Genomic DNA, 143,822 nt, shown 5'->3' on the forward strand with positions numbered 1-143,822 from the left:
TTTTTTAAAAAAATTTTGACTCTGTCTATATGATGAAAGGTATCATTATGCCCATTTAATAGAAGGGGAAACCAAGGCCCAGAGAGACTATGTGACATAGTGGAAAGTATAGAGGACCAGGAGTTGGAAGATCGGGACCCTAAACCGACTCTAATCTCATAAACAATAGTGGACACAAATGTGGAGCCTTTGGCACTGTGGGAAGTTTTTGCATCTAGTCTTTTAGCTCATGCACACAACAAACTGAACAAATATTATTATTATTATTATTATTATTGCTGCTTGAGAATAAGTAATACATAATTTTATTTAATACTTTTCTTTTGCAGGAACAGATTAATTAGAGACATTGAGAAGCACACCATCTTAGGGGAAAGGAATTATAGGGAGTTTTATTATGAACTCCCATTTTGCAGATCATACAGTGACAGACCTGGTCCTCTAGCTTCATATTTCATTTTTTCCCTATCATATTACTTCTTTTTTTAAAAAGATTTTATTTATTTATTTGAGAGAGGGGGGACAGCAAGTGCAAGAGAAAGAGAGAGAGCATGGAGAGGGGGAGAGGCAGGCAGAGGGAGAAGCAGGCTCCCTGCCGACCAAGGACCCCGATGCAGAACTCGATCCCAGGACCCTGGGATCATGACCTGAGCCGAAGGCAGACACTTAACTGAATGAGCCATTCAGACATCTCTCCTTGGGTTTCTCAAGTTCTTTGAGTCTTTATCCCAGGAGCTGGTCATTTTTTATAAAATGCCGGCTAGTAAATATTTTAGCTTTTGAGTCATATAGTCTCTGCCAAGACACTCACTTCTGTTCTTATAGCTTGAAAGCAGCCATAGATGGACATAGATACATGGGAGGGGTTGTGTTCCAATAACCCTTTATTCATGGCACTGAAATCTGAATTTCACATAATTTTCAGATATCATAAAATATTGTTCTTATTTGATTTTTTTTCCTCTTCTATCTTTATCCATAAAACTGGGAGCAGTAATTCCTCTCTCTTAGACTTGCAGGGATGAAATAAGACTGTAATGAGCTTTGCACAGAGTATAACATCGCCCTTATGGCACCCTGTAAGAGCACGAACTTCCCTGGGCCTTAGTTTTCCCATCTATAAAAAGGGAAGGGTTGGCCACTTGCAGCCATAATTTCTTAATTTCTGCCCAGTTGCTTCTTGATGAAGGAGTTTGGCTGCTTGCCTTCTTCCTGTCATGAGGGCATCCTTGTCTCCTGGATTTCCACTGAGTTTTTCCACCCCACTTCAGTTTTGCCAATTTCTTTTTCTCGCTTCTGGTTCTTAGATATTTTGTGCCTTGGCTCACTGGAGCGAGCCGCTGTTGGATGGAGTTTTTAATGGGCAGAGACTCAGCCACTTGGTGGTGCTGTGGGGAGATTTTTTTTTCCCCCTCGTAAAGGCACCTGGATGTTTCTCCCAGAAGACTCCAGGAATAAAGGTAGGGGTGCCAGAGATGGAGCTGGGAGGGGGGAAGCAGGTGTGGTTTATACCTACGCGTGCGTTTCCAGCATTTGTCCATACCGTGTTAATTTGGGCAGTCGGGGTTCTTTGGTTAGAGGTTTCAGGAATCCTGAGCCCGGGACTTGTCTTGGAGGAGCAAAGGACAGACAAATCTGGGGAGACTCCTGATCCATCCAAATTCCTGGTGTCCCCTTCTGTCGTGCTGGGGGAGGGAGCCTGTCTCCTTCAGCCCCACGTATAACATGGAATTCCTCTTTGGAGCTATTAAATATACAATTAATTGGCCTTTGTCTTTTAGTGAGCTGTTTGTGACTTTTTTCTTTTTTAAGATTTTTTATTTGACAGAGAGAAAGAGAGCATGAGCAGGGGGGAGCAGCAGAAGGAGGGGGATAGGGAGAGGCGGACTCTCCACTGAGCAGGGAGCCTGATGTAGGGCTCGATTCCAGGACCCAGGCATCATGACCAGGGCTGGAGGCAGACGCTGAACCAACTGGGTGGTCCAGGCGCCCCTTTCTGTGACTTTTCTAGAACTGCTGTTTGTGAGATGCGATGTCACTTGGCTACTCCCTATGGTGTAAGCAGAAGACCTGAGTGTGAGTCCTGGCTCCTCGTTTGTGGACTGTGAGACCTTAGGAAAAGGTCCTCCATCTCTTAGTACATCCAGTGAAATGTGTGTATTGTGGCGGTGGGGGGAGACAGATAAAATTATCTAATCCCAAGCAAAATACCATTATGAGATTTAGGAGAGACTGCGAAGGTCTGAGTGTTTTGTAAACTGTAAAGCACCACATCATTGGCTGGTGTTAGATGCATCCCGAGGGCAGAGGACTGTCCACTATTACCCTTTATCCCCAGCCCAGACGCAATGACGGCATCATCAGGGACGCTCCAATACCACGTGCCAGTTGAATGAATGAATAGGTGGACGGCGAGAGTCACGAAGGGTGGGCAGATTGAAGATGTGCCTGTTAAATTCAGGATTTCAGAGGATGAGGCCAGAAAGGCAGCAGGAGAAGCAGGCTCTTGAGAGGAATCTGGGGCTTGTGGTTCCTCTGCCGGGAAGGTGGCTAATGGATCCCTTACCAGCTGGCCGTCTGGGCCCAGCTGCCAGGCCCCGGGCCATCTAAGGCCTGGATGTCTGCCCCTGAGCAGGTGGGCCAAGAGCGTCTGTCGTCACAGGCCACCTGGTGACTCGCGTGGAATGCCCGGCCTCTCGTGCCTGCTTGTCGAGCCTAAGTCCCTGGTGACAGCAAACAGAGCGCCTGTGGACCTGACATGGAGCGGCCCTGGGTCTTGGCAGGGCAGGACCGAGGGACCCGTATCCCAGCATTAGAAATACAAATACAAACAGGACAGGTAAATATGGCAATTGTGCAGAAAATCTAAATCCCAAGACTATTTTTCCCTGACCTTTTTTTTTTTTTTTTTGGGACAGAATTACTTGGGGCGTTGAAATTGCTTTACCTGGTTGGCACAGGCCTGAGAGAATGAATCCAATGTTATTATTTAAACAGAAGAAGATCAGCTACATTTTGTCAGTGCCAATGTAGGTACTATGTTAAATGCTTCAGAGACATCGTCTTCGTCCTAGAAGATAAAGCATGAATCCTGTAGGATCATATCAGACGACTCTGTAAGGTGAATATTATTATACATCTGTTTTATAGATGAGGGAACTGAGGTTTGATTATTTAATTACTTACCAGGATCATAGAGCTAGCAGATCAAATAGCTGGAACTAAAAAATTATTCATCTATCCATTTATTCATTCCATGCATAATTATTGAGCACCTGTTATGTGCCAGGTACTGGGGATTTATGAGAGAATCATATAGATAAAAATCCCTGTTTTGTCCAGGCAAACACAACAAAGAACCGGACTGTGTAACATATTATGTGCTGGCAAATGCAATGGTGAAGAGGCAGACAGATAAAGGTAAGGAGGCTGACTGTTGCGATGGAGGAAGAAAGGATGGGCTGCAGTTTTAAACAGAATGGTCAGTAAAGACCCCATTTTGCTTTGACACCTAAGCAAAGGGTTGAATGAGCTGCATGGATCAGAGAGCAGAACTTTGATGCCTTTGAACTTTGTCCCCTGGGACAACTGAAAAAAATTGGAGATCAATGAAGATGATGGATTCAACTTTCCCTGGGTTCATTTCCAGAGTAAGAAATAGGAAAGTAAACTAGGGAGGGTGTATAGTTAGTAAAATCCATCCATCTGTCCATCTGTCCATCCATCCGTCTATTTATCTGTCCTTTCAGTGTTGATATGTTATAAGCCACATCTATACTTCTATTAGAATAAGGAATAAGATCTAGATCTATACTGTTGGAAACAGTAGCCACTAGTCACGTGTGGCTATTGGGCACCAGGAATGAGGCTCTGTAACTGGGGAACTAAAAATTTTATGCAATTAACTGAAATTTAAGTTAAAAAACCCTGGAGCTGTGTAACATTTTTCTGCGAATATAATTTCACTGTTTCTCTAGGGTTTATTTCAGTTTCACCATTGAAAATTCAGCTCTGAGTTGAGGTTTCCTATAAATGTGAAATATGTCAATGGATTTCAAAGATTTTGTGCAGAAGGAAGAATGTAAACTATCTTGTCAATGGGTTTTTCTATTGATGACATATTGAAATGATCACATTTGGGGCATATTTGGTTAAATAAAATACATTAACAAGATTAATTTCTCTCCCCTTTTTTAAAACTTGTTTTGAATGAGGCTGCTAGAAAAGTTAAAAATGCCATACGGGGTTCACATTATATTTCTGTCGGACAGTGCCATTCTCACACTGACCATCCTGGAGTTCCGGGGCAGCTGGGCAGAGCTGGACACATAACTGAGTCATTGTAATACCATGAGGTATGTGCTGTAAGACACCCAGGGGACTGAGTGTCCTGGGGACAGAGAACTGAGCCTTTAGTTCTTTCTAGCACCGCATCAGAGGGGAGGTGACGTCTTAAGCTAGGTCTCTGAGATGAGTGGCAGTTTGTTCTCCGGAGGGCAGGAAAGGGGGCATCCCAGGCATTGGGCACAGTGTGGGCAAAGGTGGAACAGCATGAAATGGAGGCGTCTCCAGAACACACATTGCTTGACAGGAGGAGGTGGCACAGATACGGATCAGGAGGGTACCTTTAGGGTCAGACCATATGGGGAGAGGACAATGAGCAGGAATCAGCAAGACCAAGGCGCCATTGCTGGGTACCAGCCATTCTGCCAGATGCTCTCTCCTACATTAGCCCATTCGCTGACTCCATTGACATTTCTTGAGTGCCTGCTAGGTGCTAGGCATTGTTCTGGGTGTTGCATATACAGCAAGAAACAAGACAGACAGAGTCCCAGCCCTCATGGAGCTGACACGCAGGTCAGGAGGAAAGAAAAAGAGGACAGAACAAGGAGGAAAGAGAACAAACAAGTCAGAGACCTCCAGCAATTTGGGCACGTCACACAGCAGGTGAGCGTTCAGGCCAGGATTCTAATCCGGGTCTTTTTGATGTCATGGACAATGCTCTGCTTACCCTGTGATGCTTTCCCCAGCGAATCTCAGGCTGAGAGTTTGGACTTTGCCCTCAAGGGCACAGGTGATCAGCAGAATCTTAAGAAGGGGAGACACAAAGTCAGATAGATCCGAGTTTAAGGAATGAACCATGGTGAGCACAAGAGGAGGCACTGAGGAGGCTGTGGTGTCTTTGTAGGCACCTCTCCTTAGCCTTTTTCAGAATCCCGGGCCCCCATCACTTCCCTCCCTCCCCAAGTCTATTTTTAATACAATGTCTGGAGGGAGACTTTTCAAATCCAAGTCTGAGGATGTCACTATTCTAATCAGAATCTACCAGTGGCTTCCTGCCTGCCTCAGTATAAAACCCAAAGTTCTGCCATCATTTCACAGAGCCTACAGGATCTGGTATTCAGGTAACTCTCTGGCCTCAGTGCCTACTATTCTCCCCTGTTTGACGAACATGCCAAGGATATTCCTGCCTCAGGACCTTTGCGCTTATGAGGCTCTATGTTGGGGAGGCTCTTCCCTGAGATGAGCATATTAGCCCTCAGATACCCAGACTGTACACATGCTTGTTTCCTTAGGGCCTCTGCTCACATGTCACCTTGTCAGAAAGTCTTCTCCTTACCACCCTCAACATGTTCTGACTTTTTAACTTGATTTGTTCTCACCAGCCCTTACCATCACCCAATAGGCAATGCATTTATTTGTCCATGGCTCACTGTTCATCTGTAAACCTGATGAAGGTGGCGACTTCATTTTTGTTCACTTTTGTATCCCCAGTCCCTAAAATTGTGATGGGCCCACGTTAAGCACTTAGCTAATATGGTCAAGTGCATTCGCCCCTCCAGGGAGCAACATATAGAAATGAGCCCTTTATATCTCCCCACCTCTGCCTAGAAATCCCCACCCCCATTTAACCTCAATGAAACCCAAAGTCTCTTCCACTGTAGCCAATTAGAGTTGTTCTCTGCAATGACCCCAGTGCGTCCCTGCATTGGACATGTTTACTCTTGATTTCCTGGCAGTCGCCCTTTACAGGGATGGAAAGGTGGTGTTTCCTGCTCTGGAGTCTTACCGGTGCTTCTGCTGTGGATGAGAATTTATCACATTTAGGCTTCTTTTCTCCATAAGAGAACCTTCCAATGCTTCCCCACTATTTTATTCCCCCAGGGAAAAGCTATCTTATTTTTCAGTACGATGTTTAAGACAGATAACATGAAGCAAATGGAACTGCTAGAAGTCGTCTGCTTGCCCACATGGGCAATGAAGGGAGAAAAGGGCACGTGCAAGGAGTGTGAAACTGCCATGTCCAAAAGGAATCAAGAATTGTCAGTCTCGAGGGTCATCAGAGTACACCTCGCCTGGTGATTTCATTCCACAGAGGCGAAGATATCTGCCCAAGTTGGCATCCCCCAGGGGACAGCTGGGGCTAGAAACCCTGTCCTGACCTGTTGGTTGTCCCTGTACTGTGGTGGATGCCCAGACTGATGCTCTTCCTTCCCAATGGGGTCCTCTGCCCTTGCAGTCACGAAGTAGATGAGACAGGGTGCAAGGGAACGCTCAGTCTGGATTATTTCGGTTGAACCCTTGTCATAGCAACTGATTCCATTCATGATTCTGTGCCTGGCCTTCCCTTGTATCCTTGCACACACCAAATACAATATAATATAGAATAGGGAAGGTGGCAAATCATATTAACAGCTAACATTTATGGGGTGCCACCGCTACCTCCTGCTGACCTTAGTGCTTTCTATTGCATTAACTCAACCAATCCTCAACAAAACCCCTTTGAGTGGGGGTATTACTAATGCCCCTATCTGAAAGGGGAGACAGTGGAGAAACAAAGACCAAGTTTCCCAAGATTGCACACCTGGAACGTGACAGAACCAGGATTTGGACAGAGCTGGTTTTGATTCTGGAAATTAGGCTCTTAACTACCCTTCTAACTGTTTCTCTAGCTACTAAGCAGGGGAAGAAACACCGCTTTCTGTTTTGATCTCTGATACATGTAATCCAGGAAAAACTAAAAGAAAAATTCTGGCCCGAAATAACCTGCTTTCTCCTGAAGCCAGCAAGTAGACAGCACACATGCATGTGGCATCTTTGGTTCCTACTCTTTGGTTGTGATTATCTTCCATTTTGCTTTTCCTGCAAAAATACAGACGTAGTGTAAGCTGTATGTATTAGGGCAGTATTAGCTGTTGTAACAAACCAACCCTCTAATTTCAGGGACTTAATAGAAGGTTATTTCTCACTCTCGGACCAGTCCAATGTCCTGCCCTGAGGGGGGCTTTATTCCTCAAGGTGATTCAGGGACACAAGCTTCTTCTTCTTCTTCTTCTTCTTCTTTTTTTTTTTTTTTAAGATTTAGTTTATTTATTTGACAGAGATCACAAGCAGGCAGAGAGGCAGACAGAGAGAGAGAGGAAGGAAAGCAGACTCCCCAGTGAGTAGGGAGCCCAATGTGGGGCTCGATCCCAGGACCCTGAGACCATGACGTGAGCTGAAGGCAGAGGCTTTAACCCACTGAGCCACCCAGGTGCCCCAACCAGCTTCTTTTATCTAGTCACTCCACCACGCTCTGGTGCCTTGGAGTCCTCAGCTTCTGGCTAGGCACTTTTTAAACACCCAGGCCTAGAAATACATGAACATCACTTGGCTTGTATTCCATTGGAGAGAACTAGTCACATGGCCAGGCTTGGAGGCAGGGGAGGCTGAGAGATGCACCCCCAGCCGAGCAGCTGTCTGTCAGCACCCTGTGGAAGGACAAGCGTGACTATCTGGTGGTTAGTTAGCAGTCTTCTGCCCCAGGGAAGAATATGTACCTTCTCGGGTTGTACCTTAGTGTAAGATGTCTAGCAGACGATATACTTAATTTTAGAAATGACACGATCTGGGGCATCTAGGTGGCTCAGTCCATTAAGCTTCTGACTCTTAGTTTCAGCTCAAGTCATGATCTCAGGGTCGTGGGATCGAGCCCCGCACTGGGCTCTGCACTGGACTCGGAGCCTGCTTAAGAGTCTCTCTCCTCTGCTCCCTCTGCTCCTCCCCCACCACTCACATGCTTGCGTACACATGCTCTCTCTCTTGAAGAAAAAAATAGTCACAATCTTAGGTAGCCTTTTAGAACCTCATCTAGACAAATGGAAGATGAGTGTCAGCCAAACCACAGCCATTCATTGATATGAACTAAGATGTCGGGGAGCTTGGAATAGGAGTCAGAGCAAAACCTGAGTCAGAGACTTGGGTTCCAGTTCTGACCTGGGCAGTTACCGCCTGGTCATAGGCACCTTAACCTCTTGAGGCTCCCTATTCTTAACAGCCAAATGGGGCTCACAACGTCCACCTTCCAGTTTTATGATGGTGATTATAAACAATACATATAAAGGTCCTGGCAGACAGTAGATGGCAGGATAACTGGTATTGTGATGTTTTCTGAACAAATATTCCTCAAAAAAGCAAACATACTTTCTTTTAAATTGCTTTGAAAATATAAAAGTATAATAAAGAACAAGTAATGAGCCTTAAGTCAATATGAGTTGAAGGGAAGTGCAGATGTCACGCTTCCAACTTTGGATGTTATTATTACCTCTGTCCCGTAATGAGAAGGAAGCCAGGAATCAGAGTCTAATCAAGTAAGTAATATGATTAAATGGCTTTTAATTGCCTCAATGCCAGTAGCATTCATGCAAGATGAAGAATAAGTATAACAAAATCAAGTATGATATCAATAGCCACGATTTACTGAGTGCATATATTATATCCCTTAATCCTCACATAAGCCCTCATGCATATTATTGTTAGCACCCTTCATACCACCTGCCGTTTTGAAGATGAGAGAAGGGAGGCATAGAGAGTGAAAAGAATTGTCCAAGATGGTCAGTTACTAGTGGTAGAACAGGGATTTGAACCCGGGCAGTCTGACTCTAGATCTCAGGCTCTTAATCAAGCAGCCTGGGATCTTGTCAGAGGAAATGCGTTATCTACATGAAAACACTTGAGCACAATGCACGATAACATTGTGCTGAAGTGTGGCTCAGATTATAAATGCTATAGGAATTCAGTCTGGAGAGGAACTCCCAGTGCCTGGGTAGGACTGTGTGCCAGGCATTGAACTGGGTGTTTCCATCCTTCCCATTTAAGGAGACATGGCATGGCATGTGTAGAAAGAAGAAGAGCGTGAGCTTTGGAAATGCACAGGTAGGGTTTAAATCCTGGCCTTGTGATTCCAGGCAAATTACTTAATTGAAAATAGGGACTATCACAGTCACCTTCCAGCAGAGGGTTTACTATTATCAAATAGTATCAGATACTATGATAAAACAGTATCGGAATAATATCATAATTGTATAATATCATAATCGTATCAGAATGCTATTCATTCAACAAATACCAATGAAGTCCCAAGCATTTGGGAGCAATGCTGTTAGCCAGAATAAGCTACATTATGCTGTTGTAACAAACAAACCCCAAATCTCACTGGTTGAACATAACCCAAGTTTAAAATCTGCTCACACTACTTTTCTAATGCAGGCTAGCTAGGCCTGCTCGGCCGTCTTTGCAGAGCCCCACACTTGCTGGGAAAGGCTCTGTTATCGCTGTCATCTTCCATGGCTGAGAACGTAAGAGTGCCAAGATTGGATTTTTGGGATTGCCCGTTGGCCCTTAACAGTTTCTACCTGAAAGCAATGCATAGCACTTCTGCTCTCATTCTACTGGCTTAAGTGAGTCATAAAGGGTAGTGGATTCCTACCACATCTCTCAGGAGGGAAAGAACCAGGAAATATTTGGTGAAGAGTTTCAATTCCCACTACAGACTCAGTCTGTTTACCTGTAACACTGTTCTGCTAATCCATATATTAAGGAGAAGAGACAGAGGTTCTGAGAGGTTGAGTCCTTTGACCAAGGTCACATAGCTTACCCACTGGGGAGCCAGCATCGTGCACACTTTGCTCACCCGGACTCTTTAATTTACACATACAATGTCGTACAATGCCCACACAATGTGGATGCACCATGTCCACAGACTTTATAGAAAAAACAATACGCTTTCAGAATGGGGTCAGGGAGGCCCTGCAATTGTGGAGAACAGCATAGTAAGGAACAGACATGGCCTTCGTCTTTGTATCATGCAATAACCAGTGTGCTCTTGGGGAAGGCAGGAAGGGGCCGAGAGGGGTTAATGTCAGCATCCCTAGGAGAGAAGCTTGGACAGATAAGGACAGATAAGGACTGGACTGGGGCAGAGGCACAGGTATGGAGGATACGATGATGGAGCATTTTAGGCCACTTCTCTTGCAGCAGGGAGAGGGCCCAAGGGCAGGACAGGCTGTTGCAGGAGTCCTGAGTAAGATGATAAGCGAGAGACAGGAGTGAAGACAGCAGGAATGCAGAAGGGATGGACCAGAGAGTTGCAGAAGAAGGTCGAGGGGGGCACCCTGGTGAAAAAGTAAAGACCAACCGGGCAGACAGTCTTCCTACCTCACTCTCCCTATCCCAGTCTACTGCACCATTATAAAAAAAAAAAAAAATTCCCTAAAGCCTCTTTTTCTCTGGCCTTGCAGCTTCTGAGGAGAAGGTGTGTGTGTTTTTTGGGGGGGGGCAGCTTCTTGGATGTCTGAAGTCCTTCCTGCCTGAGCCTCAACTTGTGGGGTACAAGCGCCAGTTACCAACTTCAGGATCTGGTCTTTTCAGTTCAAGGAAAACTCCCCAAGGCCCAAGGGGGCCAAGAGGCCTGCAAGTCGCCTCTCGCTCAGAAGGCTCCCAGCCCTGCTCCCTCTGAGGTCCCCGCTTCGCCCACCTCCCACCTCCGAAGGCAGCAGTCGAGGACAGGGTGGGCGCCCGGCTCGGTCCCGGCCCCGCTAGCGCCCCATGTCTTCCACGCCCCCAACTCTGTCCTCCCCTCCAAGGCTGCCGGAGTCCTGGCTGGTTGTCGGCGGCCGGCGGGCCGGCGGCGGGCCCCAGGTTCAGCCTCCGGGCCTCCCTTCTTCCCGGCCTCTGCCTTTTCTCGGCGAGGGAGCGGGGCCGAGGTCGAGGCGCCCCTCTTGGAGTCCTCCGCGGAGCACAGCCGGCCCGGCCGGAGGAGGGGGCCTCGGAGGCGGGGTGCCAGCCCCGGCTGGGCGGGAGGGGTGCGCACTGCGGCGGAGGGGCCGTGACTCACCGCCTGTAACCCAACACCCGCCCTGCTCCCCTCCCCCAGCTTCTCCTCCGTCTCCGGCCTGGCGGCCGCAGCGACACCTAAAACAAAATGAAGGGGCGGCCGGGCCCCTGGCGACCTCGGCCGGATCGTGAGCGAGCCCCGGCGGCCTCTGGCTCGGAGCGCTCCCGCTTCTCCCGCCCCGAGGCTCGGTCAGCCGCCGCCGCCGCCGCCGCCGCCGCCGCCCGGGCGCCAACAGGCGGGGAGGCCGAGCGGCCGGAGCAGGAGACGGCGGCGGCGGGCCCGCGGTAGCTGCGGCGGGCGAGCCCGGGGAGGGGGCGCCCGGGCTTGGAAGCCTCCAGTCCGGGTCCCAGCCGAGCGAGGACAAAGCCCCCTGGCCGCCGGTGCGGCCTACCCCGCGCGGCACAAAGGGCGAGTCGCGACACGCACCCATCCCCCTCCCAGCTCTGGTGGCCCCGGGCCCCGGGTGGCGGCGGGGAGGTGGGGAAGCCCCGGCCACGCCGCCCCTAGCTCCCCTCCCCCGGGGGCCGGCCGAGCGCGCGCCGCCCCCGCCCCCGCCCCGTCTGCGCGTCCTCCCGGGGAGGGGTCGGGGGGCGCGGCGCCCCACATAACACTCCCCCGCTTGCGCTTGGAGCCACCCCTCTCCCCTCCCTCCTGCAAACACCGCCGCCTCCCCTGCCACCGCCGCCACCTCGCCCGACGCTCCGCAGCTCGCCGCGGCCGGGGGGCGGTGCGCGGACCGTGCGCGCCGAGGGCGCCAGATGTGCAGTCCGCGCCGCCGCCAGTGACCGAGCCGCAGCCCGAGCGGGATCGGGCCGCCTCTCCGATGCTGCGGGGGCGACCTTGAGTGCGCACCGGCTTCCTCCGCGGGGACCCCGACACCGCGAACGCTGTGCCCGGTCCAGCCCTCTCCAGCCCGGCTCGCCCTGCTTTCCGACATGGAGGGGGCCGCTGCTTCCGCGGCCGCGGACGGCCCCGACTTGCGGCCGGGGGCTCCGGGCTCTCCCCCGGAGGTGGTGGCGGGGGCGACTGCAGCCCCCGCGGCGGCGGCGGCGGCGGCGGCGGCGGCGGCGGCCCCGGAGCCCAGGAAACCGCACGGGGTGAAGCGGCATCACCACAAGCACAACTTGAAGCACCGCTACGAGCTGCAGGAGACCCTGGGCAAAGGCACCTACGGCAAAGTCAAGAGGGCCACCGAGAGGTTTTCGGGCCGAGTGGTGAGTGGGGAACCCCCACCCCCTCCCCGGAGCGAGGGCCAGACGCGGCTGCTGACGGAGGGCGCCCGGGCCGGGGGAGGGGGGCGGCTGGAGCACTGAGACTCTTGTCCGAGAGGGGCTTCCCAGGAACCCCCAGACAGACTCCTTACTCTCTCCCCAGCTCCCCGTGACTCAGGCGTGTTTCTCTCTTGAAACACTTGTTACATCCTGTCTGCGCATATTTTGGGGGTTTTTCTCCCAGCAGCAAAGTAGTGTTTATGATTTGCAAACACTTTGCAGCGTTGGGACCATGGAGGTCTCCCTCCCGGGCACGCATTCAGACCAAGCCCTGGAATGCCTTACTGCTCTAACTCCGAACAGACCCACATTCTCATCGGGGAGCAGGTCCCCGGAGTCCCGTGTCCTGTACGTGAGGGCGACCCCCCACTCTCCCACTCCTACTCTCCATCACCCGGGTGCTGCTGTGAGCTGCAAGGGAGGGTGGACTCCTGCCTGTTTTTTAAGAGAGAGGGTTAGGGAGCAAAAGTGAAGGCTGCTGCACGCCTGAGGGTGGTGACAGTTCGAAATGCCCAGGGCATGGGTAGCCGCACAGATGCTGGATTGCAGCAGACCCCACTGCATTTCAGGTCCTGGTTGGAGGGCTGCTGAATTGCTTTAGGGGACTGGGCCAGCCTCCCCACTCTTTGTGACAGCTGAATCCCTGCCAGGGTCCCAGCCCCATTTGGAAGCCATTGGAGTACCTTGGGGTCTCTGCCTCATCCCTAACTTGGCGCGCTGTCCTTTTCCTTTCTGTGGAACAGGCCCTTGAAATGCACACTGCTTGTGGCCAGAGGGTTGGGTTCAAAGTGACTGACTGTTGCAGAAAGATTTTTGTGTGGTGTGTGGCAGAAAATTAACATGGTTCTTGGATTTGAAGCATATCAGATGTATTTTAATCGATTTAGGGCCCAAGTCAGGAATTAATTATGGTACGCCTTGTGTGCACTTTTGGGGGGGTGTTTTGGGGACCAGGGTTGCTTATAAACTTAACGAATGACCCCGGGGTAAAAGCAAAATGAACTGTTGAATGAAGTGGTAGGTGGGTTGATGTTGCTATTTTTCTTTACAGTCTGTACAGGAGAAAATGGGGGCCCCTTCAGAAGGTTTAGCCCCTGAATTCTCAAACACTTGGGTCCCTGGATAACTCCCTCATCTAAGCTCCATTGTTTGGGTTGATCCAAATGTATTCTATAGCTTAAAAAAAATGTCTGCGATAGGTTAATTGGAAACTTGAGACATTGTACATTGTATTTTTAAAGCTGTCTCCAATAAACAAATCCGATAGCCGGCAAGTAGTTAAGAATTCACTCTGGGCAGGTGCCATTTTTTCCCCAGAGGTTGAACACGTTAAAGAGGGAGATGATTGTAGAGATGTCCTCTGAGACACTTTCAAGTCTGCGGAAGAACAGACTGAGAAACGTGCACTTCATTCATGCTTTTCTTCTGAGGTGATATTCCCCAGGCTGGATGTTGAATAAGCAAGGACTAAGCCTGGCTCCTTGCTCGGGTTGTCTTAATAGCTGTTGAAGAATAGCGCTGGGAAGTTGGAAAGCGGAATAATGAAAAACAGACCCGGTCGGAGCTGCAGGTTGAGGATGTGAGCTCGCGAGGGGCTGAGTGCTAAGGGTGTGTCTGGGATCTGCCAGGGGACCCGGAAGCCTGAATGCTGGGGACCTGCCCTCAACTGTTTGAAAGAGTGAAATCTTGTCTTAGGGCCGACTCCTTTGTGAGCTTCACTGAAGCTTCCTGTCGGGCCTTCGGCTCGCCGTCTGATCCACAGACGTGGTTAGAGTGGAAGGGATTGCATCAGTAGCCGGGAGCCTGCCTTTCTCTTTTGGTGGGAGTCTTTCCCTTTATTTGCAGAAACTCTGAACATTCCGGCGGGATTTAGTCGAATGGCCACTAGGGGGCGCCCTGAGAACGGGAGAGGCTCGTTTCTCCGTCTGGAGACTGGAGTCCTGCTCCGTTATTGTCCAGCCCTGATCAGTTCCCATTGTGCTATTAATTTCAGCTAAATCTCTTGTTTTACTCAAACATTATGTAAAGATTTTGAATCTGGTAGCAGATCCAGGCTCAGAAACTAGCAGTCCTCAAACTGTTTTCTATTCGATAGATAAACTGAGAACGTTAGCAGAATCATCAGGTTCTGAAAGGCTTGCATTAACCAGATGGGAAAACTGAGGTTTGGGGATGGGAAATCCTCCTTGGCCTTGGGTCCTCCCCCTGCGGAGCACAGTGCTCACAGATGGTGTAAGAACTTAAGTGAGAAACAGGAATTGTCAGGTGGAAAATTCCCTGTGCCTGGCTGAACAGAAAATAAAGCAAACACACAAAAAAATTGGTTAGCAAGTCGTTGTCGCCTGCCTCTACAGTGCTTGGTGACTCAGATTCTGTCAAGAGCAGCAAGACATTCTCTTCTGAAGTATGAACTTGGAGTTTGCTTCTGGTTCTAGGGATGGACTGAATAGCTACAACTTGCTTTTGGGGTGTGGTGGAAGAGATTCGAGACAGAGCTGTCTTCAGGTCTGCGTGTTCGGGCTTTGCGTAGAATTCCGAAGTGATGTTTTCATGTCATTTGTACCCCTGTCTTTTATGGCACCTCTCAAGAGGACAGCGGCTTTAAGCCGCGTTGCCAGCGCGGGTGGCTGGCGTCCCAGGCATGAGACACTGTGGGATCAGCACTCCTACTGAAAGCAGCTTAGAGACAGAGAAGTGTTTAAAAATGAAAATGTTGTGGCTTTTAATTGCACAACTGGAAGGGCCTTCTGAATCAAACAGAGCACCACGCAGCATCATCATCTGTGTTCTGGGAAAGCCACTTCTGAAGAGGGCTGTAGGACCGGGAGCTTGGAGTGGCCCTCGGCCTGGCCTCGTCCAGGCACGCTCCCTTCTGAATTCCCAGATGTGGTTTGTGGCCACGGCCGGAGGGTGTCCATGACACAAGGACTCCAAGTGGCTTGTCCTAGAGATTAACACACCCCACAAGGACGCACTCTTGCAGAAGGGCTAAGAGCCCTGGTGGACATTTGGATCCTGACTTTCTGGTAGCTTCGTGAGCTTGTGTGAGCTCTGTAACTTTTTGAAGCCTCAGCTTCCTCATCTGTAAAATGGGCTACCAATAGTACCACATTCGTGGACTTGTGTAATAATTGAGTCAAATAATCTATGGAAAGCCTCAAAAGGTGAAATTAACCAGTTTAGTTCCTTCCGTGGACTTTCCCTTAGATTTTAAGACCACCAGGGAGACCTGGAAGCTCAGACAAACCAGTGTGCTATCACTCAGAGAGTGGTAGGGGAAAGAATCCACTTTTCAGATTAATTAGGGAAGGCAAGATTCACAGAAAAGTGTGCCCATAAGAAGCCAAGACCATCAGCCAGCTTCTGATAGGATCTGAATGCATTTCTAAAGCCTTGAATTTGGGCTTTGTTTCTTACACAACTTTTGTTTTGCTACAGTTCTAGGCAGGGCTGTTGAGTGGAGCCCCTGTGGCATAACACGGCATGCATTTTCTTTGAGCCAAACTGCCTGGACCTTCAGGCTGCACAAACTATTGCCAAAACACCCAAACCCAAAAACAAACACCATTTTGAGAAGTGTCATATGATCACCTCCCCACCAAGGGCTAAGTTCAACTTTCCCTCTGCACCAGGTTGTCTCTTGCAAGCAGTATGCTGTGTGGGGTGGGCAGGAGGCGAGGTCTCTGGGAGGGGTCTGGCATGGGAGCAGCAGGCCCAGTGGGCAGAGTGTGCCCCCATTTGCTGTTGGTGTCCCTGGGTGTCCCAGAACTCTAGCGTGGGTGATGGGGGGTCCTCACTCAGCAAAGGAACTGAGTTGACCAAAAATAGGTGTTTGAAGCACTGGCCCAAAGTTACTCCTTGTCGGTGCTAGAAAACTGCAAATGAGGGGTGCTGTCATATGGCAAGCTGGCCTGCTGGGCCAGATGGCTCTCATCTGCGGTGGCTCAGGTGCCATGTTGCAACGAAGGCCCAAACCCAGTTTCAGGGAGTAAGGCTCGTTGGCCAACACATGGGCCAAATTCCTCATCCCGAGGATGGGAAAAATAAAGCATGGAAGCGTTAAGGGACTTCTCTGGGGTTGCACAGCTGGTAAGTGACCGAGCTGGGTCCAAGCAACTTGATTCTCGGTTTGGTATTTTTTGCATCACTCTTTTAATAAATCTTTACTAGAGCGGGACATGATGCTCACTCTTAAGGGGCTCGTAGTCTAGTAGCCAAGATAAAACGTACTTACAGATATTGAACTAGTTCTGTGTAGGTGCGAGATTTATAACTGTCTCCCGAATGCTGCTTTCCATGTTAAAAGGCTGGGACCCAGGTGTGACCAAGGCCCACAATACTACCCATATGGTGGAAGAGGTTCTAAGCAGTTACGAGGTCTGAGTGCCTCTGCTATACGGGACTGGGTTGTGTCGGGTGATTTTCCAGTTGGAATGCAGCTCACTGAAGCTTAGTTTTTTCAATCGAGTACCATTCTGGACAGGAACACCCACTCCCCATATTGCCACGGGTGCTGTGATTGCTACCAGCTGACATTTTTGAAAGCCTGGTGTGTGTCACGCTGGGCTAACCGCTTTCCAGACATCTTCTCTCATTTAACACTCAAAACAACCCTGAGAGGTGTATGCTCAAGTTAGACCCATTTAACAGATGGGCAAAAGGATGTATACGGAAGTTAAGTAACTTGCCTGGGGTCATACAGCTGGGGGGTCAGGTGGTCTGTTTCAAAACCCACTGCTGCTAGAGAAATGGAGAACCTTCCTTATGTTGCACAACGGGTGACCTCTGGATTTGGGCATGGTGCCCTGCTCATGGTGTTGGAAGACTAGCCGTGGGGTTATTCTTCTCCTGGAGGAGGGGGGTGGGTTCCGTGCAGTATTCAGGAAAGGGATAGAGAGAAGGGGCTGTGACATTCTGCCGGATTAGGAAAGACAGTTGATGTCGAAGATGATCCTTGATTTGAGTTTCAGAATATTGAGATACGGGGCATTTCAGGCAAAGGGAAAGTCTAGGGTGAGCAGGTCAGATTACTTAGAATAGAGGGTTTGTGCTGGGATGCAGTGGGAGACAAGATTGACAAGATAGGATGGGGTCGTAATAATAATATTTAGTAATAGTAGTAGCAGCTAATGCTGTCTGAGTGCTTATAACATGGGCCAGGTGAATCGCCAGGTACCTGTTAACTGATTTAATTCTCATAATGCGCCTGTTATTATCCCATTTTCCAGATGAAGAAACTGAGTCACAGACCACAAAGGTCACATGTAGCAGCAGCGGCGGGGGTTTGGACCTGGGCAGTGTGAATGCAGAGGCCTGGACCATATCTCTTCCTCTAGGTGGGCTGAGCTGGGTTCTGGTCTCCACGGGGCTCCGAGCCCAGGAGTCTGGTGTGCTGGCTTGGAGCAGAGAGGGGAGCCTGGAGGTTTTCGCAAGAGTTGAGGTATGAGAAGATAAGGATCAGAACCGCGGTAATAAGTCTGCTTCTGGCGAGCTGTCTGCTTCTTGGGCCATGATGAGTCTGTTTTAATGAATCAAGTCAGGGAGCTCTCCACTTGGACACACACTGAGTTCTTTGTTCCTTGAGTAGCCTCAGATTCTGGAATCCCTAGCAGGCCTGGAGAGGTCAGCTGGTTCACTTCCCTGCCTGCAGATAGAAATGCACCCACAGCGCGCAGGACATCTCACTTCCTCCTGGGAAGCAGCAGCAGGTGAGGCTTGAGGCCAGTGTCTCCTCGGGTGGTAACCCCTGTCTTGCTGTCTCAAACCTCCTGTCGCACCTAGAAGCCTGCCTAGCACATAGTAGGTCCTCAACAAAGGCTTGTGGGATGGACACTGATGTGAATGGGGTTAGCTCTCTGACCCCAGGGAGCTCTCTGATTGGCTGGGATTGGAAAACGAGGGCTGGGGATGAATGACGGCTTACACGGCAAAGTCTGCAAAGCCAGGCGGACCATTCCGAGCACGGATTCTCCATCTGTTACATGCGCTCATGCACTCGTGAGGAGAGCGATGTCTGTCCAGGGCCTGTCGGCTTCCTGGCCATGGCTTCCTGTCCTCAGTGGCTCCGGAGTCAGACGGCCTAAGTCTCGTTTGTGTTTCCCACATGAAAGTCCCGGAGCATCTGTAAGTTATGATTTGTGAAGTATCTGTTTTAAAGCAGAACGCGTTTATCATCGCGCTGGCCCAGAGGACACTGTACAGCGCAGGAATGAGAGGATCCCAGGCCCCAGAAGAGGAGGAGCTCGGCCAGATGACCCACCCCTGAGTGGAGTCTGGCCGTATTGATAAAATTCTCTGGAAACGGCCCAGGAGCAGGCAGATGTTGACTTCACGGCGGGGCTCTTCGGTAAATTTGTAACTGCCTTTTAAGATGGGGATGGGCGGTTCCCCTCCCAGGCCAGCCCAGGAGAAATGCAAACATACGTCCGCACGGAGACGGGAACACAGATGTTCCTAGTGGCGTTCCTCCTAAGAGCCCTCAGTAGGAGCAACCCCAATGTCCATCAGCTGATGAACGGATAAAGAAAATGTGGCATGCTCAGTTTATTTGTGGAATATGGCATATGGAATATGATCCTTTCCATAATTTTATTTAGGGAATATTTAGGGATTATTGTTCCGCAGTCAAAAGGAGCAAGGTGCTACGGACACGCTACAACATGGGTGAATCTTGAAAACGTGACACTAAGGGAATGAAGCCAGTCACAGGAGATCACATATTGTATGCTCCCATTTCTGTGAAATGTCCAAATTCGCAAAGCTGGAGAGACAGAACATAGATGAGGGGTTGCTTAGGGCTTGAGTGGGTTGGAAGGAAATGGGGAGTAGCTGCTAATGGGGGTGGGGTTTCTTTCGGAGAGATGGAAATGTTCTAAAATTGATTGTGGTGATGGTTGCACAGCTCTGAATATACCGAAAGTCCCCGAATTGTATATTTTGAATGGGTGGATTTTGTGATATGTAAATTAGATCTCAATAAAGCTGTTATTAAAAAAAGACAAACAAAAAAACCAAGGCGGGGCTCAGGGGAGTGGGTGGGGAGTGGGGATGGGAATGGAAGCCCATATCAGTCAGGCCTTCAAGATTCCAGTCTGTGGGTCCCCAGAACTCTCATGCTCATTTTGTGTTGGAAGTGGAAAGCAGTGTCCTGTGTGCCATGGTCAACCAGTGCTGCTAGTGGCCTTCATCATTCTTTTTATTAGGCACCACTCATCCCTGCTCTATGGCTGAGTAGTAATGTTCAGACACAACATACTAAAAACACACAATAAACACCCAACATATGTAGAGGGTTGGTGTACCTTTTCCTTCTAATCCATTGGTCAACCAGATGTATGGAATAAGTGTTTCCTTTGTGCTCAGGACTGTTGGCCAATTCAGAGAACATGACAAGTCCTGTACTGAGATACGGAGACTTTAGTTGGGGCATGTGAGTCATACATCTGGAATAATCTGGGAACAACTCAAGGTAGTATCTAAATGAGGTGTAGGGGAAGAAATCATGGCTGTAGGACCAGATGGATTTGGGTTCAAATTCATCCCTGCTACTTGGCAGCTAGATGGTTCTGAGCAAGCTACACATTTTCTCTGAGCTTCTGTTTTCTCACCTAGAAAGTGCAGCTCCCTCCCAGTACCCTACCAAGTGGAAATGCCACGAGAAATAGGATTTGGAAGCTTCCGACGCAGAGCCTGGTTGCCTAGCAGGCTTTTGAAAATCAGGGTTGGTGTTATTATTTATTTTGGTGAGAAGTACCAGCAATGCCTACCTGGTGGTCTTTTCTCCTAGAACATGAGTCTCCCTGCTTGAAACCCTGCCATGGGTTGTGTGGGGACTAAACTCGGAATTTGCCACATCCTTCAAGGCTCCTTCCAGGGTCCAAACTCCCACTTCTTCATTCTTCTATCTTGGCCCTTTGTCCGTTTCCTTCAGAACACGTGAACTATGCGGCTTTGATGATTGGTCTGTGGTCCCCTCCCCTTCCTCCCACGTTAGAAGGGCAGAAGGGGTTCTGTCTTACTCCTCACCCCTTTCTGGCCTGTGGCCCGGTGCCCTGCCTACAGTAGGTGCTCAGTAAGTATGAATGAATGAATGAATGAATGAATGAATGAGAAGTGCAGGAGCAAGCCTGAGAAGGGGAGCTCTGTGACCATGGAGGCAGCAGGAAAAGAAGGCCCCTTGGGTCCACACCCTCTTCCCTTTCTGGCTCACCCCCCTCCTCAGTGCTGTGTGGACAAGTGTGGAGAGCCTAGCATTGTTTGTTTGTTTTAAAGATTTTATTTATTTATTTGAGAGAGAGAGAGAGCATGAGCAGGAGGAAGAAGGAGAGAGAGAATCCAAAGCAGACTCTGTGCTGAGCACAGAGCCTGATACGGGGCTCAATTCCACCATCTCGAGATCATGACCTGAGGCAAAACTGAGACGAGAGTTGGATGCTTAACCGACTGAGCCACCCAGGCGCCCTAAGAGCCCAGGGTTGGGAGCTGCAACCCCTGCCGGAGAGGAGGAGGGAGCCTGTTTCCCACCCTGGGCGACTGCTCTCACACTTTCATATCTTCCCGGGAGACCCCAGCCCCCCATCTGAGAAGCCCTGGTGATCGGCTCTGCAGGAGTAGGCAAGCTTTAGATGCAAAGTACGTCTGCAAAGATTTTCAAAACATTTTCTCCCTGGGTTGTAAATCAAGTACTTTAAGAATTGTACAACGGCTGGAGTTCAGAGTTAATGTATGTCTGGAAAAAAACACCATTATGATTTGCCTTTTAAACTCAAGAGAAGAATTCCACGTCGCTTACTTTCGTGAGCGATCCTGAGACAGCAAGAGGTTTCTGGGTGGAGGTGCTGGGAGCAGCTGTGGCAGGGTCCCCTGTCCCTGGGAGGGGAGGGGAGTGGCAGTCAAGTGGCTCAGGGCCTGAGGGCAACTTCCCAGGGAAATAAAGGGGAGTTGCTTGTTTGTCTTGGTATGTCCTGAAGGCCTCATCCCCTCCCCGGTGTCCCCTTCCCTACCCCTCTGCTTGCCTCAAGCCTCTATTGCTGTGGCTCCAAAGCCACAAAGACAGCGGATTGCTGTGGGTTTGGGAGTTCTTGTTGGCTCTTGTCATTTCATCAAGAATTGGGTTTCGCTTGGGTATGGTTCACAGGGATGTTCTCGTGTCTTCTACAGGACAGAGTGGAAGAGAAGTGGGTGATCCCACCTGTGGATCTGAAAGGGAGCGTGAGGGTGGGTGCTGAGCGTGGCCTCTGAGCCAGGCTGCCTGGGTTTGAGAGCCTGCCTGAGCCTCCTGGGTAACCTTAAATGGTCAGCTGACTCAGTTTCTTCATCTGTGAAATGGGAGTAGCTGTGAGGATACATGCACTGGGTGTCAAGGTCTTAGAAACGTGTGTGGTCCCCAGCGAATGCTCTTTAAGTGTTACTCTTAGAAGGAACCCTCCTAGGAAAAGCAGGACATCCCGTTGGCTGACATCACGTATTGTAGTTACCCCGGTGTTGAACCTCCTTTCCTCACCTATAAATCGAGAAGCCGAGACAGACTGGTCTCCAGGCTCACAGGAAGAGAATCTTGGGATTCATGAATGAAACGGGTGAAATGTAGATTTCATTTCCTGTTGCCTGGTTTTTGGCAGAAGGACGCATGTTGCAGGGGAAGGGAAGTATCTTTATTTCTCAAAACTCTTTTCAGGTTGTCTGGTGCAGGCTTTGACAAGTGTAAGGAGAGTCTCTCCATGTGGAGTGTCAGCCCGCCCTGGGGAGGCTGTCTTACTCCCAGGCTCCTGGTCCTGTTGGATGCCCTTCAGATCAAGGCAGGTGGTGCTTTTTTTAAGCACGTCTGTGAGGCGGCTTCTGCGCTAGATTCTTCGTGAGAGAAGACTCTCCCCTTCCAAGGACCTGTCCATTTTCTCATGTATGAGATGGGATGGTGAGAGTAGTACATGCCCCCTAGGTGGTCCTGTGGATTCAGGGATGGTGCCGAGAGCAGTGTCTGACACGTAGCCAGTCCTTGACAAGTGCTAGCTGTGATCATTCAAGGTTTGGAGGTGGGCTAGCTCATGTTCTGTGCAGTTTCTTGGAGGGAATCTTTGCTTATTCCTAAGATACCTAGCATTTCTAGGGCTTTCCATGGGTCCCCGTGAGGCCAGAGCCCATGGCTGCCTCTGCTTTTGGTTGTGACTTTGGCTCTCCCTGGAGACAACATTTTTTTCTCCCCGTGGCTCTAGCAATGATGGGGGCATTCGGCATCCTGGGGGGTGGGGGAGGGAGTACGGCTCAGCTCCTTCATCCTGGAGGCAAGACTCGAGGGTTGAGGAAAAGACGAAGGAAGGTCTTTTCCCAGGGCAAGAGATGTTTTTGGCAGCTTCATTTAAAAGGAAGACTGACTCACGGGTTTACTACTATTTCATCTTTAAAGAGGAAAACAATTGATCAATCGATCAAACTCCTTTTTAGGGAGCACTTCATTTTTGCCAGGCCTCGGGGTGAGTGCGTCAGCTCTCCTCGCTGACGTCCTTGTCATCCTTAGAGCCATTCTGTGGGAGAGATGCTACAGCTATTCCCACCAACCGTGGAGGGAACTGAGGCCCAGGGCCCCACTCTTCGTCACCTGGGGATGATGGTAGGAATTTAACTCATTTCTGTCTCAGCTCTCAGCTATGGGCCTAGACAGCTTACCAAGAAGGAATGGAAACATCTGCTGTCATTTTTCCCTTGTGGCAGGTGTTCCTTCTGCCTCTCCCACATGGCATTTAAATATGTATTCAGATAGTTGATGAACGTGTATGCCAGGCACTGTGCTGGGCACCGGGGAGACGATAAGGAGCATGACACAACCTCTGCCCGAAGGGGGCTCAACCACCTCTTGGCTCTAGAACTTTCAGCTCTCCCTGGTTATTTCAGATCCCAATTTTTGTGGCCTCCAGTTACCCGTCTTAGCTGGTCTATTTAAGGAGACTGATTCCCTGGTGTGTGTGTGTGTTGCTTTAGTCTGTTGGAATTTCATCCCTTGGCCTCAAGTACATCCCTCATGCACCCTTGACTTTCTCAGAGTCAATTAAAAAAGATGCCAAAAAACTTAGAGAAACTCTCAGTGGTCCTAGACGCCAAGGAATTACCCTGTAATAATGGTTCTTGGTAGAGCTGAAAGTGAACTTTTCCTTCAACTAGCAGAAGAGGCGGGAGGGAATGGGCCAGCCCTCCATTGATTGGGTGAGCTCCAAGCCCAGCGTGTGAATGTGTCTGGATGGAAAGGCAGGGCAGGGATGTGCTCACTCTAGGGAGAACCCTACCTTGTTTCTTCCTCATGGTCAAATGGTATCTCTTTCCCAGGAAGAATCAAATGGGATGTTCAGGGAGGGAATGGGTTGGTGTGCAATGGGTATGCAAGCAGCTGGGAACAGAAATCCTGGAGAGGAGAGGAATTAAGGGGAAATCTCCCCTGAGTCCTGTGCGTCTGCTTGAGTGTGTCATCCAGAGTGGATGGAGGGTTCTTTCCCTAACAGTGTTAGTAGCAGGAAACCTCTATTGAGTGACCAGTGGATGCCAGTTGCTGTTCTGAGAACTTGACAGGCCTTCTCTCCTTCTCTCCTGTATCATTAGGATATTCATTTTGAACATGAGGAAGAGGAGTTTTAGAAAGTTCAGGTGACTTGCCCAAAGTCTCAGAGCTGGGATTTTGGGGCTGGGCTATCTGATGCCAGGGTCATGGTCATAACCACTGGGTTCATTTAGCCTTTCGTGGGTCTGGGAACTTGGAAGCTTAGACAACCCTTCTTGGCTTTTTACTTGCACGCTGGATGGTAGGTACCCATTGAACCCAGACTTAAGGCTCAGAGAAGTTGTCTCCAAGCTTGTGAAAACAGTAATTGGAGGAACTCTGTCCCAAAGTCTCAATTATTCTGTGTCTTAGTCATTTACGTCCTCCCAGTGCCTAGTTCAGGGCCTGGCCCACAGTAAACGCCGTTAATACTTGCTGAGTGGCTGTGGGGCATCTTGAGTCTGGGGGTGGTGTCAGGAGACTTGGGGTCAGTCCCCTCATGGCCACAACTTGAGCTGCATGAGCTGGGGCAAGATCCATCCCTTTTATAGCGTCGCCTAACTCATCTGTGAGATGAGAGTTCTGGGACCGATTTTGGTGTCAGGCTTCATTATTCACTCAACAAATATTTGTTGAGGGCCAGCTGTGTGTCAGACGTTGCTCTGCTCTGGGTGAAAGGGGAGAGGGACGGTCAGACGACGGGGTTCCTGCTCTCCCAGAGCCCCCTGTCCCGCCTCTTCCAGAGACTGTACTTGGCGAGTCTTCAGGTCCTGTCCCCGCATGACTCCTATGCAGCCGTCACCGAATCCTCCCTTGCTCGTCTTCTCGCGCTGGAATACACGCTGCCCCCGGGCAGGGGTTTTTATTGCTTTCACTTGCCCATGTATCCCAAGTGCCTGGTCCAGTGTCTGGTGAATCAGTGTTGCCGACGCATATGCATGTGTGCCTGGGTGAATGATTCGGAGATCCCTCTTGCTCACGAAATCTCTGGATGTGAACATTCTGGGGCTAAAGCCCAAGAAGAAAAGGAAGGAGCAAAAGTCCCCCTTTTTCCAGGAAAAACACCGTCTTTCAAAAGCGAGATGCAGCCAGGACTGGGAAGGAAGGTTTATTATCTCCGCTAGTTGCGGGACGAGAGAGTGCAGCAGGATTCCCCCCATTTGTCATCTGGTGATGCTTTTTGCAAACCACAGAGAAAACAAAACAAAAACAAAAACTCTCCCTTTCCTCCCCCCGCAGCTCTCCTCCCCCCATGCTTGCTTTATTTCAAGCAGAAAGGGCACTTGCTTCTTAAAACAGCTCACGAAGGAAAAAATTATAACAAATATCTTCCATTTCTCTGGTGGCGGCACAGCCTGAATTCCTTTCAGCCCCACAATGAGTTCTAATTTTATGAAATGTTTGGATTAGCCACCAATTTTCCGGTGGAATTTAGGAGGCTTGTATTCGTACTTAGACTTGAAGCGGAGAAATCTCATAAAATCCATGCCGTGTCTTGGGCCCAGTGGGACGTTCTAGCCAAGGACAGAATGACCGACCATCCGCAGAGCGGCGGAGCCGAAAGAGATCTCTCTGGCAGCTGTGGGCAGGCTTTGCGAACCACGGTCCCTGGGGCTTGGCCGGGCTGCATACCTCTTCCAACTGATCATGGGCTATAAAAATTCCAGCCCAAGTACAATGCCTTGTACCTGACCTTGTTCTTTCAGTCCTTGGAGCTAGAGAACATCAGGGCATCTGGTAATTGGGTGAGAGGCATTTGATAACACATGGTGCTCTAAGCACACTGCCCGCCCCCGCCCGCCGCCCGCCACCCGTAGGACATAATGCCTGTGTTATCATTTCCCATTTCCATTTCTTCTTCTGCCTGTAGACCTGCACTGTCTAACAAGGACATGACTGGCTGTTAAAATTAATTACAATTAAAATGAAAACTTCAGTTCCTTGTTTACAGTAGCCACATTTTAAGTGCCTGATAACTCTTTGTGGCCAGTGTCTTCCTACCAGTGGGCAGGGCTGAAGAGGTCTTTTCCGTCTTCATAGAAATTCTGATTCGAGCTGCTCTAGGTGCTGAGTTTAATGACAGGGGCATGCTGCCCTTTACTTCGCTTTATTAGTTCCGTACGCAGCACTTGTCACTATCTGTAATTAGCAATCCCATCTATCATCTTTTCTGTATCTGGTGTCTAGAACACTGCCTGGCATATTGTCAGCATCCAGTAATGATGTTTAGAGTGAATGAATGAAGTCTGACTCAGCATTGCTTTGCACGGGCCTTACACAGAGTGGGCCTTCGAAACACTGAAGGAACACTTCGAGAGTCACCTAGTGTTTGTCAAGCACCTGCTGTGTGTCAGGCATGGTATGAGGCTCTGGGGGATACAGACACAGATCCTCTAGCTTAGCCAATCCAATGGTTCTTAATTTTGAGGGGACTTGTGGCTCTCCTGGGTGTGCGAGTCAAAATGTACCATCTTTGGCATCTGCCCCAGAGAGTCTGATCCAGCTGGGCTGGGGTGGGATGTAGGGAGACCTGGGAATCTGCAGCATTTGAAGCAGGCGACTCAAGTGAATGTGATGGGATTGGTCCATGGTCTGCACTTTGGGAAACACAGCTGTGGCTGTGGGCACCTGGGAGACGCAGTAGGGTAAGCGCCCGATTTTGGTTCTGGCTCAGGTCGGATCTCTAGAGCTCTTGTGAGATTGAGCCCTGCGTTGGGCTCTGTGCTCCGCGGGGAGGCTGCTTAAGATTCTGTCTCCGTCTCCCCCTGTCTTCCCTCCTCCCCCGCTTCTCTCTCAAATAAATAAATGAATCTTAAAAAAACCAAAAAACAAAAAACAAAAAACTCATCTCTGTACAACGGGAAGCTCATTGCTGTATTTATCTGGGGATAGAGCACCCCACTTTCTTTAGTCCACACCTTCTTTCGTGATAACCAGAGGGCCCTCACACCTTCATAGAGTGGTCTGAAGTTCATAGAGGGGTTCATAGAGTGGGCCTGAAGTGTGAGGTGTTTTTGTCTCCTGTCCCTTCTATGGAGTGATCATAATAGCAAACAATTGCATAGCAGTGATTGTAGCTGGTTGTAGCTTATGTGTGTTAAATCGCTGACCTAAACTCATCCTCACGGTAACCCTGAGATGTGCACACCATGACTATCCCCATTTTACAGTGGATACACTGAGGCATAGAAAATTAAGTCACTTGCCCTCACCTGCTGTGCTCATAGGCAGGATCCAGACCCTGAAATTGGGTGACATTGCTGCTCATGGTCACTGGGCTTTGAGTAGCTGCCTCCTGTGAGTGTTGGATGGACCTTCATATCCTTTTCTGCCAGTTCCTTGGAATCAGAGTTTAGGTGTGTTTATGCAGTGCCTGTTTAGAGAATTAACACGGATGGATGTTATGAGCTCTGTTGATCTACACATGCCCATCCCTGGCCTTAAGGAACAGAATTAACTCATTCGTTTGGCAGACATTCCCTTGGGCCTACTACGTGCCAGCTCTGTACAGACAGACTGGCCTTTGGCCTGATCTGCCCACAAGGTCAAGGCTGCACCTGCGTTGACTCCAGTCCATCTGATCCCGCTGAGGGCAATTCCCACTACACTGCTGGTTCTCGGTCCTGGCTGAGCATTAGAATAACCTTTTAAAAGCTCTCTGGGGATGGGCCCCAGGCACCCGCATTTTAAACCATCCCTTAGGTTACTGGCTGGTGCATGCTGAGTGTAGAGGTCCGAGGTCTGCACTCCTGAAGACGCCTCATCGATGCCTGGCCAGGTGGGGACCTCACCCACGGGGAGGCAAGGCCCCCCCTCGCCAGCCCCCAGCCTTGTCCCCGGTATGCTTGCTTTCTCTGGGGAGGCCTGGTGTGTCCAAAGCCATCCGCCTGGATCTGGGCCGGGACCTTTTGCTCCTGTTGCATCAGAGGCTGCCCGTAAATGCAGCAGCTGGCTTGTTTTCTTTTTAGGCCCCAGTTGTAGCGACCTTTGTGTGTCTGTTTATTTCAGCGAAATAATTCCATCCTCCAAAATCAATTCCCTGGGGGCTACAGAAGTACATTTGGAGGGACTTCTTTCGGTGGGGTGACCTGAAATGTCCTCTCGAAAGCGGGCCCAGCTGCTCCCCTTCTCCCAGCCCCTTCTCACGCTGCCCCCGACACTGTCCTCTCAACCTCTCAAGATTTGGAAGGTCTCATTGGGGTCGTTTTCTTACTTATGTATCTCTCTGCATAAGGCCTTTTTGTTAACTACAATCGTAAAAGCATTTTGGAGCACTTAGCATTGTCGGGACCCCTGTGGGGTATTTTCTGTGTTATCTTCTTGCATTTTGCCTTTTCTTGGCAGTGAGAAATGAAAGAAAAGTCTGAAATCTGGGGCTTTTTATCCTTAGGCTGGAAGGGCTTACAATCATGTCACGGTTTGCTAGCCTTGCTGGAGGATGAGGAGTTCCATGGCTGTAGAGGCTGCCATATTGGGGCAGTTGACTTGGCTGGGATGATGGTGGGTGGATAGTCGGCTGACTGGACAAGAATGCTGTAGGGAAAGCAGAGAGTAGCTGAACAGCTCCTAGCGTTGAACCTGCCATGAGTCTCAGTCAAAGAAATGGATTTATTTTGGAATTCTTTTTCAAGTGTACGCACACTTTCTTTCCTTCTTAAAACAAAATACATGAACATTAGACTCTCCTTGATGTCTTTGGGGAATTTCTCCTAACTGGTCCTCAGAACTTTATTTTGGGGTTCTCATTTCTGCTCTAGTCTGTCTGTCTTCTCCCTCATCAACTTTCATTCCTTTCTGTGACCCTTTTAAAGGATAGAATCCTTCTTTCCCGATAGCAAAACTAATGCCTGCCCCATACTGAAAAACCCACAAGACATGGGGAAGTTAAAGATGGAAGGTAAAAATCAGTTGTCCTGTCTTGGTTCTGTGAGTGAGGCTCCCTCTGATGGCTTTCTCCTTCCATTTTTCCACTTCCCCAAAGATTTGCTGTGACCAAGCTTATTATAAATATTAGTAAGAAAAATTGTGGGTTGCCGTCTGTGGGGACTCGGGGCATGGATTCAATGACATTTCTTGGGTGGCTTTTCTAACAGTTTATTTCCTTTCCTCTTATAATCTTCACAGCTGAACGGGCCCTGACCATGAGTCTCGTGAACTTCCGTTTTTCTCATGTGACAGGATGAGCCGTTGTGGGGGGAGTAGTGCTGGCCAGGGTCACTTGGGGAGTACATTTTTCATTTCCCCATCTCTTACCTATGTTTTCGAGTGTGGCTTAGAGGGTAAGTGGTGTTGGAACACAGGGGACACCACTGTATCTGAATGATGAAAACCAGGAAAAACCTACATTTACCTCAAGGTGGCTCAGATGACCAATTTTTTGAAAACTTCTTTCTTGTGGGAGTGAGAAGCAGAACGTGGCCTCCTGTTCAGCAGGCCAGACCCACTCTCTGTTGGAACATCAGTCTTCGATTAATTCGGAGATGGACTCAAAAACACACTTGAAAGCAACTTGCATTATTAGCCATACATAGCTTACATTTTATGACCTGCTTAAAGATGCAGGGAGCATAAATCTTGGGGAAGACTGTCTTATTTACTTGTTCGTCTTTTCTGCAGATGGGATGCTTACATCAGAGCCGGGCTGGCCTCAGATGTCTGATCCTGGACATTTTAGCTGAACTGTATGAGTCCATTAAACAAATGTAAGGGTTTTTGGGAAAGAAGGGCTGTGTCTCAAACCAAATGTTTTACATAGAGAACATCTGGGGAATATTGGTATTTATGTGTACAGTACATCAGAAAGCAGCTTGGTGGGGCTCAGCTGGGATGTTTCTGGCCTGCGGTTGCTGGGTTTGACAGTTTTGTTGTAGGGGAATGGTTCTTATGAAGTGTTGCCATAAAGGCGGTGCTCAATCCAGGAAGGGGTGTCCTTGTTTAGCCACACATCCAAATTGTTCTGATTAGCTCCCCGGCTGGATCGTCCACGAAATTTGAACAGTCTGATATCTGAGCTAGTTTCCCCCCAGGCCTAACTTCCCGAGAAAAGAAGCATCCCAATGTCGGGTTGCAGGGTGTTCCTTCTTATCCTGCCGTTCTGGGGATTTGATGGAATCGTGGGAACAGTTGTGACCCCACGGAGGCAGCATTGGCCACAAAATCCAAGTACCCCCTTGACCATTGGGTATGGCCTTTATGATTTGTGATGTGGGGAGTCCCCTTTTCTCAGTTTCTGTTTTCCTTTCCTGCAACACGAGGAGCCTGTCTCAGGGGCTGGTGGGGCAAGTACAGTTAAGTGGGACGGAATTGTACGCATAGTGCCTGGGGGTCATTTACCCATCCTGGTCTTGCATGCCTGGGTTTGCCATCTTCCCCACAAGGATAGAGATGACGTGGACTAGAGTATCATCTGGGTAGGTCGTCTGACTTTAACAACTTCAGGTACTGGGCCAGGTTGGTGGCCTGAGTGGGTGGGTGTTTTCATTCTTACGAAAGTGAAGACTTGATTATTATTATTCACTTGATTCGACTCAACAACTATTTATTGAATGTCTGCTGTGGTGCCAGACTCTTTTGTAGATATTGGGGACACAGGGATGAACAAGGCACTGTAGGCTCTGCTTGTTATGCTTGGTATTGACTGTGAATGACCCTCCCTTTGGTTGGATTATATGTTGACTGTGATTTAGGTCAATTGGACAAGGAGTAGAGTATTAGTGAGCTCTGGCCAGATAACAGAATAGCACACACCGAGTGGTTAAATAGCAGAAATTAATTTCCTTACAGGTCTGGAGGCTAGAAGTTCAAGATCAGGCTGCCGGCAGGGTTGGTTTCTGGGGAGGCCTCTCTTCCCAGCCTGTAGACTGCCACCTTCTGGCTCTGTCCTTACATGTTCTGTCATGGGTATGTGAACGCTCCTGGTGTCTTTTCATCTTCTTCTTATAAGGACACCGGGCCTGTTGGATCAGGGCCCCATCCTTATGGCCTCATTTACCCTTAATTACCTCCTTAAAGGCTCTGCCTTCAAATAGAGTCACATTGGGGGTTAAGGCCTCAACATATGAATTTGGGGGGACACAATTCAGTCTATAAGAACTGGTAAATATAGATATGAACATTATTTGGCAGAGAGTATGGCTAGACTTTCTCTACTTTCCTGCAAGATAGGTAAAAAATAACCCTACTGAACCCCCAACCAGCCCAGAAAAAAAAACCCCAAAACAAAAACTAAAACTAAAAGCAAAACTCCATAACAATTTACTATGGTTTTATTTTGATGCAAGAGGAAATTATTGTAAAAATTACATCTGGATGGTCCCTGAAGATTGGCATTTTGACTTGTACTAGTCAAGTGAGACATGGCCCATTTCGTGGAGGAGGTGACTGAGTGTAGAGTGGAGGAGGTGACTGACTGTAGGTGACTGAGTGTGAGCAAAGGGGACAGTGCAGATATGTCCTTTTTAGGGATGGAAAAATGAATGAGCAAAGTGAGACTCAATTTTGGTCTTATTTAGGACTGTGAGTGAAACACAGAAGTAGAAATGGCGGGGGGTGATGCACAGAAGGACTTCTTAGGAGGCCCCAACTCTGCATACCTAAAACAGTTCACGATCTCCCAAAAAGACACTTTGCTGGAAAGGGTCTTACAGTCCTAGAAAAAGCATCATCTTGGCCAAACTCTAGGCTTATGTGTTTGCCTGTTGGCTTGAGGAGGGTGAGATGTCTTGATTGGTAGTCTCCTTGTCTGTGCCAAAGACTGTGTATTTTCTGGTCCAGTCCCCCATCCCACCTGCTCCCAGGAGCCTGCCCTGACTTCTCTAGCCCCAAACATAGCAGGTGTTTCCCTGCTCAGTAGTCTTGTTCTGTCTTCCTACGCTGACCCATCGACGTCTTCTGGTAGAACTTAGGGGTCTTGGTTGCTAGTGACAGAAATGGACTCTGTGACTCATGAAGGAGAAAGTGAACTTGGAAAGTCTGGTGTATCCCAGAGGATGAGGCTGGGGAAAAGACAAAACCCAAGGAAGCCCCAGGGAACTAGTTCTTTTCAGAGATTGTTGTTGGGATGAATGGCCCAGCCATTCTCAGACCACTCAAAACTCAATTCTGGGGAAACAGCCTCTTCTTAGCCCAATCCTAGGATCATGGGCCCACCTGTTGGCATTGGGAGAGTGCTTTAACTTGACTGACATTCTCTTTTAAAACTGCACGTGGTGGGATCCCCAGAGCAACGTCAGAGTGTTCCTATCAGTAGAAGGGTGAACAGGTGCAGGGCAGGGAGAAGCTTTGATGTCCACCGCCCTTTCCAGTAGGATTGTAAGCCCCTTGGAGGGAATGTCTGGATCATGTCCTATAGGGCGTAGATCAGTGCCTTGTCCAGAGCGGATTTGTCCAGATTGCTTGCTGGAGAATTGACTCATGATTGCATCATTTTTAAGGACACACCTCTCAGACCCCTCTCCAGCTCCGCCTTTTGTCCAGTTGCGTGGGCTGACCTCACAGAGAAAAGCAAGCAACACCAATGGAGGTGCTTTTGAAGATGGAAGCAGTTTAAAAACCAGCTTAAAACAAGACTCAGAGTGGAGACAAGGTGTTATCTCCAGGGACTCGAATTCAGCCCCTTTTTTATCAAATCCCCGCACTGAGCCAGGCGCTATGACACCTGCTTCGTGGGTGTGGTCCAGAGCTTAAGAATACTGTTATTGGGTTTTGTGTGACCCAGCTTCCCTACTTGTGAGTCTTGTACCCTGGGGCAAGTTACATCATGTGCCTCAGACTCAGTTTATATTCATGGAGAAGCAGAAATAATGTTTCTGCAAGAATTTAACGAGGGAAAGGTTGAGCAACAGGATGGTGCCCAGTGCCTGGCTCACAGTCAGGGCCCGATAGCCTGTAATTATTAGCATCACTGTTAGCTGTTGTTGTGAATTATCTCCCAGCCTTGCGCAGTGGGTGCTGTTCTTATCTCCGTTTTATTTTTTTAGGAGCTTATAAATGATGGAAATTTATTTTTTATAGTTTCGAAGGGTGGAAGTCCATGATCAAGCACCCAGAGGTTCTGTGTCTGGAGATGGTCCCCTTCCTGGTTCATAGATGACCATCTTCTCACATGCCCTCACTTGGCAGATGGGACAAGGGAGCTCTCTGGGGTCTCTCTCCTAAGGCCACTGATCCCATTCATGAGTGCTCCAACCTCAGGACCTAATCCATCCCTGAAGGCCCCATTTCTAAACACGATCATATTTTCTCCATTTTAGAGATGAACAAGTTTGGGCTCAGTGATTTCAGGGTAAGTAGGGATTCAACACTTGAGAGATGAGTGAGTAAAAAAAGACCCAGTGGCAGGTGGCTATGGAATGATAAGTTGTTCTCCTGAGGTTTTCCAGTTTTTTAAGGGTCCTTCCTCTCCAGCCCCAGCTTTATTGAGATATTATTGACATAGGATGTATGTCAGTTTAAGGTCTATGGTGCAATAATTTGATACATTTCCATATATTTGCAGTTTGGTATATTGCAAAATAATTACCACTATCAGGTTAGTTACCACTTCTATCCTTTCACCTAATCGTCATTGTGTGTGTGTGTGTGTGTGCGCGCGCGTGCACATGCGTGGTGATAACATTTAAGATCTACTTTCTTAACTTTCAAGTACCTCAGACAGTATTTGTTAACTGTAGTCACTATGCTGCACCTGAGGTCCTCACAACTTAGTCAGCTTAGAGCTGGGGGGTGTGGTGCCCTTGGACCCACATCTCCTATTTCCCCCACCCCACAGGCCCTGGCACCCACCAGTGCACTCTCTACCTCTATGAGGTTGGCTGTCTGAGGTTCCACAGGTATGTGAGATCATACAGAATTTGCCTTCCCCGTCTGATTTATTTCACTTCGCAAAATGTTAAGGGTCCTTTTAAACACTTGGAGTCCATTTGAGCCACAGCTTCTTGGCATCTACTATGACAGAAATGGTCTCTGTGTGAATGGTGACCAAGGTTAGGGAAGCGGACCTGTACGTGCGTCATGGGGACTCCTGGTGGGGGGGGGACAGATACGGAGGAGCTGTCAGTTGAAGACAGTTGCAGATGATTGGGTGTGGAGGGGTCCCGGCAGAGAAAATGACAAGCGTGAATGTCAGGGAGCGCCTCACTCTCCACCCAGGCCATTCTTTGGGGTTCTCCTAAGAGCCACAGACCCTTGCTCTGAACTCTGTGAGGGTAGGAACTGAGTGGTGGGTGTTGGATGAAGGTCACAGAGCTAACCTGCCTCATGGGGTGGCCGGAAATGCCCGCTGGGGGCTGCGCATGCTCCTTGGGGGTCCGGCTAGCATCGCCTGGGGCTGTGCCTGCGAAGCTGGAGTTGCTGCTGTGACAAGCCAACCCTGGCAGGTTTGCAGGGCGGGTCATTAGTGGGCTGATAAGCATCAGGGATGGGGGGGTGCGGGATTTTGCCCTAGGGCTCTGGAGCAGGGCCCAGCCTGTTAACTCTCTGGGCAATGGACAGTGAGAGCCTCCTTTGGAAGGAAAAGAAACTCTGGTTTGTGATGAGATGCTGAAGGAGGCCTCCAGCGGGACAGATCACAGCCAGACCGTTGTTCCTTACCTGTCCAGTGTGTCTTCGCACACTCTCATTGCCACGAATCAGCTTTCCCAACAAGGGTTTCGTCGGGATAAAAATAACATCTGATGAATCTTCCCTTTCACTTATTTATAAAATCATCCACAGTTAAAATATGCAATATAATTTAAAGCCACACTTTTTTTTTTTTTTTTTTTTGCATGTTCCTATATATTTTACCATCTTAAGAAATTTAAAAAAACTTTTTTTCTTTGTTCTGCTCACCTGGACCAGCTAAATTCAATGGACTAATTTTTTTCCCCCTTTGGAAAACTAATTTTGGGTCTTAGGTCTTCTGAGTCCCTTGTTCATTGTTCCCAACGTCAGTGACTTAGTAGCAGCCCGAAGTTAATATTTAAAAGCAGTGTTTTCAGTGAATTAAGAAATAAGGGGATAAAAACTCCCCAAGTATGCATACTCACGTGTGATGTTTGGGCTGAATTGGAGTGAATACCACGTCTCTGGCATGTCTGTGGGAGGGTGGCCCCTGGCATGACAGGGAGGTGTCGTGACGAGAAACGAGTCATAATTTGCCAGCACGCCTAGGGGTATTTGTCATTCTCCATGTCGGCTTGTTCACAGTGCGGCAGTCCGGGCCCCTGGCTGTGCTGGGGCTGGGCCTTCCAGCTGCATGGTAAATCTTCGGGTGGCAGTTTTGGTCCTGCTGTTAGATGTGGCTTGGGAGTTGGTGAGCACCCCTAGCCCGGAGTATCAGTCCCAGACTGGGGGTCCAGTACTGCTATTAACTCCGTGAACACGGGCCTGTGCTTTAACGTTCCCAGGACTCAGTTTCCCCACCTACAAAGTGAGGGGTTTGGGATAGACCATCCCGAGGTCCTTGCAGCTCTAACATCTGCTGATTATCATAGCTTGTACCATACGACTGTTTGCCTTCTCCGCCCTCCATGCTGCAAGCAATCTATGATCCCCTCCCCCCATCCACCTCATGGGGCTGGTACTGTTGACATCCTCATTGGCAGAGGAGTGAGCCTCTGGCATGCTGGCCTGGATACCTCTGCACAGGGGCACCTGGCCAAGTTGCTGTGAGCGAGGACAAGGCCAAGGTGCTGATGTGGTCTCTCAGCCGTTCTGGCCAGGGCTCAGCTGGGCTCGGAAGTTGATAAATGAAAATTGCACAATTCTGTGCTTATCCAGGCCGGGTTATGAACCGCGTCAGAGCAATCAGATGCTACCAGTGGAGGCTGTCCAGTGTCGGCCCTCGGGTCCGGCCCTTCCCCTCCCTCCCAGGACAGTTGGAACCTGGAAGAAAAGCAGCTGCACTGTAGAATTCTGAGTCGGTGTTGCATTTGGCTTTCGGAAATGTGAAAGTCCAAAAGTAAACAGCTGCTTGGCCGTTTAGGTTCCAACTAAACAGCCTTATGAATTGAGTCCCTCTGTAGGCACTGCTGTTGCCTGGGTCCCATCTCTTGTGCTTCCAGAGGACTTGGCGTGCCACGGGCCTTGGGGTCATTTATTGTGGGGGAGCCTGGAGAGACTTCTGGAGGATCCTGGTAAGAGGAAGCTCCTTGAGGTCCCAGCCAGATAGATCCTCTGTCACAGAGCCGGCCGGACAGGAGGCTCCAGGGCTCACTTCCTCTCTCTTCCTTTGGAGATATTGACGTTTCTTCCTTTGGAGACATTGACGAGGGGGCCCTGGGTTGAGTGCATGGGGAGGAGACCATTATCAGCCAGCTTCTGGGGCCTCACAGCAGCCACAGGCCCACACGAGCAAACTGTCCCCATTTGGGGACAAACCTCCCATTTGCCAGGGTTAAATTAAAAAACAAAATAAAAAATAAATAAAAATAAATAAATAAAGAAACAAACAATAAAATTAATTAATTAATTAATTGTCACAGAGTCCCCCTCAGGGAAGCAGCTTGTTTTTAATTCCCCTCTCTAGGGATGGACAGTTCATTAATTTTCATTAATCATCTCATGTTTAATACGACTGCACAGTGTTTAAGTTATAGAATAAGAAGTGCCATCACGGCCGCATTTTCTCTGACAGTTCGCAAACATCAGAGTGCAGCAGAGTCCCCTGGGAAGCTTGTAAAAAATGCTGTTGCTGGAATTCAGTAGATTATTGGGGGGGGTCGGAAGCTGCATTTTGACAATCAGCCCCCCCAACCCTCAGATCTGATGCAGGCCGTGAGCTCAGCACTCTTTGAGGGAAGGACTGCTCTCCCAGAGAATCAGATCATGTGCTTTGAGCTGGCTCACTGCTTGCTTTTGGCATTGACACTGTTGTGAAGTTTTCATGGGCCTTTTTCTTTTTTTTTTTTTCCTGCCACTCCTTTGATTCCCGCCTGGTCAGCCGTGGCCACTGTCTGGTGTTTACAAACCCTCGCTTGGTACAGGGAGTGTAAATGTGCCCACAGTTTTTGAGCCATGAATTCCACTTCCCTTGTGGCATCACCCCATGCAATAATGACGTGCTTAGCCCAGGTCTTGAAGAGGGGCTGTGGGGATAAAGATAAAGACGTCCCAGCCTCTCTGAGGTCCTCCTGAGCAATCCCGTCAGATAAAAATCTGATTTGCTATTCAATTCTGGAAATAGAACACATTAAAAAAAAAAGATTTATTTATTTTCGAGAGAGAGAGAGAGAGCAGGCAGAGGAGAAGGGCAGGGGTGGGGGAGAGGGAGAGAGAGAATCTCAAGCAGATTCCCCGCTGAGCGTGGAGCCTGACGCGGGGCTTGATCTCCAGACCCAGAGAACATGACCTGAGCTGAAATCAAGAGTAGGACGCTTAACTGACTGAGCCACCCAGGCGCCCTTGAGATAGAACGCATTTTTCACGACGGGAGAAGAACCAGTCAGGCCACATCACCTCTGATGGGGAGTTTTGGGAAATCGAGGCTGGAGAACCACCTCCAACAGAGGACTCTCTTTTCAGAATCTTTGATAAGGTCCAAGGGCTGCTGGTGGTGCACGGTAGATGCCGTTCTTCGAAGAAAAAGCTCTTTCTTCCACACGCCGCACTTCCTGGCGTCGGGGTGCATCTCCTCCGCGCCTGTTTCTACAACTCTTGGCTCCCAGTCTGCTTCTGTCTGAAAAAACATCCATGTAATGACATGAATCAACAGGCCGGAGAGGAAGAGGCCCCTGGGCCCCGTGGAGGAGTTGGCTTGGGTCCCTGTGGGGTCAGTTGCATCATGGCAACTTGCTCGGGTGTTGTCCCGAGTTGGCCAGGCTCCTCGCAAAGAGCTGGAGGTCATTTAATTAATTAGGGGCTTTGGCTGCAGGCTGGCCTCCTGGGTGGCATTGCCGCGGTCATGGCCGTGCACAGTCTTTCTTGTGTGGCTGGTGTGGAGCTGTGTCCTGCCCTGAACTCTGACCGTCAACCAGATGCGAGCAGGAACCCCTCCACCGGCCTCCAGCCTCATTTGGCAGTTCACCTCCGCTGCAAGTGGCCTCCGGGCCCCTCGGTGTGCAAAGATCCCCAAGCTGCCTCTGCCTCCGTGCCCCGCAGCTCCTGTGGAACGTGGCCGGGGGTGAGATCACACCTTGTGAATGGCAGGGAAGCTGCCAGCTCCGGTTGCTGGGATTAGAGTGCAGACTTGTTCCTACTAAGTGATGCTAATGCTGTGTTTCCTGCATTTCTTTGCTGCTACTCAGACCCGAAATGCTGCCTCCTCGCACCTCACATCTGACCCGATAAAACTTCACCTGCTTGGAGGGGTTCCCATCACAGCGAGTTTTGGAGACTCTTTAAGATCCACGGAGAGATTCTGTCACTTGCCCTGTTGCCGTCCATGCCAGCTTCACCCAGAGCTGCTAGAATCAGCAGCCTCCGTGGAAGTCTTAGCTCTGTCTTTCACAACCTGTTTGAGTTTGTCTTTTCGGTATCTCAGTTTCCTCCCCTGTAAAATGGGGTTGCAGTTAGGATTAAATGAGATAAGCTCCACTGATGCATAGTTGACGCTTAAGAAATGCTAAGAATCTTGCCGCTGATTTTAAAATGTGGCCATGTCCTGGCCAAAGACAGAGCACTAAGATCTCGCCCCTCAGACCGGCTTCACTGTTGTCACAGGAAACTTGCTAGGAATGCAGAATCCCAGGCCCCCTGTTAGACCTTTGGACTCAGAATATGCATTTTAACAAGGTGTCCATGATCCCTGTTTGAGAATCAGGGTTCTAGGACGCTCCCCGCAGGCTGAGAGATGGCAGTGACTGAGCCTCTTGGGAGGGGCTCTGGAGGGAAGAGGGCAGTCATGCTCTTGCTTAGAGGTAAACACACAGCCTGTCCAGAACTACCCCCAGGCCCCAGAGCAGGCCAGGAGGACGGCTAGCTGCCCCACTCTCTGCCGGCAGGCAGGCAGGCAGGCAGGCAGGCAGGCAGAATTTTAACCCGCTCTGGCCTCAGTACAAATGTGGGGAAGGAGAGGATGTGTGTGGGGCATGGTGGGGGGGGGGGAGGCCTATAAGATGATTTTCTGGGGCTCATCACCCCTGAAACGCGGTCCAGGACCCCATATCTTCCAGGCCTCATCTATCGTCACCACCGTTCAATAAACACCTACTATGTGCTACTTTACTCACATCATTCCCACTCCTTATAACAGCCCCAGGAGGGGGTGGGGTGGAGGTGGGGGTTAGGAGGGGGTTGGGGGACCATACTTCCTAGCCCCCTTTTGCAGATGAGAACAGATCTGTGATGCTCCGGCTCCCCTGAGGTCAGCTAGCTACTGCCTCCCAGATCCCTGCCCAGCCACCAAGCCCTTAACATTCCTGGCAGCCACAGTGGCAAAGGACGCCCGGCAGGGTGCAGAACAGGTGATTCTTCCAAAAAGGAAAAAGTGCCCTGTAGGGAAGAGGAGGCAGGGCCTGCTCCCTTTCAGGAGGGCTGAGGGCTGGCTGGGCTGAGCGCACCACTTAAAGAGGCAGGGCAGAATTCACAGGTCCCCTGCCAGACCTGCTGCTGCATACCGTTTAGACATTAAACTCTAGGGTGGCCTTATTTAAAGGCAGACCATTTTATAAGGCGCGCGGTGCTGTCTAGACTTGGGAACATTTATGAATGCGCTGTACTGCGCGCGAGTTCCCGTCGCTTTGCAGGCAGGGTGACATCTCTTTGGCTCCTGCGGCAACAAATTGGATTTTTTTTTTTTTTTTTTGGAAGGTGTATGATTTCAGACATTTGGTAATCTCTTCCTGCTGGGCCTTTCTTTCCTTACCTCTATCTTTCTTTGTCGATGTGGGTGAGGACTGAGGAAAACTGAAGAGGATGTTTTCTCCAGAATGCCCACACCTCTCTGTGTCTGTTCGGTGGCCTTTGGCCACGAGGAAAATTATGTAATTATTTGTGTAATTTTTGCCACCACCCCTCCTCCTCCCCCTAACCTTGAGGGCTGGGATGGAATCTTGTTGGTTCTCTTCTGGGTCGTGCCAGTGCTGTGCTTGGTACCTGGTTGGTGTTCCAAAGAAAGAAGTGAACAAGCAGCCCAAATCCAGAGATGCCGAAGGGGGTATCTTGAGACAGACTCTTGATTCGAGTGGGAATCTCTTACTCCCCTCTTCACTTAATCCTCACAGGAGTACCTCCTTGGTGGTTGAGGAAACTGGAGCACAGAAAGGTTATGCAACCTGCCCGGGGTCACACAGCGGCTAGTGGGCTAGTGAGTGAAGTGGGCTAGTGAAGTGAGTCCTTCAGGCAGGACTCAAAGCCGTGCCCCTGTGCCCCTGACCGTTAGGCAACCCTGCTTCCCTGCGTGCTGGCTCCGATTTTCCCTCAACCTCATGAAGCAGGTGCTACCTTACGTTACAGCAGCTACATTTATAGATCTCTGTCTCCTTTTATAAACGACTCTTTAAAAATATGACAACCGTTCTTAACTTTCTGGGTCCTCCAGAAACAGGCCACAAGCTGGATTGGGTCACAGGCTGAATATGCAGCAAACAGAGAAGCCAGAGAATTTCATGTGGTGCGACAGGCCCCCAAGAAGATAAAGTGGGGGACGGTGTGGCGAGAGGGGTCAGGGAGGTCCGCGGAAGGCATCCCCGAGCTGGCGCCTGAGTGAGGATATGGAGATCTGGGGTGTGAAAGGCCGGGCTACTCTTCTTACCGGTGGTGTTACAGTGTCCGAGGTTTGCCACTGATGGGCTCTGCAGCCTTGGGCGCGTCAGCTCCCTGCTCCTGGGAGTCGAGCTGAGGGTCTCACCCTGGCTTTGACAGTTACATGGCTCTAAGAGATTTCTAGCATTTGTCTCCGACTGACTTCCTCCAACCCTTTGAAAGAGGGGGCAGAATGAGCCCTCTTTTACATTGTCAATAGAAGATTCATTGCAGGAAGAGGGAAGTTTTTGTGGAGGGGCAACGACCATGGTTATTAACATGGAGCCCTTTTAGTTCCTTAGCACCGAGTGGGGTTTTATTAGAATGTGAACACTTTCCTTTTCTTACTGGGCTGGAAGCATCCCCCTGGCAAACGTGCCCCTGCTCCTCTGTTGGGGGGAGCTCACTGACAAGTGAACTTCTTTTCTTACCCATCCTGTCACCAGCCTCCCCTGACCCTGGAAGGGGAAAGAATTTATGCCTATTGTTATTTGACAATAGGGCCTCCTGGAGGCCAAGTTCAGCCTGCTGCAAATCCAAGGGGTGGTTTCTCCCCTAGCCTGTCTTCAGTTCCTGGAGGAATGCAGGAGTCGATCCAACAGCCACCCACATCCTCCAAGGCCTGTGTGTGTTCGCTGTCTGCTTCCTTCGAGAGCAAGCTCCCAGGATCACAGTCCCAGCTCAGACAAAATAAAGCCTGCCAGTCATATCTTTACATTCCACTTCAGCACAGGGAAGCTTTTCTTGCTGCATACAGAATGGGGCTCCGGGAGGGGCTAGAGGGTGGCTTTGAGCCCGGCACCCTAGTGAAAAGGGCCTTGAAGCTGGAAGCTCATTCATCTCTGGGCAGCCTCCTTTTATGCAGCTTCGGGAGGCTGAGGGAGAACGGTGCTGGCCCCTGGGTTTACAGCCCAGCGTCCCGTGTTTCCGCTCTGCTTTATCCATTCCTCGGTTCCCCTTGCAGTAGGATGCCAGAGAAAAACTAAGCAGTTTCCCAGGGTGCCTGTCTAAGGGTGATGTCTGAGTAGGGTGGTCCTTCCTTTTTTGCTCCAGTTCCACTATCAATTCGGGCATCTGGGCTCTCATAACTTAACAGCAGACATCACCCCAGCTTCCTCCTCCCCTCCCTCCTCCCTTGTCCTCCCCTTTCTGTCTACCTAACACCTGCCCACCTGCTCACACTAAGGCTTTTCTCAGGCCTACCTTGTGCCAACCCAGAGTTACACACTGGAGATTAATGTGTGAATTAGATCCCCAATTAAATCCCCGTAGAGCCAAGTGACGACGTGAATACTGATTTCATTACAGCTGGGGAGGGTTCTGCAGAGGAGACGTAAGGGGAGCTGCCCATCCATTTCCCCCATTTGTTGGGAGGTCAGCAAGCAGCAAAAACAATAATAATAACGATGATGATGATAATAGCTACCCAGTTCTTACTGAATTATAGATGGACCGACTGTATTTTAGAAATGTTTCCACGTATCGTGCTTGGCGGCGACCTGGTCTAAGCCAGGAGATGCTAACGATCACAGATGGGAGTGCGTTCCTTGGGAGGCTGATAGGAACCTGTCTTAATCCAGGTGTGACGGTGGCCTGGTGGTAACAAGGAGCACTTCATGGCTTTGTGGTCTGGGGGATGCTCTAAGAGCCTTTCGTCTAGGAGAGGGTGGTCCAGGTGGGAGCTGACATCACAGGAGGACCACTTCGGAGGGGACTAAGCAGGCTTTTGGACCTGGGCACACACTGATTGGCAGGCTTCCTTGTTATCCATGGATATTCCCCTTCCAGAGTACTTTTTGCCTCCCTTAGAGCCCAGAGTGGATTAAATTACGAAGCAACTTGTTTATGAGCGAAAATGAATCCATTGGCAAACCCATTCTTCCTTATTAGATTCCCATTGTCATTTAATGCTATTTTGTGTATGTGTTTCTTTTGAGTAAATTCTCTGTGCGTTGGCCCAGGCAGCTCTCTGCAGTTCAGCTTTGCAGACACTGGCACGGGGATCAGCTGGGCCTGGGCAGGGAGTCTGTGTCCCTCCCTTTGTTTTATCCTGATTTTTCTACAGCAGAGACTTTTGGTCTCGTCATGTGTATCCAGGGTCCTTGGGCAAGAGGAAGGGTGAAGGAAGGATTTGGCCGCTGAGCAATTGCACAAACACAGTGTAGGCTGGAGTCTTAAAACCGAATGTTTGAGCAGAACTGGCCTCGAGAAGCCCCATGCAGGAAAGCTCTTGTTAGCCTGCGCTGTGGCAGCTGCCCGGTGGAGCAGAGTGACACTGATTTCACCCACCCATGTTTAATCGTCGATACCCTGTAAACTGAGCTCTCCCTTTCCCTTTTTTTTTTTAAAGGATCAGGGTTCCTAGAGTAAATGGATCTGGCCACGTTAAGCAGCCTGTGCTTTATGGAAAACAAAAACAAAAACAAAAACATAAAACCCCCTCAAAAACAAAAAAAACCAACCCAGCATCCCGAACCCTCGGCTGTTGAAACCCGATGTTTTTTGTTGTTGGGAGAAGGGTGTTTTTGCTATGAAAGAAAGATGTGACGGGGGTATTTCGAAGCTTTGTTTTGGTTATTGTCGGTTCTGCCAACAAGTAACATCTGTATTTATTTTCCAAACTCCCCCAATGGCTGATTTGCATCTGTTTAGTTCTCTGGGTAACATTTCATTTCCTGACTTTATAGGTTGCTATAAAATCCATTCGTAAGGACAAAATTAAGGATGAACAAGACATGGTTCACATCAGACGAGAGATTGAGATCATGTCATCCCTCAACCATCCTCATATCATCAGTATTTATGAAGGTCAGTGATTTTTTTTTTTTTTTCACCCGCGTATCAGTTACCATTTTTCATACCATGGGGCCTGCCAAGATTTTTAGGTAATTGCCCTTCTGGGCAGGAGCCAAGTATTTTTCCACATGATGCAAAAATAGCTGGTTGTTATCTCTCATTTGGTTACCTTGCATGCAACCAGACACACATAACACAGCTCACTTTGGTCATAAAATAGCTCTGGCTGGTGCCTTCTTCTGCCTTCTTGCCAGTTCTTGGCGGTTGCTAAGCAACCCGCCTTATTAAAAGCTGGTATTCGAGACAGCCACTGTTTCTGAAAAACGGCAGTTTGCTGTTGACCAGGGTCACGGTGGAGCCATTGTCAATGTCGCTCCCCAAGGCAGATGCCCCAGTGGTGGAGTCATGAGTTACTCCAAGTGGAGGCTCTTTGAGTTGGGAATTATCTTTGAGCAGGTCTGGGAAGTACCAAGAAAGAAGAGGGATCTCTTGGTGGGGCAGATGCTTCTCCACTGGAATCCGAGTTGTAGTCAGTGTTTGTAGGAGAGGGGGGCCTGGAGAAAGTTACAAAAGCTCTCGTGCTTCAACTCGTTACTCCTTCCTGGGAAGAAATAGCGAATATAAAATTCCTCTAGCCTCTCTTTCTCTCTTTTTTAATGTCTGTAAAAAAATTTACTCAAGCAGTATGTGTTTATTGCAGAAATGATTGAGATACACAAGTTAAAACTTCAAAATAGGGGCGCCTGGGTGGCTCAGTGGGTTAAATCCTCTGCCTTCAGCTTGGGTCATGATCCCAGGGTCCTGGGATCGAGCCCCGAATTTGGCTCTCTGCTCAGCGGGGAGCCTGCTTCCCCCTCTCTCTGCCTGCCTCTCTGCCTACTTGTGATCTCTGTCTGTCAAATAAATAAATAAAATCTTTAAACAAAAACAAAAAACTTCAAAATAATTTCAGTTCTAACCTCTCCTGCACCTTTTCCTATGTCAATAAATATTCCCTGTCAGGACATTTTAAAAGGTTTTAGAGCCTTCCACTTATGGATGTGCCATAATTTATTGGCTCTAATTCCTTTTGTTAAACATTTAAGTTGTTTCAAATTTCTGGTGATTATTAGGAGGGCTTTTGTGACCCTCCTTGTAATCATTTTTATATTCATTTCTGATAATTATTATTTTTGTCTTACAAAAAATTTTCTAGGTTTGGACTTACTGAGTCAGAGTGTTTCTCCAGAATATTTTTAAATATATGGTTGAGTCAGAAAATGAACCTATTTTTAACTTGGGCTCATCATAGTATTTTAAATTATGGTCTGATCATAATATGTTACACAGTAATGGCTAAGAGGAAACCAGATGGTAACCTACAAGTTTTTCTGTTATCTATCTTAACTTCTCCTTCTGGTTCCCTGCCGTTTTTGGCCATTTTTTCCCCCCTGTTGCTTCTATTTTTGATCCTCATCTAGAAGTAAACGTTGGTGACAATTTTTATCTTGATTTCTCTAAAGCTCATTTTTGGAGCCCTTGGGGAGAGGGCGCTCAAGGGAAATTTTCATTCACTCAATCATGTATTCATTCCACAAACATCTCTTGTGGGGATTCTTAAAGTGCAGTCTCTGAACCGGTAACATGCATATAAATTGAGATTGATAGAAATGCAGATTCCAGGGCCTCACTGAAGACCCGCTGAATCAGCAGCTTCCAGGGTAGGGCTTGGCCGTCCGTATTTTAACAAGTGTGGGGACCACTGGTCTACCAAGTGACTGTGTCTGGTTAAGCATCGTGTTCAATGTGGTTAGAAACTGAAAGAGGGGTGCCTGGGTGGCTCAGTGGGTTAAGCCTCTGCCTTCGGCTCAGGTCATGATCTCGGGGTCCTGGGATCAAGCCCCACGTTGGGCTCTCTGCTCAGTAGGGAGCCTGCTTCCTCCTCTCTCTCTCCTCCTCCTCCTGTGATCTCTGTCTGTCAAAAATAAATAAACTCTTAAAAAAAAAAAAAGAAACTGAAAGAGACAACAGGCTATGGACCTGTATGTCATACAAGGCATGACAGAAGACTGTTCTGTAGATAGGCAAGCAATGTATTCTTGGACCATGGAGTTCTGGAGCTTAGGAGTTTTCGTGGCATACACACTGGGCCTTGAAGGAGTTATTTTGAGGAAGAATTGGAGAAAGCAGAATTCCTGGTTGAGAAAACAAATCCGAATATGCCTGCAAATGAGGGGAATGTCTAGAGGTTAGAAGTGAGTGGAGATACACAATGCAGGAGGACAGTGAGTTTTATAAAATTCCAAGTGGTTTTGCTCCCTGTGGCCTGGTTACCATGGGCACCTGAAGGCACTTGTGAAGGATGACCTCTACAGTGTAGACCAGTGTGGGTCACATGTGCTGTGAGCAGTGCTGTGTTTGGGATTTCTTGGCATAGAGAAGGATCGTTGCTTATAACTTTAAAGACAGGTACCACGTAATTTAAAGTTCTTTGGATTACTGACTAGAATAATTTCCATTGAGGCCTTAGGTAGGAGGTTGGGCCTCATTCATAAAACCCTATCAACAGGTTTTTGGGGAATCAGAAAAGAGCTTGAGCTTGAGTTCTCGCATCAGGCTCTTGGGTTTTAGTCCCAAATCCTTCACTGTGGCCTTGACATGAGACTTTGGGGAAGTTGGGGCATCTCTTAGGGCCCTCAATAACCACATCTGTAAGATGGGGATAACAGTTCTACCTCTTTCTTTGGGTTGTTGGTAGGATTAAATTAGATGATACATGGTCTGGTAGTAAGCTCAGAAAAGATAGTTATTGTGAAGACAATTGGTTCACAATTGGTTCACAATAATTATTGTGAAGACAAGTGGTTCCTAACTTGGCCCATTGGCAAGGGTCAGTGGGACTGCAGGGTGTTTGTAAGTCCTCTGGAAAATTGTGTAATTGCTTTGTCCAATATAGAAGCCACTAGCTATAGATGGATATTTAAGTTAAAATTAATAAAATAAAATAATTAAAAATTCAGTTCTTCAGTTCCACTAGCCACATTTCAAGGGCTCCATAGCCACATGTGATTAGTGGCTGCCATAATGGACAGTATAGATACAAAATGTTTTCATCAATGCAGGATAGGACCATGTCGGTGTATAATGTTTTAGGTGGTGAGCATATGGGTTAATTTTTTCTGAGGAGAGGGTACATAGCTTTCATCAGATTACCAGAGAGATCCTTGGCCTCAGAGATGTTAAAAAAAAAAAAAAAATCTCTTCTTCCATCAAGTATTTTGTGACCTGCAGAGTACCATACAAATAAAATGCATTGTTTTTATGTAGAAAACTCCCAAGGATGTGGCTTTTTTTCCTTTCAATTTCTTAGAAATCTCTGGTTTCTGTTCTCTTCTCTTTCCCTTCTCCCACGCAAGTTCTGTTTCTCCCACATTCACTAAATAACTGTGGAGGAGGGCAGCTCGCCTCCCTTCCCGGGAGGTTTGGAGCAGCAGATCACCAAGGTGAGGTTCCAGTTCCTACACCACTAAATGTGACCCCACAGTCAGGGGTTCTGACTTTATCTGCTTTGCTGTCCAGGACCCCGGGACCTGGCCCTGAGAGTGAAATTAGATCTCCTGAGTTCATCCGTGGATTTCTGTATAGTTTACAAAGCTCCCCCACCTCAAGCCTCATTTGATCCCTACAACGCCACCTGTGGGAGGGGAGGGCCAGGTGTCCCATTTTGCAGTTCTGGAGATGGAGGCTCTGGAATGTTAAGACTCACGGGGTGTATTAGTTTGCCAGGGCTGCCACAACAGAACGCCACGTATTGGGTAGGTTCACAACAGAAATGTGCTGTTTTTCAGTTCTGGAGACTAGAAGTCTGAGATCCAGGTGTCAGAGCGTAGCTTTCTTCCAAGCTTCTCGCCTTGGCTTATAGATGACCGTCTTCTCCCCACATCTTCATATGCTGTCCTGTCTGTGTCCAAATCTCCCCTTTTTAGAAGGACACCCGTCACACTGGATTAGGGACCACCCTGATGTCCTCATTTAACCTTTATCTTTTTTTTTTTTGTGACTATTTTTTTTTAATTTTATTTTTTATAAACATATAATATATTTTTATCCCCAGGGGTACAGGTCTGTGAATCGCCAGGTTTACACACTTCACAGCACTCACCATAGCACATACCCTCCCCAATGTCCATAACCCCACTCTCCCCTCCCAACCCCTTTCCCCCCATCAACACTCAGTTTGTTTTGTGAGATTAAGAGTCACTTATGGTTTGTCTCCCTCCCAATCCCATCTTGTTTCATTTACTCTTCTCCTACCCCCTTAACCCCCCATGTTGCATCTCCTCTCCCTCATATCAGGGAGATCATATGATAGTTGTCTTTCTCCGATTGACTTATTTCGCTAAGCATGATACCCTCTAGTTCCATCCACGTCGTCGCAAATGGCAAGATTTCATTTCTTTTGATGGCTGCATAGTATTCCATTGTGTATATATACCACATCTTCTCTATCCATTCGTCTGTTGATGGACATCTAGGTTCTTTCCATAGTTTGGCTATTGTAGACATTGCTGCTATAAACATTTGGGTGCACGTGCCCCTTCGGATCACTACGTTTGTATCTTTAGGGTAAATACCCAGCAGTGCAATTGCTGGGTCATAGGGTAGTTCTATTTTCAACATTTTGAGGAACCTCCATGCTGTTTTCCGGAGTGGTTGCACCAGCTTGCATTCCCACCAACAGTGTAGGAGGGTTCCCCTTTCTCCGCATCCTCGCCAGCATCTGTCATTTCCTGACTTGTTAATTTTAGCCATTCTGACTGGTGTGAGGTGGTATCTCATTGTGGTTTTGATTTGTATTTCCCTGATGCCGAGTGATGTGGAGCACTTTTTCATGTGTCTGTTGGCCATCTGGATGTCTTCTTTGCAGAAATGTCTGTTCATGTCTTCTGCCCATTTCTTGATTGGATTATTTGTTCTTTGGGTGTTGAGTTTGCTAAGTTCTTTATAGATTTTGGACACTAGCCCTTTATCTGATATGTCATTTGCAAATATCTTCTCCCATTCTGTCAGTTGTCTTTTGGTTTTGTTAACTGTTTCCTTTGCTGTGCAAAAGCTTTTGATCTTGATAAAATCCCAATAGATCATTTTTGCCCTTGCTTCCCTTGCCTTTGGTGATGTTCCTAGGAAGATGTTGCTGCGGCTGAGGTGGAAGAGGGTGCTGCCTGTGTTCTCCTCAAGGATTTTGATGGATTCCTTTCCCACATTGAGATCCTTCATCCATTTTGAATCTATTTTCGTGTGTGGTGTAAGGAAATGATCCAATCTCATTTTTCTGCATGTGGCTGTCCAATTTTCCCAACACCATTTATTGTCTTTTTTCCATTGGACATTCTTTCCTGCTTTGTCGAAGATTAGTTGACCATAGAGTTGAGGGTCTATTTCTGGGCTCTCTATTCTGTTCCATTGATCTATGTGTCTGTTTTTGTGCCAGTACCATGCTGTCTTGATGATGACAGCTTTGTAATAGAGCTTGAAGTCCGGAATTGTGATGCCACCAACTTTGGCTTTCTTTTTCAATATTCCTTTGGCTATTTGAGGTCTTTTCTGGTTCCATATAAATTTTAGGATTATTTGTTCCATTTCTTTGAAAAAAATGGATGGTACTTTGATAGGAATTGCATTAAATGTGTAGATTGCTTTAGGTAGCATAGACATTTTCACAATATTTATTCTTCCAATCCAGGAGCATGGAACATTTTTCCATTTCTTTGTGTCTTCCTCAATTTCTTTCATGAGTACTTTATAGTTTTCTGTGTATAGATTCTTAGTCTCTTTGGTTAGGTTTATTCCTAGGTATCTTATAGTTTTGGGTGCAATTGTAAATGGGATTGACTCCTTAATTTCTCTTTCTTCTGTCTTGTTGTTGGTGTAGAGAAATGCAACTGATTTCTGTGCATTGATTTTATATCCTGACACTTTTAACCTTTATCTTTTTAAAGGCCGTGTCTCCGACTAGGGTCTCATTCTGAGGTACCAGGCTTTAGAACTCCCACCTATGAATCTGGACGACCCCATTCAGTTCATGACACCGGGTACCATGGCTAACTGGTGGCCCAGGCACATAGGCTTCCTGACCTCATTTATTTTTTCCTCCACGGAACTTCAGCCCTGTGTTTCTGATCCTGTGGTGTTCTGCTGGCTGGGCAGCCCACCTGTGCGCCCCAGGCATCCCCCTCAGGCTGGCCTTTTGTCTCCTTCTTCGCCCTGAGGTGTGGGAGGGGCAGTGTGGTGGCAGCGATGGTGTGGACCAGACCGAGTCTGTGGTCTCTGGGTCAATCGCAGTGGGAAAGGGAACCTTCTCCCTGGAAGCTGATTGGTTGTGTGACCAGCCAATCAGAAGCCTTTGCTGGATGTGGCAAGGCACAGATTTTACTGAAGGAAAAATAAGTGCCCAGGCATCTAACTGGCTGTTTGGATAGCAGCCAAGTGAATGGAACTGTGGAAGAACCTTATGAGTTCTTCAGCGGGCACGTCTGTGATTTAAAATACACGCATGCCCAGCAGTAACAGCAGCAAAAAGCAGCCACATGGCAAAGCAAGGATGCGTATGATCCCATGTGTTTAGGAACTTTGGGTTTTCCTTGGGCAGGAACGCACCATCTTGGACTGTACTATCCAGTGGTACTGAAATACTAGTTCCAGAGAAAAGGCAATTCATTCATTAAAAAAAAAAAATACAGATTGACTGCTTATTACATGCAGGGCCCTGTTCTAGGCACTAGGGGTGCTGGGGTGAACAGGACAAACTCTGGTCTCATGGGGCGGACATTCCGTGAGTAGGCACGTAAACAGTGAAGTGGTTACCGAGCTGAGGCCTTTATGGAGCAGGGAGTGAGCCCCCTGAAGCCCTGGGCATTCCAGGCAAGAGGATCGGCAAGTGCAAACAATGCTCAGAGGAGGGAAGAAGCTTATGTGGGCAAAAGTGAGAGAGTCTGTGAGGCTGAGGGAGAGAGTGAGTAGGAGGGTGGTGGAGAGAGGAGGTCAGGGAGGGCCAGGTTTTGACCAGATTGGCTAAGGAGAGCCGTGGGTTTTGTACCAGAAATTGGGCAAAGCGACAGACTTTTGAAGATGAAAGTAGCTTTTATTTACACTTTAAAATAATACTAATAATAGCTAGAAGTTACTGAGTTTTACCCTGTGCTAAGATGTGTGCTAGGATATATTATCGCAGTTAATCCTTATGTCCATGAAATGCAGACTGTTAACATCCCTATTCTATGGTAAGGAAATTTTGTCTGAGAAGCCAAGTACGTTTTCCAAAGTCACACCAACTAAGAAGTAGGAGATCTGAGTGCTGAACCTAGTCACTCTGAAGTTGGTGCCCCTAAGACAAGCCAGGTCATTTGGTGGTCTGCAGTGACCCCTAAGTGGGGGCAAGCATTATTCTGGACCCTGTGATACAGAGAATTCTTGGTGTTCACGGAGGTTGTTGTCCAAAATACATGAGAGCATTAAATGCCAGCTTCATGGGTATTTTAGAAAATATTTCGCATACATCTCAGGAAGAAGCTTGGGGCCCAAATCCAGTCGACTCAAAGATCAGGTGTTTTCCACATTGCAGTCCATGGAAATGTAAGTTATTTGAACATTGTTCACAAATGCCACAGGCTCTCGAAATCTGCAGCTTTACTGAATTAATGCTGCTGTTCACCAAATCTCAAAAATAATTCCTTTCAAATGTTTCTTTCTCGAACGAGACCCTGGGGTTACTCTCCTATTGACCTGTGGGTGAAGGTGATCAACCCTCAAATTTGTCGACTGTGTAAACACAAACCATAACTGGTTTCTAATGCTAAGTAAATAAAAGAGGATAGAAGTACACTTTGCAGTGTGTGATACTGAGGGTAATAACATAAGGGAGAGAGAAAAGGAAGAAAAAAAATCTCTGGCACCATCTCTGAGATGGACCCCTGTTTCTAGTCAAAGGAATTCCATTCTCTCAGCAGGGTGGGAATTGACAATATGGAAAGAACAGCCGAAAAGGAAGTGCCCCCCAGAGCTTTCAACTTGGCTGTCTAGGATGGAAGAGATAAAAATGGTTTTTGCCTGAGGTTCTGATTTCAGGACCTGAGTGTAAACATCAAAGGCACGTTGTCTCGTTGTCTCGCCCTGGCTTCCCTTTTGAAAGCCTAGGAGACCTAATCTGTAAAATCTCGAGAATGAACTGTCTTGCCACACAGCACTTTGGGGAAACTTAGCACCCCATCTGGTAACAGTCCCGCTGGGGAGTGGGGAGGGGAATGAAAAGGCATGGGAATGAGTGGGGGAGATTCCCCTGGTGCCTTCCCTTGTATACCCTTGGTTTTTGTTCCTGGAAATCTCTCTTCCTGGCCCTGCGAGATTACATAGCTTCATTGACCCTTTGCATTACGATATGCTAGAACGGGCCAACCCTTTCATCCTTTCATTGCATCCCCTCTCTTAGGGAAGGCTGATCCTGGCTTTCTGGAACGAAGTGGGAATCCTGTTGGACATTGGTCAGCTGTGATCTCCCACCTTTGGAAGAGTTTCTGAAACTTAAAAAAAGCCAAATGAAACAAACAAACGTACCTCCCTTGATAAGCCTGTGTGTTTGGGTGAGCCAACTGCTCTTCTGGTTGCAATTATGTGACCTTGGGCTAGTGACTTAACCTGTCTGAGGGTCTCTTACCTATAAAATGGGGGCTAGTACCTCACTACTCTCTAGATAAGGTTGGGAGGATTAAATCAGATAAGGGATAAAATCGCTAAGTGCAGTGGCAGGTACATATGCTCAATAAGTAATATTGTCCTGCTGTGATGTTTAGGGCTCCGAGAGGTCCTTAATGACTGGTATATCACCTTCTTTGGGGAGGTGTTAGAAGAGAAGGTCATGGCCAGATTGCATACACCAGTGATTCCGAGTGCTGGATACATATTAAAATCTCATGGGACGTCTGTAAAAAATGCTGAGACCCGAGCCTTACCCCTGGGGATTTAGATTTAATTGGCCAGACTGAGAAATATGGACTTAATCCTGCAACCAGGAGGAAATGAGCCCTGCTCTTGAAACTTGTCTTGGTCCGATCACTTGTCATCAGTGAATTCCAGAGAAGAACGTGTGTCTGGCAGTGATCACCAGTGAGCAGGGAGTGATACCTTTGGGCTTGGGTTTACTTACTTGGCCATTTGGTTGCTGCCCTCATCAGGGACTCAGAGCCCCATGAAACAGTTTGTTGAACTTGGCAAAGGGGTGTATTATGCTCGTGTTTACTCTTTTGAACCCATGGCGAATCGCTGAGCATTTTAACACACTCCCCTTGCTGCCAGACCTACAAGTTCCACATGAAGTCTCTGCAGGCTCCATCCAAGAGGAAGGACGCGCCCTGGTTAATAACACAGCACCAGAGCTCCCTTCACTTTCAGTCACACACGCGAGCTCTTCAGCTGTGAATCTGTCCAGCCACGTTTCTAATGAGTTTCCTATTAAGTTAGCTGTTTGACCTTCAAGTGTATTATTTTCATTGTTTTCATTTGATTACACCCAAGTCATTTTTCTAGAGGCTGGAGATTAGAAATGAAACAACTGAAAACTCATGCTGCTCCCTGGCTGTCTCGCCTCGCCCTCTCGGGCTTCCTGGAATTCAGCATTTTCTAGTGCCTCAAATAATACCACTTGTACTTGAACTTAATTTTTTTAAAAAAAGATTTTATTTATTTATTGACAGAGAGAGAAATCACAAGTAGGCAGAGAGGCAGGCGGGGCGGTGGGGAGGGGAGCAGGCTCCCTGCTGAGCAGAGAGCCCGATGTGGGGCTTGATCCCAGGACCCTGGGATCATGACCTGAGGCAAAGGCAGAGGCTTAACCCACTGAGCCACCCAGGCTCCCCTTGAAGTTAATTTTTTAAAGAAAAATAAAATGGAACCGTGTTGTTGTGTAATTTAAGATTGTTTTGAACTTGAGTGTGATGGCTCTGTTAATTTGCCTCGGTGGTTGACAGCATGCATGGAGGACACTTGTAGGGTATGGAAGAGGCCCCTCCCCTGATGATTTCTGACAGCAGGTTCTTCTGGCAGGGGTGGCTCTGAGGTTGGGATCCATGCTTTGGAACACCACTGGGATCTAAAGAAGGGACCCTAATTAGGAGAGTTAAGCTTGCCTCCACCTCAGGCTTGGCTTGCAAGTCCTTTGACATCCCCGAGACTTAGTCTACCATTTCTCTGTTCTCCCACTTCCCTGTCATCCATCAAGGGCACACATGTGATCTCAGGTGCAGATTTTGCTAATACCTGTCCTTGATAATCCTGGATTTGATTCAGGCATGACTAAGGCTTGCTGCCTACTAATAACAGGCTAACCCACAGATACGTGCTGTGATAACCTTCACAATGAGGATAGGTGATCTTCACCTTAACAGATGAAGAAACGGAGGCTCAGAAAGTTTAAGTAACTTGCCAAGGTCACTCAGTTGGTATGTGGCAGAGCCTGGATTTGAACCCAGGTAACCTGGCTCCGGGAAGTCAGGCTCTTCACGCAACACTGTGTTGCATGATGAGGTGGGCCTGAATTTAGAGTTCATAGGGGAGTCCTGAGCCATCCATGGTGGGGCAAGCAATGGTGAGAGGCAGAGCTGTGATAAGCACAGGGCTGACTTTTCCACCCTGGCTGCTGGTAAGGGTGGGATGAGCCCCTGTAGCAAAGCCTTGGGTGGGGAGGGCAACAGTAGAGCTGTCTTCACAGGTGATGGGTTTCTACCATGTTCATTGCCTGAACTGGAGAAGCCTTTTTTTTCTCAGAGTTCATTGCGTCAAGTATAAGAGGGTTAACGTCAGCCTGGGGTGGTTCTGGGGTGTTCTGATCAATTGTCAGTGCTCTGAGATTCCCATGGTGTGAGTGTGTGTGTGAGACAAAAGGCCAGACAGAGCAAATTGGGGAGACCATGGGGTGTGGCTGATGAGTGTGTGGTGATGGTCGATGGACCACATCACCTCACAGTCCTGCTTGTTCCCATGGAAATATCCCCAGGGATGGTTGTGGAAGGAGGGTGGAATCCAATGGCTCGACGAACATGGTACCATTCATTCTCTCTCCCATGTAGCTCCTTCCTTTATCCTGGCCACATCCCCTGCTCTCCTAGGATTTGTTATTGGACCCCCAGATAGCACTGTTGGTCTTAGCAGGAATGAATGGTTCTTGGCAAGACATCTGCATCCCCTCTCCTTATATACTTTCTTACCATTTTTTCTGCCTTCTGTGGAGTCCACTGCTGGTAGTGGGTGGCCTTGTTGGCTATGGTTCTCCTTGCACATGCCAACCAACATCCAGAGAGAGTTTTGGTTTAAGAAAAGACAATTAGTGAACCAAAGAGCCTTTCATTGTCCTGACCAGGAAACACATTGATTCAACTTGGACCAACTCATTGTCAGTGGGAGAGCTGCCCGCCCAGTATAATTTTGTCACTCTCACTGCCATGGGCTTTTAGACTTAGGGGATCAGAAGACCATTTTGTGAAGCCCTGAGCCTATGAGGTGCTTGAAATTTAGTTCTGGGGAGGAAATTCTTGAAGAATGGATCTTGCATTGACTAAAGGACCTAATTAGGTTGCAGACAGTTCTTACAAAGGAAAGACCACTCATTTCTGAAATGAAAAATAAGTTACTTTCCATGAGGATCGTATGACCTCTAGAAAAGCGTACCCCTGAGGAGTGGAATGGTCCATCTGTCTGAGGTGTCAGGAAAGCAGTAAAAATGCTGTCATGTGGGGAGGCAACCCCATGGAAAGAATGAACTAACTTAAGATATGGGGTTGATTGAAAGCAAAGGCATGAGGAGAATCTTGACTGGTCCACTCTAGGCTCTTGGCCTTTTTGCTTAAAACCAACAAACGAATCTTCCTCTTCTGAGGTTACATGTAAACCAGAAAGAAAACCTCCTTTTTTTTTTTTTCGTAACCTGCTGTCCATGCAGCATTCTGTAAAGGGATTTCCATCCTCTCCCTTCCTAAAGCCCGTTTTTGTCCAAATGGCCTCGTGTCTTTGGTTCTAGAATGGCTGGCGGACAGTTAAAATCCCAAGATCTCCTCACTCATCAGCATTTCTCCTGGGCCAGAGCATTGTTTTGTAATCCTCATTTGCTCAAGTCATACAAATTGTGTTATTTACCCCGGGGGCAACAGGAGGGAGTTGTTAGGAGTTGGGTAATTAGCATGGTTGGGAAAGCCAGACAATCAGAACACAGAGCTGGACCGTCAAACTGAACATCTGATGAAATTCAGAATTAATTTGGAGAAGTAGCTGTTGCTATAGGAACCAATGCCCACTCTCCCTTGAAATGGAAAATAAACAGAAAGCAAGAGAAATAGTTCAAGTTGGTGTCTGGGAAGAAGGCCTTTCTGTGGGATAGTGGAAGAGAGTAGACAGAGTCTCGATATCGGTCTATGCGGAAACAATGGTAAAACCATCCTAGGCAAGCAAAACCTGAGACATTTTGGGTGGTTCACTTGTATGCTTGTTTCTCTAGGAACTTTCTCAGGCCATGTGCATTATCTCACTGATTTTTCTCTCTGATCATTTGGTTCTTAAAATCTGTACCATACAGGTTAGCACTTGGTTTATTTTATGAACACTACTGTGCTATCCAGCTGCACTGCAGCCCCTCCAGGGCAAAGACTCTGCCTCATGTTGCATTCTTATCCCCTTTAACACAAAGCAGAAAATGCTTCAGATTGATTAAAAAAAGGAAAAAAAAAAGCAGTTTCAAAAAAAAAAAAAAAAAAAAAAAAAAAAGCAGTTTAAAAAAAAAAAACAAAAAAAAAAAACCAGTGATGCTGGTGTCTTTAATGAAGGAGACTATTGAGTATTATGCAAGGAAAGTAAATGGATGATGGAGGCAGGTGATGGGGAGTCGTGGGAAGAACAGAAGCTTTTGAGTCCCATACATTTGGGATCAAATCCTTCCTGGTTATCTGCCCAAAAGAAATATGTACAGATGAGCTTCGATAGAAAGTTTATAGCAGCACTCTTCATAATGACCCTCACCTGGAAACGACCCAAATATCCATCAACAGTAGAATGGATACAGCCTTGGTACATTCATACAATGGATTACTCTATAGCAGAGTGAACAGTCGTCCATTACACAGAACAAACATGGATTATTCTTACACTGTTGAGCCAATGAAGCCAGACACAAAGGAATATATTCAGCATGATTCCATGTGTAGACAGTTGGTAGAATTTATCTATGGAACTGACTTATAATCATCTTATTCATGGTATTGGCTTATAGATGTGCTTGGGAAGATGGTTAGTGACAGAAAGAGGACACAGGGAAGGTAGGCCTTGCCGGGTGCTGACCATGCTGTTTCCCTAAGTGTTGTTCCCTATTTACAAAGCAGGGATAATGTTAATACCTACCTCGTAGGATTGTTGGGATTAACTGTGACAATCCATGGCATTGAGGAGTTGTTCAATACGTGTTACCTATTGTTACCAGTAATAAGCCTTCGGAGGAAGGAGAGATCATTGTCCAGCATGGAAGGCTCTTGGGAAGAAGGGTGCTCTGGGCTATTTCATAGCCCAGGATGCTGGGTGCTTGCTCTGTCCTTTGTTCCATCTGTTTGTTGTTCTTGGTAATGTTTGGGCCCATCTGACTCCCCCCATAGAGCTCCTTGTGGGTGTTCAAGGTGTTCAAGTGGCTCATTCATAGCTTGCCTCTCCTTTCTTGTCCCTTAGTCCCCAGCCCCTGCCATCCCCTGGTGGTTCTGCTCCCGCTTCGACCCTTGCTCCTCCTGCTGCTTCTGCCGGACCTGGCTTCCCCTCTTTTCCCCTAGTAAAGTCTTCTCTCAGTAGCCCCAGTGCTAGGCCCATAGCGAGTTCTTTATATGAGTGTATTGTTAGAACTAAAGCCTGGATCTGCCACACATGGACATGGCCCCTGTGCTGTGGGCTCACTCACGCTGAGCTAAGTTTCTATTCAGGGTTTTGATTTTCCTGGTAGGGCCTGGCATGTCAAGGGCCATAGTTTTCCTTACCGTTCTGGAGCCACTGGGCTTCTGGGTAAAACTGTCTGGCCAAGAGACACAGGCTTTCATTTTTCAGAAAGGAAACCCTTCCCAACTGGTGGAAAATAAGCTTTTGCTTAGTGACTAATAACATAAACACAGACAAGATTTCTGGGCTTATAAATAACCAGTTGTAAAAGTGCCCAAGGGAAGCGGCCCTTTTTGCCAGAAGAATGGCCAGGAGGGTTCCTATCACCTCCCTGATAGTGACCTTAACGTGGGCAAGGAGCCTTGGGCCAAGAGTGCGGAAGCTGGTCATTCTTCAGGACAAATTCCCAAGGCCTTGCTCTTACACATTAGAAATCCTGGGCTATTCTGGAGAAATAATAGTTGATCTCTAAGGCCCTTCCTGATCGAAAACTTTGTGATTCTGTAGTAGCCACGCCACATTTTTTAAAAATTTATTTTTTTAAATGTACAAGTGTTTCTCAGAAGTAGGCTTTTTTTTTTTTTTTAAAGATTTATTTATTTATTTGAGAGAGAGTGTGTGCTCATGTCAGGCAGAGAGGAGGGGCAGAGGGAGAGAGAGAAACCGTAGCAGATTTCATGCTGAGCTCAGAGCTGGGCTCCATCCCACGACCCTGAGATCGCCTCCCAAGCTGAAACGAAGAGTCAGACACTCCACCGACTGAGCCACACAGGTGTTCCAGCCACAACACGTGTTAAAGAGGGATGGCAGCCCAGAGAGAAAAGTCTTAGGGTTTTGTTTTGCAGGAGCTGGCTAAGAGGCAGATGGGTAGTTCTGAGGATAGGTTCCCATTATTGAGCGCTGGCCGGGACACCCTGCCAAAGGAGCAGGTCCTGGGAGCTCCCCAAGTGCCCTGCATCTGACTGATGAGGAGACCCAGGTTCGGTGCTGGAGGGCGGTCAGTTTGTGTAAATGGCGTAGTGGCTAGGAGCGTGGCACATGCGGTCCGACTGCAGGCTTAGGGCTGCCTCCTCCTCGGACTCGCTCTCTGGCCACGGTAGTCACTAACCTGGCTGTACTCAGAATTTCTCATGGGCACAACGAGGATACTCACAGGACCGAAGCCATAAGATATAATTCAAGCAAAGTGCTTCTTAGCTCAGTGCCTGCACACAGTAGGCCTTCAGTAAGGGCCGCCGTTATCAGAAAGGACTTGAAACTTCATACCTAACACCATGGGGTCTCCTTGAGGGATCACTGGTGTACCACGTCTAGAACTGCTATTTGCCTTTAGTTAATTGAGGGTTACAGTGAGGGTCTTGACCTTGAGACTTGGCTGTGGGAGAAGTAGTGGTGGGGTCTCAGAGCCCCATGTGGCCACTGGGATAGCTCCCTCATCTGGCTGCCCCTGAGGCCTGCCTCTCATCTCATTCACCCTTGTTTACCAGACCAGCTTCCTGGTTGTTCCTCCTGATATCAGGAGGGAGGTTGAAATGGCCAAATCAACTGGCAAAATTCAGAGTCAAAGAAGTCAGACCCTCCAAGGGCAATCAGGTATTAGCATTTTCCAAAAAAAAAAAAAATTTTTTTTGCTGATGCGTGATCACAGGACACATTTATTTATTTATTTTTTTTTTAATAAACATATGATGTATTTTTATCCCCAGGGGTACAGGTCTGTGACTCGCCAGGTTTACACATTTCACAGCACTCATCATAGCACATACCCTCCCTAATGTCCATATCCCCACCATCCTCTCCCGTCCCCACTCCCCCCAGCAACCCTCAGTCTGTTTTTTGAGATTGAGTCTTTTATGGTTTGTCTCCCTCCCAATCCCATCTTGTTTCATTTTTTTCTTTTCCTACCCCCCAAGCCCCCCATGTTGCATCTGCACTTCCTCATATCAGGGAGATCATATGATAGTTGTCTTTCTCCGATTGACTTATTTCGCTAAGCATCATACCCTCTAGTTCCATCCACGTCATTGCAAATGGCAAGATTTCATTTCTTTTGATGGCTGCATAGTATTCGATTGTGTATATATACCACGTCTTCTTTATCCATTCATCTGTTGATGGACATCTAGGTTCTTTCCATAGTTTGGCTATTGTGGACATTGCTGCTATAAACATTTGGGTGCACGTGCCCCTTCGGAGCACCACGTTTGTATCTTTAGGATATATACCCAGTAGTCCAATCACTGGGTCATAGGGTAGCTCTATTTTCATTTTTTTGAGGAACCTCCGCACTGTTTTCCAGAGTGGTTGCACACAGGACACTTTTTCCCTGCAGAATATCTTGCAGGGCCCATGGGTATGGCACGTGCATGTGGAGCTGTTCCCCAGCCCCTTCTAAATACAGAAGGTCAGCTGAGGGGCAGGAGAGAAAGGCAGGAAAGCAGCCAGGATGGAGATTCAGAGCAAGGGGTGCGCAGGGACAGGACATCAGCTGGGAGGACAAAATCAGGCTGCGTTTTAGAGGTGGCCTAGCAGGACTCACTGATGGAGCTCCTCGCGGAGTCAAATACCTGGTGTTGAAATGAATGCTGCTTGTCTCTGTGTGATACTATGCTGGCCAATTGGAAAGGGAGGAATCCCATCACAGTCCTTTTGTCCGCATGAGACCAGCGAGCCATACTTTCTGATAGTCACTGAAGGGACCTGTGACTTTGGCCTCCTTTAGGGATGCATCAGACTTCTTGGGGGTATGAGCCTCTTTGCTTATTTCCCTATCAAAGCACTCTCCTTCTTTCTTCCTCCCCTGCTTTTAAAAATTAGAAAGCCCGCTGCCCTCTCCCCGCCTATCATGCCATCGTTTTCGGAGCCTGAGCCACGCATCCCGAAGCAGCTTTCCTAGGTTCCAAAGTTTATTGTTAATGAAAAAGGCACAACAGGCTGAGATCCCTGGCAGGAGCCAAGGCTTCAGGGTACACCGAGGCCAGCAGACGCAGGAGCAGCCAATTTTATCTGGCTGTTCTCTTTCCTCCTCCTCCCTGCTCTCCTCCTTCCCCCTTCCTTTTATCAGAGAGGTTTGGCTGGACTTGAAGGAGCCAAGAAGGAACTGGAGGGCCTTGCGCTTCTAACAGCCAGTGACAAGGTGTGGGAGGACAGAGGACCCAGGCCTGGGGCATGTTCCAGTTCAATTCCGTTCTCATTGAGTGTGTCTAGGAGTCTGGCTCAGTGCTACAGCCCTGGGGTCCAATAATATCAATAGTAACAATAATAGCTCATGTCCCTGCGTGCATGCCGTAAGTGTAGGCCTTGTTCTAAGCCTTTAACATACCCAATATCAATAAGCACTCCCAACAGTTCTAAAAAGTACTGAGTAGTAGTAGAAGTACTAAGAAGCAGTATTATTTACATTTTATAGTTGCCAAAACTGAGGCACAGAGAGGGCAAGCAACTCCCCAAGGGTCACACAGCAAGTAAGAGGCAGATCCAGGAATCCCACTTAGGAGGGCCTGATTCTAAAAGTAAACTTTTTACACCTAAAGTTCCAGACTCACAATCCAGGCAGAAGAAATGGATATGTAAACCAGCAAATAAATCCATGTAATTTGAAAGTGCTATCATACAAGTATGGGGTAGCACAGTGAGAGGGAGAGGGCGGCAAATAGAAGCCATATTTGAGTTCAATCTTGACAGATGGGCTGGAGTTTCCCGCACAGGTAAGGCAGGTAGTAAAGGCAGAGGGAAGGAGGTGGGAAACAGCAGTGTGTATGCGTGTGTGTGTGTGTGTGTGTGTGTGTGCATTTACAAGCATTTGGGAAAACAATTTCCATGGTGGTGTGGGGGTTGGGTGGGAAGGGACTGAGGCAGGGAACCCAGCTTGGGGTGATTGCTATGTCCTGACATGCCACCAGGCGGTGGCATCATGGGTCTCTGAGCCAGAATGGAAGCCAGAGATGAGCTCTGTCCAGTCTGGTGGGCTCAGCCAAACTGTGTAAGTCTCTTAACTTCTTCAGGCCTCAGTGTCCCCATTGTTTTTAGTGGTAAAATTAGTGGTATTTCTCTGAAAGTTTGTTGCAAGATCTAAATGGGTCAGTACATGTCAGGTACTCAAAACCCTACAGGAGCCTGGCACATAGTAAGGGCAAGGTAATTCTTTCCTGAATTGTCCAGAATGTACTTAGGAAGTTTTGAGTTCACTCATTTGATAATTGCGAATGGAGCCCCTCTGTCAGCCTTCTGAGTGCTGGGGAGACATCCGTGAATGAAGCAGAGCAACCCCCCTCTAGTGGGGGAGACAGACTAAACAAATACACAGAATACAGAGAATAGGCCTGGGATGGATCCACGGGCTCAAACAGGACCTGCAGGGCCACGTTTAGAACTTTGGGTTCTATTCTGAGTGAGATGGAAAATCTAGAAAGATTTGAGCAAAGAGGTGACAAGTCCAGCTACCCATTTTGGGTTCAGAGTAGCTTGTGAGGTCTGGGTAGCTGGTCCATATCGAAGGGTTCATAGGAGGTAGGTGTTATCATCCATAGTCCTGTCGACAGGGGTCTATTCTTGGAGGCGGGGCTCAGGAGAATGATCTTGGTGAAGGGTGTGGGGCCCTCAGGAATGACAGGCACCTTCCTCTTAAGGTTGCCGAGGTGTGTCCGGTAACAAGAGTGGTGATGTCATTGTCCACCTGGCTGGAAAACTCGCCCAGCTCCTCGTGACGTGGAATGGCCTGACTTGTGTCCTGACCGGTCGCCCTTGGCCCCTGCTCAGTGACATCTCCGTTGTCCCCCCTTGCACCCTCTGGAGCCATAAGCGGGCTTGGTGGATAAACAGGGTTTTGTGTGTTGCTGTCCCCCCCACAGTGTTTGAGAACAAAGATAAGATTGTGATCATCATGGAGTACGCAAGCAAGGGGGAGCTGTACGATTACATCAGCGAGCGGAGACGCCTCAGCGAGAGGGAGACCAGACACTTCTTCCGGCAGATCGTCTCTGCTGTGCACTATTGTCACAAGGTACGGCCGAGCCCCGCCCCAGCTTTGGTCACCGATGGTTTTGATGGTCATGTGGTTGTTTTCACAGTATACAGGTGATACCCATTGTTGTCTGCTTGGAGAATTTATGAAATAGAAGAAAAGCACCATCATCCATAATTCCGGAACGCCGGCATAACCCATGATGGACATTTTTGTTCGTTTCTTTCCCATCTCCACCTCCTAACATTTTTTTTATTTGAACTTCTTATTTTGAATAATTTTAGGTATACAGTAAAGTTTTCAAGTTGGTACAGAGTGTTCCCGTATGCCTCTCACTTGCTTTATCCTAATAGGAATAGCTTACTTTACTATAATACATTTGTTGAAACCAAGACACCAATATTTGGGTGGTGTTATTAACAAAATTCCGGATTTTTTTTAGATTTTCCCCAGTTTCTCTGCCAATGACCTTCCTCCGTTTCAGGACCCAGAGTACCGCAGTGCGTGTATTTTTACATTTGTGTCTTGCCCTGTCACTTAGTATTTTAATCTGAACACGTTCCTATGTTACTAAAAATTCTCTGCAATTATTGTCATTGTTGGACTTTTAAGGTGGTTCCAATTTCTTTATATATTAACCTTTTCCTCTCATTTGAGTGATTCACCTGAGGGAAATTCCAGAAGTGAAGTCACTGGCTGTGAACCTTCTTGTGCTCTTGGTATCTTTCCTTGCATAGGTCGCTTCCACATAGGTTACGTACCTACACACACATTTTATCTACACACACATAATAAAGCCAGGTTAGCTTACCATTTGTCTCTGGAGAGGGAAATGAAGTACGCAGCTAATTCCAAGTTGTATATCAGCCATCGTCATTGTTAATCATGTTAGTCATGATTCCCATCGTACTCGTACTTTCCGCCAGAACAGTCACACCTGGAACAGTCTTTCACTTTGAGGGTAATAATGACTTGAATCCAACATGGCATCCAAAATAGGGTCAGCTTCTTCATTCAAATGATTGCAACGCGGGGCCTTCCGGTTTGTTAAATATTCTGGTTAATCAAGAGCAGCTCCATACGTAATTAGAAGATACTACTCAAATCTAAAACCCTTAACCCATGTGAACCCTGTTGGGCTTCTCTTTGCTGACTCAAAAGGCACTGATGACTCAGCTCATACGGTGTTTTGTATGTTATCCTCAGGCACGCATCAGCATAAAGCTCTGCAGGTCAGATTTCCATTATCTGAGGTGGGTGAATACTTGGGATTTCGTACGAATGGGGCTTTATCAGGCTCATTCCCTCTTACTCTGAAAAGTAGGAACGCAATAATATAAACCCAAACTGCTCCCAGTCTTTAAATCGGGGACTTTAGGTTCTGTATCCTTCTTCCAGGAGCCTTGGTTTGTGCCTCTCTGAGGTCAAAACACATCCAGGAATTTTTGCTTAGAGAAAGGAGTAGAGGGGCGCCTGGGTGGCTCAGTGGGTTAAGCGTCTGCCTTGGGCTCAGGTCATGATCTCAGGGTCCTGGGATGGAGCCCCACATCGGTCTCTCTGCTCAGCAGGAAGCCTGCTTCCCTCTCTCTCTCTGCCTACTTGTGATCTCTCTCTCGCTTTGTCAAATAAATAAATAAATAAAAATCTTAAAAAAAAAAAAGAAAGAAAAAGGAATAGAAATACAGCTTTCATCTTTTCAGCCAGTGCTTTTGGAGATAGTAGGGACTGTCAAATGGAAAGGAAAAATAAACAAGAAAGCACCAGCTGTAATAAACAGGCTGATCGTGAACTAAAGAAATCTCGATTGAAAGGCAGAAGTGTTCCAGCCCATTGGTTTGCTTGAAAGAGCAGTTTCAATCTCAGATGTCCTTTATGCCCAATGACATGGAGAACTGACTCCCTGCTGTTGGTCCGCCCAGCCTGAAGGAGCTAGTTCTTTCCGTTCCACCTCTGCTCGTGCCCTCCCCTACCCCACTGAAAGATCACTGGGTTTTACCAAGATTTGTGCGTACCCGTTGTTACTGTGGGGTAGACCAGCAGGCTATTAGTTAATTACTCCTTTTCAGCCTCAGTGGGGCTGCCTGCCTGTCAGTGCAGGTTCGTTTCCAGACTTGCCAGAGTTTGCTAGAACGGAGAGGTCGCACGGTAGGGCAGTGCCCTGCTCGGGTCAGCCCGGTGGCTAGGGTATCCTCAGCCCCTCCACCTTCATCCTCGAGTCTAGCCGAGCAGAGTGGGTCTTGCAGAACATCCCTCCCAACTGTTCCGGAAATGTCCATTGCGGGGCGGGGGGGGGGGACAGGCAGGCAGACAAGTGGGGCCCGCGAACCCCACATTCTGAGTCTCCAGCAGAGAAATCTGCTTCTTCGCTGAGAAGGGCAGCACAGACAGACATTGTTCGCCCCCGCCCACGACTCTCTTGCTTTTACACAGTGGAACGACATTCCGACGAAGAATCCCCCTGCTGTTTTACAAGCTCTGGGGGAGAATGGATTCCAGTCATTTTCCGCTCACCACACAGCAAGTGACTAATGCTCTCCTGTCGCTGGTCGCTGGCTGGCGGGGAGCGTCATGACAGCGAGGGGAGCCCTGAAGGATGGAGGCAGAGACCACCAGGGCTGGCGCGTTTCTTTAATCTGTCAAACCTCTCCCTTTGCTCACCCTCCTGCCCCCTCTTTCTGTCTCTCGGGCCAGCCGCCCTGTTCATGTCCGCGTCTGTCTTCTCTTTGCAGAACGGCGTGGTCCACCGGGACTTGAAGCTAGAAAACATCCTGCTGGATGACAGCTGCAACATTAAGGTAAGGCTCTTGCCTGGTGGACTGATTCCCAGGGCGAGGACTCAAGGTGCCTTAGGCTGCAGCCTCAGAACAAGGAGGGTGCGGGGAGTCACCTCAGTTCAGTCCCAGTCCTCCAATTAGACCAGCATGTTTCTGTCTCCAGCAACATGCCAGACTTCCATCTTTGTGCTGGGATAAAAAAGATGATGAAAATACCATCCCTGTCCTCAGGAAGCAGTCATCACCATAAAAACACCTACGACCGTAACATATTGCATGTGTATTTCCTATCATGTTTGCCGGCTATCGCTTACCTTTAATCTTCACAACCCTATGAGGTGGGTGCCGTTATTGACATCATTTTGCAGATAGGGAGAACGAAGCACAGAGAGGTTAAGTAACCAACCCGAGGTAACACAGTGGTACCTAAGTGGAGTTGGGGTTTGAGCCCACGCATGCCTGACTCACGAGGGCTTGAGTTGTCAGCAGGGCCCCAGGTTATGTAAGAGTTGGAACTGCCAGCCTTCTGTCACTGCGGTGCCATGCCTCCTCCTTGTCTCTCCAGACCCTCCCACCCCTCAAACCAGCCCAGGAACTGGGAAGCTGACTGTGGTGGTGTGTGCTGCTGGGAAAGGAGCATACCATCCGGTGACAGGGCTGGCTTCCACGGAGAGTGTTTTTGCTGGCTGCCGCTGGAGTTGAAGCAAACTCTCCTGGCCCACAGGGTTCAAGCGCCTCCCACGGGGCACTCTGGATGTCCTTTTGATCACGGCTGCAAAATAAGCAAATACAGTTTCAAAATAAACGCAGCTCATCGCATGGGTTTCATTATGAAATGGCCTCAGTACTCCTGACACCAGGGGATCCCTGTAATTGGCCACTGGTGACGTTAGTGCCTCATCTCTGGTCCCCGGACAAGGCATGGGAACGACCTTCTGTTGTCCCCTTTCCCAGTTGCTCTTGCTCTCAGTGGAGGGGGTGCATCACAGGGAGACTGTTTCCTTGCTCCGTGTTTGGATTCTGTTTGCGGATCATGGCGGCCGCCATTAGTCACCATTGTTTCTTTGAGAGGCTCCTTGAAGTCACGTTGGGGATGACCTCTTGTTTTTGCCAGAGGTTGACCTCTTTCTGTGTGTCCATAGAATACGGAGGAAACGGTTGGTCAAAGCAGTTCTTCCTAGGATCAGGAAGTGGGAGCTCAAGGTCTCTCCCTTTCTGGATTCTTCTAGCAGGAGCACTCAGTGTCCAGTCAGAAAATTCCCTCCTGTGTGGATTCCTTGCTGCATGCCATCAGGAGAGCCACTTCATTGTGTTCCTGCGACGTAACACGGGGGTAGCAGTCATGCTCACAGGCTTGTGTTCAGGACTAAACAAGATACCCTGTGTTTAGCTTTGTACACTGCTGAGCACTGTGTAGTGAGTCAAGATCAAGAGCGGTGGCTTTGGAGCTGGGTAGCCTGCAATCTGATTTGAATCACAACTCTGTCCCTGACTAATGGCAGTGTTTTGGGTCAGTGACTCCCCTAAGCCTCAGTTTTCTGACGTGTCCAGTAGGGATGCCAGTCCTGCCTCTGGGGGTGGTTGTCTATGGATTTGTTTTCTCAGTGAATAGTTTCCTGAGCAGTTATGTGTGCCATGCCCTGTGCCCGGGGCGCCTGGGGAGTCAAGGGCAAATGTGGGGATATTCGTACGCAGAGCACCTAGCACTCAATCTTAGTATCCAAGGTCCCTGCGCCAGCAGTTGGTCACCAGAGAGGACACTGAATGGGGAGTCAGCTGCTGTGAAGGTGCCTGGGTCCTTGGGAGTGGTGGCCAGGCCACGGCTAGAGAACTGGATTCTGGTCTGAGGGGCACATTTCTAATGGTTTGTGTCATCCACCCTGGTAACTTTCTCTGCAGATTCTTCCTGCCACCTGCCCCCTGAAGCTCTCCAAATGAAATGTAGTCTTTACAAGGCCTGGAATGTGAGCCTCTGGCTTGGGGATTGGGTTCTGTGGGACAGTGTGACCTCTTGGTCCCATGATGTAGTCCCAGAAGTGATAAGGCACATAGCTTCCTATGGAGTCATAGAATTTCCCAATGGAGGAGAAGAATAGTTAGAATTCTGAAAGCAATTGTGCTGGGAACAATGGGGCAGGAGCCCTGGGGAAGGGAGCATTTGCATGAGCAATGGGGCAGTGGTGTGGAGCCTCCCAGCTCCCAGGACCGTGTCCTTCCATCTGTGCTCCCTGTCTGTTGTATAGATAAATAACAGATACATAGAACATTATAAAAATTGAACTTTTGGTCATTTTTTTTCCTCCTTGTCTTTTCCTTAGGAATATCTCCTCCTGGCCTTTCCCAAGGTAAAAAAAAAAAACCTCTTGGGAGCACGTGTGCGCACACACAGACACACATACACACACGTGAACAGAAACCAAACCTTCCTTATTCCCCAACACGGATTCTTCCTTCTGCCTGTTCAAGGGATAACACTAGGACCTGAGAATCCTAGAGCTCCAAGAACATTGAGGGTCATTTTGCAGCCCCCATCACTTGTTCGAGTGATGAAGGCCCTGTAGGTCTAGGTCACGTGCAGGGAATCCGTGGGCTAACTGTGTCTCTGTTTCCTTGGGGTGTGGCCCAGCGCTTGCCGCACAGTAGGTTCCCTTCAGTTGTTTGGGTTTGGGGTCAAGGGATGACAGCCAGGAGGAGAACTCCCATGTTTGACTTCTGGGCAAATTCTCTTTCATCATCTCACACGCACTTCCAAGATTTTTTTTTAAAAATGCATTTCAGCTGGTGTTGATTTGCCTTCCGGCTGTGTCTGCCTGGCTCTTCCTGACTCAGCATTTTGCTGGAAGCCTACTTAGAAAGGGCACTGTGGTGGCAAAGGCAGTGGACACATGGCCACACACCAGCCTCCGTGTTTAGGAGAACCCGTGGCATCAGCATCTGGCCCCAGGCCGGGGAGGGGAGAGAAAGCCCACAGGAGGCAGGCAGCCAGGTCCCTCTGGGAGCCCCCTCTGGTGCCTCTCTAGCAGCAGTTCTGTCTTCTGTACTCCGGGCGTGGGAGGCCTGTAAAAATGTTAACTGGTTTAAACTGGTCACATGTCCTGTTAGTTTGGTGTGAGCCGTGTAGCTCATTTTCCCCCTCCTCTCGGCCTGATGTTGATTTGCAAAGAGCACATCTGGCATTGGAAACTATTTATCTGGCCAGTGTGAGAGGGTGTGGCTTCTAAAAATATTCACATAGTCTGTTGGCAGAAGGAATGAGAGCAATGTGCTTCTTTGGGTTGCATTCCGTCCTCCGGAGAAACCCACTAAAGCCTCAGTGGAGTAAGCCTGTGTCTACTAAAATAGACACCCAGCATAGCATTAATTTGCAATTAATAAAAATGGGCCAGATCCACATCCCACTCTCTGGGAGAATGGAATGCCGGCAATTCCCATAGAAGGGTCCTGTAAAAATGTCTTACAATAAGAAGAGGTCTAAGCACTGGGGTCAGCTCGCCTCCTCAAAGAGGGCTGGGAATTGGGTGAGCTCCCAGGGCTCAGAGTAGAGGGAGAGAGGGGAAATGGCCTGTTGCTCTGATGACAATGGAAGTGCCACAGCTGCAGACAAAAAAGGAGCTTTGAATGGCCCCGGGCTAAGAGGAGCTAGAAATCTCCGAGGCCACACTGGGCAGCTCGGGATATGGCCCCTGGGCTTTGATTATGTGCGTGTGAGAAGTCTGCATTCAGGAACTAATCAACCCATTGATTTGTTTGTTCATCCATCCACTTATGTATGTGTTTGTGTGCACGTGTGTGTCCACGCATGCCCACATTCACTCTTCTATTCCTGCACTTAAAGCAGTCAGCAAACTGTGTATCTCCTGGGGGCAGGATATACTCAACAAGAGATATTTACTAAGTTCCGACCGTGCATCTGGCCCCATGCTGAATGCTGGCATTGAACAGTGAGCCAGACAGCCAGGTCCTTCTTGAGCTTGGAATCTCACAGTTGTCCAGCCAGCAGTAACATGTTGCCAGGAGAAGGATACGGAGGTGAGTGAGGAAGAGAAGGCATTTGCCCTCCAGTGGACTTAGAATTCTAGTTGGGGACACAAGCAGCAAACCAGTAAATATAGAACGTAATTGTCTGGTGGTGAAGAAGAGTCAGTGCGGAGAGTGGAGGCTGGCAGGTGCTGTTTTAGCTAAGGCGGTGGGAGAAAGCAACTTGTGTAGGACTCACTCCTCAAACCCAGTAAGCCCTCTCTGGCTTCCTGGCTTATGCACACCTGAATCCCTGCCCTTGGGATGCTCTTCCCACTGCTCTTTGCCTGCCCCCCTCCTTTCAGTCTTAGCTGCCTTTGTTAACTATAAATGCACCAAAAAGCCTCTGCTGAGGCAGTGGTGATTGAACTTGGTTTTGAAGGCTGGGTAGGAGTTTGACAGAAAGAAATGTGCTGACAGCCTTCTACAGGGAAGCAACAGCAAGCACAGGAATGGGGCATAGAGGCTGGAAAAGGAAAGTAACCTTTCCTGAGCCTCTGCTAGAAGCCAGAGTCCTGTGCCAGACCTTGCATGTGCCTTATCTCATTTGGATCTCAGAATGTCTCTAGCAGGGTGGGTCTGATGATGCCCCATTCTATGGATGGGGAGGTTCCTGCAGCTAATATTAACAGTGGGGCTGACTGCAAACCTAAGGCCATTCGACTTTAAGGCCCGGGCACCTGATAAATTCTACCCTCTACTGCTACCACCCAAATTTGCCCCAAATCTAAGAGAGCATCACACGAGGGGATGTTTTTGGTCCTTGCTTCAGTCTGCCTTACCTTGTCTGCAGGCAGCTTGGGACAGCGGTTCCCGGGGAGGTTTCTCCTGGGGAGGTCTCTCTGAGGGCTGATGGTGGCCGATGGCCAGGCTGCCTGAGTCGTGGTGGCCAGAGCACCCACGAAGGGATGCCTGAGTCGAATGTGTGATGAGTTGTGATGGGTTGCTCATTAGTGTCCTCTGAGACGCTGCTTCGTGGAGGTGCCCTCAGTTAAGAGCTTCCCCAGATCGCTTGGGGTCTGTCATTTCCCAGCTGGTGCTGAAGCTGCAGGTCCACGGACCTCAGTGGAGCAGGGAAGGATCAATTAACTGCCTGAATTCAGTGCTGGTAAGAGGTAGGGCTGGGATTTGAACCCAGACCCTCAAACCCTGCATCCTTTATTTCTCCCATCATGCAGTGCTGCCTCTCACTCTGGGCATGCCTATTCCAGAAGTGGGGGATGGTAATTCCTCTGGGCTCTGGGGTGGGCACTGGCTCTTAGCAAACCATTGTTAGGCAGACCAAACCAACCAGCAGTGCCATGACTGCTGTCATCTAGAGCCAGCTGGCATGGGAGCTGTTCCAAGGCTCTTCATGCCTGTTCTTCAGTCCCCACACAGCTTTCTGAGGTGGGTTCTATGCTTATTCCCACCTTGCAGATGAGGAGACCCAGTGGCGTGGCAGGGCCTGCCCATCATCCAGTAGGGCCAAGTCGGAGGCTAGCCCTGGGTTCTTCTTATCTGTCCAGGCCGCTGTACTTCCCCTCAGACCCTGCAAATGGCCATCAGTCTGTCACTCACTACCGACTTCATCAGTATTTTCCCCCTACATTTACCCACCAGCAACCGGATACTTCCTTTGTCACCCGGTGAGCTCACAGCGATTATTCACAGAGATCCGATGTTAAACCCCCTTTAGGTGCCGCGTAGACGTGGGTATTTATCCTTCCGCGTCTGGTTCGCTTCTCTTAGCTCTGCGTCTCCAAGGTGCTTCTGTGTTGTAGGGAGGCTCATTGTTTGGAAGTGTGAATAATGACTTCCTACTTTATCTTTCTAACTCTGATGTTTATCCAGCAGCTCACACCTCTAGAACTGTGTGGTAATACCAAAAACTACAAAAATTAAGGACCTGAGAGTTGGCTTCTCAGATTCCTTTCCAGAGCCCAGGCGGAATGGGATATCAGCCTAGTGTGGGGACATGATTTGGAGCCCATAATGGGCAGGGGTACAATCCCATCACCAGCAAAAATGTGGAGTCGTTAGCTTTCTCCAGAGGTTACCCATGTGTCAGCAGAGTAAGACTCTCATTCAGTTGTTTTTGCCTTACTATGTTTAAAATCACTGTTTCCCGAATTTCAGCTTAGTTCAAATTCCCCAAATTTCTTTTCTTTCACTGTCTTCCTGGCTTTTGCCTTTTCCCTTAAATCTTCTGTGCTCTTTTACTCAAATGTTTTTATTTAGTTCAGTTCGCTTCTAAAAAGTATATTTATTTGAGAAAGAAGCCTTAAAATAATTACCTGAAATGGAAAAACCAGTGTTGTTTCGAGTATTGTGAGGTTGATAAAGCTACTATTACGGATTTAAGGGCAAGAAGCAAAGATTTCTCGAGCCCCAACTCTGTGCCAGTGACGGTTCTAAGCATTTTACGTACTTTTCATCGTTTAATTTTCACTACGACACTGTGGAGGTCAGTCCTCTTCCTCCTCCCACTTTGCAGATGAGAAGCTGAGGCTATAAGAAGTTTTATAAGCAGTGGCCATTGCTGCGTTTCTGGTCGACGGCGGCTCCCTAGGGCGTGAAATCTTAGAGCTGCCGCCCCAGTTGAGGTGGTTCAAGGTTTGAGAACCGTGTGTGTGTGTGTGTGTGTGTGTGTGTGTGTGTGTGTGTGTGTGTGTGTTTCAAGTTGGTGTCTGGGAAGAAGGCCTTTCTGTGGGATAGTGGAAGAGAGTAGACAGAGTCTCGATATCGGTCTATGCGGAAACAATGGTAAAACCATCCTAGGCAAGCAAAACCTGAGACATTTTGGGTGGTTCACTTGTATGCTTGTTTCTCTAGGAACTTTCTCAGGCCATGTGCATTATCTCACTGATTTTTCTCTCTGATCATTTGGTTCTTAAAATCTGTACCATACAGGTTAGCACTTGGTTTATTTTATGAACACTACTGTGCTATCCAGCTGCACTGCAGCCCCTCCAGGGCAAAGACTCTGCCTCATGTTGCATTCTTATCCCCTTTAACACAAAGCAGAAAATGCTTCAGATTGATTAAAAAAAGGAAAAAAAAAAGCAGTTTCAAAAAAAAAAACAAAAAAAAAAAACCAGTGATGCTGGTGTCTTTAATGAAGGAGACTATTGAGTATTATGCAAGGAAAGTAAATGGATGATGGAGGCAGGTGATGGGGAGTCGTGGGAAGAACAGAAGCTTTTGAGTCCCATACATTTGGGATCAAATCCTTCCTGGTTATCTGCCCAAAAGAAATATGTACAGATGAGCTTCGATAGAAAGTTTATAGCAGCACTCTTCATAATGACCCTCACCTGGAAACGACCCAAATATCCATCAACAGTAGAATGGATACAGCCTTGGTACATTCATACAATGGATTACTCTATAGCAGAGTGAACAGTCGTCCATTACACAGAACAAACATGGATTATTCTTACACTGTTGAGCCAATGAAGCCAGACACAAAGGAATATATTCAGCATGATTCCATGTGTAGACAGTTGGTAGAATTTATCTATGGAACTGACTTATAATCATCTTATTCATGGTATTGGCTTATAGATGTGCTTGGGAAGATGGTTAGTGACAGAAAGAGGACACAGGGAAGGTAGGCCTTGCCGGGTGCTGACCATGCTGTTTCCCTAAGTGTTGTTCCCTATTTACAAAGCAGGGATAATGTTAATACCTACCTCGTAGGATTGTTGGGATTAACTGTGACAATCCATGGCATTGAGGAGTTGTTCAATACGTGTTACCTATTGTTACCAGTAATAAGCCTTCGGAGGAAGGAGAGATCATTGTCCAGCATGGAAGGCTCTTGGGAAGAAGGGTGCTCTGGGCTATTTCATAGCCCAGGATGCTGGGTGCTTGCTCTGTCCTTTGTTCCATCTGTTTGTTGTTCTTGGTAATGTTTGGGCCCATCTGACTCCCCCCATAGAGCTCCTTGTGGGTGTTCAAGGTGTTCAAGTGGCTCATTCATAGCTTGCCTCTCCTTTCTTGTCCCTTAGTCCCCAGCCCCTGCCATCCCCTGGTGGTTCTGCTCCCGCTTCGACCCTTGCTCCTCCTGCTGCTTCTGCCGGACCTGGCTTCCCCTCTTTTCCCCTAGTAAAGTCTTCTCTCAGTAGCCCCAGTGCTAGGCCCATAGCGAGTTCTTTATATGAGTGTATTGTTAGAACTAAAGCCTGGATCTGCCACACATGGACATGGCCCCTGTGCTGTGGGCTCACTCACGCTGAGCTAAGTTTCTATTCAGGGTTTTGATTTTCCTGGTAGGGCCTGGCATGTCAAGGGCCATAGTTTTCCTTACCGTTCTGGAGCCACTGGGCTTCTGGGTAAAACTGTCTGGCCAAGAGACACAGGCTTTCATTTTTCAGAAAGGAAACCCTTCCCAACTGGTGGAAAATAAGCTTTTGCTTAGTGACTAATAACATAAACACAGACAAGATTTCTGGGCTTATAAATAACCAGTTGTAAAAGTGCCCAAGGGAAGCGGCCCTTTTTGCCAGAAGAATGGCCAGGAGGGTTCCTATCACCTCCCTGATAGTGACCTTAACGTGGGCAAGGAGCCTTGGGCCAAGAGTGCGGAAGCTGGTCATTCTTCAGGACAAATTCCCAAGGCCTTGCTCTTACACATTAGAAATCCTGGGCTATTCTGGAGAAATAATAGTTGATCTCTAAGGCCCTTCCTGATCGAAAACTTTGTGATTCTGTAGTAGCCACGCCACATTTTTTAAAAATTTATTTTTTTAAATGTACAAGTGTTTCTCAGAAGTAGGCTTTTTTTTTTTTTTTAAAGATTTATTTATTTATTTGAGAGAGAGTGTGTGCTCATGTCAGGCAGAGAGGAGGGGCAGAGGGAGAGAGAGAAACCGTAGCAGATTTCATGCTGAGCTCAGAGCTGGGCTCCATCCCACGACCCTGAGATCGCCTCCCAAGCTGAAACGAAGAGTCAGACACTCCACCGACTGAGCCACACAGGTGTTCCAGCCACAACACGTGTTAAAGAGGGATGGCAGCCCAGAGAGAAAAGTCTTAGGGTTTTGTTTTGCAGGAGCTGGCTAAGAGGCAGATGGGTAGTTCTGAGGATAGGTTCCCATTATTGAGCGCTGGCCGGGACACCCTGCCAAAGGAGCAGGTCCTGGGAGCTCCCCAAGTGCCCTGCATCTGACTGATGAGGAGACCCAGGTTCGGTGCTGGAGGGCGGTCAGTTTGTGTAAATGGCGTAGTGGCTAGGAGCGTGGCACATGCGGTCCGACTGCAGGCTTAGGGCTGCCTCCTCCTCGGACTCGCTCTCTGGCCACGGTAGTCACTAACCTGGCTGTACTCAGAATTTCTCATGGGCACAACGAGGATACTCACAGGACCGAAGCCATAAGATATAATTCAAGCAAAGTGCTTCTTAGCTCAGTGCCTGCACACAGTAGGCCTTCAGTAAGGGCCGCCGTTATCAGAAAGGACTTGAAACTTCATACCTAACACCATGGGGTCTCCTTGAGGGATCACTGGTGTACCACGTCTAGAACTGCTATTTGCCTTTAGTTAATTGAGGGTTACAGTGAGGGTCTTGACCTTGAGACTTGGCTGTGGGAGAAGTAGTGGTGGGGTCTCAGAGCCCCATGTGGCCACTGGGATAGCTCCCTCATCTGGCTGCCCCTGAGGCCTGCCTCTCATCTCATTCACCCTTGTTTACCAGACCAGCTTCCTGGTTGTTCCTCCTGATATCAGGAGGGAGGTTGAAATGGCCAAATCAACTGGCAAAATTCAGAGTCAAAGAAGTCAGACCCTCCAAGGGCAATCAGGTATTAGCATTTTCCAAAAAAAAAAAAAATTTTTTTTGCTGATGCGTGATCACAGGACACATTTATTTATTTATTTATTATTTTTTTAATAAACATATGATGTATTTTTATCCCCAGGGGTACAGGTCTGTGACTCGCCAGGTTTACACATTTCACAGCACTCATCATAGCACATACCCTCCCTAATGTCCATATCCCCACCATCCTCTCCCGTCCCCACTCCCCCCAGCAACCCTCAGTCTGTTTTTTGAGATTGAGTCTTTTATGGTTTGTCTCCCTCCCAATCCCATCTTGTTTCATTTTTTTCTTTTCCTACCCCCCAAGCCCCCCATGTTGCATCTGCACTTCCTCATATCAGGGAGATCATATGATAGTTGTCTTTCTCCGATTGACTTATTTCGCTAAGCATCATACCCTCTAGTTCCATCCACGTCATTGCAAATGGCAAGATTTCATTTCTTTTGATGGCTGCATAGTATTCGATTGTGTATATATACCACGTCTTCTTTATCCATTCATCTGTTGATGGACATCTAGGTTCTTTCCATAGTTTGGCTATTGTGGACATTGCTGCTATAAACATTTGGGTGCACGTGCCCCTTCGGAGCACCACGTTTGTATCTTTAGGATATATACCCAGTAGTCCAATCACTGGGTCATAGGGTAGCTCTATTTTCATTTTTTTGAGGAACCTCCGCACTGTTTTCCAGAGTGGTTGCACACAGGACACTTTTTCCCTGCAGAATATCTTGCAGGGCCCATGGGTATGGCACGTGCATGTGGAGCTGTTCCCCAGCCCCTTCTAAATACAGAAGGTCAGCTGAGGGGCAGGAGAGAAAGGCAGGAAAGCAGCCAGGATGGAGATTCAGAGCAAGGGGTGCGCAGGGACAGGACATCAGCTGGGAGGACAAAATCAGGCTGCGTTTTAGAGGTGGCCTAGCAGGACTCACTGATGGAGCTCCTCGCGGAGTCAAATACCTGGTGTTGAAATGAATGCTGCTTGTCTCTGTGTGATACTATGCTGGCCAATTGGAAAGGGAGGAATCCCATCACAGTCCTTTTGTCCGCATGAGACCAGCGAGCCATACTTTCTGATAGTCACTGAAGGGACCTGTGACTTTGGCCTCCTTTAGGGATGCATCAGACTTCTTGGGGGTATGAGCCTCTTTGCTTATTTCCCTATCAAAGCACTCTCCTTCTTTCTTCCTCCCCTGCTTTTAAAAATTAGAAAGCCCGCTGCCCTCTCCCCGCCTATCATGCCATCGTTTTCGGAGCCTGAGCCACGCATCCCGAAGCAGCTTTCCTAGGTTCCAAAGTTTATTGTTAATGAAAAAGGCACAACAGGCTGAGATCCCTGGCAGGAGCCAAGGCTTCAGGGTACACCGAGGCCAGCAGACGCAGGAGCAGCCAATTTTATCTGGCTGTTCTCTTTCCTCCTCCTCCCTGCTCTCCTCCTTCCCCCTTCCTTTTATCAGAGAGGTTTGGCTGGACTTGAAGGAGCCAAGAAGGAACTGGAGGGCCTTGCGCTTCTAACAGCCAGTGACAAGGTGTGGGAGGACAGAGGACCCAGGCCTGGGGCATGTTCCAGTTCAATTCCGTTCTCATTGAGTGTGTCTAGGAGTCTGGCTCAGTGCTACAGCCCTGGGGTCCAATAATATCAATAGTAACAATAATAGCTCATGTCCCTGCGTGCATGCCGTAAGTGTAGGCCTTGTTCTAAGCCTTTAACATACCCAATATCAATAAGCACTCCCAACAGTTCTAAAAAGTACTGAGTAGTAGTAGAAGTACTAAGAAGCAGTATTATTTACATTTTATAGTTGCCAAAACTGAGGCACAGAGAGGGCAAGCAACTCCCCAAGGGTCACACAGCAAGTAAGAGGCAGATCCAGGAATCCCACTTAGGAGGGCCTGATTCTAAAAGTAAACTTTTTACACCTAAAGTTCCAGACTCACAATCCAGGCAGAAGAAATGGATATGTAAACCAGCAAATAAATCCATGTAATTTGAAAGTGCTATCATACAAGTATGGGGTAGCACAGTGAGAGGGAGAGGGCGGCAAATAGAAGCCATATTTGAGTTCAATCTTGACAGATGGGCTGGAGTTTCCCGCACAGGTAAGGCAGGTAGTAAAGGCAGAGGGAAGGAGGTGGGAAACAGCAGTGTGTATGCGTGTGTGTGTGTGTGTGTGTGTGTGTGCATTTACAAGCATTTGGGAAAACAATTTCCATGGTGGTGTGGGGGTTGGGTGGGAAGGGACTGAGGCAGGGAACCCAGCTTGGGGTGATTGCTATGTCCTGACATGCCACCAGGCGGTGGCATCATGGGTCTCTGAGCCAGAATGGAAGCCAGAGATGAGCTCTGTCCAGTCTGGTGGGCTCAGCCAAACTGTGTAAGTCTCTTAACTTCTTCAGGCCTCAGTGTCCCCATTGTTTTTAGTGGTAAAATTAGTGGTATTTCTCTGAAAGTTTGTTGCAAGATCTAAATGGGTCAGTACATGTCAGGTACTCAAAACCCTACAGGAGCCTGGCACATAGTAAGGGCAAGGTAATTCTTTCCTGAATTGTCCAGAATGTACTTAGGAAGTTTTGAGTTCACTCATTTGATAATTGCGAATGGAGCCCCTCTGTCAGCCTTCTGAGTGCTGGGGAGACATCCGTGAATGAAGCAGAGCAACCCCCCTCTAGTGGGGGAGACAGACTAAACAAATACACAGAATACAGAGAATAGGCCTGGGATGGATCCACGGGCTCAAACAGGACCTGCAGGGCCACGTTTAGAACTTTGGGTTCTATTCTGAGTGAGATGGAAAATCTAGAAAGATTTGAGCAAAGAGGTGACAAGTCCAGCTACCCATTTTGGGTTCAGAGTAGCTTGTGAGGTCTGGGTAGCTGGTCCATATCGAAGGGTTCATAGGAGGTAGGTGTTATCATCCATAGTCCTGTCGACAGGGGTCTATTCTTGGAGGCGGGGCTCAGGAGAATGATCTTGGTGAAGGGTGTGGGGCCCTCAGGAATGACAGGCACCTTCCTCTTAAGGTTGCCGAGGTGTGTCCGGTAACAAGAGTGGTGATGTCATTGTCCACCTGGCTGGAAAACTCGCCCAGCTCCTCGTGACGTGGAATGGCCTGACTTGTGTCCTGACCGGTCGCCCTTGGCCCCTGCTCAGTGACATCTCCGTTGTCCCCCCTTGCACCCTCTGGAGCCATAAGCGGGCTTGGTGGATAAACAGGGTTTTGTGTGTTGCTGTCCCCCCCACAGTGTTTGAGAACAAAGATAAGATTGTGATCATCATGGAGTACGCAAGCAAGGGGGAGCTGTACGATTACATCAGCGAGCGGAGACGCCTCAGCGAGAGGGAGACCAGACACTTCTTCCGGCAGATCGTCTCTGCTGTGCACTATTGTCACAAGGTACGGCCGAGCCCCGCCCCAGCTTTGGTCACCGATGGTTTTGATGGTCATGTGGTTGTTTTCACAGTATACAGGTGATACCCATTGTTGTCTGCTTGGAGAATTTATGAAATAGAAGAAAAGCACCATCATCCATAATTCCGGAACGCCGGCATAACCCATGATGGACATTTTTGTTCGTTTCTTTCCCATCTCCACCTCCTAACATTTTTTTTATTTGAACTTCTTATTTTGAATAATTTTAGGTATACAGTAAAGTTTTCAAGTTGGTACAGAGTGTTCCCGTATGCCTCTCACTTGCTTTATCCTAATAGGAATAGCTTACTTTACTATAATACATTTGTTGAAACCAAGACACCAATATTTGGGTGGTGTTATTAACAAAATTCCGGATTTTTTTTAGATTTTCCCCAGTTTCTCTGCCAATGACCTTCCTCCGTTTCAGGACCCAGAGTACCGCAGTGCGTGTATTTTTACATTTGTGTCTTGCCCTGTCACTTAGTATTTTAATCTGAACACGTTCCTATGTTACTAAAAATTCTCTGCAATTATTGTCATTGTTGGACTTTTAAGGTGGTTCCAATTTCTTTATATATTAACCTTTTCCTCTCATTTGAGTGATTCACCTGAGGGAAATTCCAGAAGTGAAGTCACTGGCTGTGAACCTTCTTGTGCTCTTGGTATCTTTCCTTGCATAGGTCGCTTCCACATAGGTTACGTACCTACACACACATTTTATCTACACACACATAATAAAGCCAGGTTAGCTTACCATTTGTCTCTGGAGAGGGAAATGAAGTACGCAGCTAATTCCAAGTTGTATATCAGCCATCGTCATTGTTAATCATGTTAGTCATGATTCCCATCGTACTCGTACTTTCCGCCAGAACAGTCACACCTGGAACAGTCTTTCACTTTGAGGGTAATAATGACTTGAATCCAACATGGCATCCAAAATAGGGTCAGCTTCTTCATTCAAATGATTGCAACGCGGGGCCTTCCGGTTTGTTAAATATTCTGGTTAATCAAGAGCAGCTCCATACGTAATTAGAAGATACTACTCAAATCTAAAACCCTTAACCCATGTGAACCCTGTTGGGCTTCTCTTTGCTGACTCAAAAGGCACTGATGACTCAGCTCATACGGTGTTTTGTATGTTATCCTCAGGCACGCATCAGCATAAAGCTCTGCAGGTCAGATTTCCATTATCTGAGGTGGGTGAATACTTGGGATTTCGTACGAATGGGGCTTTATCAGGCTCATTCCCTCTTACTCTGAAAAGTAGGAACGCAATAATATAAACCCAAACTGCTCCCAGTCTTTAAATCGGGGACTTTAGGTTCTGTATCCTTCTTCCAGGAGCCTTGGTTTGTGCCTCTCTGAGGTCAAAACACATCCAGGAATTTTTGCTTAGAGAAAGGAGTAGAGGGGCGCCTGGGTGGCTCAGTGGGTTAAGCGTCTGCCTTGGGCTCAGGTCATGATCTCAGGGTCCTGGGATGGAGCCCCACATCGGTCTCTCTGCTCAGCAGGAAGCCTGCTTCCCTCTCTCTCTCTGCCTACTTGTGATCTCTCTCTCGCTTTGTCAAATAAATAAATAAATAAAAATCTTAAAAAAAAAAAAGAAAGAAAAAGGAATAGAAATACAGCTTTCATCTTTTCAGCCAGTGCTTTTGGAGATAGTAGGGACTGTCAAATGGAAAGGAAAAATAAACAAGAAAGCACCAGCTGTAATAAACAGGCTGATCGTGAACTAAAGAAATCTCGATTGAAAGGCAGAAGTGTTCCAGCCCATTGGTTTGCTTGAAAGAGCAGTTTCAATCTCAGATGTCCTTTATGCCCAATGACATGGAGAACTGACTCCCTGCTGTTGGTCCGCCCAGCCTGAAGGAGCTAGTTCTTTCCGTTCCACCTCTGCTCGTGCCCTCCCCTACCCCACTGAAAGATCACTGGGTTTTACCAAGATTTGTGCGTACCCGTTGTTACTGTGGGGTAGACCAGCAGGCTATTAGTTAATTACTCCTTTTCAGCCTCAGTGGGGCTGCCTGCCTGTCAGTGCAGGTTCGTTTCCAGACTTGCCAGAGTTTGCTAGAACGGAGAGGTCGCACGGTAGGGCAGTGCCCTGCTCGGGTCAGCCCGGTGGCTAGGGTATCCTCAGCCCCTCCACCTTCATCCTCGAGTCTAGCCGAGCAGAGTGGGTCTTGCAGAACATCCCTCCCAACTGTTCCGGAAATGTCCATTGCGGGGCGGGGGGGGGGGACAGGCAGGCAGACAAGTGGGGCCCGCGAACCCCACATTCTGAGTCTCCAGCAGAGAAATCTGCTTCTTCGCTGAGAAGGGCAGCACAGACAGACATTGTTCGCCCCCGCCCACGACTCTCTTGCTTTTACACAGTGGAACGACATTCCGACGAAGAATCCCCCTGCTGTTTTACAAGCTCTGGGGGAGAATGGATTCCAGTCATTTTCCGCTCACCACACAGCAAGTGACTAATGCTCTCCTGTCGCTGGTCGCTGGCTGGCGGGGAGCGTCATGACAGCGAGGGGAGCCCTGAAGGATGGAGGCAGAGACCACCAGGGCTGGCGCGTTTCTTTAATCTGTCAAACCTCTCCCTTTGCTCACCCTCCCGCCCCCTCTTTCTGTCTCTCGGGCCAGCCGCCCTGTTCATGTCCGCGTCTGTCTTCTCTTTGCAGAACGGCGTGGTCCACCGGGACTTGAAGCTAGAAAACATCCTGCTGGATGACAGCTGCAACATTAAGGTAAGGCTCTTGCCTGGTGGACTGATTCCCAGGGCGAGGACTCAAGGTGCCTTAGGCTGCAGCCTCAGAACAAGGAGGGTGCGGGGAGTCACCTCAGTTCAGTCCCAGTCCTCCAATTAGACCAGCATGTTTCTGTCTCCAGCAACATGCCAGACTTCCATCTTTGTGCTGGGATAAAAAAGATGATGAAAATACCATCCCTGTCCTCAGGAAGCAGTCATCACCATAAAAACACCTACGACCGTAACATATTGCATGTGTATTTCCTATCATGTTTGCCGGCTATCGCTTACCTTTAATCTTCACAACCCTATGAGGTGGGTGCCGTTATTGACATCATTTTGCAGATAGGGAGAACGAAGCACAGAGAGGTTAAGTAACCAACCCGAGGTAACACAGTGGTACCTAAGTGGAGTTGGGGTTTGAGCCCACGCATGCCTGACTCACGAGGGCTTGAGTTGTCAGCAGGGCCCCAGGTTATGTAAGAGTTGGAACTGCCAGCCTTCTGTCACTGCGGTGCCATGCCTCCTCCTTGTCTCTCCAGACCCTCCCACCCCTCAAACCAGCCCAGGAACTGGGAAGCTGACTGTGGTGGTGTGTGCTGCTGGGAAAGGAGCATACCATCCGGTGACAGGGCTGGCTTCCACGGAGAGTGTTTTTGCTGGCTGCCGCTGGAGTTGAAGCAAACTCTCCTGGCCCACAGGGTTCAAGCGCCTCCCACGGGGCACTCTGGATGTCCTTTTGATCACGGCTGCAAAATAAGCAAATACAGTTTCAAAATAAACGCAGCTCATCGCATGGGTTTCATTATGAAATGGCCTCAGTACTCCTGACACCAGGGGATCCCTGTAATTGGCCACTGGTGACGTTAGTGCCTCATCTCTGGTCCCCGGACAAGGCATGGGAACGACCTTCTGTTGTCCCCTTTCCCGGTTGCTCTTGCTCTCAGTGGAGGGGGTGCATCACAGGGAGACTGTTTCCTTGCTCCGTGTTTGGATTCTGTTTGCGGATCATGGCGGCCGCCATTAGTCACCATTGTTTCTTTGAGAGGCTCCTTGAAGTCACGTTGGGGATGACCTCTTGTTTTTGCCAGAGGTTGACCTCTTTCTGTGTGTCCATAGAATACGGAGGAAACGGTTGGTCAAAGCAGTTCTTCCTAGGATCAGGAAGTGGGAGCTCAAGGTCTCTCCCTTTCTGGATTCTTCTAGCAGGAGCACTCAGTGTCCAGTCAGAAAATTCCCTCCTGTGTGGATTCCTTGCTGCATGCCATCAGGAGAGCCACTTCATTGTGTTCCTGCGACGTAACACGGGGGTAGCAGTCATGCTCACAGGCTTGTGTTCAGGACTAAACAAGATACCCTGTGTTTAGCTTTGTACACTGCTGAGCACTGTGTAGTGAGTCAAGATCAAGAGCGGTGGCTTTGGAGCTGGGTAGCCTGCAATCTGATTTGAATCACAACTCTGTCCCTGACTAATGGCAGTGTTTTGGGTCAGTGACTCCCCTAAGCCTCAGTTTTCTGACGTGTCCAGTAGGGATGCCAGTCCTGCCTCTGGGGGTGGTTGTCTATGGATTTGTTTTCTCAGTGAATAGTTTCCTGAGCAGTTATGTGTGCCATGCCCTGTGCCCGGGGCGCCTGGGGAGTCAAGGGCAAATGTGGGGATATTCGTACGCAGAGCACCTAGCACTCAATCTTAGTATCCAAGGTCCCTGCGCCAGCAGTTGGTCACCAGAGAGGACACTGAATGGGGAGTCAGCTGCTGTGAAGGTGCCTGGGTCCTTGGGAGTGGTGGCCAGGCCACGGCTAGAGAACTGGATTCTGGTCTGAGGGGCACATTTCTAATGGTTTGTGTCATCCACCCTGGTAACTTTCTCTGCAGATTCTTCCTGCCACCTGCCCCCTGAAGCTCTCCAAATGAAATGTAGTCTTTACAAGGCCTGGAATGTGAGCCTCTGGCTTGGGGATTGGGTTCTGTGGGACAGTGTGACCTCTTGGTCCCATGATGTAGTCCCAGAAGTGATAAGGCACATAGCTTCCTATGGAGTCATAGAATTTCCCAATGGAGGAGAAGAATAGTTAGAATTCTGAAAGCAATTGTGCTGGGAACAATGGGGCAGGAGCCCTGGGGAAGGGAGCATTTGCATGAGCAATGGGGCAGTGGTGTGGAGCCTCCCAGCTCCCAGGACCGTGTCCTTCCATCTGTGCTCCCTGTCTGTTGTATAGATAAATAACAGATACATAGAACATTATAAAAATTGAACTTTTGGTCATTTTTTTTCCTCCTTGTCTTTTCCTTAGGAATATCTCCTCCTGGCCTTTCCCAAGGTAAAAAAAAAAAACCTCTTGGGAGCACGTGTGCGCACACACAGACACACATACACACACGTGAACAGAAACCAAACCTTCCTTATTCCCCAACACGGATTCTTCCTTCTGCCTGTTCAAGGGATAACACTAGGACCTGAGAATCCTAGAGCTCCAAGAACATTGAGGGTCATTTTGCAGCCCCCATCACTTGTTCGAGTGATGAAGGCCCTGTAGGTCTAGGTCACGTGCAGGGAATCCGTGGGCTAACTGTGTCTCTGTTTCCTTGGGGTGTGGCCCAGCGCTTGCCGCACAGTAGGTTCCCTTCAGTTGTTTGGGTTTGGGGTCAAGGGATGACAGCCAGGAGGAGAACTCCCATGTTTGACTTCTGGGCAAATTCTCTTTCATCATCTCACACGCACTTCCAAGATTTTTTTTTAAAAATGCATTTCAGCTGGTGTTGATTTGCCTTCCGGCTGTGTCTGCCTGGCTCTTCCTGACTCAGCATTTTGCTGGAAGCCTACTTAGAAAGGGCACTGTGGTGGCAAAGGCAGTGGACACATGGCCACACACCAGCCTCCGTGTTTAGGAGAACCCGTGGCATCAGCATCTGGCCCCAGGCCGGGGAGGGGAGAGAAAGCCCACAGGAGGCAGGCAGCCAGGTCCCTCTGGGAGCCCCCTCTGGTGCCTCTCTAGCAGCAGTTCTGTCTTCTGTACTCCGGGCGTGGGAGGCCTGTAAAAATGTTAACTGGTTTAAACTGGTCACATGTCCTGTTAGTTTGGTGTGAGCCGTGTAGCTCATTTTCCCCCTCCTCTCGGCCTGATGTTGATTTGCAAAGAGCACATCTGGCATTGGAAACTATTTATCTGGCCAGTGTGAGAGGGTGTGGCTTCTAAAAATATTCACATAGTCTGTTGGCAGAAGGAATGAGAGCAATGTGCTTCTTTGGGTTGCATTCCGTCCTCCGGAGAAACCCACTAAAGCCTCAGTGGAGTAAGCCTGTGTCTACTAAAATAGACACCCAGCATAGCATTAATTTGCAATTAATAAAAATGGGCCAGATCCACATCCCACTCTCTGGGAGAATGGAATGCCGGCAATTCCCATAGAAGGGTCCTGTAAAAATGTCTTACAATAAGAAGAGGTCTAAGCACTGGGGTCAGCTCGCCTCCTCAAAGAGGGCTGGGAATTGGGTGAGCTCCCAGGGCTCAGAGTAGAGGGAGAGAGGGGAAATGGCCTGTTGCTCTGATGACAATGGAAGTGCCACAGCTGCAGACAAAAAAGGAGCTTTGAATGGCCCCGGGCTAAGAGGAGCTAGAAATCTCCGAGGCCACACTGGGCAGCTCGGGATATGGCCCCTGGGCTTTGATTATGTGCGTGTGAGAAGTCTGCATTCAGGAACTAATCAACCCATTGATTTGTTTGTTCATCCATCCACTTATGTATGTGTTTGTGTGCACGTGTGTGTCCACGCATGCCCACATTCACTCTTCTATTCCTGCACTTAAAGCAGTCAGCAAACTGTGTATCTCCTGGGGGCAGGATATACTCAACAAGAGATATTTACTAAGTTCCGACCGTGCATCTGGCCCCATGCTGAATGCTGGCATTGAACAGTGAGCCAGACAGCCAGGTCCTTCTTGAGCTTGGAATCTCACAGTTGTCCAGCCAGCAGTAACATGTTGCCAGGAGAAGGATACGGAGGTGAGTGAGGAAGAGAAGGCATTTGCCCTCCAGTGGACTTAGAATTCTAGTTGGGGACACAAGCAGCAAACCAGTAAATATAGAACGTAATTGTCTGGTGGTGAAGAAGAGTCAGTGCGGAGAGTGGAGGCTGGCAGGTGCTGTTTTAGCTAAGGCGGTGGGAGAAAGCAACTTGTGTAGGACTCACTCCTCAAACCCAGTAAGCCCTCTCTGGCTTCCTGGCTTATGCACACCTGAATCCCTGCCCTTGGGATGCTCTTCCCACTGCTCTTTGCCTGCCCCCCTCCTTTCAGTCTTAGCTGCCTTTGTTAACTATAAATGCACCAAAAAGCCTCTGCTGAGGCAGTGGTGATTGAACTTGGTTTTGAAGGCTGGGTAGGAGTTTGACAGAAAGAAATGTGCTGACAGCCTTCTACAGGGAATCAACAGCAAGCACAGGAATGGGGCATAGAGGCTGGAAAAGGAAAGTAACCTTTCCTGAGCCTCTGCTAGAAGCCAGAGTCCTGTGCCAGACCTTGCATGTGCCTTATCTCATTTGGATCTCAGAATGTCTCTAGCAGGGTGGGTCTGATGATGCCCCATTCTATGGATGGGGAGGTTCCTGCAGCTAATATTAACAGTGGGGCTGACTGCAAACCTAAGGCCATTCGACTTTAAGGCCCGGGCACCTGATAAATTCTACCCTCTACTGCTACCACCCAAATTTGCCCCAAATCTAAGAGAGCATCACACGAGGGGATGTTTTTGGTCCTTGCTTCAGTCTGCCTTACCTTGTCTGCAGGCAGCTTGGGACAGCGGTTCCCGGGGAGGTTTCTCCTGGGGAGGTCTCTCTGAGGGCTGATGGTGGCTGATGGCCAGGCTGCCTGAGTCGTGGTGGCCAGAGCACCCACGAAGGGATGCCTGAGTCGAATGTGTGATGAGTTGTGATGGGTTGCTCATTAGTGTCCTCTGAGACGCTGCTTCGTGGAGGTGCCCTCAGTTAAGAGCTTCCCCAGATCGCTTGGGGTCTGTCATTTCCCAGCTGGTGCTGAAGCTGCAGGTCCACGGACCTCAGTGGAGCAGGGAAGGATCAATTAACTGCCTGAATTCAGTGCTGGTAAGAGGTAGGGCTGGGATTTGAACCCAGACCCTCAAACCCTGCATCCTTTATTTCTCCCATCATGCAGTGCTGCCTCTCACTCTGGGCATGCCTATTCCAGAAGTGGGGGATGGTAATTCCTCTGGGCTCTGGGGTGGGCACTGGCTCTTAGCAAACCATTGTTAGGCAGACCAAACCAACCAGCAGTGCCATGACTGCTGTCATCTAGAGCCAGCTGGCATGGGAGCTGTTCCAAGGCTCTTCATGCCTGTTCTTCAGTCCCCACACAGCTTTCTGAGGTGGGTTCTATGCTTATTCCCACCTTGCAGATGAGGAGACCCAGTGGCGTGGCAGGGCCTGCCCATCATCCAGTAGGGCCAAGTCGGAGGCTAGCCCTGGGTTCTTCTTATCTGTCCAGGCCGCTGTACTTCCCCTCAGACCCTGCAAATGGCCATCAGTCTGTCACTCACTACCGACTTCATCAGTATTTTCCCCCTACATTTACCCACCAGCAACCGGATACTTCCTTTGTCACCCGGTGAGCTCACAGCGATTATTCACAGAGATCCGATGTTAAACCCCCTTTAGGTGCCGCGTAGACGTGGGTATTTATCCTTCCGCGTCTGGTTCGCTTCTCTTAGCTCTGCGTCTCCAAGGTGCTTCTGTGTTGTAGGGAGGCTCATTGTTTGGAAGTGTGAATAATGACTTCCTACTTTATCTTTCTAACTCTGATGTTTATCCAGCAGCTCACACCTCTAGAACTGTGTGGTAATACCAAAAACTACAAAAATTAAGGACCTGAGAGTTGGCTTCTCAGATTCCTTTCCAGAGCCCAGGCGGAATGGGATATCAGCCTAGTGTGGGGACATGATTTGGAGCCCATAATGGGCAGGGGTACAATCCCATCACCAGCAAAAATGTGGAGTCGTTAGCTTTCTCCAGAGGTTACCCATGTGTCAGCAGAGTAAGACTCTCATTCAGTTGTTTTTGCCTTACTATGTTTAAAATCACTGTTTCCCGAATTTCAGCTTAGTTCAAATTCCCCAAATTTCTTTTCTTTCACTGTCTTCCTGGCTTTTGCCTTTTCCCTTAAATCTTCTGTGCTCTTTTACTCAAATGTTTTTATTTAGTTCAGTTCGCTTCTAAAAAGTATATTTATTTGAGAAAGAAGCCTTAAAATAATTACCTGAAATGGAAAAACCAGTGTTGTTTCGAGTATTGTGAGGTTGATAAAGCTACTATTACGGATTTAAGGGCAAGAAGCAAAGATTTCTCGAGCCCCAACTCTGTGCCAGTGACGGTTCTAAGCATTTTACGTACTTTTCATCGTTTAATTTTCACTACGACACTGTGGAGGTCAGTCCTCTTCCTCCTCCCACTTTGCAGATGAGAAGCTGAGGCTATAAGAAGTTTTATAAGCAGTGGCCATTGCTGCGTTTCTGGTCGACGGCGGCTCCCTAGGGCGTGAAATCTTAGAGCTGCCGCCCCAGTTGAGGTGGTTCAAGGTTTGAGAACCGTGTGTGTGTGTGTGTGTGTGTGTGTGTGTGTGTGTGTGTGTGTGTGTGTTTGATTAATACTCCTTTTCCGTTGAAGTGCCGAGAACACAGACTAATCTACATTTCTATTAATCTTCTGTCAGCGGCAATGACAGTTTTACTGGGAGAGGCTGATAAACATCAGTGTGTGGGGACGGGATTGGGCCCTAACATAAACACCCTTCTCAGGACGGCTGCAGAGAGCAAGGGCGCCCGGACTGGGAGCGCTCCGGGGTGAGCGTGTGCGTGCAGGGATCCGCATGCTGCGGCGGTGAGCCCCTCTCACAGGTGCATGTATTTGGAAGCCGTGGACACTGGGGGTGGGAAGGGGAAGTCTCCCCCATCCCCCCACCCTGTACTCTGCTGGGTCCTGGCCTTGGCTGCGCTCACTGAGGACAAAGCCCTGGGATGTGCTCTGGGGCTGCTGCGGCCATTCCATTCCTTTTCTGACAGACGGGGCACACTTCATAAGCTTCCAACCAACTTCCTGCAAGTGAATCAGAGGCCTTGATAAGAAAGTGGAATTCAGGGCAATTAAATGCAATCTGAGCCCGGAGAACGCGTTTTCTGAAGGCAGTTATACACCAGCTGCTTTCAATGGCATTCCATTCATTCATTCAGGGGCGACTTTTAGAAAATAGGCTTATTCTGGGGCTGCATTCAGAACAGAGCCTCAGCGCCGCCACCGGGGCTGGGCAGCTCTCTGGGCATGTGAATCGCTCAGCCTATTTATAAGCCTCCAATGGAAATCCGCTCGGAGAATGGCAGAAGCCCGCAGCGGCTCATCTTGGAAGGCTGGAGTGAAGGTTTGGAGGTGCCTCCTGCTAGCCAGCTCTCCTGAGACACTTCCCCACATCTCCCGAAACCCCACTTTCTTGATCTGCCTAAAAAATTGCAGCAAAATAGCCAGAGCATGAAATTTGCCATCCGAACCATGTTTAGCTCTACCGTTCAGTGGTGTGATGTATACTCACGTTGTCTGTAAATGGGCTTGGATTCGAGAGGGTGAGGTGCTCAGAGCAGTGCCTGGTAATTGGAAGTTGTTCCGTATGTGGGGACCAAGTTTCTTCTTCTTCTGCATATTCTATTAGTTGTCTTGTGCTTTTCAAAATATTTTGAGTGACAGGTATTTCTTGGGTTGGAGGCAGGTATGAAGTCGTGGATAAAACATAGATGAAGGAAAATGTGGAACATGCCACTGCCTCAGGGGACTCAGAGTCGGACAGACAAGGAGAATTTATTCTTTATATATATGTGTGTGTGTGTATATATATGTATGCATATATATTGATATATGCTCCATATGTGTATATGTACATACATAACGTGACACGTGTCTATGTGACATGTATAAATGTGATTCTGTGTACTTATGCACCTATGCACACACGCACACCCTCACACAGGGAAGAGTGCTGCCATAAAGGATAATGAATAAAACACTTCAAGAATCCAGGAGAGAAGAGAGTGATTGCACGGGTGTGCCTGTCAGAGAAAGAGGGCTAGGCAGAGCATTCATACAGAATTTGAAGACTTAACAGATTAATATTCATGGTCTCATCTTGAGTGATTGATTTTTTTTTCCCCCTCGCACTAATCCTGTGATCCAGAACAGGAAAGGGTCCTGGGTTCCCATTTTCTGGTGGCTAAACTGAGGCTCAGAGTACCTAAGGGACCTGTCCCATGTCACACAGATGGCTAGTGGCAGAGTTTTGGGATGATATCCGGTGACTCAAAACCGGGTCTGTTTCATCTAGGATCACGAGGTTGGCAGAATGGAATTCTTGGTAGAGCAGGGGTGGATGAGAAGGGGGTCGAATTAGTGGCACTGGCCCACAGTTTTCCAGAGTCACTGTGGGTATGATGTGATTTTAGGGGGACTATTTCCAGATTAATAGTTGTGTGTTGTCCTGTGCATCGGAAACGTCAAGCCTGTGATTCTGTGATTATTTCTCAGAGCAGGTCTAAATCGAAGGTCAGGTCTATGCAGGGAGCAGTTTGGAGTAACTAAGAGAAGGTGTAGGGTGCAGATCCAGCAGACTCCGTTGTGATGCTAAGGACTGCAGCTGGGAGTCACTGGCCTGGTCCTGTGGGCTGGTTCTTGGATGGAAAATGAGGACTGGAGAAAAACTGGTGACCCAGCCGGCAGACCCACGCAGGTGCTCTAGTGCTCAGATGATTCAAGGTAGGTGCCCCCGGAATGCTAACCAGCCCCTCTGGGTCTTTCTTCTCTTTGTAGATTGCCGACTTCGGGCTTTCCAACCTGTACCAGAAGGACAAGTTCTTGCAAACCTTTTGCGGGAGCCCACTCTACGCTTCTCCTGAGATTGTCAATGGGAGGCCTTACCGGGGGCCTGAGGTGAGCAAGTTGCTGGGGTGTATGGGGGTGTGGGCAGGGAAGGAAAGGTAGCAGGGATGGCAGGAACTGGCTATAAGAAATACTTCAAACAAACAAAAAAACCAAGCAAGCGAGGAAAGTTTTTCCTCATATGATTATAAAAGCCACAATATAGATACCTGGGAGAAAATTTGAAAAATCTAGAGAATAAAGTTACCTGCAATTTCCCCTACAAGAGATAACCAATTAATATTTTTGCAACTTTTGTTTTATACCTTTTTCCAGTGTTGATCTCCTACATTTCAAAAAATAAGAGCAATTATTATATATACATGTATACATACGTGTGTGTCACCTTTTATTGACTTAAAATTATATCGTGACATATTTTGAATTTGTTATTATTAAAAACGTGGTTTTGGAGGACGATATAATCTTTTATTGTATGAATATACATTAACTTAATCACTTCCCAAGATTTAGACCGATCGTTCTTAGTTTTTCCCTATTAGAACAAACCAAAAGGCCAAGCAAAATAACCCCTAACTCTGCAACGAATATCATTTTGCATATATCTTTGACAGCATGTATCTTCAATTAAGGAAATACAGGGTTTTTTTTTTTAAGATTTATTCATTTATTTTAGAGAGAGTGAGCATGAGTGGGAGGGGCAAAGGGAGAGGGAGAGAAAGAATCCTAAGCTGACTCGGAGCTGAGCGCAGAGCCCAGTGCATGACGTGACCCCACGACCCATGAGATCATGATCTGAGCCGGAGCCAAGAGGCCCAAAGCTCAACAGACTGCGAGGTTCCGCTAAGGAAATACAGTTTTAATCACACCTTCTAATGCATGAGAAACGCATTTCTTTATATGCCTAAAGCTCTCGGGCCACGGTAAGAGATGTGTATGTGAAAACGCTATTTTGAAAATGGGTGAGTTGCGAGTGATGACTCTCTTTGAAAGGATGGTTCTCTTTACAGAGAGAGGCCTCCACTCCTTATCCTTTAAATAGCAGCAGCTCGGTAGGTTGAAATGTCTCCCTCCAAATATTTATCTGTTGGACAGTGTTGGAAGGCAGGGCTGGAGGGTGAAGAGAAGGATGCCAAGGGGCTCTATCAGTTGCAGTGAAGAGAAAGGCTTTATAAAATAAGAATGTACGGGAGGAATATCGGATTCAATTTATAAAACTCTAGAAACTTGACACTGTCCATTCATCATAGGTAATGAATGTTTCTTTGATCTTCGATGATCTCTTTCTGGGATTCTAAGCTTGCGGCCTGTGATCTGGCTAGCAAGCATGCTTTATCTGGCCACGTTAGTCTTTCTAAAAGAAAATGGACAAAACATTCAATAATTGGAAGATTTCGCATAAAAGTCTGGTTTCTGACTTCCCGAAAGGATCTGGCAGTGCTGGGTCTACATTACTGTGGGGCAGCAGTTAGTCGAGGGGAAGCTGCCTCTGTCAGGGGGGGTCCGTGCACTCCCACATTGTACCCCACATTCTCTCTTGCTTTGTTCATCCTGTTGCAGGCCTGGCTCTTGTAAGCATTTGAGTTGGCAGCCCCTGATACATTTGAAGAAGGTGCTGGAAGGCCCTGGTGCCTGGATTTGGAGTGAACAGCCCTGTGTCCCAGTCTGGCACCCACCCTGGCGACACAGAGGGCCTCTGGAGAAATCATTTAGCTCTCGTGTGCCTCAGATGGGTCTGTCAAATGGGGCCAAAAATAATCCAGGCCCTCCCTGTTTCATAACATCATCCTGAGGATTTTTTTTTTTTAAGATTTTATTTATTTATTTGACAGACAGAGATCACAAGTAGGCAGAGAAGCAGAGAGATAGAGAAGGGTGGAAGCAGGCTCCCCGCAGAGCACAGAGCCCGATGTGGGGCTCGATCCCAGGACACTAGGACCATGACCTGAGCCGAAGGCAGAGGCTTTAACCCACTGAGCCACCCAGGTGCCCCCATCCTGAGGATTTAAGGAGATTATATTTTTAAGAAAGCCTGGATTGGGACTCCCGGTCTCTGAGATGGGAAGATCAGGCTCTGCCGCAGCCCACAGCTGCACCACATATCAGTTGTCAGGCTTCCGAAGGGGGGGCACCCATCTGCCACGTGCTAAATTCAGTTCCTGGGGTCGTTAAGGGTGGCTTCTCAGCTCCTGTATGTCCCGTCTCTCTGCTCCAGGTGGACAGCTGGGCCCTGGGCGTGTTGCTTTACACTCTCGTTTATGGAACAATGCCCTTCGATGGTTTCGATCACAAAAACCTCATTCGGCAGATCAGCAGCGGAGAGTACCGGGAGCCCACGCAGCCATCAGGTGCGTGCCCTGAGAGGGTCAGTGGTTGAGCGGGAGTGGTTGGCTTACCCGCTGTAGCTCACACTTTTTTGCTTCTGTTTCAACATTTGTAAGGAGTCTCCTGCTTTTCCTCTTCTTTTTTCTCTCCAGATTTTTGCCTTCTGACAAAGCTGGCTTGCTAGGATGCTTTGCCCAAACCTTCCCAAATGAAATTTCTAGAACAAATTCCTCTACACCAGGCAAGCCGAGAGGCCTGTGCGCTTGCTGGGTGAACCTGGGCGAGTCTTTACCATGTAGATTCAATTTCTCCACTGTAAATTCACATTTTGGAAGAGAGATCATATGAAGTCCTTTCTAGTCCGTGTGGTCATATAAACCACCGTCATTAGACCCAGTGCCATGAGGGGGACAACTGCTTTCTTTCACCACTGTGCCCTCAGCTGGGGCATGGCCCACGGGTGCTGTTTTATTATTCATTATTTATTGCTATAACAACTCGATCCCCTTCCTTTCCCACCTCCCTGAATCGATTTGGTGGTTTAGACAACAGCTAGGTACCCTAGCTCTCCATTCCCTGGGTTGGCTAGAGCTCTTCTAGCCTTGCTTGGGTTGCTTCTACAGTGGCATTCAGATGGCGGCTGGGCTGGGTCTGACTGGGTGACAGTTGCTCAGTGCTCCTCCCCATGGGCTCCCTCTCCACGAGCTGCCTCTCCAGGCCCCTTTTTCCAGGAGGCATCCTTGACTTCTTTTGTGGCGGCTCAGGGTTCTAAGATGGAGGAAGAAGAAGCTTCCGGGCCTTCTGTGCTGGACAGGCAGATAATGTCACTTCTACCCCGCTCTATGGGTCAAAGCAACCAAGATTATAAGCTCCATCTCTTGTCAGGAGAGTGTGATGTGTGGCTGAAAAGTGTGTCCATCTGGCCATCTTTGGAAAGTAGTTAACACAGACCTTCCTATATACACACGCAGCACGCGCGCGTGTGCACACACACACACAGCCAATTTCTCACTCTTTGCAGTAGTTACATTCCACAAAGTTGCTATGAGCACGGAATGAGTGAATACCGAGGCCACAGGGCTCCTAGAGCAAATACAGGGCCCGCGCTCTGGTCACAGTATTGGTGTCAACTGATCAGTACGTAGCCTTGTTTTACATGTATTTCTGTCCAGAGACACCTCATGTAAAATATCCTGTTGACTCCTTCACATCAGACTCACAGCCAGCAGCGCGATGGCTCGTACCTGAACGAAACCCATCTAACACATGTGTTTTCTCCGTAAGACCCATCATGACAGCCTTCTCGAACTCGGGAACCAGAGCTAGCACTTTGGGCCATTTTACACAGTGAAATTGCCAACAAAAAGGACAAAAATGTGAAAAACATGGACTATACAGGCTGTGAAAATTACACCTGTTTACAGTATGAGAGTGGAAACAAGAAGGCAAGGTGGCGTTGTCTCCTTCGACCTTGGCTGGGAGCATACGTGCATGCTGGGGGTGACTGGGATTTTTTGCCACTTTGCAAATGGACATAAATGACAGGGAGAGTGCCCACACATTGATTTTGGGGCTATAAATACATTTTAGTGAGCAGGAGAATTTATAATACAGAATCCATGAATAATGAATACATACGCATATAGATAGATAGGTAGGCAGTTAGATGTGTGTGTGTGTGTGTGTGTGTGTGTGTGTATTTTTTCTTTTTTTTTTTTTTTTGAGACATTTCAGGTGACCCACCTGGTACCAACACAGCTCCTGGCACATTGCAGGAATCTAGACAATATTTACTGGATGACTAAAGGAGCATCCTGTTACTTTTCAGGGGCACAGCTCACCCCCATGATTGCATTGCCTGACCTCTGCCAGCTACTCATTAGCCCACATAAGTGGCTGAGGGGGAGGCGGCGCCTTCCCAGGATATAATTCACCTCCCGTTGGGGGAGCACGGTTTGATCTTAAAAGTCAATTTATAAGCTGTGAGAGTCGGTTGGTTCCTGTGCTCTCCTCAACATCCCTTCGGGGCTTTCCCCTAGTTCTCTGGCAGCAAATCCCCTAGTTCTCTGGGATGCACATGGAATGTCTCAGCCAGGCTGTAAGCAGATAGCGGGTCTAGATGAGCTCTGTGAGCTGACGGCTCAGTGGTCTGCGGCTTATGTCAGAGAGGGAGAGGAGGTGAGCTCACTGGGCGTGGGTTTCAGGACCTGACCAAGGCCCAGGGTCAGGCCAGCCTTGGGGATGGCCCCTCGCACTGCCCACATGTGCCATCCTTCTCGTTTTCCCTCTTTGACAAAGAGCTTCGCTCTCACCGTCTCAGCCCTAGATGTCCTTTTCATGCCCACACACTTTCCCCGTGACCTTGAGCACTGTGTGTTTATACAAGACCACCTCACAGGACTATAGAAAAGCCAAGGTCATCTCCCCCTGTCTTCCCTTTTGGTAAAATGATATCCACTGAAGAAAAGATTGGGCCCTGCTTGGGGTCGGGTCTGAAATCTGCTCCAGTTACCTGGCCTTCCCCACTTAATGAAGATCTGAGTTGACGGAGAGCTCAATAGTTCTAGGACATTCCTTTGCATGGAAAAACATGCGAGTGTGACCATGCCCTAGCCTGTGGTTCCACGTCCCAATGATGCTTTCCGGGGACCATCTGGAAGACTTTGGCTCCTGCTCCCTAGGGTGGCAGGACCAGGTCTCCCGCCTGCATGAGCATGTCACCCCACACCAGCAGCGTCAGCCCCATCAAGGCCAAAGGCTCGCGTGATGCATCATTCTCTTTCTCTCATGCCACAGATGCCCGAGGCCTCATTCGGTGGATGCTGATGGTGAACCCCGATCGCCGGGCCACCATTGAGGACATTGCCAACCACTGGTGGGTGAACTGGGGCTACAAGAGCAGTGTCTGTGACTGCGATGCGCTCCCCAACTCCGAGTCGCCGCTCTTGGCTCGCATCATCGACTGGCACCACCGTTCCACGGGGCTGCAGGCTGAGGCCGAGGCCAAGATCAAGGGCCTGGCCAAGCCCGGGGCCTCCGAGGTCATGCTGGAACGGCAGCGGTCCCTGAAAAAGTCCAAGAAAGAGAACGATTTTGCCCAGTCCGGCCAGGACTCGGTGCCCGAGAGCCCATCCAAGCTGAGTTCCAAGAGGCCCAAAGGGATCCTGAAGAAACGGAGCAACAGCGAACACCGCTCCCACAGCACCGGCTTCATCGAGGGCGTCGTGGGCCCTGCCTTACCCTCTGCTTTCAAGATGGAGCCCGACTTGGGCCGGACCGCCGTGCCCCTCCCAAGCTCCCCCGAGGCGGAGGGGCCGGGCAAGCTCAGCCCCAAGCAGTCGGCCACGATGCCCAAGAAGGGCATCTTGAAGATGACCCAGCAGAGAGAGTCGGGTTACTACTCATCGCCGGAGCGCAGTGAGTCTTCTGAGCTGTTGGACGGGAACGATGGGCTGGGCAGTGGCCTGCCTTCCCCCAGCCCCCCGGATCCTGCCAGGGGGACGTCCCATGGCCTCTCCTGCCGCAGGAAGGGCATCTTGAAACACAGCAGCAAGTACTCAGCAGGGACCACGGACCCGGCCCTCGTCAGCCCTGAAATGCCCACACTGGAATCCTTGCTGGAGCCCGGCGTCCCCACTGAGGGCCTCTCCCGGAGCTACAGCCGGCCCTCCAGCGTCATCAGTGATGACAGCGTCCTGTCCAGTGACTCCTTTGACTTGCTCGATGTGCAGGAGAATCGCCCTGCCCGCCAGCGTATCCGTAGCTGCGTCTCTGCTGAGAACTTCCTCCAGATCCAGGACTTTGAGGGGCTCCAGAACCGGCCCCGACCCCAGTACCTGAAGCGGTACCGGAACCGGCTGGGAGACAGCAGCTTCTCCCTCCTCATGGACATGGACGATGTGACTCAGGTCTACAAGAAAGCTCTGGAGATCTGCAGCAAGCTTAACTAGCTCCCCAGGGTGTGGGGCTGGGTGGTGGGTGGGTTTGGGGGAGCCGTGGGAGCGATGACTTGTGCTAGTGAGCTGGTTACCTCTTTGCTGGCTGTGACAGTAGACTGAAGAAGGATCTGTGCCGTCTTGGTTGGCCCAGTTTGCAGCCTTGAGCCAGCACCCAAAAGGGAGAAGTGGGCTGTCTGCCAGTCCTGCCCACTGCCAGTCAGATTTTAGGTCCTAATTGGTATTTACTTTGTGGCACTTCCTAGAGGACCAGCTGTCCAGGCGAGGTGGTGTTGGCCAGCACTAAGGGGGGGGGGGAGGAAGCATATGGGAGAGGGAACATATACCTAAAAGTTGTCCAAATACTCCTGGAGGAAGGGCAAGAGAGACTGGGGCCATCTGCCTGGGGTGAGCTCAGACCTTGCTTCTTCCCTCCTCACGTGAACAGGCTTGGTCTGACTACATGGGGTTGGCAAGTAGATTTCAGCCACCTGAACCTGAATCGGTGATCGATTGATAGTGGCTGCTGGGTGTGCTGGTGCCAGTACCCTAGGCATAGGGGAAGGAGTGCTGTGATTGAATAGCAGCGGCTGCCTTGGGAATGGGAAGGGGAGCAGTAACATCCATGCCATGTGGTTGCCATCCCTGACATGGCTAAGCCCTGAAAGTGTTGGGTCGAGGCATCCTGTGGGATCTATGCTTGTCTTTCATGCCTCTAGTGGGTCCTTTGTTAATTTGCTACTCTACCTGGAATGAAAGACAGGGCCTTGGGCAGAGAGAGAATGCTCTGAACACCGCTAAGGTTTAAGAGTCAGCCCGTGGTGATTTTTGGGCTTCTTGTTGTCTCCCACTTCTTTCTCAATGTCTGCCTTGCTCTTTGGCATAACCTCCCAAGGGTGGACAGGGAGAAGGAGGATGATGTCAGAGATCAAAACTCTGGTGTGTAACAGAACTTGGGACCCTCTGAGGTCTTTGGGCAGATGAATGAAAATTGGTCCACACCAGCAAGAGGGCAATTTGTTGATTTCTTTAACATCTCATTATTAACTGGAATGCTGCCTCTTGGGTTCTCACCTGCATGAATTGGTTGTGATGCTGTCTACAGTCTCCAAAGGAGTAACTGGCTCAACCATTTACCCTGTTTACTACTAGCAAATGGTTTCCCCATCCACCAAGTGTAGAATCCGCAGAGGCGGGCGAGTTTGCTTCTAGGGAGTTAGTGTGTAGGTGGGATATTTGGATGAGGAAAAGAAAGGTAGGCATAAGGTGCTACCCCTATATCTAGGGATTCTGTCATGGGTTTGAAGTCCTAGACTTTGGGGGAAAAGAAAGTTCCACCCATTCAAATAAATAAGGTGTTGAAAGAGCAGAGTGGGTTGGGAGGAAGCATATAGAAGAGGGAACATTTCCCAAGAAGCCATCCAGATGGTTCTGGAGGAGGCAGAAAAGAGGTATAGCAAGACTCTTATCATAAAAAGTAATATAACTAGGTATTTAACATCTAGACACCCAGATTACAGGTGATAAGATGTCAGTCCCACAATGGGACATCTTCAGATACTGGGTTTGGAAGTAATGTCTCATAGGGGAATTTGACATGACTTTAGATCCTACTGGCTATGCAAATGGGAAGGCTTGTTTCGAGATGGTCAGCCTCTACTAGCCACAAAGATATACAAGGAGGACTAGTCTTGGGGGTATTTTTGGGAAAACCAACAGATAGTAGTTTATAGGGAGAATGCAAAAGAATTCACCGTAAGGCACTGAGAACATTCTTTGGAGTAAAACTGCCCTAAGAAGATGGCTCCATTTCTCCCCTTGCCACCAGCTCTGGGGTTGTGGCTTGTGCATGCCTTCAGGTCCACCTGGGTGGTGTGTTATGGGAAGCTTCTCTGGTTTCTTTCATTCAATCATACCTCCTTTCTGAGCCCCAGTATAGGTTCAAAGGGAAAAAAAAAATCTGTAGATAGCCAATTGTGTGTGTGGGAAGTGTGGGTGCGTGGAGGGCATCCTGCAGCCTCTAAGCTTCCCATTCCTTGTCTCATTTTGTGTAATCTGTTCTGGACAGCCTGTATGGCCACACTGCTGGTCCCGCATGCATGGCAGCTGGCCTCGTTGGTTGCTGTCAATATGCCTAAGGTATAACACCTACCTACTTGGTGAGATATTTTTTTCCTTTTGCCCAGTGATTGTGTCCGTTTAGTATTTTCCATCCTTCTACAATGATACTATTAAGGAAAATCATTCTACTTCTCCCCTTCCCCCCGAGCCCCCCCCCCCCCATGCATGTTCTCTTTTGTCCATCAACTCAGACTGTGGATTGTGACAAAGACAGTCCTCCACTCAGAGGCAGAGGGTCTGAGTTGAGTCCTGGTGTGCTGCTAACTAGCTGGTGGCTTGAGACACCTGCAGTGTTTGGGCGGCTAAGTTTTCCCTTTAATGAGGACTGGAGGGGTGGGGTAGCCCGTCTCTCAGGCCCCCTGCCTGCTTGTGACATTCTGCTAACATCTTCTGATTCTACGTGCTGTGTTGACTCTGTCCTTTCAAGGAAAAATCTGGAATAGAAAAGCCCTGACATGCAGCTCCCTGCTTCCTGATTAAGTCCTATCATCCCTACCAGCCAATCCCCAAACAAGGAAGTCATGCGTGATTCATTTCCGTGGAATTACAAGTGAGAGACACTTTTATGACCTGGTGGACCAAGCGGGAGATTCCATGTCAGCTCTCCTGGTCCTTTCCTGGCCTCTGTTGGCCTTTCCATGTCTTAGTTTACACATTTGCCAAAGGAGTAGAATTATACTTCTTTTTACAGGTAAATTTTAAGGCATGATCAGTTTTCAGGAAGTGCTTCAAGACCCTAGGCGAAATGAAAATGCTAAGTGCTCCCTGACTTTCCATCCCTGTTACAAGGTGCTGCTTCTTCAGATGATGGGGAGCACTTTTCAGGGGGAAATTCAGGGGAGTGTCGCCCTGGCCTGCTGTCTTGAGTACAAATGTGAATGATCAACTGACTGCTTTTTGCCAAACTGGAAATGTTCTGTAGGGATTTACTGGCATGGTATCATTCCTAGAAGAAAAAAAAAAAAGAGAGAGAGAGAGAGAGGGAGAGAGAAACTTGACTGCACATTTTTTTTTTTTAATCCGTGTTGTGACTTTTATTTAATTTCTATTTTTTTTTGTTTTGGTAATAAAAAGTTGACTTTTTTTATTTGAATTTGTCTTTTTTATTTATTGGTCTGAAAGGCATTTCAAAGGTATTATAATAATATATTGGTGTAATTTAATTGGTGCAACATGCTTTATGGCTCCAGTCAAAATTGGTTTTTGTTCATTTGATTGGTTTGAGCCCAGAACAGCCTACAGGGGGAAAAAAGCTGGATAACAACCCAAAGTGTTTGTATTTTCATTGGAAATTGACTTTTGTTTTGTTTTTCTTTTTTTTTTGTTTGTTTGTTTCCATTTTTATTTTTAAATTAAATAAATTGCAATCAACTGAACTGAACTGGGACCTTGCTTCTTTATTTGGCTGATTTCCTCTTACTTAATGAAGTAAGTGACAGAATGTGTATATGTAGCAGAAACCCACCCAAGCTAGTTTATACACAAAGGGGGAATTTATTTGAAGTTTTTGGAAAAAGAAATGCAGCTAGCGGCGCAGCTGGAACCAGAACTGGAGAAGGGAGAGCCGAGAGAACTACAGGCCCTTTTTTCTGCTCCTCTTCGCACATTGGCTTTCCTCTCCTCCTCCTCTTGTAGCCTAGCTTTCTCCCTGATTTTATGACCCACCTTGGTTTACCCCACAGCTCCAATAATTTACACGTTCTCAGTTCTGGTTCCAAAAAAGATGATGGAATGGGTTCCTTCAAACTGGACTAGAGACAGCATGGAAGGTTAATACCCAGTCATGCTCTCTCCTCCTGGCTCAGCTCCCTCTGCCTGGCCTTTCTTCAGCAACCCCCTCTGTTCTCAGGGCGGCCAGACTGCTAATCTGATTGCTCAGGGTCCAAGATCAATGGGCCGTATTTCCCAATGGGAAAAGCCACTGCTCTGCCTCTGTTAAAATGACATCTGGAGTCCCATTTTACCATTATTCCTTGCACGAACAGACCCTCTAGGAAGCTCTTAGAGGAATGAATAATAGGGTAAGACTGGATCCCAGTCACAATAGCAAATGACATCAAACCCTACTGTAGTATCAAACAGAGTCATACTCTATGCTGAATAGCAGTGTTTGGGGATCCGTGCAAGAAGTCTGACTTTGCAAAGAAATTGCAACTTATACCCCTTATCTGGTCTACTGGGAGAACATCTGATACATCTTGTCACATTTAGCTGGTAAAACCACAGGGCATCCAGTTAAGCAATAGATGATATTTTAGTGTAATTATGTTCCATGCAATATTTGGGTCATGCTTATACTAAAAAAAAAAGAAATTATTTATCTGAAATTCAGGTTTAACTGGGCTTCCTGTATTTTATCTGGCAACCCAATCTGACGGAGCTTATTTGGCTAAAATGGCCTCGTACCTGATAAGGTGGAGGGCTGGGGAATGGATGTTTCTGAGGCGGCCTGCCAAATTAGGACCTCTCTGTCCATGCCTCTGCAGCTGAGCTGTCATGAGAGGACTCTCAATTCCAACTTGGACTTGCTGATTGCTAATGAAGCAAACTGCTTTGTGTCTCTGTGCCTCTGTTTTCTCGTCTGTCTGATGGGTACATAGATTGCTACCTTTATTGTAAAGAAGGAATGAGAGAACTTCTATGAAGATGCCTTGAGTGTAAAACTCATTATGAATGGGAGTCCATAATCCTTTCGTTACAGAGCAACATCCACTGACATATAAAGATTAGGGAGGTAATAGGAGCAGCTGGATTGGCATGGCGAACCTGCTAACTGATAGGTTGGTGAGGTCAATGGAGGAAGACTGAGAGAACAGTATGTATGGAGCTGCTACAGGGTGCTCACTTTATCCTTATTTAGTGGTGAGTGGCAGACACCCACCTCAGACCATATTAAGTAACAAGACAAATTTACTGCTTCATGTAACTGTGAAGTCTAAAGGTCTGTCTCAGTCAGGCATGGCTAGATCCATGCTTTAAGAGATGCCAAGGCCCTGTTTTGCACCCACTCTCCCTGGATTTGGGTTCCATTCTTAGGCATGCTCTCTCCACATGGCAGCAACAATGCTTCTGGTAGTAGCAGTGTTACAAGGTCTTTTTAGCATGTGATCCTGGATTCAGGGAGGGATGCTCACTATTCCAGCATTTACGTGCCAAGAAAGGAGTATGATTGGTTTTGATGGGGGTCACGTGTCTTCTTCTTGCCTCATCGTAGGGGCCAGATGGAGAGACGCTCTGATTGGCCTGCCTGGATCATGTGCCCACCCTTCTGGCATACCTGAGTGACAGCGCCTTCAGAATCGCAGCAAGTCCGCGGTGGCGGCTCATCCAAAAGAAGGGAGGCAGAGCTAATGAAATAAAGTTACACGTTTTGGGTCTCAATTTCCTCACCCATAAAATAGCATTAAATAATCCCGGCTTTCAGGGGAGCCTCGTGGCTCAGTGGGTTAAAGCCTCTGCCTTTAGCTCAGGGTCCTGGGATTGAGCCCCACATCAGGCTCTCTGCTCAGCGGGGATCCTGCTTCCTCCTCTCTCTCTTGCCTGCTTCTCTGCCTACTTGTGATCTCTCTGTTAAATAAATAAATAAAATCTTAAAAAAAAAATCCCTGGCTTTCAGAGTTATTGTGAAAATTAAATAAAATAAAGTACCTAATACAGGGCTTGACACATAGAAAAATTTTCTTTCCTTTTTTTTCTTTTCTCTTCTCTTCTCTTCTCTTCAGTTTTCTTTTTTCAAGTAGGCTTCACACTCCGCAGTGGAATCCAACATGGGGCCCCCCATGAACTCATGATCCTGAGATTAAGGTCCGAGCTGAGATCAAGGGTCAGATGTTTGATGGACTGAGCCATCCAGGTGCTCTGACATTAGAGGATTTCTAATTTATACTGATAGTGTCAGGGAAGACAACAATATAAAACTATAGAAAGCAAATACATTCATTAAGAAGATTTTAGTTGTCAAATTTATTGTAATAACATGAGAAGATCCAGCTGGAACTGGTTTAAACACTAAAAGATTTTTATTAGGGCACCTGGGTGGCTCAGTGGGTTAAGCCTCTGCCTTTGGCTCAGGTCATGATCTCAGGGTTCTGGGATCGAGCCCCACATCAGACTCTCTCCTCAGCAGGGAGCCTGCTTCCCCCTCTCTGTCTCTGCCTGCCTCTCTGCCAACTTGTGGTCTCTCTCTCTCTCTGTAAAAAAATAAATAAATAAATAAATAAAAGATTTTTATTAGCTCATACACCTTGAATTTTAGAAATAAGGTAGATTTCATGGTTACTTAGATCTAGTGAGAAAATGGACAATAAACAAACTAATAACACCTCCCCGAAAATTACAGATTATAGTAAGTGATATGAAGGAAATGGATAGGGTGCAGAGACAGAGAATTAAGGGAGAAGGTACCTCTTACAGCAAGAGTAGTCAGGGTAGCCATCTCTGGAGAGGTGACATTTGGGCAGAGATTTGAAGAACTAGCTGTATGAAGAGTGAGTATTCCAGGCAAAGGGAACTATATATGCAAAGGCCCTGGGGTCTTCAAAACAGAGCTTTATAGGGTTAATTTGTGGGTCCATTGGCATAGGGCAACCACGGTTCAGGAAAGGTGGTATTTTGCTAAACATATGTGGCCAAGTTCTCATGTGGACTGGCTATGATCATTTAGGACTTCGTGTACCCTTAATTACAATGACCACTTCCTTTGACAGGTGGTCCCCAGATGAGATACATGCCATGACGTGCAATTTTAAATAAGAATATGTTTCCACAGCAGAAATTCACTGACAATTTATTGAAATTTATGGAGAAGATGTTTTTAATCCACAGAATCATGCGAAGCTTGGGGTATGAAAGTGGAGTAGCTGTGATGCTCTATGAAGACCAGAAAATGCAGACTAAGATTTTCATGTCACAAAACCTGCCCCAAGCTGTCACAACTATCTGGTTCCAGTGGGGGCTTGTGGGGAAAATGAGCGATCAATTTTTAAAATATTATGCCAATTATTGTTCTAGTGATGAAAAATTTATGGTGTTCATCTCTACCTGACCGGGAAGATGCATTGTGTCTCGAACTGCTGGTTTCCCCATCTACTCCCCATGCTAGTTTTCATGTGTGTAGTAGTCTGGATAGGCTCTTTGTTAAAGTAACTAGCTTGCTAAAATAACAAGCCCTGAAATGGCAGTGGCTCAATGTGATAAATGATTATTTCTTACTATCACCAAGTCTAGCATGCATTGGGCAGTTCTCTTTGTCATGTCTTCTTGGCACAGGCCCTCAGGGATATGAGCTTCCTCCATCCCATGGGTCTGCCATCTTGGGGTCCTCTGTTTCTAGCTGTGCAAATGAGGGATAGAGAGAGCACAAGCGAGCACCTTTCAAGGGTCGGACCTGAATGTGGGTATATCACGTGTACGCTCCTCCCACTGGCCACAACTCAATCCCCTGACACCAACCTGACTTCCTGGGAAGTCTTCGAGTCTGTAGGACTTAAGAAGTGGAAAATATAATGGAGTCAGATGGACACATCACAATGGCTCGGTCATAGCTTCTCTCTGCTTCCCACAGGGAAGGGCAGCATAATATCAACAGATATTACCTGGGCGTTTACTGAGTTGCAGACAGTGGGCTTACCCCTTACCTGCGTCCTCTCTTCTAATGCTCCTTTCATGTTTTAATATTCTCTGATCTCCATTTTTACAGATGAGGAAATAGTGTTGGGAATGTGCAGTATCTTGCTGAAGTCACCCAACTATTAAATGTGGAGCTGGATTCAAACACAAGCCTGACAGACAGCTTCTGAGCCCAAGCTCTTAACTGCTCTATTGTGCCCCTGGAATAATCCTTAAGTCAGACTCCTTGATCATAATCCCCATCTTGTCATCATCCTTGTCCTTGGAAATGACATTTTCTTGCAGGAGCTGTGGACACTATCAGGGATGATGACATTTATCAAGTCAATGCACTGTCCAAACAAATATGGTATCAGGTTCTAGAAGATTCAGTCTCAGTAGATAAAATTAATAGAGTTGGTTCAGGTTTCTTAAGCCCTCTAGAGTGGAATGGGATGGAGGAATGAGTCTTTCTCCACCCTGAGCACATGCTGTGGGGCAGTAGGGCTCCAGTGGCTGGGTTTCTTCTGTCCAAAGCTGTGTACTTACACACACCTAACTGTGCTCTACACACTCTTTCCTGTGCTGATGGGTCTCAGGGGAGACCCACTTCTGGGTACTAAGAGTTCAAAGCATCAATATCATAGCCAGTCTACTGCTCTGGAGCCATATGGAAACACAGGACTGCAGCCTGGCTGTAGGGACCCGCCTGGCATCCAGCATTGCAACAACTTCCATCACAAAAACATAACATTGCCATGTCTTTAAAGCCAAGAGCAGGGGGATGATACAGGCATGGCCTCAAATCCAATTTCCTAAGGAATACCTCACTGTCGGATGAAACCGAGGGTGGAGAAGAGCTCATTTTCAAGTCAGCTGGAGAAATGGGGCTCCAAAAATATAGCTACCCTGAGAAAGTCCTTCAAATAGGAATTCATGAATCACTGAAGCTGAGAAACATCTGATGTTTCTGGAGTATTCCAGAAGCTTCAGCCATTGGGCTTTGGCACCCAGACAGAAGAATGTGTGCAGAGCAGAAGGCCAGATGCAGACCTCTGAACCGGGCCTGCTGGTCAGCAACTAAAAGCCCATGCTTGTGGGTTCCATCCCTATGAGGTACAGATGGTTCCTGGCAGTGGAAGCTGCTGAGATGGCTTCTCATAAACATGTAAATCTGGGCACCATGGTGATAAAGGAAAGTCATGGATGCTTGGGAAACATTGACTCCCCTTTTCAGAGAAGCAACTCATAAGCACATGCTCAGATCCTTTTGGGATCCGGAATCATGGGATGATGCTGCCCATGGGGCTAAGTTGGAGCTAATGAGAGAGCATCTGGAAATGTGCTTCTATGTTCAGTGCACCAGTGCAAAGGGAGTGTGGGGGAAATTCATCCTGGCTCTTCACATTTCCACTGGAAGTGATAACATGGTGTGGGGCTCAGGTCTCATGAGACTGAGCAAGTCACGCAGACGTATCCCGTCATTGAAGAGGGACAGGAAATGCAATCCTTTGAAGAGGGACAGGGCAATGCAGTCCAAATCTGGGACAGTGGAAATGCCAGGTAACCAGCACAATAGGCGACCATCTCTTTCCTGAGAGATCATTTTGGGCGGGGAAAAAACCTCACTTTCTATCCTGGCGTTTACTGTATTTTGCACGCCTTTTCCTTCTTTCTTCATCATTACAACTTAGAGGTCTAGGGGTTATGATTCCATTATCCACATAATTATGAAAAAGGTGTCTTTTTAAAAATAAACCTTATTGAGGCACAATTTACATGCAATAAAATATACATGAGTTTGGTTCTGGGAAGTTTGTGCCTGTGACCACCACCACAGTGAAAATCTAGGACATTTTGACCATCCAAGAGTCTTTTAGTGCTTCTTCCCAGTTTGTCCACCCTCCGCAGCTTTGGTCTTGGGTCAACTAGTAGCCTGCCTTCTGACACGATTTCATACAAATGAAAGCATATGGCATGTACTCCTTTGTGTCTAGCTTCTTTCATCCAGCACAGTACTTTTGAGATCCATCCGTGTGGTTACAAGTAGCTGTCGTTCATTCTTTTTTATGGCTATGTGCTGTTCCATTGTATGAACACACTACAACTTGATATTAAAAGAAGGTTTCTCTCAACATCTGTATGAAAATCCTTATGTGCACATATGTTAGCATTTTCTTGAGTAAACACCTAGGAGTGGAACTGCTGGGTTATATTCTACATGGATGTTAACTTTAAAAGAACCAGAGAGTTTCCCGTAGTGTTTGTACCATTTGACATTATCACCAAACACATACAGGGGAGAGTTCCATTTGTTCCCCATCCATTCCGACACTAGACGGTGTCAGCCTTTTAAATTTTAGTCATTTTAGTGAGTTTGTAGTATCTCTTTATAGTTTTTTTTTTTAAAGATTTTATTTATTTATTTGACAGACAGAAATCACAAGTAGGCAGAGAGGCAGGCAGAGAGAGAGGAGGAAGCAGGCCCCCCGCTGAGCAGAGAGCCTGATGTGGGGCTTGATCCCAGGACCCTAGGATCATGACCTGAGCTGAAGGCAGAGGCTTTAACCCACTGAGCTACCCAGGCACCCCTCTTTATAGTTTTAATGTGAATTTCCCTGATGGCTGATGATAGTGAATATCTTTTCATGTGTTTTGGGGCTGAATATCTTCTTTTTGTGAAGTGTCTCCCCAATATTTTGTCCACCACTTTAGAAATTGGTTTGATCATCTTCGTTATTTTTTTTTAAAGATTTTATTTATTTATTTGACAGACAGAGATCACAAGTAGGCAGAGAAGCAGGCAGAGAGGGAGGAGGAAGCAGGCTCCGGAGTAGAGAGCCCGATGCGGGGCTGGATCCCAGGACTCTGGGATCATGACCTAAGCCAAAGGCAGAGGCTTTAACCCCCTGAGCCACCCAGGCACCCCTGATCATCTTTGTATGATTCATATCATGTTATTCATACAATCAATTGGATTGATCTTCTTCATATCATATTATCTCACACTGTGAGAGTTCTTCGTATATATTAGACAGAGGCTTTTGTGAGACATATATTTGCAATTTTTTTTTCCCATTCTGTGGGGTTTGTCTTTTTATTTCTTGACAGAATGATTTGAAAAGCACACAATTTAAGTCTTGACAAAATCCATTTCATCAAATACTTAACGGTTTGTGCTTTTCATGGCCTAAGAAATTTTTGCCTATACTCATTTTGTACTGATTTCCTCCATTTTCTTCTAGTAGCTTTACATTTAATTTTTTACATTTAGGCGTATGATCCATTTTGAAGTAATTTTTGTTTGCCATGTGGGAAAAAAGTTGAGTTTCATTTTTTTTTTTTAACATACAGATCTTTAGTTGTTGGAGTGCAGTTTGTTGAGAAGACTATACATTATTACCATTTTGGTTTTAAATGACCTTAAGATGATCTTTTAAATAAATAAGAGAAAAATTGAATTATCTTAAAAGTTGAAAACCAGGGAGGCCTGGGTGTCTCAGTTGGTTAAGCATCCACCTTCTGCTCAAGTCATGATCCCTGGAATCAAACCCCAAATTGGACTCCTTGCTCAGTGGGGAGCCTTCTCCCTCTGCCTGCCTCTCCCTCTACTTGTGCTCTTTCTTTCTCATAAATAAATAAATAAAATCTTTTTAAAAAATCCACTTTTCTTTAAAAAAATTGAAAACCAGATAATATTTTTCATATTTATGCATAACTGTATGTTTGCTGTGTTTTCAGTCCTCTGTGCTCTAAGCTGCCCTTCGGTGTCATTCTTCTACTTCATAGAGAACTTTCATTAACTTTTTCTTGTAGTAAAGGTCAGCTGGTGACAACCTCTCTCAGCTTTTGTTTGTTTGAAATAAAAAATTTGTTTTGACTTCATTTTGGAAAGATATTTTCTCTGGTTATAACACCTTAGGTGATAACTTTTATTTCTCTTGTTCCTCGAAGTTACCACTCGACTATGTTCTGGTTTGGGTAGTTTCTGATTAGAAGTCTCTGATAATTTTCCTCTTTGTTCTCTGTAACATTTTTTTATACTAATACTTTCTATTTATCATTTCTTTCTTTGGCAATTTGATTATTTTTTCCCTTGATGTATTTTTTTTTGTGCGTTTATCCTTCTTTGGGTTCACTGAACTTACATTTTTAAGTTTATAGATTTCACTAAAATTTGAATTTTTAAAATTGCCATTGTGTATTCAAATACTTTTAATATTTATTCCTCTCCTTCCTCTCCTTCTGGAACTCCAGTTACATACATGTTAGACCACTTAATATTGTAGATAATTTTGACAATAAGGCTGTTGACATTAATCAGTCTTTTTTTTCTCTTTGTGCTTTTAGATTTTTTTTTCTTGGTCTGCCTTCAAATTCACTAATCTTTTCTTTGGTAGTGTTTAATATGCTCTTAATTCCATCCAGTGAAATTGTATTTCATATATGGTGTTTCTCATCCCTCAAAGTTCCATTTGGTGTACATATGCATTCAGCAATGTACTCTACCTGGTGGGAACTTGAATATTTCCAGCCCTGGGTGAGTTCTGAGAATTATTCAGCTTGCAGCTCCCCAGTGATTGATAGCTCTCTCTCTCTTCTGATCTCTTTCTTTGCCCAGCTTCATGCGTTTTCTCCTTATACATGAGCAGATTAGTATTTAGCTAAAGGCTCAGAGTGTCCCTACGCAGATTTCTGGAGCTCTTTGCATAGTGTCCTCCTTTCCAGTGCTCTGTGCCCCCAAATCTGGCTGCCCTTGGCCTCCATGATCTGTTTGGGTTCCTCCCTCTGGTGAGAAGATTTTCACCAGAAACTGCTCCCAGGTTAAGCTGGTGCAATTGGAGGGTTTGCCTTGTTTTCTCCTCTCTATTGAGGGTCATAGTTCTATATTGCTTGTTGCCTGAAACAGCAATTGTTTCAGATAATCTGTTCTGTCTTATATTTTGTATTTACAATGGGAGCAAGGGGCATTTCATAGGAGTTTCTCCTTCATGGATAGAAGTAAAAGTTGAAATTAAGCCATTTGCCCAATCACAGACCAGAAAGAAGTCAGATAAAAACCCAATCAGTAAAACGTAAATTGGTTATCCGCTTGCTGTTAATTTCCATAAAAAGGATTAGCTGGGGAGTGTGCTCTTATAGTTGGGCTACTTCTCAGAGGTGTCTGCCAAAGTGAGATTTCATTTATTTTTTTCCTTGGGGAGTGAGTGGAGAAAGTATGGGGCAACTCTTCCTTTATTTACTGACTCATTCACTAATTCTATCATTTATTTATCTATTCACTTTTTAAAAAAGATTTATTTATTTATTTGACAGAGAGGGAGAGAGAGACACAGTGAGAGAGGAAACACAAGCAGGGGGAGTGGGAGAGGAAGAAGCAGGCTTCACTACTTAGCAGGAAGCCTAATACGGGGCTCTATCCCAGGACCCCGGGGATCATGACCTGAACCGAAGGCAGACACTTAACAGCTGAGCCACCCAGGGGCCCCTCATTCACGCTTATCTGTGAAACACCAACTATGTTCCAGGCACTAGGCTTCTCTTCACATTGGGAAAGAAGAAGAAATTCCTAAAGGTTTTCTTTTGCTATCTTTCCCCTCTCTTTGCTCACTCTCCCAAACCTTTAACGTGATCTTGTGGGAAGGGCCCAGGTGGTGACATTTTAGGGATGTCTCCCTGGACTCTGGGGAGCTTCTGAGTGGTTAAGGAGAAAAGTTAGGGCCTCTTTCCCTATCAAAACAAATACCAGTACCCCTGCGATGAATCACACATGAAGCCATTGTCAGCTAAACCTTAGGCAGCCGTTAATGTTTCAGGAGATATTTATTAAGTGTGAACTGGGAGTAAGAAGGGAGAACAGCACAGGCCCCTCGGGCAACAGGACAGGATGCGAAGGCAAGGGAATGCTCACAAGAAAAGAGACAGAGAGAGACAGTGATTTTGCCTCATGCTAAGCTGCCTCAGAATCTGACTCTCGCCTTCTTTGGTCTGGGGGGGGGTTATAACAGCGACAAAGGTGAGGAGTGTTTTGTAGATCACAGCCCCCCGCCTCTGCCTCAACACACTCCTCTTGTCCTCCCAGCCACCTCTCAATCATCCCTGGAAGCAAACTTAATACCACTGAGGAAATGGAAGCTTGGAGGAGGAAAGTCATGGGCTCAAGTCACGCAGCTGGTAAGTGCGTGGCCCGAATCTGAACTCAGTCCATCCGACTCCGGGGCTTCTGATCCTCATTCCGCTGCGTCATCTTAGCATGCAAAGTCGCTTGCTCTGACCAGACCATCTCTGCCTTCATTACCCCGCCATCCATGAAGCCGTTTGCACGGGCAGCCCCTCTACAAAGCACTGTGGTTTGTGCCGAAGGTCATCTGGGCTCTCGCATGTCCTCCAGATGTTTGTGGCCCATCTTGGGAACGAGTTCTTCCCCTGCGTGGCTGGTGGGTTGGAATGGAAGTGAAAAGCAGGACTGGCCAACGACTGCCCGGGAGACCAAGAGATGACAAACAAAAGGACACAAAGATGTTCTCATCTTAAAGCTTTGTGCTCCATCTGCGCAACTAAATTGGGCGGAAAGTACTTTCGAGGAGAAGCAGGAACAAAGCGATAGCCAAGCCCCGGGCTTGCTGCTGCTGAACAAAACACAGTATATTTGCAGGGCGAGGTTGTGAAGCTGTTTTTAAGAGAGGTACCGGCAGGCCTCAGATGGAGGCTACGTGGGCTAATGAAATAAATGCGCTTCCTGCTTCCCCATGATTTATCTTTCTCAGCCTGCACTCCATAGTAATTCAATAAAGCTGCAATGGCAGGAATGTCTGGCAGATTTTTCGAGAATATGATCCTTGGCTCATGGTGGTGATTCAAGTTCAGTTTGGACGGGGACAGAAAGGGACACCAGAAGTGAGCTTCGTTTTTCTCTCTCAGCCTCTCCTGGGGCAGCATAGCCCGCTTCTTCTCACTTTATTCGTGTCAAAGTAGCAGGTTATGTCCTGAAGGCTTCCTGAAGATGATGGTCTATTGGAGAACGAGGAGGTTTTCTCTGCCCGCCAATCACGGTCCTTAGAATTTGCAAGTTTATCCTTCAGTTCGTGATTTTCCTTTTCCTCTTGATGTAACCAGAGAATTTAGCTGTGTCCCCCGAGTAATACTGAGATCGCTTCTCACAGCCATTTCCCTGTTAGTGCTACAGGGGCTGTTTGAAACCTTGTCCTTGTCTGCGTGTGTGAGATGAGGATGGTGGGGGGTTGGGGGGCAGGCAGAGAGACTGACGGAGGGAGAGAGAGGGATGGAGACAGAGAGAGAATGAAGGAGAGGGAGAGACAGAGAAACAGAGAGAGAGGAGAAAGAGAGAGGTATTAATCTTACAAGGAGAACACTTAGAATTTCCATTCTAGTAGCTCTAATTGAATAACGCCATCACTTACAGTTCCATAGTAGAAACCTGCTCTCTTGGTTGGTTCTGCACCACTTCTTTTGGGGACCTGCCCTCCCAATGCAGGATGGCTCCAGAGGGATATCTCCTGGCTGTAACTACCTTCTACCTTGTAGGAATGAGCTCTTCACCTACCCTAGCTAGTTGGATTTCTTTTTCTCCTGGTCCCAACGACTGGTCCCAGATTCACTCCAAAACCCAAACAGGGCCAACCACTGCCCCTTGGGTGATTAGGTGTGGATGTCAGGGGAGAGGGGATTGTGTTTTTTTCCTTCTGTCTTTTCTTTCTGGAATTGCCTGAGAATGCTATAAACCTAGAGACACGAATGGCAGCAGGTTTCATCACCAGGTGAAAAGAAAGCTGGCCTGAGAAAGAAGCCAAGAGAGAACAAAACAGAACTAAGAAGGTAAATTAAAGGTGTGCCCTGGCTTCACTCGAACTTCTGGGTCCGGCTGTCCCCAAAGCAAACACTAACCCAAGACCTAGCAGTTGTGAGACTGAGCCCTTTGTTTTGTTTCATTTCGCTCAATTCGTCTGGTTTGGGTTTCTGTCACTTGCAACCAAAGGATTCTTGACCGATACAGATTCTCAGCATAACATGGAATAAAAAGCCAAAAGAAACTTGTCAGTCGTACAGTGGTGGTGAAGATAACTTGCCCTCTGCCCCTATGTTGTTCATGGTCCCAGGTGCTGTCACTTCAGTGACTCTCTCAGTCCGAGTTTTCAGCATCAGACATTGCAGACACAGTTCTGGTACTTTTTTGCAGAAATGGAAATTATCAAAGGCTATCCAGTAAACATAGAACCTTCAGGAGGGCCAGACTTTGAGACTACAGGGGCAGAGGCCGAATTCTGTTGTAGAACTTACCAGCTGGAGAGCCTCTCCTCGATCCCCAGCCAGCCCCAGTGGTCACAAACATTGTCCCTTGCACTGCTGACATCTGACAGGGTGATGCTGGGGACAGGCCACTAATAATAGTATTTGTCCCTGTGGCTGCCTCTGAAAATTGGAGGTCGTCCCCACCACCCTTCCTGGAATAGACGCCCTGTGGGGTTTCCCTCTGGGTCAAAGGTAAGTACAGATTTGTCTAATTGGTGGGGTCTGGGTGGCATGCCTGCACTCTGGAGGCAAGGGAAGTGACCATCTAGTTTCTATGGTAACCTCTACCTTGCATCACACCTCATAAGATGGGGACTTCTTTGGATATAGGACATGCCTTAGAAACGTTAGGAAACAGCTCAGATGAGAAATACCCACAGTGAAGGTTAAGTCTGAGCTCACACCATCTTCAGACCCAACTACAAAACCACCAAGTATGCTGCATAGAAGACCCAGATTGGACAAGCTTTGCAAAGTGGGCCTATGTGGTCTATCTCCCCACGAAGCCCACACGGCAAACGCTGATTCTTCTTGCTTGCAAATCACCTTTTAGTGGAATCATCCTAATAAACATGAGGCAAAATCAACTCCCCTTTAAGATTGATAAGATAATGAGTCATCTTCACGTTTTCTGCTCTAGGCTCTGAGTCTAGTGAGAGACCAACCCAGGTGTTAGCTTTATTATTAGCTTTATTCCTGATAAAGCAAAATTAGAGACTATGGCTTGGACCCCAGGCCATATGGGGCTTTATTGCTCTTTCTCTTTTCAAGCAAAGCCGTGAGAGGAGGAGAGGCTGGATGAACCCAACCTCCGCCATGCAGTGTGAATCCCTGGGACCAATGGAAGGAACTGGAATTCCCGTGGGTAGGTGGTGAGCCCAAGAGTCATGCAAAATAGAGTGAGCTTGCCCTATGCCCCTTTTCTGGTTTTACCGGCCAGATAATCATGGTGCACCATAGGAGAGAGGAATAAAGAGAAGGCCAGGATGTGCCCCTCTTAAAAATATTCCCTCCTGTGGATGAGGAAGGTCATTCCCTCTCCTTTGTCAAAACAGGAACAGTAAGTGCTCTCCTGGCATCATCATTAACTGGGGTCTCCCTCTGCCTCAGACATGCTACTGAGCACTTTATAAAAGGGATCTCATTGAATTTTCATGAAAACCTGATGAAATAACACCATAAGAGCTAACACTTATTTAGTGTTTGTGCCAGCAAATGTTCTAAGCCCTTGGTATATATTCATTCATTCCTCACCAGCAGGGTTCTGGCATGAAATAGGAGAACTTGGGGAGACTTTAATAAAAGGACAATTTCCAAAGGGATGGGTAGGGAGTAGGCAGATGCCCGGGAACCGTGGTACCCAGGGGCGGTGGGGAAGGTGCGAGGATGGAGTGGGTCCTGGGCTCCACAGACACAGTGGTGTCAGGAAGGCCTCCTTGAAAAGAGGTGTCACCAGGTGAAGCGGCCGCCCAGAGGTGACCAGGGGCAAATGTTGTCTTCCATGCAGTGTTTCAAGCTCTGCTTGGCCATGGACAAACAGGCCTTCTTGGGCCCGGAACACTTCCTTCTTGACAGATAAGGACTTGCCTGATACAGCCTGTGCCAGGTTATCACCTTGTGTGGGAATATCTTCCCTGGTTTCAGGCACGACTGATACTCTTACCCAAAGCATGTGTGTCCTGTGGCACTTGGCCAAGCCCACTGTTATTCTCTGTCCTTCACGGGGAGGGGACAGTTTTCTTCTGCTGGGGCACAGAGGGGTACATGGAGGCCAGTTTCCCGGTATCAGCTGCTGGGAGAGACCTACTGGCCCCAAGGGACCCGTGCCCACTATGGAAGCTGACCTTTTCTGTCTCTCCTCTTTGTGTCATGTGTCTTCGTGTCATGTTCTTCTTGCAATTCTGATACCAAGATGCAGTGGGCAAAAGTGTTTCAAGTTCTTGCTGGGATTGGAGCTGGTGCACAGCATTCTGCAGTGGGGAGGAGGAGGGAGGAGGAGGAGACTTGGAAATGACCACCTTGGCCCACTCATCTCCCTTCCTCTGATCTGCTGGTCGGCCCCTCAGTTGAGCTGGAGCCAGAAGGCAGGGATATGCATTGGCCTAGTTGACACAGGTCACCTTGAGCAGGTGGGCCCAGAGCAGGTGAAACAAGGTGGAGAGTAGACCTGGAGGGGCAAACGGGAGGTACCCAGCAGAGGCATAGGCTCTTTTTGTCCCCATTTTCCAGACAAGGAGACCAAGGCTCAGAGATTTTGGATTGATAACAAGCCCAACATGATATCTGTAAGAAGTGGCATAGACAGACAGCAACTCATTTCCCTCACTATAAAGCTCACAATTAGAGGAATCAAGATGGCGGAGAAGTAGCAGGCTGAGACTACTTCAGGTAGCGGGAGATCAGCTAGATAGTTTATCTAAAGATTGCAAACACCTACAAATCAAACGGGAGGTCGAAGAGAAGAAGAACAGCAATTCTAGAAACAGAAAATCAACCACTTTCTGAAAGGTAGGACTGGCGGAGAAGTGAATCCAAAGCGACAGGAAGATAGACCGCGGGGGGAGGGGCCAGCTCCCGGCAAGCGGCGGAGCAACGGAGCACAAAATCAGGACTTTTAAAAGTCTGTTCCGCTGAGGGACATCGCTCCAGAGGCTTAACCAGGGTGAAGCCCACGCAGGGTCAGTGTGGCCTCAGGTCCCGCAGGGTCACAGAAGGATCGGGGCTGTCTGAGTGTCACAGAGCTTACAGGTATTAGAACGGGGAAGCCGGCTACAGAGACAGAGCCGAGGAGTGAGCTCTCAGCTCGGGGTTACCTTGAACCGGTCGCAGTCTCGGTAGGCTCGGAGAGCGGCCAGAGACCAGGGTGATAGGAGTCATTGGGCGCTGTTCTCTGAGGCGCACTGAGGAGTGGGGCCCCGGGCTCTCGGCTCCTGCGGGCCAGAGACTGGGAGGCCGCCATCTTCATTCCCGCCCTCCGGAACTCTACGGAAAGCGCTCAGGGAACAAAAGCTCCCGAAAGCAAAGCCGAGCGGATTACTCAGACCGGCCCCGGGTAAGGGCGGTGCAACTCCGCCTGGGGCAAAGACACTTGAGAATCACTACAACAGACCCCTTCCCCAGAAGATCAACAAGAAATCCAGCCAGGACCAAGTTCACCTACCAAGGAGCGCAGTTTCAATACCAAGGAGAGCAGTGGAATTCCAGAGGAGGAGAAAGCAAAGCACGGAACTCATGGCTTTCTCCCCATGATTCTTTAGCCTTGCAGTTAATTTAATTCTTTTTTCTTTTTCAATTTTTTTTTCTCTTCTTCTGCCAAATTTTTTTTAAACTTTTACCCTTTTCTTTTTTAACGTTTTTTAACTAGTTTATCTAATATTTATATATATATTTTCTTTTTTATATTTTTCTTTATTCGTTTTCTTTAAAAAAAATTTTTTTTTTGTCTTTCTGAACCTCTTTTTATCCCCTTCCTCCCCACTCACGATTTGGGATCTCTTCTGATTTGGTTAAAACATATTTTCCTGGGGTTGTTGCCACCATTTTAGTATTTTACTCGCTCCTTCATATACTCTTATCTGGACAAAATGACAAGGCAGAGAAACTCACCACAAAAAAAAGAACAAGAGGCAGTACCGAAGGCTAGGGACCTAATCAATACAGACATTGGTAATATGTCAGATCTAGAGTTCAGAATGACGATTCTCAAGGTTCTAGCTGGGCTCGAAAAAGGCATGGAAGATATTAGAGAAACCCTCTCGGGAGAGATAAAAGCCCTTTCTGGAGAAATAAAAGAACTAAAATCTAACCAAGTTGAAATCAAAAAAGCTATTAATGAGGTGCAATAAAAAATGGAGGCTCTCACTGCTAGGCTAAATGAGGCAGAAGAAAGAATTAGCGATATAGAAGACCAAATGACAGAGAATAAAGAAGCTGAGCAAAAGAGGGACAAACAGCTACTGGACCACGAAGGGAGAATTCGAGAGATAAGTGACACCATAAGATGAAACAACATTAGAATAATTGGGATTCCAGAAGAAGAAGAAAGAGAGAGGGGAGCAGAAGGTATATTGGAGAGAATTATTGGAGAGAATTTCCCCAATATGGCAAAGGGAACAAGCATCAAAATCCAGGAGGTGCAGAGAACCCCCCTCAAAATCAATAAGAATAGGTCCACACCCCATCACCTAATAGTAAAATTTACAAGTCTTAGTGACAAAGAGAAAATCCTGAAAGCAGCCCGGGAAAAGAAGTCTGTAACATACAATGGTAAAAATATTAAATTGGCAGCAGACTTATCCACACAGACCTGGCAGGCCAGAAAGAGCTGGCATGATATATTCAGGGCACTAAATGAGAAAAACATGCAACCAAGAATACTATATCCAGCTAGGCTATCATTGAAAATAGAAGGAGAGATTAAAAGCTTCCAGGACAAACAAAAACTGAAAGAATTTGCAAACACCAAACCAGCTCTACAGGAAATATTGAAAGGGGTCCTCTAAGCAAAGAGAGACCCTAAAAGTAGTAGATCAGAAAGAAACAGAGACAATATACAATAACAGTCACCTTACAGGCAATACAATGGCACTAAATTCATATCTCTCAATAGTTACCCTGAATGTTAATGGGCTAAATGCCCCAATCAAAAGACACAGGGTATCAGATGGATAAAAAAACAAAACCCATCTATATGTTGCCTACAAGAAACTCATCTTAAACCTGAAGTTACCTCCAGATTTAAAGTGAGGGGGTGGAAAAGAATTTACCATGCTAATGGACATCAGAAGAAAGCAGGAGTGGCAATCCTTATATCAGATCAATTAGACTTTAAGCCAAAGACTATAATAAGAGATGAGGAAGGACACTATATCATACTCAAAGGAACTGTCCAACAAGAAGATCTAACAATTTTAAATATCTATGCCCCTAACGTGGGAGCAGCCAACTATATAAACCAATGAATAACAAAATCAAAGAAACACATCAACAATAATACAATAATAGTAGGGGACTTTAACACTCCCCTCACTGAAATGGACAGATCATCCAAGCAAAAGATCAACAAGGAAATAAAGGCCTTAATTGACACACTGGACCAGATGGACATCACAGATATATTCAGAACATTTCATCCCAAAGCAACAGAATACACATTCTTCTCTAGTGCACATGGAACATTCTCCAGAATAGATCACATTCTTGGTCCTAAATCAGGTCTCAACCGTTATCAAAAGATTGGAATCATTCCCTGCATATTTTCAGACCACAATGCTCTGAAGCTAGAACTCAATCACAAGAGGAAATTTGGAAAGAACCCAAATACATGGCGACTAAACAGCATCCTTCTAAAGAATGAATGGGTCAACCAGGAAATTAAAGAAGAATTGAAAAAATTCATGGAAACAAATGATAATGAAAACACAGCGGTTCAAAATCTGTGGGACACAACAAAGGCAGTCCTGAGAGGAAAATATATAGCGGTACAAGCCTTTCTCAAGAAACAAGAAAGGTCTCAGGTACACAACCTAACCCTACACCTAAAGGAGCTGGAGAAAGAACAAGAAAGAAACCCTAAACCCAGCAGGAGAAGAGAAATCATAAAGATCAGAGCAGAAATCAATGAAATAGAAACCAAAAAAACAATAGAACAAATCAACGAAACTAGGAGCTGGTTCTTTGAAAGAATTAATAAGATCGATAAACCCCTGGCCAGACTTATCAAAAAGAAAAGAGAAAGGACCCAAATAAATAAAATCATGAATGAAAGAGGAGAGATCACAACTAACACCAAAGAAATACAGACAATTATAAGAACATACTATGAGCAACTCTACGCCAACAAATTTGACAATCTGGAAGAAATGGATGCATTCCTAGAGACATATAAACAACCACAACTGAACAAGGAAGAAATAGAAAGCCTGAACAGACCCATAACCAGTAAGGAGATTGAAACAGTCATCAAAAACCTCCAAACAAACAAAAGCCCAGGGCCAGATGGCTTCCCGGGGGAATTCTACCAAACATTTAAAGAAGAACTAATTCCTATTCTCCTGAAACTGTTCCAAAAAATAGAAATGGAAGGAAAACTTCCAAACTCATTTTATGAGGCCAGCATCACCTTGATCCCAAAACCAGACAAGGATCCCATCAAAAAAGAGAACTACAGACCAATATCCTTGATGAACACAGATGCAAAAATTCTCGCCAAAATACTAGCCAATAGGATTCAACAGTACATTAAAAGGATTATTCACCACGACCAAGTGGGATTTATTCCAGGGCTGTTGGTTCAACATCCGCAAATCAATCAATGTGATACAACACATTAATAAAAGAAAGAACAAGAACCATATGATACTCTCAATAGATGCTGAAAAAGCATTTGACAAAGTACAGCATCCCTTCCTGATCAAAACTCTTAAAGTGCAGGGATAGAGGGCACATACCTCAATATTATCAAAAGCCATCTATGAAAAACCCACCGCAAATATCATTCTCAATGGAGAAAAACTGAAAGCTTTTCTGCTAAGGTCAGGAACACGGCAGGGATGTCCATTATCACCACTGCTATTCAACATAGTACTAGAAGTCCTAGCCTCAGCAATCAGACAACAAAAAGAAATTAAAGGCATCCAAATCGGCAAAGAAGAAGTCAAACTCTCACTCTTCGCAGATGATATGATACTATATGTGGAAAACCCAAAAGACTCCACTCCAAAACTGCTAGGACTTGTACAGGAATTCAGTAAAGTGTCAGGATATAAAATCAATGCACAGAAATCAGTTGCATTTCTCTACACCAACAACAAGACAGAAGAAAGAGAAATTAAGGAGTCAATCCCATTTACAATTGCACCCAAAACTATAAGATACCTAGGAATAAACCTAACCAAAGAGACTAAGAATCTATACACAGAAAACTATAAAGTACTCATGAAAGAAATTGAGGAAGACACAAAGAAATGGAAAAATGTTCCATGCTCCTGAATTGGAAGAATAAATATTTTGAAAATGTCTATGCTACCTAAAGCAATCTACACATTTAATGCAATTCCTATCAAAGTACCATCCATCTTTTTCACAGAAATGGAACAAATAATCCTAAAATTTATATGGAACCAGAAAAGACCTCAAATAGCCAAAGGAATATTGAAAAAGAAAGCCAAAGTTGGTGGCATCACAATTCCAGACTTCAAGCTCTATTACAAAGCTGTCATCTTCAAGACAGCATGGTACTGGCACAAAAACAGACACATAGATCAATGGAACAGAATAGAGAGCCCAGAAATAGACCCTCAACTCTATGGTCAACTAATCTTCAACAAAGCAGGAAAGAATGTCCAATGGAAAAAAGACAGCCTCTTCAATAAATGGTTTTGGGGAAATTGGACAGCCACATGCAGAAAAATGAGATTGGAACATTTCCTTACACCACACACAAAAATAGACTCAAAATGGATGAAGGACCTCAATGTGGGAAAGGAATCCATCAAAATCCTTGAGGAGAACACAGGCAGCAACCTCTTCGACCTCAGCCGCAGCAACATCTTCCTAGGAACATCGCCAAAGGCAAGGGAAGCAAGGGCAAAAATGAACTATTGGGATTTTATCAAGATCAAAAGCTTTTGCACAGCAAAGGAAACAGTTAACAAAACCAAAAGACAACTGACAGAATGGGAGAAGATATTTGCAAACGACATATCAGATAAAGGGCTAGTGTCCAAAATCTATAAAGAACTTAGCAAACTCAACACCCAAAGAACAAATAATCCAATCAAGAAATGGGCAGAAGACATGAACAGACATTTCTGCAAAGAAGACATCCGGATGGCCAACAGACACATGAAAAAGTGCTCCACATCACTCGGCATCAGGGAAATACAAATCAAAACCACAATGAGATATCACCTCACACCAGTCAGAATGGCTAAAATGAACAAGTCAGGAAATGACAGATGCTGGCGAGGATGCAGAGAAAGGGGAACCCTCCTACACTGTTGGTGGGAATGCAAGCTGGTACAACCACTCTGGAAAACAGCATGGAGGTTCCTCAAAATGTTGAAAATAGAATTACCCTATGACCCAGCAATTGCACTGCTGGGTATTACCCTAAAGATACAAACGTAGTGATCCGAAGGGGCACGTGCACCGGAATGTTTATAGCAGCAATGTCTACAATAGCCAAACTATGGAAAGAACCTAGATGTCCATCAACAGTTGAATGGATAAAGAAGATGTGGTATTTATACACAATGGAATACTATGCAGCTCTCAAAAGAAATGAAATCTTGCCATTTGCGACGACATGGATAGAACTAGAGGGTATCATGCTTAGCGAAATAAGTCAATCGGAGAAAGACAACTATCATATGATCTCCCTGATATGAGGGAGAGGAGATGCAACATGGGGGGTTAAGGGGGTCGGAGAAGAGTAAATGAAACAAGATGGGATTGGGAGGGAGACAAACCATAAGTGACTCTTAATCTCACAAAACAAACTAAGTGTTGATGGGGGGAGGGGGTTTGGGAGAGGGGTGGTGGGGTTATGGACATTGGGGAGGGTATGTGCTATGGTGAGTGCTGTGAAGTGTGTAAACCTGGTGATTCACAGACCTGTACCCCTGGGGATAAAAATATATGTTTATAAAAAATAAAAAATAAAAATACAAAAACACACACACACACACACACACACAAAGCTTCCAATTACCAGTCATTCTGGCCCTGGGGCCACTGGCTGCAGCTCCTTACCTCTGCCAAGAGACCCACAGGCCTGTGCGCTAGACTGGAGGATGGGGACTGACATCGACTGGGTTTCTGCTTTGTGCCAGGGTGCGAGGCAGGTACTCGCCACAGGCATGTTGAAACAGGTATCACCGATTCCATCCCGTGTGTGAAGAAGCTCAGTCTCGGGGAGGTTAAGTAACTTGCTCAAAGTCACATAGCTGGTTAGGAAAGGTACTAACCCAGGTCTGTCGGACTCCAGAGTCCATAATCTTTGCATTGTATCATGGGGCAGGAACATGCGGAGGGAGAGGAAGGAGGAAGGAGAGCCAGATGAAGAAGTGGCTGTTGTGCGGGACGTTTGGAGAAGGTAGGCAGTAATGGAGAAGAATTCAGGTGCTGACAACCCTCTTGGGCCTGGGAAGCATAAGGTGTGTGGGCAGGAATCCCGGAGTGCCATTAAGTCCCAAAGCAGCATTTATTCCTACAAAATCAGGAGCGCAGGCCCGTGCTGGGATGCAGCTTCCCAGGGAAGCAGACGATCAGAGGGCTCTGGGAAGAGGCCTGCATGCACGGCGCTGCCGCAGATGGGAGCCTCAAGTCGCATGTTGTTGGCACGGGGGCCACCCACAGCATCTGCCTCCGCAGTGTTGTCATATGTTTGAGCCACTCCCCTCCTTCCTGCCTCGACTGTACTTTCTCCTGCTTCCTCCTCCCTCCCTGCTTTGCTTCCACTCTTTCTTGCTTTAGCTTTGGTGTTCTCAAGTTTCCCCGACAGGCTCCCAGGGCTCGGGGAGGCATTTTTCACATTGATATACTTCAGGCCTCTCCAGTTCCTTGCATTCAAATCAAAATCACTTCTTCCCACTCAGCGAACCTGCTCCCAGTTCTTGTTGGGTTCCCATTTTGCTTAGGATAGAAACACAGGAAGAGCCAGTCCTGCTTCCTGCCTCTCCTTCCCCTCCCCCTCTCTGTCTCTACACTGCCACCACCTTCGTTTCCACCTTCATCTTCTTTCTTGGGAGCTGATTTCCCCAACTGCTGTACCCCTTCTCTCCTCTCTCCTGCAACGCTGCCTCGGGAGGGAGTTGTCTTTCGAAAACACAGATCAGACTTCACTTCCAAACATCTCTTAGTTGACATCAACAGTCTTAGCAAGGAGGGGAATTTGACACCTTGCAAAGTGGGCTTTGGGAAAGAGGGTATGGTGGGTACACTGGGGGCCCCCTACCATGAGATTCTGACTGGGACATGTGATTTAGGTGAGAATCAGTTGACCTTAAGACAGGGAGATGAAGGGCACCTGGGTGGCTCAGTGGGTTAAGCCTCTGCCTTCGGCTCAGGTCATGGTCTCAGGGTCCTGGGATCCAGCCCGGCATCGGGCTCTCTGCTCGGCGGGGAGCCTGCTTCCTCCTCTCTGTCTTTGCCTCTCTGCCTACTTGTGATCTCTCTTTCTAAAAAAAAAAAAAAAAAAAAAAAAAAGACAGGAGATGATCCTGGACCACCCAAGTGGGTCTGGGGCGATCACATGAACCCTTCCCAACAGCCGAGGAAGGCTAAGGGAAAGCCACAGAAATGCGAAGTAGGAGATGGATTCAGTAGCCGCCATGGCTGGCTCGAAGATGGTGGGGGCCACAGGTCAAGGAAATGGGAATCCCAGGCCTACAGCTGCAAGGAACTGCGTTCTGTCAACACTGCGAATGAGCTCGGAAGTGGGTTCTTCCCTAGAGCTTCCAGAAAGGAATGCAGCTCTGTCAGCACCTTGCCTAACGCCTGTGAGCCCCTGAACAGAGAGGTCAGCCACGTCAAGCCAGACGTCAGAACGACAGAGCTTTGAGACAGTGAATGGGTGCTGTGTTAAGCCCCTCAATTTGTGGTCCTTTGCTCTGGCAGCCCTAGCAAAGTCATACAAACAGGAGGCCAGTTCCCAGGGCAAGGAGCGCACCCAGGCCACCTGCTGCTGACCAAGCGCTGTGGCCTGTCCTTCCCACTGTTGGGCAAGACCGGGCCCTGAACGCAGCAGAAAGGGGCTCCAGCTGATCTCAACAGAAAAAGAATTTATGAAAGAATATGAGGCAACTCCCCAGAATCTCCAGAAAGTCTGGGAAATAAGACTTGGCAAGCTAAAGGCTTGGGGATATAAAGGAAGCAAGTAGTCAGACCTCAGCCAAAATTGGACCCCAGGTCGGACCTCTGGCCATGCGGTACTGCTGCCCTAGGAAATGAGATGGCCCAGGTCAGAACAGACAAAGCAAACCCCTCCCTTACCCTACTTCTGGGGATCCTTACTCTGAGATTTGAAATCCTGTGCAGATGTGTCTGCTTGCTCTGACCTGGGTCATAGACTTAGAAGTTTCAGGTTCTGGGAAGCCAAAAATGACCCACAAGGAATGATAAATCATCCAATGTCCTCTTATTGAATCCACCTAATGACCCAGCAGGGGGCTCTTATTATCCCCGTTCAGTAGGGGAGGAACTGAGTCTCATTGGGGAGATAAAGCTGCTTGAATTCAGCTCACCTGAGTCTTGAGCTCATCACATGGGATGTCTCTGCTGACTTCAGCTGGGTGAAAGTCAAGGTTCAGATCCCCTTTGAAGAAAAGGGGAGCTAGGTGGACCCCATTTAGTCCTTGGCTCAGAGGACTCTGGGGAGAAGGATGGAATGGGGTCCTGACCTGTTCGTTTGTGCAGCCCAGGCATGGCAGAACTTGATTTTCCCTATTTGGTGAAATATGCCTTCTAATGTCTACTCTGGATCAGTCCCCTTTTTGTTAATATTTATTGTGTAACATGGGTCTGCCCTCTGTCAACCCCACACGTAGGCAAGGGATGTCTGAGGCCCTTCTGGTGAGACCACCATGGGGAGGTCTTACCATTCTCTCCACACCGCACACCACACCAGATATCAGCTCTCTTCCCTTGCTCACTATCCTTCTCCACCTGGCCCTGCACAGGAGGTGAGATGGAGTCCTGAGAAGCCCACTCAGCCAGGATTGTGCCTGGGCACGCCAGCACCAAATCCCAGCATTCATGGGTCCTGGTGCGTCCAGTGCTCTGATCATCGTCTGACAACCTTCGTGCAGTTATCTCCTCTGCCCTATATCCCCTTAGCTTTGAGCCAGGCTAACACCACAAAAACAAACAAACAAACAAACAAAAAACAAAACAAAACAGAAGAGCCCTCATTTGGAGCCTATTTCTGGACTCAGGAGGTTTCTGGAGCACGTCCAGACACAGGCCATTGATCAGAAGAGACTTGAGTTGACTACACTGGTTTGAGGGCCAGGCCACGTGGAAACAGGCCATGCTCAGCCCCAATAACAGTCATCTGAGAGGGTGACCAGTAGTACCAGCAAGAATTAGAAATGACTCAAGTTTATATCATCAGTGTGGACTTGAACCCCGGCATTCAGACTCTGGAGGCTGCTTGCTCTACCACTAGGCCATTCGCCTCCCAATCAGTGCTAACCTTTACTACATTTTAAAGGTATAGGATTACCAGATCTTGCTAAACAAATACCATGTCCAATGCAATTTAAATTTCAGATAAATAAGTTTTTAGTATAAGTGTTCCCATGCAATATGGTCGTATGATAGGTGTACGAATTCTCTTAAACACCTAGCACATAGTTGGTACTCAAAAAAGTCTTGTTTCCTTCTCCAGAGGCAGAGACTACTGGCTGCCTACCAACTCCTGTTAACTGTCACTATCTTTCCTCAGTAACGGACCCCAGTTTCCAGCTGGGCATATCATCCAGAATAAGGGACGATGTTTTCCAACTTCCCTTACTGGCTTCTTATATCTAGGGGTGACCAAGTGACTAAGTTATATTAAATGAAATAGAATGAAAATATCGTTTAGTACTTCTGGGAAGTTTCCTTAAAAGGGAGTGGACAAACCGTTCTTTCTTCTTGGTCTTTCACATTTCCCCCATCGTCTGGCCTGTAAGGTAGATGAAATGGCTGGTACTCTGGCATTCATGCTGGACCAAGGAGGGACCTTGAGACAAAAGCTATAGGATGGGGTCAGTGGAGCAGAAAGATAAATGTCTGTGTCCCTCATGACCAGGGATCCACCCTCCTTGACCTGCACTGCCTCTGTCTAGACATCTTCTGTGTGGCAGTCAAGTGCACTTCATAGCTGATGTACACTTACTCCGTGAACATGTAATGAGTAGCCGTGGTTTTGGAAACAAAAGAATGACATGATGTTGCTCACAGCCTTCTCGATTTTTCTTTATTTAAAATTTAGATGTGAGCAAGGAGAAATTACTCCAGCCAATACTCAAGTCAACCCATCCATTTAACTTGATTTCATGCCCATCCTACCTCTCCCTTCATGCTCAAAGACTCTTGTGAGTCATTCCTCTCAGCCCATAGCACATGGTCACCAATAGTCCATGCAAAGACTCTCTTGATCCATTTTTCCCCTTTTTCCTAACACCTGTGAGCTCCTCTCTTCCTACAATGGCATTCCCTCTAACTCCATCCTCAAATGGGGGTATGTCCTTATAAAATAGTACCAGTATATGTGTTTCTAATTTTCACAAATGGCATTATGCTATAAATCTTCTTCTTTCCTAATTTTCTCACCTAAACTATGTTATTTAAAAAAAAACACAAATATTATTACTCACAATAAAGCTACTGAGTAAAATTTAAGAATTCTTTGTAAAGTTCTTGGGTTGTTGTGGTTCTTAGAATAAAGCCCACTCAGGATGAAGAGTTAGGACATTGTGTTTAAAAGCTTGTTTTCCATTTTGAAGTGTGTCTTCCCCACCTTTTTGCTTTATTTCTTGACTATGTAAAACATAGTTGAAAAGACAAAAGCAACTTACAAATTCCACTAGAAGGTATCTTCCTTCCATTCCTCCCCCTTGATCCTATCTTCTGGCTTCCATTCCCATGAAGAGTAACCATTATTAATATTGGTTTTTCTTTGTGGTGATGGTTTTTGGCAAAAAGCAACACATCTACATATGTGTATATATACATTCATATTTCTCTTATTATATGAAATGTAGTGCTTATATAAACACTGTTCTATGGTTGTTGTTTTTTTTTTTTCCACTTCATGTGTCCTGGAGTTACTTCAAATTGGTAGATCGAGATCTTCATTCTTTCTACGGTTGCCTGGTGCTGCACTGGGACAAAGCACGATAGTTTCTTCCCCCAATTTCCTGTTGTTGGAGTTTGGGTTGCTTCCGATCTGTTTATTCGTATAGGGTTCTCCATATGTTTCTGGCTGCTTGCTTGTTTTGCCTGTTAATACTGAGCTGACATCTCTCCACCTTGGTCTAGGGTTGTCTAGTTCCTTATTTCTTTTTGCACCACTGCTTCCTACAGACCATATTCATTACATTTAACTTTCTTCCCCCCCTGGCATCACCCATTACCATGAGCCAGAATTTCTCTGGGATATATGTATGCAGCGGGACATACACACATTCTTTTTTTTTTTTTTTAAGACTTTATCCATTCATTTGACAGACAGACAGAGATCACAAGTAGGCAGAGAGACAGGCAGAGAGAGAGGAGGAAGCAGGCTCCCAGCTGAGCAGAGAGCCTGATGCGGGGCTCGATCCCAGGATCCTGGGATCATGACCTGAGCCAAAGGCAGAGGCTTCACCCACTGAGCCACCCAGGCGCCCCACATACACACATTCTATTTCACTTAGGGCTGGTGGATTGCTTCCTGAAGTGTCCATAATCCTTGACCTTTCCACCAAAATGCCATAGAGTTTTCACTTTATGAATTTACCCATTTTACAGATAAGGCAAGGAGGCCTCGATGGCATCACAGAATTTTCCAGTAAGAGTCGGGATTTGAAACCCTGGGCCTTTAAGTCCATATTAATCATTGTTGACTAATGCAATATACATTTCTATGGAAATGAGTTAATTCAGCCAACATTTATGGAGTACTTTCTCTATGGCAAGAAATGTGCCGGGCACTGGAGATACAAAGAGGAGGCTATAGTCTTCCTAAAGAGGGGAGATCAGTAAACAGGCAAAACAGTTAGGATTTATAGTTTCCATCTGTTAGATATGCGTGTATCACCTGGGTGGTCTGTGTGAACTGGACAAGACAGCCTTTCTTCCTACTCTTCTGACTGGGCAGGATGCAGGAGGCTGGTGATTCTGTTGGTTTGCCTTCTCCAGATCTACCTGCTGTCCCATGATCATCTTATGAGGCTCTATGGGAGTGTTTCCATTTCTAGAGAGGTTGGCCAACTGGGTGGCCACAGTAAGAAGTTCTTTGGAAAGTTCAATCCACATAGCACTAGAAAAAAGAAATACATTTATATGCACACTTCTTCCTCTGACAGTGTCCTCAGAACTACGAATTTAGGAAAGTTGTATTTTCCCATTTATGGTTTTGTCCAAGTGGCTCACATAATTTCCCACCTTCATTAGGAGTAACAAGATTGGACTAGAAGAGGGTCTCACGCTTTTTAGTCCCTGGGCCTTTTTTTTTTTTTTTTTTCCCTGATTCCTTTCCTTCCCATGTTTTGAAAGATACTGTCTTCTGGGCTATTTGCTAAATAGTAACTAATTTTCTTTCCAGCTATCTATTATTCAGATACAGAAATATTTCTGATTATATAATAAAATCACATTTTAGGAATTTTTATGATGACTCTGATAGCCAAATGGGGCTTCTAATCAGTATCTGGTAAGCTGTCAGCATGCCCACACTCCGAGATGGGACTCACAGACCTTAATGACATCTAGCACATTTTCTGGCTCCATATCTCTGGTTCTATTTGTCTGTCTGTCTATCCATCCATCCATCCATCCATCCATCCATCCATCTTATCTGGGCTTACGTCTCAGGAATTCCTTAGATGTTACCTGTGATTATTATCAAATAAATTTAGAACTCAGTTGATGGAAGAAAAAAATCTAAGGATGGCATGGTGGTTAAAACTTTGGGCTGTGAAGTAAGACATACTTTTGCCCTTGCTGGCTGTGTGATCTTGGCCAGGTTACTTGACTTCTCTACACCTCCGTTTACCTATCTGTGATTTATGTCAAATATTTGTCCCTCTTATGAGGTTGTTGTGAGGATTATAAAAGATAATAAGTGGAAAGTGTCCGGTAACACCCAATACATGTTAGTTTGTGATGATAATGATGGTGAAAATGACAATCTTTATTTTTAAATTTTTAAATTTTTCTTGTCAACAGAAGCATAGCATATTCATTTGTTGATTATGGAAGTTACACAAGTTACTGATCAATAACATTGGTCTACATTAATAGATATTAATTAATGAAAAATAATTCCATTGGTGGAAAATATTACTTACTTCATTTTTATCTTCTACACATTTCTCTTTTTGTGCTTGTTTCCTAATGAGTGTAGCATATTAGAAAGTAGTTCTTGGTATAATTTAATTATACATAAACAAATGTATATATAAATATATATATATATTTATATATATTATACACACACACACACACACACACACACACACATTAGGGGTGGGTGCATGCTCAAAATTTTGTTCCTGATGGGGTGTGCTGGCAAAATAGTTTGGGAGCCACTGGCTTTCCAGATAAAGTCAGGCCCCTTATCACATTCCCAATCAGCCTTTTTAGTCTTATTTCGTTGGTGTTCAATCTAACACATTGTATCAAACATTCCTTTTTTAAAAATTAATTTATTTTTTAAAAAGGATTTTATTTATTTATTTGAGACAGTAAGAGGGAGTGAGAAAGAGAGAGCATACACAGAGAGAGGGAGAAGCAGACTCTCTGCTGAGCAGGGAGCCCGACACAGGGCTCATGGAGTCGTGACCTGATCCGAAGACAGAAGCTTAACTGACTGAGCCACATCAAGCATTCTTAATACATTATTTGCTTCCACATCTCTGTGCTAATACTTAAAATGTGTCTTCTTCCCTGTGATAGTCATTCCTCGCTATGTGTTTGTTGAGTTCCTACTTAGTCAGACAATGACGATGCTTTAGAAACGTGTATATTTTTTGCCCATATTGCTGTTCTCATCACTATCATGTAATTTGCATTTCTAAGCTGTCCATTAAACTCTCCAAACTTCACACTGCTTGTGTCTTTGGAAATTGTGGGGTCTTTGGGTTGTACATTTCACGACCAAGGTTACTCTTAGTGGAATGAACATTCACATCAATCTAGATTAGTGGTTTTCAACGGAGATGATTTCTGCCCCAGGGGATATTTGTCAAGGTCTGGAGACATTTTGGTTGTCCCAGTTCTAGGGGCGCTACTGATATCCAGGGGGTGGAGGCCAGAGATGTTCTGAACATCCAACAAGGAATAAGAAGGTCTCTATAACAAAGAATTACCTGGCCCCAAACGTTAATTGTGCCAAAGTTAAGAAACACTGACTTTGAGGTGACTGAGGAAGGAAGTCCCTGGCTCTGCTTTGGGGCATGAGAAGGGGTGAGACCTTTCCTTCAGTGACCCGAGGATGGGAGAACTTAGTGTGACAGTGTTCAGTCGGCTGCCAGGGGCTCCAGGATCAAAGATGCTTCACAGACTCCACATAGGAGGCAAGGAACTGTAGAGACGGGCCAGTACTCCCTTTGCTTTCTATAACACAGACTTAACTTAAGCTTCCTTGAGACCTTCGGTTCAGGCTTTATCACTAAGGTGGACTCATATGAGCCTCAGGATAATGGCTTGCAGATACTGAGTGGATTCTGTGTACCAGGCATGGCTTTAAGCACTTGGAATTTACTATTAAATTAAATGCTTTATTAGTTGAAACCTTCAGTAACAGGTGACATCTTCAACTGGCTTCATCAAAATAATTTATTTATTTGCATTGGAAAAGTTTTGTGCTTTAGGTATGGCTAGATCCAGGACTTTAGAAAAGGTCATCAAGTCCTAGTCTTATTTTCTCCATCGCTTGGATCTGCTTCTCAATCCGGCTGCCTGCCCCAATCAGGCTGACAAATTTTCTTCCAGCAGCTCCAGTTTTATAATCCACCCACTTCAAAATCAGAAGACATTCCCTCTTCTTAAGCGTTTCAATAAAAGTCTCAGAATGAAACTACATTCGTGTCTGTTTCTGAGCTGCTCAGTTTGGTTTTGGGCATAATGCCATGCTCAAGTTCAGATCTCTGTCAAATGTCCACCTTGGACCTGAGGGTGAGATCAGCTTTAGACCATGGCCTGAGGGGGGGGGTTGGGTAGTTTTCAAGGATAATCAGGAGCCTCTTACTAGAAGAGGGGCATGGATGCTGGCTGGGCAGAAGAACAGATGCCTCACCCATTTCACAGATGAAGAAACCGAGACTTAGACCATCATCTTAAATCACAGCTGGTAAGGGAAACCACCAAACTGCTGACCCAGATCTTGAACCCCAGTGTTCCGCCCCTCTGCTATGTAGTACTGCCCCTCATCTCTCCTCCTCACACTCTCTGGCTACTTCTGGCTTGGAGATCCTTTTACTTTTAGGATGTCTGTATCTTTGTACTAATCATATTCTTCTCCCTCCACCCTAATTAATAGGGCTTCTTGGTTCATGGACCATCTTGTCATTTACTATCTTGTTTCAGCTGGTTCTCACAATCACTTAGGGAGGTAAGCAGAGCTAAGATTATTAACTGTTACTGTTATGCCACCTACTGCTCAGGGGACCCAAGCAGAGGCCCGTGGATGATGGTGGCCTGCAGTGGCTGCCTCATAATGGCATCACACCCTTGAACATGAATTGTCTCCTATGCTATTTGTTCCTCAGGAAGCGGCATGAAGTGAGCTAGCTGTGGGTCAGATGGCCAACTCGTGTGTCCTGATACTAACCATGCAACAGACAAATTTACCCACTTACCACAGGCAGATAGGAGTACCTGCCTGGTGAGGTCAGAGCCTACCGTGATGTAGGAGAACAGAATGGATATCGCGCATGACCAACAGGGCCCTGTAAGGAAGGAAAGGGAAGAAGAAGAGAGAGGGGAGAGGAGGGAAGGGAAAGAAAGGGGCTTCTTTTCAACCTCTCTAGGAATGTTATGTCACCCTTTCTTCCCTGGAGGGAGGGGAGAGAGGGGTCCACAGAAGCTGAGAGAGTTACCCTAGGGGAGCTCCTGCACTGAATGGTGAGAAATATCAGGATTGTATATTGATGCAGAGTCCTGGGCTCTGGGAGTCATGTAAGGTTCTAGGGAGGCTGTCTTGCCCTGGCCCTCCCATTATTTGTATACCACAGACGTCTGAGGGGAAGAGCAGGGGAAACAAGGAGGGGCAGGCATTTGAGGGCTGTGAAGAGGAGGGAGGAGGAGGAACCCACGAGGCCCTGTCACTGTGAAAATCCTACCTTTTTACCAAGCATGAGGTAGTGGTTAGCTGCTTGGCCTTTGGAGTCTGACAAATGTGGATTTAAATTCCAGCTCTGCCATTTGCTGCAGGAGATAAAACACATCCTGTGAGCTCTTATGTCATATTGTTGTCATCTCTAACGTGGCAATCATTACCTCAAAACTGGGTGGTTAATGTGAGGACTTAAAGAGACAGTGTCTGTAAAAGGCCTGAAACACAATAGGTGTGCTCAATAAAGCTATGAGCAACATCCAATCTCCTGGTCATGGTCTACAAACCCCACGTAATCTGGCCCTGTGTCTGTACCCTGCCCTGTCTCCTACCCTCTCCTAGCAGTTTATTGTGCACTGTGCAAAGCACAACAATCTTCTTATGGCTCCTCAAACATGCCAAGCCTCTTCCTACCTCAGGGCCTTTGCACATGCTGTTCTAGCTATACTGAGAGCTCTCCTCCTGGGTTTTTGGCCTCATGGCCCCTTCTTATCACTAGGCTCTAACCTCCAAGGATATATTTCTCATCTCCTTATTGAAGTTTCTCCTTGCCCAAGCTCCTCTCTAACACATCACCTTGTCCTACCTCTTCTCAAACATTTTTCATCCGTCTGGAATTTTCTGAAAACTTTTTACTGTCTCTCTTCCATGAGCATGGGAATTCCACGAGGGCAGAAAGCTCCTCCATCTTGCTCATGCAGTAGGGCTGAGCACAGTGTTGGTGCTCAATGAAATCCTCCAGGAGAGGATGACGATGGTGAAGGTGGAAAGGACATTGGCGGTGATGTGGAGGACTCATTGATCTCCTTCCTTCCCAAGCTCAGATCTTTTTTTTTTTTCCTTTTCTTTTCTTTTCTTTTATGACCTACCTCATCTTCAGAGCCCCTCCCTGGGTCTTGCAGGCATCTTGAGGATAACAGGCAGTGTGGGTTGCGAAGAACACAACCCACAGGGGGAGCTTTTTCGAAGGAGGCGGCTCAGCTTTTGGGAGGAAGGCAGGGCCCCAGAGACGATGACGTGAAGCAGTGGCGTTTTCTTGGCCTGAGGCCTGAGGTTCTGGAGTGAGTTTATAGAATGCTATCTAGTTATTACATTTACATATCTCTCAACATTGGCAGGGCTTTTTAATGCCTTTTATTGAATTTGCCAAGCTCTTTACAATTTTTTTTTACTAGCTATTATTAACCTAGCAGGTTAATAATAATACCTGTGTCAGAAAATGGAACATTTGTGTTTTGTGGGAAGGGAATATTTTTCATTCTCAGATGTCTGGGTTCCTCTCCTCCGCTGGTTGTGTAAATATCAAAGACCAAATTGTCAAGGGCAATGTTTGACCCTTTCCCTGGGCTAGCAGTGCAGGGGATTTGATATGGGGTATAACAACTCAAAATCAACCAAGCGGGCTCTGAAGGGGTCCTGGAGAAGTAAGTCTGGCCACAGCTTCTGTGGCTCAATTGCCCTTGCTAAGTATCTTTGTGTTCTTGCGTGGGTCATCGCTTAAGCTCTCTTTGTGTACTGTCACTGCTCATGGTGTAGGATCTGTCATCTGTCTTTGGCATTGGGCTGTGAGCTTTTTGAGAGCGGGGACTACCAATGAATCATCTTTTGGATCCTTAACACAGGCCCTGGTGTGTGGTAGGTACTTCATTAATGTTTCTTGAATGCATCAATAGAACGAACCTAAGTTGAGTGAACACGTGGAGCCTTGCTAACTGAGACACACACCATATGCAGACAAAGCCATCAGCAAAAGTCAGGTCACCTGCTGGCAGAGGTTACCTTTTCCCTCTGTTCATGGGCTGTGGTCTTATGAGCCCTTTCCCTTTGTAACGGCAGCCCTCCTCCGGGGGCTAAACAGCGCCGGAACAGGAAGAAGAGCTAAGCTTGGTCAATGGCAAACTTGCAGGTCTCTCTTTCCCTGCCACCAAAAGCCAAGCTCAGGTCACCGGGATGAAAATGTTCTTTCGTTAACTAGCTGTCGATCAACTCCTTGTAGATCATTGTGTTGCAATATAATTTTAAGACTGTCAAAACACAGAACATTTCTAAAATAATAAAAACATTCCTTAAAACGTGTTATATAAATAAGACATGCTTCTTGTAGAATAGTTAATAACTATAAAGAAAAAGAATAGTTAATAAATAAAAGAAAAAGAAGATATAAAAAAGGAATCACCTATAACCCAACCATTCAGAATTATTAGTTGTTATTTATCTATATATCTTCCTGACACACTCTATGTAATTTATATAAGTGATTTTTGACTCCAAATATGGAATCAAACCGTACTACTAATTGTAATAGCTGATATTTATAGAGGACCGTCCATGTGCAGGTGTTTTTCTAATGTCTTTGTATGTTTTAGATTGCTTAATCCTCAAAAATAATACTATAAGGTAGGTATGAATATGACCATCCCCAATTTAGGGATGAGGAAACTGAGTCATGGGGAGGTTAAATAAGGTCCCATAAGCAATGAAGCCAGTATTTGAATCTTGGCAGCTTGAACCCAAACTTTTTTCATTTAATGATAGGCGGGAATATCTTGCCATCCTAATCTTTTGTTCATAGTCATGGCTGTGAAGTTTTCTATAGTACCACAGTTCATTTAACCCAAGGGGCAGACAGGTTTCAAATCATGTGCCAAATTAAACAAAATTGAGGAAAAAGAAACTCATGATCTGATTCATTCCAGAATTTGAAAATTGAGCTACAGTGTTCTGGTGTTAGGTTGCCAAGGGCTGCCGTAACAAGATACTGCACAGCGAAAGGCTTAGACAACAACGTTTGCTGTCTCATGGTCCTAGAGGCCGTAAGTCCAAAATCAAGGTGTCACCAGGATTGGTCCTTCTTGAGGGCTGTGAGGGAAGGACCCGCCCCAGATTCTCTCCTGGGCTTGTGGATGGCCACCTTCTCCCTGTGTCTCTCCCCGTCCTCATCCCTCTCCTGTGTCTGCCTCTGGGTCTCCCTTTTTACAAGGACTCTAGTTATATTGAATTAGAGTTCACCCTAATGATCTCATGTTACCTTGATTGCCCCTGTAAAGATTCTATCTTAATCCATAAGAGTTCCCAATTACCACCATAAGGACATTAGTCCAGATCATTTCTTTGTTTTTTGAAAGTTTATTAATTTGTTTGTATGTTTCAGAGGTAGAATTTAGTGATTCATCAGTTGCATATAACACCCAGTGCTCATTCCATCACGTGTCCTTAATGTCCATCATCCAGTTACTGCATCTCCCTCCCCCCTCCCCTCAAGCAGCCCTCCATTTGTTTCCAGATTGTTTCTATTTATTTTTATTGATGAAATTAGTGATGTTTTGCAATTGTAACCTGCTGTGCCAAAAAATTATGAAATATACTCAGGACATAGAACATCAGCTAATACTTCAGAAATTCATATACAGTTGGATTTCTAGGTCAAGGAATAAGAATATTTTTAAGACACTTGACATTCATTGCAAAATTTCCCCTCAAAAGACTGGGGGCGCCTGGTTGGCTCAGTGGGTTAAATCCTCTGCCTTCGGCTCAAGTCATGATCCCAGGGTCCTGGGATTGAGCCCCGCATCGGGCGTTCTGCTCAGCAGGGAGCCTGCTTCCTCCTCTCTCCCTGCCTGCCGCTCTGCCTACTTGTGATCTCTGTCAAATAAATAAATAAAATCTTAAAAAAAAAAAAAAAGACTGACCCATATGCTCTCAGTTGGGGCAACATTATTCCTCCAGGGTTGGGATTCTGTTTTATTACTTTTGTTTACTGGATCATGCCTGGCATCTATTAGAAATATGAATACACATTTCAATATAAAACACAGTTATATAATCATACTTCATTTTTTTAAAAGCATGGGTATGTATGTAGGGACACACTTATGCTGAACAATCATTTGTTTGTCTGAAACCCAAATTTAACCAAGTATGCTGTGTTTTTAGTTGCTAAATTTGGCAACCCCATTCCTTTGTACAGAGGAAATAACAACAACCCCCCCCCTCTCATGGTCATGATATGATCACCATGATCACTCATGGAGGTCAGCAGCCCAGTGGCTAGCATGGAGTGGGACCTCTATAAAAGTTAATTAAAATAGCAATTCATTTCTCTTGACACCTGCCTTTGCAGGCACCTACCACTTATTTGAGCTCCTACAAAGTCTCAGGCATCTTAGAGACATTATTTCTAATCTTCACAACAACCAAGGTCAGGATAATTATGATTTACAGCTGAGGGAACTAAGACTTTAGAGCCTTATGAATTTATCATTCCAGATCATGTGGAAATGAGACTTGATTCCGGGCTGCCGGGTTGCTAAGCCCTGCTCCCGGCTGCCTTGAAACAGCCGAGAGGACCACTGATAGAGATGCAATCCTGGTGATACTCCTCCTTTGGTTCAACATATATTTATTGAGTCCCTAGTCTCTGTACGATAGAGAACAACACAAAGTTGATGTTTCCATTTTAATAGGGAAAAGACAATAAATAAAGCAAATAAATAATATAGTTTCAGATAGTGCAAAATGGAATAAAGAAAATAAAAGTCAGGTAAAGGGCTGGGAACTGATGGGGGAGGCTGGGGTCTCGTGGGGTGAAGGACGTGATCTCTGAATGAAGGGGAGCATGATGGGAAGAATCAGCCAGTGAGAGGTCAGACCAGCAGCCAGTACAAAAGTTCTGAGGCAGAAATAAGCTTGGGAGTTTTGGGTTTTGGTGTTCAAGAAACAGAAAGAAGGCTGAAGTGTGGGAGGTGAGGTTGGAGATGTAGACAGGGGCCAGATTGCGAGGAACTCTGTAAGCATGGAGGGCAGAGCCCATTAGGTATTGTCTTCCTCACCCTCCCGGCCACAGAGCTAGACTACATTTCCCAGGCTTCCTTGCAGTCAGGTGTGGTCATGTGACAGTTCTAGCCAATGGCATCTTCAATGGTGCAGTGCTTGCCGGTCTTTCTCCAATATGGTGACCTTAAAAGTCACCTGTTTAAGATAGTAGAGCCATAGAAGGCAGGAGCCTGAGTCCTTGAATCACTGCTAGAAGGTCAGTTGCCCATTCATCAGAATCACTTGTCTGGACTTTATGTATTATCTTAGTCTGCCTGGGCTGCTATGATGAATACTATACTGGGTAGGCTTTTTTTTTTTTTTAAGATTTTATTTATTAGAGAGAGAGAGATGGCATGCACATAAGCAGGGGGATGGGGCAGAGGGAGAGGAGAAGCAGGCTTCTTGCTGAGCAAGGAGCCCAATGTGGGGCTCAATCTCAGGACCCTGAGGTCATGACCTGAGCCTAAGGCAGAGGCTTAACCAACTGAGCCACCCAGGTACCCCCATACTGAGTAGCTTTAACAAAGATATTTATTTCTCAGCTGGGAAGCCCAAGATCAGGTGCTAGCCCTCTTGCAGATGGCTGCCTTCTTGCTGTATCCTCTTGTGGCAGAAAGAGAGAGAGAGAGCATGAGTGAGCAAGAGAGAGAGAGCTCTAGTCTCTTCTTAGAAGTACACTAATCCCACAATGAGGGCTCCATCCTCATGACCTCCTCTGAACCTAATTACCTCCCAAAGGCCCCACTTCCTAATACCATCACACTGGTGATTATGGCTTCAACATAGGACTTTTGGGGGCACACAGACATTTAGTCCAAAGCATATATGCAAGAAGCAAACTTCTACTGGGTTTGGTTGCTGAGATTTGGGGATGCCCCTGATTCAGGTGCTAGTCCTGCCTTAACACGTGGATCAGGAACATGAATTTTTTTTTCCCTTTAAATATAATGGGAGCCCCGTAGTAGATTTTCAGCAGGAGAACAATACCACCTGATTTAAATTGTGGCTGATTTACTATTTCGAAAACAGTAGTCTGTAGCTGACTTAGTGAGGGTGGGATTAATGAAGGGAGTGAGAATGTCATTTGTCAGTGCCTCTGTGAGTCTCATTCTGTTTCTGCAGCCAGGAGGCTGTTAGGCCACTTCCAGAGAGATCTCCGGGCAGACAATATGCAACCTGCTCAAATCATGTCTTATACTGGGCAAATGGTCCCAAGTGTCCAGCCTCCTGATGGGCAGTCCTGCTGGCTCCTTTGGATAAAAAGTCTAGCTCTACCTCATACCCTTTGTAAGCCCATTCCCTTCCTCTCCCACTTCTCCACCTCAGTGAATGGTGCCCCATCTACCCAGTTTTGGAGACCCCCGAACTTAGGAGTCGCTCAAATGTCTTGCTATGGCTGGCAAAGCCCTGATGATCTGACCCCTTTCTACTCTGGCACTTTCCTACTTTGTCTCTGGGCCCCTGACCTTGATCACTTAGCACCAGTCACACTGCTTTCTGTTCCTGAGACAAAAACCAGCTTGCCCTGGCCTTGGGGACTCTGTACAACCTCTCCTTCTGCCTGGGTCACTCTTGCTCTAAGCCCTTTGCACAGCTGGCTCTTCTCATCCGTCAGGTTAAGGGAGAGCTCAAACCTTATTTCTCAAAGATGTCATGCCCACCCCATTAAAGTTCCCCTCCTGTGACCCTCAAGGCACACACATATCTCTGTGTTTCACCATCTTCCTGACACCCATTACTGTCTAAAGCAGAGCCCCAGGAGGAGGCGATGGTAACAAAGTAGGAGGCAATGTTAAGGGAACCATGCCAGCTGCTCTTGTCAGACCCTGGTGACTCAAGGCAGCCTGGGGTGGTAGCCTTTGCAGGAAGAGCTGGAACAAAGAGTGGTCAGGCTGTAAGTGGTCCAGCTTGCAACACCCTCAGAGAAGTAGGAGAGGCTGGAATTCACCCAGACCATTGGAGGGACCGCAAGATGTCATTGCTGGAGCAGCAGAGAAAGAATGTCCCATGCTACCTGGTAGCTGGGAGGTGACATTGGTGAGTACACGTGAGTGCCTCCCCCACCCCAGGACTTTCAGAACTCCCTGGGGGAAGTCTAATGGTAGTTGGAGCTTCCCCTACTGTGTGGGGGTAGAGCCAGAGAAATTATATTACTGGTACTAGGTAAAGGGGAAAATTGTGGCTAAAATGACAAATCCTCTTCTTTAAGGGAGCTGGGGCATGGGTAACTGGACTAAGGCAGAGAAAGCTATAAAGAATGCTGATTTCACTCAGCCCTCCACAGTGGGGAAAGGTCAACCTCACGGGACATTTTTGTGGTCTTGTTATAAAGGGCAATCCTTGCCCATGAGGGACTTTTGGTCTTATCAGTCTTCTGGTTGCATTGGTCCAGAAACATTTGGGCTGGGGAGATGATGGGTATGTGTTGTGGTGTGGGGAGGAATTTTTACTCCAGCCAACTAGGATCTGATGCTGTGAGCTAGACAGCCCTTTAGGGGAAACTTCTTCTCCTATCCTAATGTTTCTATGAGGAAATTTTACCCCACTTTCTAGAAGGTGAAAAGTACTTGGCAATGATTCATTTCCTACTTTTTGTTCACTGAATCTTCCACCAAGAATGAAGAAGGCGTAATCCGATTATCCAAACCAGGAGAAGGAATTGAGTATGTATGCTCACCTTTCCTCTCTCTCTCGTTTCATGATGGCCTGTCTGCAGGATAGAAGCTTTCTCCCAGAGCCCCATATACAGCTGCTCAGGTTGTGCACTGAGAAACTCCATGGGGTATCATCTGCATAAAAGGAGCAAATGGCACCTCCTATGGTTGACCAGGATGCCTTGCGTTCTCTTCCAATTCCAGCCCCCAAAGTGGTAAACACCTCTGGGTCAGGCCCCAGAGACTGGCTTCAGAGGCAGATCTGGAAGTCCATTTCTCACTGTCCCAGTATAGGGCTCTGTGGTAGGCAGAATAATGACCTCCCATTCCCAGAGATGTCCATATTCTAATTCCCAGAATCTTTAAATATATTATCTTACATGGCAAAAGGAACTTTGCAGATATGATTCAGTTAAAGATTTTGAGATGAGACGCTTATCCTGGATTCTCTGGGTGGGCTCAGTGTAATCACAACATACTTAAATGAGAGAAGGTGATGTGATAAGGAAAGAGAGAGAGTAGAACCCATAGTGCTGCTAGTTGTGAAGATGGCAGAAGGGGCCATGGGGCAAGGAATGAAGAAAAGATTCTCCCCTAGAGCTTCTAGAAAGGATGTAGTCCTGTGACTCCATGGTTTTAGCCCCGTGAAGTAAATATGTGTTGAGTTTCTGACAACCAGGACCATAAGTAATATATTTGTGTTGCTTTAAGTCAATATGTTTTGGTAATTTATTACAGCAGCAATAGGAAACAAATACAGACTCATTCCCCTTCTTGCTGCCATGCTCTCTGGCTCCTTCCCAGAGGGTGTGCTCCAAGGTCTAGAGCTGTGTTGTCCCAAACGGTAGCCACTAGCCATGTGTAGCACCTAGAATTGAAATTCAGTACAAAGTTAAAATTTACTTCTTCAGTTGCGCTAGACACTCTTCAGCTTCTCAATAGCCACAGTGGCTTGTGGCTTCCCCTCGGACAGAACAGATATAGGACATTCTCTTTATCACATAAAGTTCTGTTGGATGGCACTGGGCTTGACTTCCGGGAAAGGTGATGGAAACCAATTAGCCAGGGAGTATCAGTCATGTTCTCCATTCAGGTAATCCCAGTAATACAGCTGGCAGTTGATCCCCTGCCTGACTCTTCTGCACTTAGAGTTCTAGATGTGTTTTGCCTTGGGGGTGGTGGGGCAGGGCAGGGGTGAGATTAAGTCCCAGTGCAACCAAGCAAGGACAGTAGTGTAGTAGAACTGGGACAGAGAACCCCAACCGCCAAGGACCAGAGGATGCCAGGCTCAGCACACATCCGGACTTCTTGACCTCTGAGCGGGATCTTGGGGAGAGGAAGCAGTAACATCTTTCAGAAACATAATCCAGATGACAGCTGGGTCTGGGAATCCTCTGATCTAGATCAGATCAGTTTGAAAGCTCATTCCACTCCCTGGGAAGTCCAACTCTCTTCCAGACTTCTGCGTATCTTGATATCCTCAAGGTCAGTTTTGTGTTGAGGTTAACCTCTCTCACTACGTAAATCCAGACCTGACTTCCAGCTCCTTCTTTGATCTCAAGGCAAACAATTTCCCGGGTTAATTTGTGGAAATTTCCAAAAGAGTTGCTGGCACATAGTAAACCTTTCTTTCTTTCTTTCCTTCTTTCTTTCCTTCTTTCTTTCTTTCTTTCTTTTTTCTTTCTTTCTTTCTTTCTTAAAAGATTTTATTTATTTATTTGACAGACAGAGATCACAAGCAAGCAGAGAAGCAGGCATAGAGAGAGGGGGAAGCAGGCTCCCCGCCAAGCAGAGAGCTGGATACGGGGCTCAATCCCAGGACCCTGAGATCATGACCTGAGCCGAAGGCAGAGGCCCCAACCCACTGAGCCACCCAGGCGCCCCACATAGTAAACCTTTAAAAGGGCTTAGCTAATATTTGTAGGTATATTGGGCTTTGCTGGAAATTTCAGGTTCACAGAGAGAAATCAGATCGTGTACCCTGCTGTAAACAATTCAAACACCCAATTATCCATTCCTCATCTTTAGCATCTGCTTAGTCTCTGCCACTGATGGTTCTAATTAGCCCTTACTGACCGTGGTAACTGTCTCCTGGTCTTCTCTTCTCCCTTCCCTTTCTTTGGCCAGGAGTCCTCAGAGTGGGGGTCCCCACAGGCTGCTCTGAGGTAGAGAGTTTTATAATGCAAGTCCTTTGCAGCTATTTTACAAGGAGATGGGTTTTTTTTTTTCCACTCCAGATTTATTACTGTTCATGTAATTCATGAACAGGATCATTTGAGGTTACGATTGCTGTTATCTATTTCAGAGGAAGTGGGAGATGGGCGCTTCCAGACACGGCCTGTGAGCAATCGGCTGCGGCTATGAGTCAGGAATTCCTGGTCCCCTTCCTGCAGGGTCCAGCCTGGGGGCTGTGTGGGAGCTGGTCCAAGGTTGATTCCTGGGTGTTGTCTAAGCCCAGTGCCAGCACCATTCTGAGAGAGAAAACAAAGGGACCATGAATGAGGAACATGGGGGATATTGGCTTGGTCTTAGAGTCAAAAGAATCAGGTCTCCACCCCCTGACCCCCGCTCTTGACCTCCGACAAGTTAGTTCACCTCTCTGGGTCTCTGTTTCCTTACATGTGAATCACTAGCAATAGCTGCTTATGAGGCTGCCCCTGTGGATCACCATGGTAATGTATTTAGAGAAGGAATGATGTACTGTATGGTGGCTAACAACATAATAATAATAAAAAAGGAAATACTAAATATTCCATAAAATAGATTAATAAAAATAGGTGACAAAAATGAAAACAAAATTCAAGATTTAAAATTAAAAAAAAAAAAGGCAGTGGTGCGTCTAAAAAGCCTGGTGTACAGTAGGTGCTCAGTAAACAGTAGTTATAATTTATCTTACTCAGTGCTCATAACATTATGATGAGGCAGGTGTTGTTGCCCGAGTTTGACTGAGCCAGTTGCCACAGGTGACAAATCTGAAGTACATGAGAGCCAGGATGACAGCCTGATGATCTGATTCCAAATGTTATGATTTTCTTTGTCTCTTACATATGACACAAAGGAAATGCATGAATTCATTCTCCTTGCAAAAATTCACCAATTCAGAAGCTTATAGGCTAGGAAGTGAAATTCATCCCTCACCCACGGACCCCATCCTTCTCCTCAGAGATAAACCACCATGAGTAGTTCATGACAGAGGAGTGTAGTCCATTTTCCATGAAGTTTTATAAGAAATTTCACATGCACTTTTAAAACATGAATGGGATTCCTCTGTTTGTGGAGCCAGTTCTGGGACCTGTCTTGGACCCTTAGCTCTGTATTGTGGAAATTTTACTAAAGCTGTATGTGTAGCTTTGCTCCTTTTTTGGTAACCACTACTTAAGATTCCATAAAATGTATCTATGATAAATGGGGGTGCCTGGGTGGCTCAGTGGGTTAAAGCCTCTGCCTTCGGGTCAGGTCATGATCTCAGGGTCCTGGGATCGTGCCCTGCATCAGGCTCTCTGCTCGGCAGGGAGCCTGCTTCCTCCTCTCTCTCTCTGCCTGCCTCTCTGCCTACTTGTGGTCTCTGTCTGTCAAATAAATAAATAAAAATCTTTAAAAAAATGTATCTATGATAAATAATGTAATCACAGTGATTAATGATTTTTCTGTTTAAAAAATGGAATGTTTGTAGTGTTCCACATTTGAACTTTCACTTGGTCTTTAATTTCATAGAACTTTATTTTATTTTTTTTTAAAGATTTTATTTATTTATTTGAGAGAAAGATCACAGAGGAAGAGTAAGAGGGAGAAGCAGACTCCCCGCTGAGCAGAGAGCCTGATGTGGGGCTCAATCCCAAGACCCTGAGATCATGACCTAAACTGAAGGCAGATGCTTAACCCACTGAGCCACCCAGATGTCCTTATAGAACTTTAATTACTGATTTAGTCACATCTTTTAATCTTCCTTCTGCAGCTCTGAGTTTTGCATCTTGCTTAGGAAGAGCTTCTCCACATCTCAAGCTTGTAAGAATGTTCTCCCATGTTCTCTGCTAGTGTCCTAAAACCCATCATAATGCTGGAAGTGGGGCCCAATGTATTATCACTCAAAATGTGGGGTCAGTGCTGAAAGGGAGAACTAATTGGCAAGGCCTAGTTGTATTATATGAATTCATTTGCTATAGGGCATACTCTGTGGTTTCAGGTTTTTTGGATTTTTAAAAGTTTTTATTTAAATTCCAGTTAGTTAACATACAGTGTAATATTAGTTTTAGGCATACAATACCGTGATTCAACACTTCCATACATAACCCAGTGCTCATCACAATGGCACTCCTGAATCTCTATCACCCAATTCACCCAACCCCATCCCAGCCATCTCCCCTCTGGTAACCATCAGTTTGTTCCTTATGGTTAAGAGTCTGTTTCTTGGTTTGGGTTTTTATGTTGAAGCTTCATGCATCTGGGATCTATTGTTTAGAATGACGTTGAGCAGGATCTAATTTTATTTTTCCTCTTGCAAATGAAGGGTTGTATCAGTGCCATGTACTGGATGGTCTTTCTTTTCTTCTTTCTGATTTAATTGTCACCTCTACCATTGAAGTTACTCTCTCCATATGGGTTTCCATACTAGAATTTCCTGTTCCATTAATATATTTATAGGATCAATCATGTTCATCCATCTATTTTGCTCTACTTCTCTGTAATTGAGCCAATAGTACATTGGCAAAGAATGTGTATTCAAATAGCACAATAAACATTTTTGAATGTTAATGGAGTGAATTACAATAAAAGACATCTTACTTCATGATTCTTGTATTTCTCTTATTACAGTGCTGAATCTGACCTGTTAACATTAATTCATTCATTTATGATCTCTTTTGGTGAATATGGACTATGGTTTTTTTTTTTTTATTTGTGTGGTCTCCTTGTCTAGTTTTTAGCACAAGCAAGTCCCTCGTCTTTTCAAAGGATCCTACCTCCTCTCTGTTGTGTTTCCACATATGTTAGTGACAGATTTTGTTCCGGCTGTCATGACAGAATGTATCTTTGGAGCATCAGTGAGAGGCTGTAAGTG

General features: G+C 47.0%; 1 protein-coding gene across 1 annotated transcript; it reads left to right on the forward strand.

Moving 5' to 3' along the window:
- The first annotated feature begins 11,774 nt into the window (after positions 1-11,774).
- On the forward strand, positions 11,775-99,305 carry LOC111157677 (NUAK family kinase 1). The gene is made up of 7 exons (XM_022519296.1): positions 11,775-12,369; positions 43,300-43,420; positions 62,188-62,339; positions 65,030-65,095; positions 89,904-90,023; positions 92,188-92,320; positions 95,094-99,305. Exons 1-7 carry the CDS (start codon positions 12,091-12,093, stop codon positions 96,245-96,247), a joined length of 2,025 nt encoding a protein of 674 aa, XP_022375004.1. The 5' UTR covers positions 11,775-12,090; the 3' UTR covers positions 96,248-99,305.
- Positions 99,306-143,822: the final 44,517 nt, after the last annotated feature.

This window comes from Enhydra lutris, unplaced genomic scaffold (assembly GCF_002288905.1).
Source record: "Enhydra lutris kenyoni isolate GAN:26980312 unplaced genomic scaffold, ASM228890v2 scaffoldscaffold55, whole genome shotgun sequence".
In the NCBI taxonomy this organism is placed as follows: domain Eukaryota; kingdom Metazoa; phylum Chordata; class Mammalia; order Carnivora; family Mustelidae; genus Enhydra; species Enhydra lutris.

What these genes read in the sequence shown, in the direction of transcription:
- LOC111157677 (XM_022519296.1), top strand. Translation starts at nt 12,091, where the DNA reads ATGGAGGGGGCCGCTGCTTCCGCGGCCGCGGACGGCCCCGACTTGCGG. An exon ending in TATCATCAGTATTTATGAAG is followed by an intron (nt 43,421 to 62,187) that starts GTCAGTGATTTT and finishes TCCCCCCCACAG; the next exon opens with TGTTTGAGAACAAAGATAAG. An exon ending in ATGACAGCTGCAACATTAAG is followed by an intron (nt 65,096 to 89,903) that starts GTAAGGCTCTTG and finishes TTCTCTTTGTAG; the next exon opens with ATTGCCGACTTCGGGCTTTC.